The sequence below is a fragment of the Cyrtonyx montezumae genome, unplaced genomic scaffold (genome assembly GCF_038088225.1).
Source record: "Cyrtonyx montezumae isolate F1298 unplaced genomic scaffold, pur_monq_1.0 scaffold_12, whole genome shotgun sequence".
Lineage (NCBI taxonomy): Eukaryota > Metazoa > Chordata > Aves > Galliformes > Odontophoridae > Cyrtonyx > Cyrtonyx montezumae.
In genome coordinates this window covers 13,978,444-14,122,622 of record NW_027071848.1, presented here as the reverse complement: position 1 = coordinate 14,122,622, position 144,179 = coordinate 13,978,444, and the positions used below count along the sequence as shown (strand labels likewise).

At 43.9% G+C, this 144,179-nt stretch overlaps 1 protein-coding gene across 1 annotated transcript; it reads left to right on the top strand.

Moving 5' to 3' along the window:
- The first annotated feature begins 64,655 nt into the window (after nucleotides 1–64,655).
- On the top strand, nucleotides 64,656–124,064 carry ARHGAP20 (Rho GTPase activating protein 20). Its single transcript, XM_065730077.1, has 15 exons — nucleotides 64,656–64,782; nucleotides 74,591–74,676; nucleotides 91,429–91,599; nucleotides 97,262–97,411; nucleotides 99,186–99,227; nucleotides 100,539–100,623; nucleotides 103,333–103,410; nucleotides 106,587–106,653; nucleotides 108,837–109,019; nucleotides 114,408–114,586; nucleotides 117,437–117,598; nucleotides 118,750–118,859; nucleotides 119,574–119,763; nucleotides 120,669–120,780; nucleotides 122,832–124,064. Exons 1-15 carry the CDS (start codon nucleotides 64,684–64,686, stop codon nucleotides 123,893–123,895), a joined length of 2,778 nt encoding a protein of 925 aa, XP_065586149.1. The 5' UTR covers nucleotides 64,656–64,683; the 3' UTR covers nucleotides 123,896–124,064.
- The last annotated feature ends 20,115 nt before the right edge of the window (nucleotides 124,065–144,179 follow it).

Genomic DNA, 144,179 nt, shown 5'->3' with positions numbered 1-144,179 from the left:
ATTTTCCTGATAATTCTTTGTTTATATCGTCCAGCATTCCTTCACTTATGGTGGTGATATATCACTTATTACTTTAGGGCTATGCCAGAAAATAAGAAGACTGTTTTAAGTACTAACAGGACCTCTGGGATACAAAACACTGTCTAAATACTTTGAATTCACTCTGCTTTAGAAACATAAAATAAATCACAAACTAATCAGATTCCTCGTTGAAAAGCTGCCTGCAAACCATACGTAATTTTGAATCCAATTTCTCAAAAATCTCCTCCTTATTAGACCAACCTTTTCCAGTAATTCTTTTCTAATCTTAGAGATGCAGCAACAAACTGAGCACAGTAATTTAATTCCTAACATGCATTAAAAGAATTCTATGAATGTTAAAATTATAAACACACATATTCAAGCATGTGTTTTATTACCTGTGCACATCTGAAACAGGCAAAGTGATACAGGTAAAGAGCATTAGTAAGAGAAGAAAAATCCTTGGTATCATTCAAGCATCTGGAGAACCAATTATCTTTTCAACAGATGATGTCATCCTCCTAGTACAAAGTGTTGAGGGAGGCTGAGGGATAAAGCAATAATTCATCTCATAATTTTTATAATTTTTCAATGGTCTAGTTTGTAAGATTTGTAATTACTTTTACTGTACCTATGCCTGAAACAAATGCAAAGACACGTTTTAGGAAAGCAAACCAGCATACAGTCTTGATATGTCATCGGTCTCAGGTGGAAACATTTGAGTAACTGTGCTTGTGTCCCAGTAGGTTTGTCAGGGCAGTACAGTCCTGGCCACTCTGACTCCATACATGCATGTGCCACTTTTCTTGTGGCCCAATGAGGGAGCTTCTGTCCAGTTCTGATCCAATGGGCACTCCTGTTCTACCTGTTGTCTGCACCTAAAGCCATCAGCCTGCATTACCACACACACACACACACACACACACACAAAGATAATTAAGCCATCCAGTGAAAGCCCCAAGACACAATAGAAGCAAAAGGAGGGCTATATATGTGAAATGACTATAATTTATAGCATGTAAAAACTACCCCAGTGGGATAACAAAGCACTCATAAACTGCGACAGTTCAAGTGTAAATGGAAAATAAGAAGGTGGAAGAAGAACTGAAGTGTGCCTTGCAAAGCAGAAGAACAGAAAGTTAATTAAGTAGTTCAAAAGCAGGAATCCAGCAAGGAAACTGACAGTACCATTTGATTAACAAAGTTTAAAAGGTACACTCAGAGATATTGAAGCTAGAATAGAGAAGCACAGTGAATTCTTTGCATCAGTCTTCACCACAGGGAGATTCTTTGGTAAGTAGCTCAGAAGACCTACATCGAGTTGAGATGAAGATAGAGAGCACTAGCCCAAGCAGGCAAGGTAGATAATAGTGAGTTCAAAAAACTGGATGATGTTGATTTGAGAATTTTCCAGTGAAGATCTCTACAACTTGGCTCTGAAAGGGGCACTACCAGTGACTCTAATGTCCATCTCCAGAAAGAAGGCAAATTATAATGCAGAAGAGCCTCTGTGACTTTGCATCTCTTGAGCTGGCAGTGCTCTGGGCAGATGGTATGAAGCATGTGGATAAAGAGTGTACTCATACTTTACAGAATCACTGAATTATGGAATATCTTGGGATGGAAGAGACCTGAAAGATCATCCAGTTCCAACATCTTTGCCATGGGCAGGGTTGCCACCCACCAGCTGAGGCTGCCCAGGGCCCCATCCAACTCGGTCTTGAATATCTCCAGGGTTGAGGTATCCACAGGCTCCCTGGGCAGCCTATGCCAGTGGCTCACCACACTCTGAGTGAAGAATTATCTCTTAACATCTTATCTAAATTTCCCATCTTTTAGTATAAAACTATTCTCCCTTGTCCAGTCACTGTAAAAAGTGGTCTTCCTCCTATGTATAAACTCCCTTTAAGTACTGGAAGGCTGCAATGAGGTCTTCCAGAGCTTTTTCTTTTCCAAGTGTCAACAGTTTACAGGCAGGTTCGTCCCAGTTCCGTGACGATTGGTGCGGGGGACCCACGGACCCACGTCCCAGGAAAGGGGAAAGGGAAAAGGGAGATGGGCCTAGGAACAAAACAGCGGCAACGATCTGAGGAGGAAAGCTAATTTACTAAATAAGATATCGGAAAGCAAAATAACACAATATAATACAATATAATTGGAATTGAAGTTAATAAATCAAATAAAATAAGCAAGAGTGAGTGTCCGACAAACCGAAGGCCTTATGCTAAATGCTGAAGGCAGACGGCAGCGAGCACCCACTGCTGAGTCCATCCCAAAGGAAAGAGAGAGAGTCCCGTGACTGCAGACAGTTTTTATCTTTCCCATTTAGTGGAAACACGTAAAAATGCAAAACATCACACAGTCCTCTGGGGAATGTAGTTCTTCTTCTCTACTGAGACAGATATACCCAGAACTATCGATAATACACAGAGCTGGAGGATTAACTCTTTAACTCTTAATGCACTACATGATGTTATGATGTGGAATACTAATACCAAAAATCATAAAACCATGACACCAATCTAAAGAAGACCAACTCTTTCAGTCTTTGCTTATTGGAGAGGTGCTCCAGCCCCCTGATCATCTTCATGACCCTTCTCTGGACCTACTCCAACAGCTTTACATCATTCTTGTACAGGAGGGCCTAGACCTGGATGCAGTACTTCAGATGATGGGGAAGTATGATAGAAAAAGACTACACAAAGTGGCCCATATTCTGTTCTTTTGAAATAGCTTCTTCTATTGCCATTGGTCTGGTCAGATAAGATACTGTTCTTATCTAAGTCCCTGTATGAAATACAAGTATATTTATTTAATAAATAAATAATGATTTTTTCTCATTATAAAACTCTTAGCAATATTTTCATCACTTTAAAAAGTCAGAATTCTGAAACAGAATCATAGAATCATGGAATGTTTAGGGTTGGAAGGGACATTTAAGATGATCTACTTCCAAACCCCTGCTGTAGGCAGGGACACCTCCCTCTAGACCAGGTTGCTCACAGCTCCATCCAGCCTGGCCTTGAATGCTTCCAGGGAGTGGGCATCTACAACCTCTCTGGGCAACCTGTTCCAGTATCTTATCACCCTCACATTCAACAGTGTTTGTTTAAAATATATCAGTTTCTAATCTCACCCAGAAGCTGAGAGTTGCGTGGAGGAGAGTTTGTTTCTTAGTGAAAGGAGGCATGTCACATACATATAAATCAACACAAGTAAAAATCAAGAAACCTGGGGCAAATTTAACTATTTATTAGGTACACATCTAAGATTTGAAGACCATAATAAAAGTGGCAATTTGGACTGCATGCAAGAGTCATAAAATGTCACCTGTGATTACAGCTGTCATGCAGCTGATGGAACTTCTCAAAGCATGGTTTGTCTTGACAGGCACAAGCTTCCCAAAGCTGTCCTAACACCAACCTCCCATGAACTTACCTGCTACGTGGTTCAAATTACGTGGTTGGTGCTTGTTTCTACTGTTAAACAGGGACTCTCAAAAACTGTGCCTTGAAATATTTTTGAAACTAAATTTGTTGATTTTTTCTTTTTCATTTTTCGTTCCCACAAGATTTCTCCCATCACAGGTGTTTTCTGATTTCTACCGAAAAGGAGATTGATGTTTGGACTAGCTGCTGAATGGTGTCATGGTGTAAGGCTGCTGAGAACCAGATGTTATTTGCAGATATGCACTTTTAGTGCTGTATGTGTGGTAATACTGTATGCATTACTGTATACAGATATTTCCCAATATTCCCATCTCAGCCTTGACTGGCAGTCAGCTCTGCTGGAAACTTCTAACTATTGCAATTAAAAGATGTTCATATAGAGAAAACTCCAGGCACTAGTGGCTTGATCTGAATTCTTCCCCTGTGTCTGCATATGTACTGCTACCCATCTGCATTTGTTGGACAAAATGAGGTCATGTGGATTCATAGGAGATAACAATGTGCCTCTACACATACAGATTTTAGTTATACAATAGCTGTTATCCACTTTTTTTCTTTCATACCTTGATCCAAAGCTTGTTAAATTGCTATTAGAAAGCAAATATAATCCTTACGACTGTGTGTCCTGGATGCATTTATGATCAAGAAAGAACAGGAATATGAAATGAAGGCATTCTGTTACAATGAGCTGCTTATTTGTTATAGATCTCCATACTGGGAGAGCTGACAAAAATCTCTGGAAGCAGAAAACCAGTGGGGACTCAGAGGTTGGAACATGTTTGTCTTCATAGGAGATATCCCTCTTGTCCAGAAGACTCCTAAAAACCTGACAGAACAGAAAACCATGTTTGACAGCTCCTACTTTGGATATCAAGACAGCAAAGACAGCTTTTCTAGGTTGGAAGGTATAGGAACAGTATTAAAGCTGAGCCTTCTTATCTTCACTGCAATAGAAGACGTGTAAAAACAAATTATTAGCACTGATATGCAGACAATTTAGAGGAATTTAAAGTATTCTGGGGAAAAAAGAATACAACTGACCCCACTTTTAAATTATGTTCAGAAGCAGTTACTCCACTCTTGATGAAAAGGATGGAGCTTGCTGTCTTTGAAAGAGAAATGGTAACAACATTTTCAACTTCAGAAGGGTTTTGAGAGCCTGCTGATTCTACCAGGCTCCAGCAGGGGTTCCAGAAGCACTGACAGAAGCAGATCTCTGCACCTTGTGTGGCTCTGTGCAACTACGGCTCAAAGACCATGCCAAGTGTTCAGAGCCTTTTCCTACATATGTGGAGGCAGCCTATGCCTTTGGGCAGCTGAGATGTTTGTGGCAAATGTGTAGAGCTGATCCTTCCAGGCACTGAGCACTATGGATGGAATCAGCAATGAATTTAAGTGCAGAACTGATTCATTTGACAAAATTATTTGTGTCTAAAACCACAATCAGATCCCTTTCTGTCCTACACTGGTATATGCAGAAGAAATTAGTTTGACATTTGGCCACTCAACAGTGTAGCAGGTCCCAGAGGCATAGGACTGTTTTTTTTCTGATCACTCATTACAGTCTTGCCAGAGGAGAAGTTATCCTGTACTATCCTGCATTTCATTTCTCACCTCCTCCACAATCAGGATGAAGAGTCATATAATCACGAAATCTCTTAGGAAAAATTCTTCAGTATCACCAAGTCCCACCATCAACCTGAAGTATCAAGTGCCATCACCAAACTGTTCCCTTAGCACTATATCCACATCTCTTAAATCCCTCCAGGGATGGGGACTCCACCACTTTGCTGAGCAGCCTTTTCCAATGCTTGTCTTTCTCCTTTATGAAGAAATTCTTTCTAATATCCAATCTAAACTTCCTCTGGTACAATTTGAAGACAATGTCATTGATACAACCTCCTTTTGGTAGTTGTGGAGAGTGATGAGGTCTCCGCTCAGCCTGCTCTTCTGCAAACTAAACAAAGCCAATTCCCTCAGTCATTCCTTCAATCTAGTCCCTTCCTCAGCTTTGTTGCTCTTCTCTCCATATGCTTGAGCACCTCAATACCCTTCCTGCAGTGAGTCATCTCTGCAAGTTATCTTCTGAGCAGCTTTCATCTGGTCCCTTTCTGGCACCAGCAGTAGTATCAGTTCTCACTGAAGTTCTCTGCCTACCTGCTGGGACATTTTCCCCTCATCAATGAAGTGCTGATGGACCCTACATGGAAGAATGGACTGTATGGGAGCAACCTGTCCTCAGCAAGAGGTTGGTGCCAAGCTGGGACAGTATCAGCCCCACCATCTGCCCTCCAGGGGGCAGTGGTTGGATGCTGCCCAAGCAGGCCTCTCACCCTCCCCAGCTTCTTCCACCAAGGAGGTAATCATCACATCCCTCCCAACACTGTGTCAGGCTCCCAGCTGCCCAACATCCCACCCAAACTCCTTCCAATCTGCTGTTCTTAAAGTTTAATGAAGGTAACAGCAATCTTTTGCCCCAGGCCATCTCTATAAGTCAAGAAAAAGTGCTCAGATGTTGTAAATTGTGTCACAAATTGCCTCCATTATCTCTCATGTTTGGTTAGTTTATTTGTTTCAGCTTTCCTCTGTGGCTATCAGCTGGTACCAGGTGAGAGATACCAGACTGAATTAGTCTAACCAAAGATCTGAGCCAGCATGGCACAGCTGGAACAAATTCTCTTTTTTGCAGCACAGCAGCAGCAAGTTAGTTTTCAAGCCAACACTTCACCATCCCTTGTGACTATCACAGATATAAAACTCATGTGACGTTGCTTGGTAACACTCAAATACAAGTCCTGTGCGTGTCCCGCAGACTGCACTGCATTTAATCAGAAGTAACAAAACTATATAAATACATCAAATTTAGGGGCATCTGCTATTAAATGAAAAGAATAAGTATAGCAGTACAGCTCATTAATCTGAAATTCTCTAAATATTAAGTAGGAATTGACAAAAACATAGCACTTACCATATGAGCCTTAAAAGTGTCGAAAAATATGATTCACTGGCCATTGATATATCAAAGAAACTAAACCAGCGGAGTAGAACCAAGTCAGGGTGAAAGCAGTTTGTCAGAATACAGAGAACCAGCACCATATTAACTCAGGCAAGATCCAGAATTAGGCTCCAGACCCTGATCAAAATATTCATTTGCACACAAACCTCCTGCCATGGGGGCTGAGCAGCAGATCATGGTAATAACTCTGTCTTTACTGGGAAGGGCTTTGAAAACACACATCAGCACAAAAGAGGTGAAGTTCAAAGCCAACAATAAGAAAACAATCATAAACAGACATCTCCTACCCGAGGACTCCACCAGGAACAGCTAGAGTTTTTATGAGCACCATAATCCCTTCAGTGGCACAGGGAGCTCTGAGAAAAGTAAAGGAAGAAACACAATAGTTGGCACAAATTAAAATAACAACATGCTAGCAGACTATATGTTATGTGTGCATAGTGGGAAGCAATAAACAGAAAGGATAAGGCAGTGCTAAATAAATGAAATGATTCAGACTTTAAAACCCAGAAAAAAATGGGCTTTGAGCTTTTTTGGGGGGGCTTTTTATCTTACTTATTTTTTATATTGTTCTGCCCCCCAGGCTGGAACATTTCATGGTCTTTAATGTATTTATGAGCATGAAACCTTCCTGATAAAGGGATTAATCCTGTTTTACATGCAGGGAAATAGGATCTTACACAGGTATCCTGCGAGGAAGCAGTGAGTCGAATCTGCTCTTGTCAGCATGGGGCCAGTCTTGGACCACACTTCTTTTCTTTGTTGTAGTTTTTTCTCTAATCTCTCATAATCACACAGTATATATGTCCTGGTAGATAAAATACAGGTAGAATGCTGTTCTGATCCATTAGAAAATCATGTGCCTTTCTGATACCCGGATTTTTCCTGCAGCTTTTGGAGAAAACACCCCATAGTAACTGTGAAAATGATAATCCCAGAAGTGTTCAACACTACATCTAATATCATAAAACAGCAGAGCAGAGGCTGTGCTGCTGGGCCATGTTCTTTGGTCTTCCCTCTCCCTATGCTCTGACAATGGCTCCATCAAGTGATAGGCTTTTCTTGCACAGCCACGGACATGCCCCATGGTTGCTGTGGCTGCAGTGACTGCAGGTCATTGGAATCAGTTCATCTTCCCCACATTTTACTGTTCTGGTGAATTTGTTCCTAAGAGTTTCTTTGGCAAATGTAGTCTCAGTGAATTGATCTGAAGAAACACCAAAGACAAACATTTGCCTGAAGATTTTCTGATCAGTAATACAGTCCAAGAAGAGACATGAGGTGCTAAGGGTGCCTTACCCACCAATGAGACCTTCCTGGGAGGGAGGCAGCGGCTGCAGTTGGACACACTTTCACCATCCCCAGCAGCCCAGCATCATTCTTACTGCAGTTCTTGCTGAAATGCAGCATCCACAGCACTTCTTTTAAACAAGGACTGCAATTGCACAGGAAGGTTTATTCAGGAGTCATCAATCATCACCAGATGCTCTGTGTCATTCATATTGGCATTTCAGCATGCTGTGTCAAAAAAATGCTGATAAACTTTGGCTGAGATCTAATAGCAAACTTGTACCATTTGAAATTATTTCTTCAGAAGTACAGAAATACAGCATTTTCACCACACGAATGCTGATGGACAGGGTTACCTGCCCTCTCCTCTCCTGTGCTCATCTGCCTGAGAGGCGCTGCTGCCAGAAAAGGAAAGAAGGGGTGTGAGAGAACCAATCTGTTATTCACATCACACAGCATAATGTCTCAGTTTCACCTGAGAAAACATAAATCTCTCCAGAGCTGGCATTCGATAAGCAGAGCCTCTAGTCTGGAGGGTGCGTTTGGTAGTGGTTGCCTTGGGGTAAAATCATCTTCCCCCTCTTGAATTGCTCAAATTTGGCAGCCCCTAAGAACACAAGCCAAGTAATTTTGTAACTGTGCCTTATTATAAACAAGTTATAGAGAAAAAAATAAGGTTTAAAAAGTGGATAGGAGTGGTGATGAATTCCAGACATGGTCCTGTGCTGCAGGTGGTTAACGGGAACCTTCTGAGGAGTTGTGCTCACAAAGGTACCCAAGGGATGGTCTCTGCAGTTGTATCTGCTTGCAGTAATTTCTCCAGCAATTCTCTTAGGCTGTGAAATAAATACAGGTTCCAATAATATAGATGGTGATTGTATTTAATGATGACTGTGCTCAGAAAGTTTGCACTGTGTCAAGAGGGCCATAAGTTGAAGAAAGAAAGGGAAATATAACCTGGAGAATATTATGCAGCTATGAGGCTACATTTAGATTGATTAAATTGATGAAGAGAGAAAAAAATCAATGCAGATCCTCAACTTTGGGATATGACTGTGAATATATTGCTCTTAAATCCTTCAAAGAAATGTGTCAAGCAAATGCCCACATGGGCATTTCCATCTTTCACTGATTGTCCTCAAAAAACAAAGTTGCCCAATGAACTCAGTTGTTTTTGCTATGGACTGAAGTCCAAGGAAATCAGCCTCATGTAACTTCAAAGTCCATAGCGCAGGCTTTAGCTCTGGCTGCAGGTCCTTCATGCTTTTCCAGGGTTACCGGAGATGCAGGTTTTGGCAAAGAGACTGGATGATTCATCTGATCCTCTGTGAAAAAGGAGCTGATAAAATTGATAGTGAATGTGGGACACTGTGAGTTAAGAATGTGTAGATAACTAGGTTAGCCAGCATTATCCCCTTATGACCCAAATGTTTATACAAATTCTGATCTCCTAAAGGTTACCACTGTTAAAAGGGAAAAAGTGATCCTATTGTGAGGTTTTAATGCTGAACCATTCTGTTTTCTTATTGAGTGCAACAAAACTATTTCTCTGAACATAACTGAACATGAACCTGATAGTGATTAGCCATTTATTTCCCTGAGTTTCAATTTTCTTCTATGCAACCCTCAGCCTTGAAGATCTCTCCTTCAGCTTGTTCTGGGATCTATAGCATTCCACTTCCCTTTCTCATTGACAGAAACCTTCAGTAAGAACAGCTAGTGACATTTCTTCACCAATACGCCGTTTTGTGTTAGAGCATTGCACTAGAGTAGCCACAGTTATTTCGGCTACAAGAGTTCACAATGAAGTGTAACTGTTTCTTGGCAGCATCACCAGTCAGTGTCAGCAGTTTATACCCCATCCATAACAATGATTCACTGGAAAGTACTGAAATAACTGTAACGAGTTAGCCATAAACTTTGTCATTAGACAAGATGGATGTGCAAGAACACAAACCCCAGAAGAAGCACCTTAATGACCTCAGAAGTCAATCACTCCAACACAAATGACAGCAATACCTGATCAAGCAAAAAAAGTGAAATACTTTGGAAGCCTCCTCAGGATGAGCCTGGTTCCACATCCCAGTGCCCACAGGCTTCTCAACAGTTTTCAACTGGGATGGAATGTTACAGTTTTTACTCATTTTAACTTATCTTCTTTTTTATGTAGTTGTTTTGTCAGTGATGTTTGTCTTCTAATTTCTCCCCCTTCTCTTATTACACGAACTTACATTGTGTTATTATAGAATTGCTTCAGAGTGTCGAGCTTATTGTAGAAAATAAAATGGAGGCATTAGCCTTTTTCCCTATGCCCACTATTCTTCATCGAAGATAAATAAAAGACTGAAAAAAAAAGCATTTTTTCACAGTTGTTTTCAGATGCTCATTAAATATTTTCAATTGGAAAAACATTTATTTAAGAGAAACCAAAATCTATTTGTGTGTTTTGGAATTTTTAATGAATTCCCTGAGAAAGCTGCTCTGAATCACAGCACCCAGCCACTGGGTGGGTGGAAGAGCAGCAAGTCCAGCCAGGAGAATATTGCTGTAAGACACGTTGCTGGGACTGACAAAATGCTGTGTGGCTCCTGGAGAGCCACTGTGGGCTGCCTGGGGCTCTGACTCTTTGTTTCAGCTGCAACTGATGAAATGTAAAGGCAAGGTAGTCCTTGTAACTCAGGTCTGGTTTATTCATTTGATGCTAAACTGCTTAGACGGGTCAGTGTTATGTAGAGCAGAGGGGGTCGAGATGAAGGTCATGCTGGTTCATGGGACTGTGTGACGAGGCTTGCTGGGACCCGGCAGCGACATAGGATCACACATGAGCTGCTGAAGCATCGCTGTGACACATGCCTACCAAGGGCATCTCCATCTCCATGCTGGCTGCTGGGTCAGCGATGTTCACATACTTCTGCAAATCTAAAAGCAGGTCATGCCAGAGGCAAGTTTCGCCCTGCAACAGAGTGTCAAAATACCCCTTGGATTTGCAATAGACAAAGACAGAGCTGTTGACCGGAAAAGTCTGAACTATGCAGAGCTCTTCCACGCCTTTGGAACAAGCTCTTTGTCAGGTTCCCACCAAAGCTGCTTGCACATCTGGCTCCTGGGAGCGTGGCTTCCCCCTGTCTGCAGATATGTAGAGGTCTGGAGAATAAAAGCAGGAAAAAAGCACATCTGTTCATGTGGACATTTGTTCACATGAAGAGAAAACAGTTTACGTCAGGCATGTTCAACCTGCATCCTGTAGGCAGCATGCAGCCTGGCCTAGCTCACTGTGTGTCTGCCCCCAGCCTTCTGCTACCATGGTGGTGGCACAGCCCAGCCCTGGGTGCATGCCCATTGCTCACAGCAACTAAAACCTTCTGCCAAGACATTTCCTCTTCACTCAGTGTGGCCCATGCAAGCCAAACTGTTGGACTTCTGTGGTTTAGAGAAAATAGCAGGAAGATGAGAGGGGACTGGAAGGGCATAAGGGGCAAATCTGCTATGGGCAGTGATGGCGAGCTGCGGATGGACACAGATAGGCCAAACATGCTTGTAATGCGTGATAGCAAAGAAAGCCTGGCTACACCTCTGCCAGCAAACTGAACAAGCCAGGGAACATCTCTGAGCACTGCAACATCACTGTTTTGTTTACACTATCCCTGGCTATTCAATGGTGGTAATTTCCAAATGGCAGCAATTTTGGAGGATGAGAAATCTTCTGCAGGCCACTGTGCCAGCTGGCCTTGCCTCTAGACTCCTGTTGTTTAGAGGAAATAGCAGAATGCAGTCCCAGGAGCATTTCCTTGACCAGTAGATTTGCTGCTCTTACTACACAATTTGTAGATCAGTGCAATCTCACAGCCATCTCAAGAGGTCCTGGGCAAGATTGATGTGCCTTCAGCAGTGTGCTGTCCTGCTTTACTAGACAATGTAGAGTGTGTTTTCATGGCTCATGTGATGTGGGTTGGGTTGATCTTTGTAACACGAACTATGGTCTCATGGACCAGGTAATGAAGCACTATTCAGAGCATGCACCGCAGGCCTGGTCCTTTCTGCCTTCATACAGAGCTCTGCCTGGAGCATGCACAGTACATACAGCATCAAAACCGTGTCACACTGACTCAGAGATTTGTCCAGAAAGCCAGACCTGCTTCCAAAGAGCTTGGGTCTCACAGTGGAACTGTTTCAAATATATGGGAGAAGTTGAGTTAGAAAACAGAGGGATGAAAGCTGTAGGATGATGTTTGAGATAATGAAAGCCCACATTACCAATGTAATGGTGTGCTCAGAGAGAGGAGGAAGGCCTCAGAAGATCCCAGAGTCATTGAAGCAGGTGCAGAAGAGCCCCTGATTATGCTGAAGGCTCATTGTTATGAGAAGAAGTATGCAAAGCTCACCAAAAACCCTGAAGGTGGCCAACCTCAATCACGCAATGCTGACAAATGTAAGATCTTCAGGGATCCAGGAAAGAGTTGGTAAAGGCTTTAGGGAAACAGATCCTGAAAAGCTTACACATACAGGGATGGGAGAAGGCAAGGTATTCACTGCATGTGCTTTGTAAAAAAAATAAGAATCATCACAGGAATTCTGAGAAACAGTGAAGAGAAAAAAATAATTTGGCTGATGATTTTAAAAGGGAATCTTTTCACGAGAAGAGCGGTTATCTGAAATAGCAATGTGCTACAGCAGAAACTATTTTATCCCTACAGTAGCAGATAATCATTAATTTGTCCCTCCTTCCCTTCCTTCCCTCTTTCCTTCCTGTCTTCCTTCCTTCCTTCCCTCACTGCAAACACTTGCAAACTGGGACATTGCAGGTCCAAAGCAAGCAGATGGCCTGCAGGCAGAAGATGTTCAAGCTGCCTGTCCCAGAGACATCACTACACATCTATTCAGACCAAGTCTATTTTGGGCTTGGCCCCCTCCTTGGCACAAGCCCAAGCACCTCCTGCGTTTCTGCCAAACTGTGGGCTGAGTCTCCTGTTTTTTGACAGAACTGGCACATGTTGTTCTTCATACACAGTCTGGTTTTCTTTGTTTGTTTGTTTTGTTTATTTTTTAGAGTAATTTTTACAGTAAATAGCTGGAGGAAACGACATTTTATTGCTTAAAAAGACAGCCTAGAAGTAATGAAATGAAGGTGAGAAATGAAGTATCACAAACTAAATTGATCACTAAAAAAGAGGTTTGAAAGCAGGTTAGCTCGTAGCTTTGTGCTACTTTTAAAACTCCTACTATTGCATTGTCGGGTCCTGGCATAGCATCATGTCTGGAGTTCCAGCCTTTGCTGCTGACTACAAAATATGCACTCACTTTGGAATGTTTTTCTCATTTTGTAAAACATCTTTGCCTAAAGAAAATCAACAAACAAGTGACCCAGACAGTTAGGTTCACTCATTCAACACTGCTGCACTGCTGGGATGCCAAGGCCTGACGTGGCTGTGCTGCTTCCCATATGCACTCAAACACTGCTTAACTGGAGTGAGAACAAACCCATCTCCATCCATGAGCACAGTGTGCAGGTGGAAGCTCCTCTCTAAGAAAGGCAGCTGCTGTGCTGCCAGGCTGAAATGAGCAGCAGCTACTCACCCATGATGCCCAAATTTCAAGCATTAATCTCTCTGGCACCTCTCCCACAACACAAACACCCATTCCACATTCTTCTTGAACACATGCCATCAGCTACTCATCAGGTAGTAGCATCTCTGCCATCAGACTTCATTTCTCCCACTACTCACTTCCCCTTGGGATGCCTCCTTACAACTGCAGCTTTTTCTATTATGGCACCAAAGGAGCAGAGAGGTCATGCTGTGAGCCCAGGGGCTGTGCCTGTGGTAGCATATGGAGCATGCCCACGTCTGGCACTGAGCTCTGGGTCTCTCAGAAAAGACAGACTCAAGTTTCCTATTCTTGGCCATCACAAAATTTTGCCAATCTGGAAACCAGAAGTGTCTTCAATGAATGTAAGAGGCAAAAAGAGAAGAGTTTCCTCTTTCCCAGTTCTTTCCTATGGATCTTGTTCTATCATAGCAGTTCTGGCATGATGAAAAGTTGCTGTGTAGATGCGTGGATCAGTGGATGAATGGGGGGCAGGACAAAGATCAATCAAGAAGGAGAACTTTGAAAAATATTTACAGGCTGGAAATAGAAAGATCAGGAAATAATTGTCTTTCTAGAACCATATTTTTATTTAGGCACCACATGACATACAGCAATACTTTCTGAGTATGGTAGATGCTCACTCCAGCCTCAGCAGCTCGAGCATGCCTCCCTGGTGGTCCCACTGAGATCTGTCCATACAGCTCCTGGAGGCATCCAGCACAAAGTGAGACCAAGCAAACACAGCACAACATTTAGTTTACATGAGTTGTCTGACACAGACAAAAGAGGATTTGCTGGCTTCTCTCCAACAATTTGGGTTTCTTGATGCCCAAGGTCTTGATCCAGCCAATGACCTTTGGGGTAGTGTAACACTTCTGGGCTTTGCAGGCTTGTCATGCACAGCCAGGAGTTTCGTCCCACTGCTCTGTAGGCAGCCATCCACAGTCTTAGTTTGTCCAGCACTGCCTATGGGAGATGTTTTCCTAACCTGATAGCCCTCTTCTAACCACAGGCCCCAAGTTATGAACACAAAACCAATATTAAATAAAAGAAACTGCCCTCAAAGTAATAGGGGACATTTTACACAGAAGAGCAATTATTTTTAGCATAAAACTGATCCTTGCCCCTGTATTCCCATATATCAGCTTCTGAACATGCAGACATTTTCTAACATATACAATAAGAGAATCAAAATTAAGGCTATAGTTTCGCCTTTGCATGTTCATTGGAGCAAACTAACAAAAAATGAATACTCACCAATGAGTACTGCAAAAATCAAATATACAGACCATTTTGACTGACATTCACTAGACTGGAGTTTGTAAGGTTTCTAAACTCAGTGAACTGAAGAACCACAAAGAACTGGAGAAATGTTACCCTCTGATTTTCCCTAGAATTTTCCCTGGGAAAACGTCCTCAGAGCTGCCCATGGGCAGGGTGACATATGTTGGAAGTTGTGACAGACACTTCATTAGAAAAGTTATAAAATGTAGATCTCTGCTGTCATTAAAAAATCTACTTCTCACCTGAATCACTGCTTCAGAAGATTGTGAATGTTTTGAATGTTTTCAACTGAATTATACCTGAAATACAAAATGTTATTAAATCCAAAGAACTTTCAACCTGTTGACACACCTGTACACCAACACATAAGCCTTGTTTACTCTAGACTACCTAAGTCATGAATTTCATTCTTATATACATCTTACTTTCCTCTTTTTATTTCTATTGCTGTTCAGTAATTACTAACACCCCCTGTCCTCAAAATCTAAGAAGGTAGACAGAAATACTTTGGTTTCCAGGGAGTGAGCATACCTACTAGTCATTCTCCCACAGCAGAAAGAATGCACACTCCCTGCCTCCTCCATTTTGTGGCTCCCAGCTTTGAATAACCACCTCAGGTTTACTTGTGACTGCAGGGAACACCCTTCTTTGTAGCAGTTGTGTGAATAATTTAATTGGCAGTACTGGGATTATTCCAACCGAGATGTGCTCATCAGCACAAATTGCATGAGAGAGAATCTAGGAAAGCATCCCGTGTTTAGTAGCTGGATTAAAAAGAATTCTGAATTTGAGGTGCAAGCAAATAAAGTGTGAAATACCTTTCTAACTGCCTCTATCACTGTAAGGAGCTGGTTTCTGCTCTCCATTTGAGGTGAGAAGGTCCCTTCATTGCACTACCTCCACCCCCTCCTGCTGTTCTCCATCCCCACTTGGAGTAGGAGCTCTCTGGAGTTTTCACTTCACCCCAGAATTTGCTTTTTACTGAAGGGTTAGGCCGAGTGCTCCATTGCTGAGCTCTACCACTGTTTTTCTTGGTGACATTTGGAGTGACGTGTGCAATCTGGGCTGTCTTGCAGTAAAATCACTCGGTCACAGCAAGAATGGTTGTAGATGAAGTAAGAGCCCTGATCAGAACTGTACCTCTGTAAAAGGAGTTTTCCCCCATGAGGTATCAACTCTATCCCCATGATGGCTTACTGCCAACCAAAATCTGAGTGTGGAGGAGGTTACAGTGTTTCCTCAGGATATTTCAGACAGTTCATGTGTAGCCTAGATCATAAGTAAGAAAAGGTGAAGCTAAGCCCCAGCTAAGAAGACATCCAGAAAAGAAAAGCAGCAAAAGGGAGATCCTGGCTTTGATTCAGGATTTGGGAAGAAAGTGAGGATGCCAGCCCAGAGCATCTACTTGTTTATCTCTACCCCTGGATGCCTTTGATCCTTCCTCTACCATACATGGCCACATCCACATATTCTATGGCATACAAGCCGGCTGCACACCCACTTTGCAATGGCTCTACAGAAATATCAGTCCAAGGTATTGTCATTGTACATTATTGTCAGGCACTATGAAGGGCTGTACTTCAAAATGGCTGAGATGTAGGGAAAAAAAAAAAACAACCATCTGCAGAACACTGCAGACATCCTTTCCTCCATCAAAAAGCCAGTAACAGCCCATTGTCTATTTATAAAGGCAAATACTCTACATCCAGCTTTATACTCAAGAACATTGAGATGCATTTTATCTTGCAAAAGATGAAGGTCTTACATTTACATCTCTTATCATGGGAAACACTGTTCCTGTCTCTGTTGTGGTTCTGAGATGGTAAAGGCTCAGTGATGCTTTCAGGATCATGCAGACCTTCTTTCACCCCAGGACAAGATTACTTTTCTCATTCTTCTGTTTTCTCTGATGAATTTCTCTCTTTTATTGAAAATGTTTTGCAAGTGCCATCGTGCTGGGTCTTGGCACATGTCTGGGCATGCAGTGCAACAGCCACAGTGAAGATGAACATTCTGCTTGGCAACTGAACAGGATCCCTAGGACTGCGTGCAGTGGGCATCCCTGAAAGAGTGGAAATGTGCCTCATGCTGTGGGAGTGGGAAACTATTCAACTGCTGGTAAACAAGCCAAATTTAATGAGTGGGAATTGTTCCTTGTTGTGAGTGGCACAGGCTACCAGCTTTTCTCAGTTAAATCCTACACTCAACTGGATCTGTTGTCCACCTTATTGAATTTTGCCCCATCTGTTGGCCATACAACTTGGAACCACCACTGTTTTTTCTGGATCCTTCATGGTGTTCCCTATTGACTTGAAAAGTGGGTGTCATTAATCAAAACCTTGGATTTAAGGTATATGTAGAAAGGTGCTTTGGAAAAATATATCAAAAGCATAAACCTGTGATTTTTTTTCAACATCTTTTCCATGCGTTTTCCTTCAGTATTGTGCTTCATTTATCTCCTCATACAATCTGCTGTAGATTAATGTTGGAATGGAAACTCGTGTAACATATTTTCTAGCACTGAAAAAAACAACTTACTTACATTGATACTTGACATATCAATGTGCATGTCATCTAGAGAAAATGTCAATAGCAGGGACCAACAATTTCATCTCAGGGAATGAAATTAAAGTGAGCAAAAGTAATTCTAGATAATTTTCATTCTCTGGAAAAACATGCTATTGAATGTTGTTGTAGGTGAAAAAATAGCTTAAATTGTGAATGCTAACAGCAGATTGTTGAGTATGTGTGTGGGTGCATGACTGTCCAAAACTGAACTCTAGAACACAGAGACAGAAACTTGCTGCTTGCTGGCTGTGGCTGATGTGGGCTGCCTGCACATTTGGGTGATGTATGGGCTGAAGAATGACAGCACATCCTTAACTCTCCACTTAGCAGAGAGATGTGAAACAGAAGCATCATTTAGGGATCGACCTTGTCCCAGGCTTCTATATGTGCACCATTTGGATTGGAAAAGATGTGGGCTCAGGGTTCTGAAGAGAGGAGGTGGTGACAAAAATAGAAGAGTCCCTGATGAGAAGTGAGTGTTCTGCTCCGCTCTGCACTGTGTGGCCTCACCTCTGGAACTGCATGCAGCTCTGGGTGCCACCCTTGTTCTGTCTCTGGGTCATTCTGAAGGGGTCTCAGCAGGAATTGCTGGGAGAAGTGTGAATCAGAGATGACATTTAGGATGGTCTGTGCAGCCTGAATCAAAGTTTAAGTAATATACAATTCCTTTTTATGGTGTCTGGTTTAAGCCCTTCTTTCTCTGTAACGGAGGACAGAGAAATAGTTGTTTTATAGAGTAGTTATTGTCATCCTGTTTAACCCTCTGCCTGATGTTTTCTTCTTGTTAAGACAGAGGTTTTAATGTTTGTAAGTGAAGAAAACTAGATCTCTCAGCATTCAAAAGCCCAGTTAAACTTTCCCAGGTTTCAAGGTGACTCAAACTGATGTTTTATTGGTGAAATGGGAAATCTGCACTTTCCTGCTTTGCTGTTGGTTAGAGGGGTGGGAAGGAAGATTTGCCCAAAATAAAGATCCCATTGTGGGCTTAATGCACAACTCACTCTTGTTCTGATTTTCAGGTGGTGCTGTTCATCCACTGCCCTCTGTTCTGGGAGCCCCTAGGAGTCTCCAACAGTGATGAACTTAAGAATTTTTCCATTTCCATCAATAATTTCTCCTCTCTCCTCCTTCACCATTTCCCACAGTGAGGCTTATACCAGACACAAACAGCACTGCCTCTCAAATATCTTAACCTCATAGGAGGTAAGCTGGAACTAAGTGATCTTAAAGGTACTTTCCAACCCAAATCACTCTATGATTCTATGATTTTTTCGTCTTTTTTCAAATAATGCATACTCTGGATGACTAATTTACTCTGTGCTGGGGAAAGATAGATAGAAAATCTTAGGGGAGTGTAAATGGGCAGCCAGATCTTGCAAAGTCAACCTACAGGCAGGATTGGTCCCCGCATTTAATATACCATCCAACTGCCACTTCTGCTCACACTTTCTACATTCAGCATATGTGGCGTTCCTCGAAACATGAACAAGCCCTGTGTATTATGCTTCTCCCTGAAACATTGCTTAGACGATATCAAACCCAGCTCTCTGGTGCCCTCTGCTCCAGTGCAGGGGAACTCTAGTGAATCTAACAAGTGAGCGCCCTTGAGACTTTGGGAGATGTACTCTGCTTGATGTAGGGATGCTGCAAACCTGCTGCAACACGTGTATGTTGCAATAAGAAGGATGAATGGATTTAAGCTTTGATGGTACAGCCTTGACCATCCCTGCTATGGCAGCACCTTGGCTGCCACAAAGTCCCGTCTGCAGCAACATGGGTGGCCAGTGTCACCTCCCAGAAATTCAGCAAGAAAATAAATACTGATTTTTGTGGCCCAGCTACTCCAGCTCTATATGTACTGCCTCAAACTGTAGTAGAACTGAGTGGATAATGGGAAAAGCTACTGAACCTCTTGAGGCTGGAGAAAGTTCATGTCACTTAAGCTAGCTCCTTGGATAAAAATGAGCTCCCAGTCAGTGGGCCTGGAATAGTCCTTAAAGGCATCACAAGGCACAAAAAGATTAAAGTGCTTCATCACTTTTACTTGCTCAGAAAGCTTTTGCAGCAGATTTTCTGTTTTCCATAAGCTGCTCAGCATCCACAGTGAGTACAACACATCTTCCCAGGAAGAAAATACAAGGATTATCTCGCTGTTGTTCCTTCCAGCATATCAGCTGTGCTTCTTCACAGCTAGATTCAGTGCTAGCATCCATTCAGCAGGTATGATCTTGGTCCTCTTTGCATTTTGAGACCAAAAATTAGCTCCCATCTTGGTGCTGGCTCTACAGAATGCATCATCCTGGCAGTGGTACTGCAGGTCTGTTTATGCTGGTTTTAAATGAGAGAAGCTCTGTTCATAGTGATTCATCCTGAGCTTACTTCTGCTTCGGGGGGGAAAACCTCACCCTTCAGTCTTGAAAGTTCTGCTTCTGGCTCTCGATTTGGCACTGCCTATGGCTATTCCAGTTATCAGTCATTTTATCTCTCCCTACAGCTCTACGTGTATGTCATGTGTATGTCATACACATATGCCCATATCCAAGTGAGAAGAGCTGCCCTTCACCCCTGAGGCTCTGGGTGACAGGAATGGGGTGGTATGTTCCCAGTGAGAAATTCTTGGAGGGGAAGAAGCTGAGCACAGAGATGGAGAAGCACTGCAGTCTCTGTCTGGAACCATGATCCCAGAAGTACATTTGACATTTACATAGCTTAAATAAGCAAAGCAACATAGAAAATAAAATAATAAATTAATGCAGATAGATTTGCATTTCATTCATTGCAAGCTAAAGGTTCCAGATAGACACTGAATTGGCCTCCTCACTGAACAAACAGTGAATGGTTAGGAGATTACAGCACTGAAGAGACAAGCAGTGAGGAGAACTACAAGAGAAGCAAAAGGAAGAACTGGTACCCAGTAAAGAGAAGGAGGGTGCACTCCCAAGAATCATAGCATCACATAATCATTTGAGTTGGAAGGAACCTTCAAAGGCCATCTAGTTTAACTCCCCTGCAATGAACAGGGACAGCAACAGTCTGGTTGCTCAGAGCCCTGTCTAGCCTGGCCTTGAATGTCTCCAGGGACAGGGCATCCACTGCCTCTCTGTGCAGCCTATGTCACGGCCTTGCCCCTGTTGTAAAAGACTTCTTCCTTATATCCAATCTAAACCTTCCCTCCTTTAGTTATAAACTACTTCCCCTTGTCCTGTCACAACAGATTCTGCCAAAGAGACTGTCCCTTTCCTTCTTACAGCCTCTCTCAGGTTTCCTTGGAGCCTTCTCTTCTCCAGGCTGAACAGCTCCGGCTCTATCAGCCTGTCCTCACAGGAGAAGTACTCCATCCCTTGTGGTGGATGGCCCTCTTCTGGATGCACTCCAGTGGGTCCACATCTCTCCTGTAAGGGCTCAACATCTGGATGCAGATGTGAAGTCAATATCTCCAACAAGTCAACATCAAAAAGCATCACTTCTATCTGCCTTCATTAGCCACACTAGTCACTGGCTCAGACAATCCCAAGATTTGGGAGCTGCCTGTGCCCCATGGCATGGTGCCAAATGAACCTCACATAACTGTGGAGTCTCATAAAGGCATGTCTGCAGCTTTCCCTTCAGGATTCATGGCAGATCCAAGGCAATTCACAGCTACTTGTCCTTCTCCTCTAGGATACCATCTGAAACAAACTCTGTCACAGAATACAGCCTTAAAAAATCTTGATTTCACATAGTTTCATTAACATGCATGATTCTGCACTGATAGTGCTGCACTAGTCCCAGTGGCTGGTGTTCAGTGTTTTGGGGAACACTCCTTCCTGGATACCTCGCTGCTCGCTGCTTTCCAAACAGATGCTGTATTGGCTTTTATCTTAACTGCTTCTATGTCCATGTGCATTTTCTGCGTGTTTGTATATCTAGTTCCTATTCTGTACTTTGCATCCGATTTTAGAAAGTAAATATACCATTTAATCCAAATATTTCCATATTCTGAGCACAGACTTTATGTAATAATGCTTTGAACAATTTTCTCAAGAGAACAAGCAGCGTTAAGGCTGTTCTATGTTAAAGCTTTCAAACATGTTTAACTTCTTTTAAGTGTCAGAAATTTGTTCTTTAAATAAAGGAGTCCCTAATGGGGACTGGGCAAGTACTTAAGTGATCTGTTTAAATTTCACCTGTTTCCATTACGTGCATGGCAAGGCATCCGCACAGTCTCTTCAGGAGCTGCTTTATGTCTGGAGGTGCCATGTACAGCTGTGACACTTGCACGAAGGCTCCAAATAGTAAAGAAGTTACTGGGATGGTTTCTAGAGAGAGAAGGGCCAAGTGCCCACAGAGGACTGCGTGTGCTTAAAGCTGTGTATTTCTGATGCAGTGTGTGGGTGACCTAGAGCTGCCTGCTCACAAAATGGAGAGAGAGAAAAGAAGGGAAGGGAATAAAGAAAAAAGATGCATTCACTCTTGCAGTCCATAGATATCCAAAGATCAGTACATTTTGCAGTGGGCTTATTAATCTATGTCTCACCTTGTTGCTATACCTTATGCCTCATGCCTTGCAGGGAAACAAGTACCCTGAAGACAGAGGTTGGATTTCAGGTTAACCAGAAAGAAGAGATTCATTCCTCTGAGCAGAGGTGTGATTTGCACAGCCCTACTGAGTGTGTGACATGGTGCTGCTTTGAGGAGGGACTGCAATGTGTCAAAAGTGCTGTAATTAATTCCTACTGGAAGGAAAACACCATTACAAATAATTCCTCAGACAATAAGCACTTGCTTAGATAGGAATGTGAAATTCCTTCCCTTTCCCTGTTCCATGTTGGCAGCTGGGAGTGGGCTCTGGCTTAGGGTGGGCTCTTGGCAACCTCTATGGTACCATCTCTGGTGTATTTCTTTGCTCCCTCAGCATCGCCCAGTGTGCTGGAGCTGCCAGCAAAGAGCCCCAGAGCAGCCTGGCACGAAGCTGTATTCACTGCCCTGTGGATGGTGAGCCATCTGAGAGCCACCTCACACCTGTGCTGTGACAGACAGCCTGCTGACACACAGTGTGGCAGGAATCAGACCTAACACACCCCTTTGGTCTGCTCTGTGTATGAGACAGCACTGCCCATGGAGGTCAGTGCCACTGAACATGGGCAGGGATGAATGGTGGCTCAGGTTGGTGGTGCCCCTTTGTGCCAATGGGTGTGACTATGTCTATGGAAACTGACTGTCCCCCCTTAGGACCTTGCACTATTGCAAAAGTACTCAAGGAAATATAAAACCTAAGGTGCTGAAATGGCTGACAGATCTACAAGCCAAAAATAAAGAACAAATACCAGCCCCCCCAAGAGCTTTGGCTTACCCACACCTGCCACCACCAAAGGAGAGAACTTTAAAATAGACACCTCCAGCAAAGTCCTCACTTAAAACTGACTTCAGCAAGTGGAATAAACCTACAGGAACCTGCCTAAAAGACGCCAAATTCCTTTTCTACTATCCACAAAAACATTTCTAATTTTTTTTTGTTCTGTAAAGGTAGCTGTATGCTACAGTAATTACTGAAAAATGGCAGATTATATTTTTGCCTGATGTTAAACAACACACAGAAAGAGAGAGATGGCAACTAAGCTACCTGGAGTTTGCATAAATGCTTCCCTCGCCCTGGGGAGCTGGTAGTATTTCACCTGGAGCCCATGGGGATGGATGGATGTCATGATGAAAAGTGCTCCAAAAGCCCATTTCTCCCAGGTGTTAGCATAAGCAGCATTGCATGTGGCTGCAGAAGTGGAGGAGCTGTCCCAGACTGGGGCATGTGGAGGACATACTTTGTAAAAATAGCACAACAGGAGGTGTGTTTTCACCAGCAGACAGCCACAGTAGGAAGTGGAGATCTGAGAATTATGCTTTTATTTTGGCTATGATTTTTGGGTCACTGTGGTTTATGAAATCAGGCAGGTTCTGCTGTAGGCTCAATGCAGTACCACTGTCATGTGCATGCCATTAAAACTTCCAGAGCAGAGATAATGAGAGATGCTGAGGAGCCCCTGGAAGCATATGTTTCATTTAACTGTATCTCTAGGATGCCTTTCTGCTTACATCAAAGCGCTGCTGACTTTCTGAGGTGAATAATGAGGGGCAGAGGAGTACTTGCAACTGTGCTTGAGGAACTACAGCAAGATGGTTTGAGGTACCAGCTTAGCACCAGCCTACAAAAGCCAATACAACCTGGCCTTGAGGAGTGTACAGTCAGGGCTGGCACAAGGCCAAAGCCCGTGGGTGCTGGAAGGTTCAGCACGTTGCCTGGGTACCTGCACTCTTCCCAAAGTGGAGCTGGGGTGTGAGGACCCAGCTCCACTGCCTGTGCAGTTGAGAGAGCCAAATTCACATACAGACTTCTGAATATGTGGCCTGGAAAACCTGTCTGCTTCTCAGCACCCCATGAAACCACATCAGAGTGCTGTTAGCGTGGATTATGAAATCAGTGTGAATTTAAGGGTCTAATTCTTGGCACCCAAGTTATGAAAGTTGAAGCTTTCTGATCTAATCCATCGTGGGGATCTCTTTTTTTCAGCCTTTGCCATTTTTCTTTCTCAATGTGACTGCAATAGAATAATGACAAATGTTTCATTTTAATTCATGAGATACTTAGAGGGAATCAAATGTTACTCAGTATTAATATGGAATTGAAATGCTGCAAGAGTTCTTAACCAAATATTATGAATAGAAAAAGAGAAAAAGGGATGGTGAAGAGAGAGTGAGTACAGACATGGCATCTTTAACAAAGGAAGAATGGAAAGAGTGGGGTATGTGGAGTTTGTGCTGTATATGTTGTTAATTGAAAAAATCAAATGAAATACAGACCAGCTTTCCAGGCAGCCCACTGTGTGAGCTTACAAGTACATGCATTTCTCATCCCCTGACGTCCTGGAGATTTGGGGATTGGCTGATTTATTGCCACTGACTCCAGCTAATTCTCTTTCATGGTCTTTATTTCGGTAACATGGGTAGCACTAAATTCACTCTGGTTGTAAATCCTGAGCTAGTAACTCAGCTGCAAGTGACCATGCTCTGCCTGCCTGCCTGCAGAAAGCCTGTGGCACATCCTGCATATCCACACCACACTCCCCTCACACTCCCAGCCCTGGTTGGCCTTAACTACTCTCACTCTTACACAAAATGAGGGCCCTTCGGATGGACCCAGCCCACTAGAGCTGGGAGGACATGCTGCCTTTGTGGCTGAACTGTGTTGTCATGGAGAAAGAAGCATTAACTACGATACCATCTTTCCTTAGAACTAAGATTGAGATCCTTACATGGGAGGTTGGACAGGGCATTCCCAACCTGACTTTGGGAGCAGGAGCTGCAATGCCTGGGAGAAGAGGCTGACCCTCACCTCGCCACAACCTCCTTTCAGGCAGCTGTAGAGAGTCATAAGGTCTCCCCTGAGCTTTCTCTTCTCTTGACTGAACAATCCCAGTTCCCTCATCCACTCCTCATACGACTGGTGCTCCTCATGAGGTCTTTCCACCTTTAATGCTTAATTTTACATGAGAGATGCTCAGCTGTGGTAGTGGCAGAGAGCAGCAGGATGATCAGAGATAGTGTTGTATGTAAGCAGCTTTCCAGGAAAGAATAAGGACACCTTCAGAGTTCAAGTGTCCAGTCAACATCCTCATCTCATGTCAGCCATCCATAATGTACATCTTGGGTCTCCTGCACCACTGGAGAGACATAAATGTATCTTGCACTAAAGAGACATCTGAATTTTTGACAGTTCTGTTCACAGATAAATCTCATCCTCCCTGTGTTTTGAAGGAAACCGTGAGCACTAATGAGTTAATTTTTTGTAGTAAGATGAAAATGAAGAATCCCAAGACAACATTCCCTGAAAAAAGTTTTAAAAACTGTTACACGAAGGAGCTGAGCCATAAATGGAGCAGCAGACACTTAAATTTGTGGTTGATCCAGACTAGGAAGATTTTGAGGGATAATACATTTTTTTTAAAACGAAGGGCCAACACACAACAAATTTCTCCCCTTTGATGAGATGGGAGATTACATTCCTTTCAACTTCAAATTTTATGACATGCTGTCAGAGCAAAGAGGTGATGAATCTTCTGTGTACAAACTATTCCCAGCTGTTGATAAAACCATGATCACCCAAGGCTCACCCTGGCCAAATGCAACATGCAATCTCTGGAGCCAGATTTTGAGGAAAGGAAGTGCTTCTTATTCCTAAGTAAAGAGGCTTTGCTGGAGGACATGGAACAGAGACACCAGGGGGATAATAGGTGGTGCTGGAAGGACTACTGGACATCTTCCCAGGGTCTCTTGTGGAGAGGAACAGTATATTGAGGGGTGAGGGGTATGGAGCACATCTTACCAAGAGCAGCTGAGGGAACCAGGACACTTCAGTCAGAAGAAGAGTCTCAGGGGAGACCTTAGTGTTCACTACACTACAGCTACCTGAAGGGAGGTTGTGGCAAGGTGAGGGTTGGCCTCTGCTCCCACATAACAGAGATAGGATGAGATGTAATGGCCTAAAGTTGCACCAGGGGAGGTTCAACTTCAGTATTAGGAAAAAACCCTTTTCCAAAAGAGCAGTCAGGCCCTGGAACTGGCTGCCCAGGAAGGTGATGGAATCACCATCCCTGGAGGAGTTCAAGAAATGTTTAGATGTCATAATAAGAGAAATGCTTTAGAGGAGAAATACTGGTGGTAAGTAGATGATTGAACTGGATGATTTTGGAGGTTTTTTCCAACTTTGATGATTACATGATTCAGTGATTGCTGACACCTCACCTAGTAAGGTAACAGCACCCACACCTACAGGAGACAGGAAGAGAAATCCTGGTGCCTTGATGGGAAGTTTTGGCTACATGTTCAGCATCACTTTCTTATGGTACAGACGGTGGTGTAGTGGGGTCAACTGGCTGTGGTAACACTGGATTGTTCATTGCTGGAAATTCATAGTTCAACGAGTCAAATGAGTGCACTAGGAACAGTGGTTCCTGTCACAGGGCAGTGGGACAGACCATCAGGGAGCAAAGACCACAGACATACAGAATATATATGTCTATGAAATACTCATGTTGTTTAGAAAACCACTATCTAAGGTTGCTGTTGAATATTAGGAAAAACTGCTTCTCCAAAACAGTGGTGAGGCAGTGGCACAGGCTGCCCAGGGAGGTGGTGCAGTCACCATCCTTGCAGGTGTTCAAGAGACGAAGAGATGTGGCACTGAGGGACGTGGTTAGTGGTCAGTATTGGAGATATTGCCACCAATGATCTTAGAGGTGTTTTTCAACCTTTATGATTCTATGATTCTGTTTTTCTGTGTCATATGGGAGTCACAGATGTCTATGCACAGGTTAAATGAGTTCAGATATTGAGAATTTCTTCCCAAGGGAGAACTGCTGGAGACATTTATTTTAAAGTAATAGAAGGCTGAAATTCTGCAAAACGAATTAGGAGCTTGAGAAAGACTAATGCATAGTGCAGCTATGAGGCACTTATGGGAAACAAAACTAGGCTGTATGAAATGAAATTTCTATGCTCATTTTTTTAATATTTTTGAACGGCCACATTTGCAAAACTTGCAAAGCACCCTTCCTTGCAGGCAATTTGTTAGCAGAAACAAAGGGGAGTGTGTTGTGAGCTGGTGGTCTCCTGGCCACCCTTTGAGAGACTTCACATCTCCAGCATTGGAATTGGAGACCTTCCACTCCTCCGTTTTGGTAAGCACTTTCTGACAGGGGAAAGTTGAAGTCAACATGCCAGAAATATGTCCCCTGGGTCTCTTCTAAGGAATGGTGGCAGAGTGGGGAGTCCAACGCACACCTGAGTGGTTGCTGCCTGCTGACATTTATTCAGACTTCTACAGCCTGGAAAAGTGGTTAAATGTGTCACAAGAAAGAGCTGCTCAGTTCTCACTAAGCTTTTGGCCATGTCATCAATAACAGAAATCTTGTCATGTTGTCTATAACCTTATCAATCACCCTGTCAAGGCAGCTGTGCTGTGCTTATCACCCTGCTATCAGAGTGCTTCGGCTCAGAAAATAATTTTAGTGTTGTCACCACAAGGGCCTTGGAGTTCAGGATAGAAGATGTAGTAGGATATAGCATGCTTTTTTAGAACAGCAGACTGAGCTGACAAAAATAAATGTGGACCAACCATCCCAGAGCTGAAATGGGGCTGGTGGCTCCCCGTATTTTCTCTTGTTAACATCCTCTGTTCTCCCAGGTACTTTTTTTTCATTAGACATGAATTAAAACAGTCAAACTGAGCCCAGAACTGTTGTGCTGAACCTGCAGCAGTTCCTGTAGCTATGCCAGTTCTAATGAAAGATCAGTCTCCTTCCAGGCTTGTTTTCTCCAACAGTGCTCTTCAGCCTCTCCATTTGCCTCAGTGGGGAAAGCATAGAGAGGAGTAGGAAACTGAATTCTCAATATATTTTGTAGAATCATAGAATGGCTTGAGTAGGAAAGGTCCTCAAAGATCATCTAGTTCCAACCCTCTGGCATGGGCAAGGCTGCCACCCACCAGCTGAGGCTGCCCAGGGCCCCATCCAACCTGGCCTTGAGCATCTCCAGGGATGGGGCACCCACAGCACACTGGGCAGCCGTGCCAGTACCTCACCAATCTACAAGAAAAAAATTCTTCCTAATATCTAGCCTAAATTTCCCCACTTTTAGTTTAAAACCATACCCCTTCTATCGCTATTAGACAATGCAGTTGAACTCCTTCCTGTATATAAGCTCCCTTCAAGTGCTGGAAGGCCACAGTAAGGTCTCCCCAGAGCCTTGTCTTATCCAAGCTAAACAAGACCAACTCCCTCATCCCTTCTCCATAGATGAGCTCCAGCCCTCTGTATATCCTCATGGCCCTCCTCTAGACCCGCTCCAACAGCTCCACATCCTTCTTGTGCTGGGCACCCCATGTCTGGGTACAGTACTCCAGATGGAGACTCACAAGGGCAGAGTAGAGGGGAACAATCCCTTCCCTCTCCTTGCTGGCACCTCTCTTTTGATGCAGCCCAGGATAGTGTTGGCTTAGAAGTACCAGGCCATGCTGGAGGGCTGGAGGGCATGACATTGTTAGGAGATCAACAGCAGCTTTCACTTTGTTGTAGCTGGATTCATGCACACCAGCCAGGCCAGGAGACGATCTCCTTTTGGGTGGGTTTGAACAGTTTCCAGAAGCACCGCCCCAAGCTCACAGGGCTGCAGGTGGCACGAGGGAGGGATGATCCTGGGTATGTGTTCAAAGCCTCCAGCCAGAGCGCAGTGTCCAGACCACAGTGCCTGGGGAGCCACAGACATCTCTGGAGCTTGCAGGGTGCTGTTCCCTGTATAAATGTATGTGAAATCTCATCCAGTTTTGTGAAGGATATGTATGTATCTAACGGCAGTTCCTTTATCTGTATGAGTCCCTTCTAGTTGGAGATATTCTATGATTCTACCCAATGCAGTGGGTAGTGTGTACCTCACTGAGTCCCGTTATCTGAGGTTTGAGACCCGTTCATGAGTGCTTTAGGACAGTAAATGTTTTTCTTTGTTTCTTTAACCAGTTTAAACATCTGCTTCCCAAATGTATCCTCCTCTTCCTGCACTGGGAACTGGCTCAAAACTAGATAGAAGATTTAATAGGTCAGCATTCTGATTTCAGAAAGATTTGAATACCAGCATGAAGGCTTGGGCTGCCTCTAATCAAACACAGTTTAGAGGAGAGACAGCCAAATTCTGGTGGTGCCTGAACCTGGGCGAGGAAGGATGGCTCTTGTGATTCTAGGAAACCTTGGAAGATGAGTGCATTGCACTCTTCTCCATGGACTTTGTGACCTCAGCAGGGCACTATGCCTCAGTTTTCCCTTATTTACATCCAAACACTCCTTGCCCAGATGCTGCAAGACTTCGTTCATCACTGGTGGCAAAGAGCTTGGAGCAGAAGGTGATCTAGGCATGCAGCGGTGTCCCCTGGTATTACAGGCACAGGGAGCACACTGCATGGCTCTAGGTTACAGTTACACACCACTGTAACACATGGGAGCTGCTCCTACCTCCACCTCCGTGCCGCTGCAGCCAGCACGCCAGCATTCAGTGCAATTCTTTATGGACTGCCAAAGAAACAAATTACTGCACACTACAAAATGAAACTGGCATTTTAAATCTAAAACACATGACATCAGCATTACATGTGGAACCAGATACCATCACATCACATGCCACCTCGTAAATATTCGGGCTGGTGGGGCAAAAGAAATGAGAGGTGGATTGCTGGCCAAGAACGCTCCCTGGGGTCTGCTGCTTTGTAAAAGGCTGTTAAGCACCATGAGCATGCAGCCCACTCTGAAAAACCCACGAGGAGCTGAAGCCACAGTGCTGGCAGCTTTGCTGGGAGGCTGTAAGAGGGGGTCTGCTGCATGAGATCAGTGGTGTGGGCGTGTGCGTGTCCGGCACAAGGGCTGCATGAAGTGACAGGAACCCAATGGTAGGAAGAGGAGTAATATAATGAGCAAATTCATTGGGTGTGAAATCCTGGAGGAGTGTTAACACTCAGTGTTACTATCTCTCCTGCAGAGCATCCTTCAGAGAAGGGAGGAGACGCTCAGAAGACCCAAAAAGCAGTGCCTGTGGCACCTGCTGAGGAGAATGGGGCTTCATGGTCACCATGGGATGAGCTGAAATGAAAGAGCTCATAATCCTGTGCACAAGTTGGATGCTGTGGTTTGGTTTCCTGGAACCAGTCCCCGTTGCAAAATCACCCACCCCAAGGAAAACTAACCTGGATAAATTAAGTGTTGGATTAAAACTAAGTTCTTTGATTTTTCTTCCTTTTTGGTGGCAATGGAAAAAAAATTAATTTTCAGAGAAATAACTTATCCAGACTCCAAAATAGCTTGGTACATTAGAAATGCCATTTTTCCCATTATCTTTCTGCACAACCCCTGCGAGAATTTCTATTTAAATCACATTTACATAATTCTAAGAATAGACTGTTCTGCTCTTAATATCCATCCATCCATCTACCCTTAATTTATTATTGGTTCACCAAATATTTGCCCTTTCTTTCTGAGAGCGAGAAGGATATGAGTTCGGACAAGTCTTACTTCATTATTTGATGTTAAGATTATGAAAGGTTTGGAAAGCATTCTTATTATGAGGCACTTAAAAACTGCTCCTATGGGCAATGAAAGGGACTTCCAGCACTTCTTTAATAATCTACATGCCAAAAGCAATATGCTGCAATAATAACTTGTTCCCTGATTATGATGATAGAATCACAGCATGGTTTGGGTAGGAGGGGACCTTAAAGCCCACCCAGTTCCAACCCCGTGTCATGGGCAGGACTGCCACCCACCAGCTCAAGCAACCCAGGGCCCCATCCAACCTGGCCTTGGACATCTCCAGGGATGGGTCACCCACAGCTTCACCGGGCAGCCTGTGCTGGTGAACACCCTTCATGCTTCACCCTTATGAAGGGCTGCTCCCCAGAGTCAGAGAAGACAAATGGAAGTGATCACTGTTGGTGCTCTGAGCCGTGGAACACAGGTGGGTGGTACAAGATACTGGGAGTGTGTGAGAGAGCAAGAGGCTGGTGTGCAGTGTGGGAGCTCATGGTGGAGAGGTGGCAAGGCTGTCACAGCCATTCCCTCAGAAGCTCTGGCTCCAAGGAGGAAGGCAGGAAATCCTGGAGGGAGCTATTGAAGGAGTGGAGCTGCACAGTGTCTGCAGCTCAGCATCCTCTCAATGGGCAAAACATATTTCTAACAGCTTGAGTTTGCATGGAGAACGGTGCTGGGCAAAAACATGGTTTGAGCTAAAATTTAATGTGAGGAAAAATGCTTGGTGTCACCTTGAACGATCTTGTTGGCATTTTGCAGACACTATGCTGCCTCTGTGCGTGGCAGCAGGACAGAGAGTGGTGTTGCCTGACTCAGGCAGGAGACCCCTGTGTAAAGTGAAGCTTTGCTTGGGTAGGGCCTTCATGCCCACTTGCTGTGTGCTGGGCCAGTGGAGGCATCTCCCCTCTCTTGGAATGGTGGCTGTGGTGGCCTGGGGTCATCTAGGACCAGCTGGGACATGGGAGCTACGTTTGAACCTCCAGCACCGCTGCAGACAGGAGAAGGGCAGTTTTCATTTCACTTATAAGCAGCAAATTTACAGCAGTAACAATTATGGGGTATATCTGGAAAAGGTGACCTGCGGACGGTCAAACGCTGGCAGGCAGGGAACAAGACCCCATTATTCATAACATTTATGGTATTGAAAGGCAGACTGGGACTGTTTGGACAGTTGGGTCTGGGGGGCAGGAGTGGGGCAGCCCTGGGGCTCACGCACCTGGACATGCTTGGGGAGACCTATTCCCCATTACCAAAGCCATTCCTCTCTCTCCCTTCCTATACAAAATACCTAAATGAAGGCATAAGCACAAGCACACAGGCTCTTTTATGTACAGAACTCATTTTCATTTACATTGTACCTTTCAGTTTGCCCTTAGTTGGCTTGCAAGTGGTAGATGGGAATCTTCTTCCCACCTCCTGATGTCTTTATTTCTAATAAGAATGTTTTTCCCTCTAATGCAATCATACAAACAGCCTCTAAAGAGAGAGGGTGATTGCTAAGACAAAGAGACAATAGATGGCTGCCAAGAGATAGAGGGCTGTGTGATACAAAATTTTGTTTTTTCCAAGAATAACAGGGACTTTTCTTTCTGTCATGTTTTCATTTATACTGAGCCACAGCTGTATTTGTAGGAAGGGACAGCAAGTAATTTTCAGGGATAAATGCAGTAATTTTGAAATTGTCTGTGTCCTTGCAATTACCTGGTTGTATTTCTAATAAATACATTTAGTATAAATCAAGAAAAAAGAGGTGGCTCATTTATGAATTTGGCTTTGTGGTGTTCCCACAGATCTCTGGCTTTTATCCTTTTCCCCGCAGAGTGAAAGACAGAGAGGTAGGGTCATGTTTTCTCTTCGCTGCTGGTAGAACAATCTGCGAGTGCTAATCTACTTAAAGAAAAGTACCACATGGAATAAAATAAATATATAGCAAAACTTTCATCACCTTTAACAAACACAGAGATTATTATGGAGGTTAATAAGGTCATATTTTGGAGTACCTCTTTATCCTGATTTCTTTTTTTGGTCAGTTAACCACTACAAATACGGATTAATTCATATAGGAAGAGCATGGCCTATTCTGATTGCAGGTGATTAGAAGAAGCAGCAGGAGAAATGTAGGAAGCAGTAATATATATGCTGTACCACAAGAGTTTGGTTTATCCTACTGTTCTGTTATTTACCAGCATTTATTTAATATGTCACACCTACAAGTAAAGCTGCTTTTGCTTAACTGTGGTTCAGAGAAATGCTTTCCCCTTTGTGTGTGTACTGGGATGCTGCTCACTGCAGGTGGGTGTATGATTCTGGTGGCTTTACAACTTATCACCCATTTTCTCAGGTATGGAATAGACATATCTCAGCTAGGTCGGCTGCACCAGGTTCACTCTGCTGTAACCAAACACTGAGCACCTCTGTCTGGAGGAAGTGGGTATTTTTTGAGAGGAGATGTGCTCCAGGAAGCTGTACTCCTGCAGGGAGAGTGTTGGGCAAAGCCACCCATGGTGTCTGTGCTTGGGCACAGCCATGCTGGAGGACACAGCTTGGTGGACAATGGAAAAACCCACATGAGCATGGATGATTCCCACAGGCATCACAGTGCTGATAAGGCTGACAGCAACTCAAGCCACGACTGGTTGTGGTCTCCCTCTGACCAGGAGCTAAGCCTGCCTGTAGCTAGACAAAGGAGAGAGTGAGGGACAAGGATCATAGAATCATAAAATCATAGAATCATAGAATGGCTTCGATTGGAAGGGACATTAAAGACCCTCTAGTTTCAACCTTCTGCCACAGACAACCACCAGATCCTAACATCTAACCAAAATTTCCCCTCAGTTTAAAGACATTCCCCCTTGTCTTATCATTGTCAGACCATGTAAAAAGTCTGTCTTCTTGTTTATGAGCTCCCTTCAAGTACTGGAATATCACAGTGAGGTCGCCCTAGAACATTCTCTTCTCCAAGCTAAACAAGCCCAATTCCCTCAACCTTTCTTCTCAGAAGAAGTGCTGCAGCCCTCTGATTATCTTTGGTTATCTCCTCCTCATCCTAGTGCTCAGGGCCCCAGATCTGGATGTGGTGCTTCAGATGGGGCCTTATGAGGGAGAGTAGAACCCCTCCCTCTCCCTGCTGCCATCCCTCTCTTGATGCAGCCCAGGATGGTGTTGGTCTTCCGAGCTGGAAAGTATTCCTACTTGCAGCAAGGACAGTGAAGCTAAGCATTTAGGAAACATCTCTTGGCACTGCTGATGGTGCTCAGTGAGTATGCAACTACTGGTTGGTGCCTGCACACTGTCACTGGAAACCTGCTAATCTGTTATCCTGAGTATAAACATCATTACAGCATAAAGGGACACCATCAATCTACTCCTCCATACAAACATATACATGTGCACAGAGTGACTGCTCAGTGAGACTGTTTCTTTCCAACAGCTTCAGAAATAGAGTCTTTGTGAAAATCCATGTTTCATGCTATAGCTGAGCAATATGATGATGTGCTCAACCCAGATTGTTCCTTGCCTTGGCCTAGGTGCTTCTCTGAGAGTGAGCTGGTTTGAGGCAGAAATGACAGGAGGTAGTTCTTCAGGTAGCTGGGGGAATTTGCTTTATGCTGTCCTGCCTCTCCATACCACCTCACCATGGGGTCCTCAGGGTCCAGGGAAGTTCATAGAAAGCAAAGAGAGGACATGGCCAGAGATAGTCCCTTGCAGCAGCAGAAGAGGGCAATGAGGAGTAGAGAAGCTCAGCTATTGACAGCTGCCAAGTATTGTATTTAAGCATATAGTTAGCTTGATTCTTAGAATCATAGAATCATTAAGGTTGGAAAAGACCACTAAGAGACCATCCAGACCAACCCACGCCTATGACCTCTCTAGACCATGTCTCTCAGTGCCCCATGTCCTTGTTTTTTTGACACCTCCAGGAACAGTGACTCCACCATCTCACTGGGCAGCCTGTTCCCATTCTTCACTACTCTTTCTGAGAAGAAATTGTTCCTAATATCCAAACCGAACCTCTCCTGGAAAAACTTCAGGCCATTCCCTCTCATCCTATTCCTGTTGCCTCAAAGGGGCCGACCCCCACCTTACCACAACCTCCTTTCAGGCAGTTGAGAGCAAAAAGGTCTTCCTTGAGCCTCTTCTCCTGCCTGAGCAATCCCAGTTTCCTCAATTCTCCACATAATACTGGAGCTCCAGATACTTCATCACCTTGGTAACATTACATGGTGGCTGCTAGAAATAATCTCCACCTCTTCGGGGGTAGAATTTACCTCAATACTTGATAGCAATGATATCACACATATATTGTAAGGAAAATGCGTTGGGTTTTTTTCTGAATAGTTCCATTGCACACTGATACACGTGATCATTTAATGGGGAAAGGCTTTAAGTTCACTCAGAACTTCCTTATTTCCTTACACTGCTACTAGAGTCTCAGTAATAAACTCCTCTAGGCCTCCAGAAGCATGTCTGACCTTGAATTGTCACGGCTCCAAGGGACCCACCTAATCCTACAGAACACTTAAATTCTTAACATATCCTTTAGGATTTGGTTTTCACACAAGGTCTTGTACTTGTCTGGATCACAGAATCAAAGAATCATAGAATCCTTAGAGTGGGAAGTAACCTTTAAAGACCCTCTAGTCCAACTCCCCTGCAGAGAACAGGGACACCACAGTTTGATCAGATTGCCCAGGGCCTGATCCAGCCTTGCCTTAAAAGTCTCCAGGAATGGGGTATCCACCACATCTCTGGGCAACCTGTGCCAGTGCCTCACCACCCCCTCTGTAAAAGACTTTTTCCTTATATCCAAACTAAATCTAACCTCCCTGAGCTTGAAACTGTTTTCTCTTGTTCTGTCACCACAGACCCTGATAAAGAGTCTGTCCCCTTCTTTCCTGTAGCTCCCCTTTAGACACTGAAAGGCTGTCAGATCACCTCAGAGCCTTCTCTTCTCCAGGCTGAACAGCCCCAGCTCTCAGCCTGTCCTTGTAGGGAGATGCTCCATCCCTTGGGTCATTTTCGTGGCCCTCCTCTGGACATGCTCCAACAGATCCATGTCTTTCCTATACTGAGGACTCCACATCTGGACACAGTACTCCAGGTGAGGTCTCATCAGCACAGAGCAGAGGGGCAGGGTCACTCACTTTTGATGCAGCCTAGGATATGGTTGGCTTTCTGGGCTGTGAGGGCATGTTGCTTGCTCATGTCCTGCTTGCCATCACACAGAACGCTGGCACAGAATGACACAGAACACTGTGTGAGCCCTTATCTGGCCATTCCTGCCAGAGGACAGGGCATTTTTTACCTTGTTGTAAGATTATAAAATTAAACTCACCTTAGTTTAAGGCAAGCAGTACAAATTAGACCTCGATGGTTTGTGCCTTTTAACCACCTCCAGGAAGTTACTCCTCTGGATAGTAATACACTGGATATTAATATAGTAATAGTCAAAATCCTTCTAAATTAGAGAATGTTTATTAGCTGGCGTTGCATTTTTTTATTATAATAAAAAGGGTTTTTTAAGTGTAAGATATTGGTCTAGTGACGCTTTGCCCCTGACCCCAGTGAAGAAAATGGAGTAACAGGGATTTGGCCACTTCAACAGGTGTTTGCCAGGTGTAAAGGTTTCTCCAGCTCACAAGTTGTCTATTCCTTCTTCATTAAGTGAAGAGGCAGCTTGTCATCTCCCTTTCTTAGTGCACCAGGAACCCCCTCTTTCTTGGTAGAATAGAACGTTTCAAATAAGGATGGGTAGAAGACACCCTTCTAGCAGTGTGTGATTCTCCAAAAAATCTAATCCATGACACGAATGGTGAGCAAACTGAGCAGTGGCATAATGCCTAGAAAGAGCACATGTTCAAAATTACTGATGTTCCCCAGAAATTTTGAACTAATTGCAAATACAATAGTCTTTGCTTCTAGTCTTGATTTAAGTTCAACACTGACTTTCACTCAAGAACAGGAGACCAGATGTACTAAGTGTGACTGGTCAGAGAAGAGCCATGAGCTTGTAATCCTGTAATTTGCTCGATGTTGAAGTAAATTATGAGCCAATATCCTTTGTTAAAGACCAATTAATCACTAAGAAAAATTAATAAAAAAGAATTTTAAGCTTTTATGTTAATTTTCAAATCCCAAATGGATTGTGCTATTCAAAAATCAGTATGTTTAGCTGCAGAGCTAGCTGAACATGCTCGGGGAATGGCATATGCTTTTTGGACCTGTCTGCTTTGGGTGTTTTAAAACTTTAAGATGAGGGTCTCAATAATTTTGGTAGACAAGAAGCAGTTACACTTCAAATTGTAATCATCTGTCTGAAGCTGAAAGCACAACGAGCATCCTAGGCAGTAACAATTCCCCAAAATATCAGTGCTTTTTTTCTCAGAAAAGTCTTCTTAAGGAGGAGCAGCATACCTGTCACTGAGGCACAATTCTTACCTCTATAAATGAGTCCAAAGCATCCTTATTTAGCCTTGATTTAATAAAGGTGATTGAAATATTGGCAGTGGGATGTTGTATCTTGTCAGCCCAATCAGCAGGAGGGCAGTGCTGGCTGAATAACAGCACATGACAGATGTATTTCCCTCCTTGCAGCTTCCAAAGTTGTGTCTACTAACTACTTCTGGAAATTACAGTCCATCAAATTTCTGGCAAATTCCACGTCTCATCCTGGACTACAAGAGCCTTCCTCAGTTTCTGTGGCTCATATTTTGCTTCATTTGACTACACTGAGGTCCATGAGGAAACAGTTCAAGGTTGCAAAGGGGACCCTCCAAATACTCTGTAATTGCTGGAATATTACCAAGTATTAATGAATCACAGAACCACAGAATATCCCAAGTTGAAGGGGACCCACAAGGATCATTGAGCCCAAGCCCTGGTGCCACACAGAATCACTCAAAACCAGGGCTTAGGACTGAGATTTTATGGGCCTAAGTTTAGACTATCAATTTCTATGATTATTTGAAAAAATCAGTCCATAATCTTCAAAGTAGCACTACCAAAGTGTCAGAGTAACCTGCACTTTGTACATTTGCAGATAAGGTAAGTCATCATTTCCACAGCAAACCAGACCACCTCCACAACCCTCAGTAAGCATGAACCTATCCAACAGACTTTGGCCTTCAATATTTTGAGGGAGACTAATATACTTGGTTAACAAACAGTGATATGGAGCCCTTTCCTGTTCGACTGCATTTGATGACTACTTTTAGGTATATGGCCTCCTACAAGTGTGAGTGCCCAGCATGCTGGGTGGAATGGGGAGAAGTGGGCAGAGCATGAGATGAGTATGGGAGTGGTGGAGGAAAGAACTGTGTCTCCTCATGTCTAATTTTGGATCTCTGAAGAGCCAGATTGTCTCAAGGTGTCCAGAGGCTGCCTTTGCCTACAGGCATACCAATACAGATGTGGTTGTGTTATCTTGTTTTATTACAATGGCTTTGGCAGCATTGTGATCTTTTCCCACCCAAAGGTGTGTTGCTCAGAGCCTCATCCAACCTGACCTTGAGTGTCTCCAAGGACAAAGCACCCCCCACCTCCCTGGACAACCTGTGCCAGTGCCTCACCACTCTTACTGTAAAAAAACTTTTCCTTATATCCAGTATAAATCTTCCCTCTTTTAGTCTGAAACCGTTTCTCCTTGTCCTAGGGAGGATCAATGAGGAACCAGGGAGGGTCACTGTCCTTTGTCCAGTGACGTTTTGTCACTTGTATTTCTTTACCTTCTACACTGGGCTGCTCAGCTCTCTTGGTCAGCATTTCCCTCTGAATCAGTGAGTATGTGCAAGCAGTCTAGCTATCAGAAAAGACAAATCACTGCACAATTGATGAACATGAGCTGTGAGTCACTGATTTGATTTATCCTGCTTATCACAGTGGCTGCTACTTTGACTTCTGACTGCTGACTTCAGAGGTGACTCACATTGTACTAGTACTTCCAAAAAACTGCCTTGAAAATATTTTGATAGGGCATCTCAAATAATTTGCAGCATTTCTGTTAGAGCTATATCCTGTGAGTGACAGCTAACCTTTGCAAACACACTTCAGAGAAGACAGAGAGGAAACAGATAAATCTGATTAATTTTGCCAGAGTTGGAATACATGACAGTGGCTGGCACAAAAGCACTGCTTTACCTGACCTTCTCCACATCGTGGTTCTCCTTGGGTGGACCTTTACTGTAGAAACACAGACTTTCACAAGGCAAGCATTCTGACAGGTAACAAGTCCTTGATTAACATGAGCTACCTACATAATTAATCACAAGCCTCAAACTAAATGGCTGGGGAACTGATTCAGATCAGAAGCTGTGAAGGTTATCGGGGTTATGGGCACTGATCTGCAATGGAAATCATCCAATGCAGGTTGCTAGAAATCAGCTTGTTGTGTGGGACTGAACATAGTGCTCAGCTCAAAACTGTTTCCAGGCTGAGATAAACTGAAATCTCAAAATGTGATGGTGAAGATGATCTGCAAGAGAATTTAGCTGCTGCAATGATAGAATCAGAGAATCATAGAATGGTTTGTTTTGCAACGGACCTTAAAGCCTACACCACTGCAACCCCCAGACATGGGCTGGTTGCCACCTAGCAGCTGAGGCTGCCCAGGGCCCCATCCAACCTGGCCTTGAACACCTCCAGGGATGGGGCATCCACAACTTCTCTGGGCAGCCTGTGCCAGTGCCTTATTTCCCTCTGAGGAAAAATGATGTCCCTGAAGCAATGATGGTTGTTGTGGCATCAGTATCAACATGTAATGCCCTTGGCTTTCAGTAATCGCCATCATTGTCCTATTTTTCAGTCCCAACTGATGTTTCACAGCTCCTACAGCCTAATGAAACCATTGGAACCTGGGAATGGCTGATTGCAGGCAGCACATCCGAGGAGATCTACACCACTCACTATGTTGCACATTGCGGGGCATGGCTGGTTGGCAGTTCGCTTGCCCTATTTCAGGGCATTTCCTTTGCTAGTGTTAGAATTTAATAAAGAAAAGTGGGAGAACAAAATATCTGGTCTGATAGCTGATAATCTGTGGGCCAGCCAGAGAACGATGAGTTGAAAGCAGTTATAATAAATATATCTTACTACAGTGGGTCTGTGTGGCTGGAAAACTGTATTTTCCATAGGCATTTTCCTCAAGTGCCCCCAGCCTTCCAACATCTTGGTTGTTTAGGAATCATAACACGTGAGTTGCTTGGGTAACCAAAATCTGCCCAGCTACCTATATCCAGCTGCCTGGGACACTCCATGTTCCAAGATGTGGATCAGTCCTGGAAAGAAATCTTGGCCAGATACAGCATGGCTTCACTGTGACAGGCTCCAGCAAGGTAATAATAACCTTAGAAGCTAGAGTGACCTTCTAGTGCTTTAATTTTAATTTTGGTATCTCCTTTACTGTTGCTGAGGGATGAGATCGATATTCTTGAAAATATTTGCTAACTTTTAGTGAGAATTATACAGTCCTCTGCTGCAGCTTTTAGGAGCAGTGTCCTTAGGGACACCAGAGTCTGGGCCAGGTCCAACCACAAGCACAGAAATAACTGTGCTCTGGAGGGGATCAGGTCACAGCCTAACAGGTTTCCTCCCCTGGAAGACACAGTTCCATTCCAGTTCAGGTGAGCCTGCAGACAAACCTTGCTGTGCTGTTGCCCAGAATTCATGTCTGTTTCAATGAGTGTGAGTTTTGCCCATCATCTTCGTGCACTCTTCTGGACTCAGCCTGGGCCTCTAGTTATCTATTGTAGGTCCTGATCTCCATGCTATTGTCCTAGTACTTCCCTTCCCACATCCCTTTTTTTTGGTAAGGAAATGCTGGACTTGTTTGAGAGACCAGGAACATAGATTCTTTATTGTTTGCAAAAGATTTTGAAAAATCTCCCATGAAATAGGGAACCGAGTGCAGGTAAATCCTCGAGTACTACCTACATTTCTGGACCCTTTGCTCAGGGGAGCTGTGGGTGTCCCATCCCTGGAGGTGTTTTCAAAGCCAGGTTGGATGGGGTCCTGAGCTGGTAGGGGCCAGTCCTGCCCATGGCTGGGTATCAGAACTGGATGGGCTTTAAGGTCTCTTCCAACACAAACCATTCCATGATTCTGTGATTCTTCTCTCAGCTTCTGATTGGTGTTAAAAAATGAGACTTTCACAAAATCAGTGGGAAAATGCATTAACCATTGGCTTTAGAGAAGTCACTGGAAACTTTAGTTAAGATTTCAGTGCAGCCACTGCCTCATGCAGTGAGGAGCAATCAGTACCTCTACATATAATTGATCCCACAGCATGGTTAGATGTGTCACCTACAGTCAGTGCATATTTTTATTGATTTATGCTGGATTTCTAAAGCGCAGCTCGATTTGAGAAGAAGAAATTCTTAAGTCAGTCCCTCCATAGGACAGTGCAATGCTTGGTGGCACTTGCATCGCATCTGTGTAACCTAGTTAATCTTATAATGTATATCCCTGGATACATCACACACCATGTTAAGAGTCTTGTATTACTGTTCTGCCTCAAAACTGATGTTTCATTACTAGTAGATTGAATGCTCAAATAAATTTGGCACCAAAATCTGGCATTTTTCCCTGGCAAACGCAAAACATGAGACGTCTTACAAATACAAAATCAAGTAGATGGATTTTATCCCAGGAACTTCTTTAAAATCTCTGTAACATTTCCTATCCTGAGCTGCTAGGCTATAAGGTGCAATGACCAGAAGGCTCTTTGGAGCAGAGGTAATGAGCTGCTGCCCTGGTTCTGGATTGGACCGCAGTGGTTTCCAGGACCACTTTCCCGGTTGCCCTTTCCTGCATGTTTTGAGCTGTAAATTCTGATTTGGTGATTGTGCGGAAGATTTCAGCCTGTCCCCTGAAGATACAGCACCAAAACTCTTTTGCTGTCCCTGATCCTCAGAACAGATGTCATCCTGGTCCATCTTAATCTGGTAGCCTGTGTTGTGCTACAGCATTTGCATTCATGCCTACAAGCATTTTTAGAAGCGTGATGAATCATTTGTCTTTGCCTGGAAATGTACTTAAGTCTTCCAGAGATTTGTCTCAAGTCCATCCTCTCTATTCCAGTCCAAAATTCTGCATATGCCTCTTCTCTGCTTCTCAGCTGGAAAGCCTTACCGAGTTCAGCACTGAGCTACTCAAAGAGCTGTTGTAACATGATGTTCTTTTGAAGATGATCATTTCCCCCACTTTCTCCAAAAAGACGTGCAGAGATCAGGAAAAACACTACCTCTTTGCACTGGGTGTTCGTGCTGTGGAGCTTATCAGCAGCATGGACTGAGGGCCTCTTGTAGCAGGTACTGTATGAGCACAGTGCAGATGGTGCTAATCCAAAGAGCTTACAACCTAATTGCTATGCCTGAGCACTCATTAGCAAGTGGGCACTTTTCCCAGTTTGTGGCACGGGGCTGTAGGTATGTCTGGCCAGCTGATCCCACTAAGCACACCAGCACTCACCTGCTCTGCTTGAGCATCTTCCTAATGGTATGCAAATGAGCCTTCCTAATAGCATGCAGACAGGCTAGAAGGATGCTCTCACTTATTACTGTCCCTGGAAAGATGCAAGCAGTGGAAGCAGTAAGTAATAAACAAACCTGTGTTTACCTAAAACATAAGTTCTATGCCCAAATGGGGATGAAAATAGGTTCTCAAGATTCACTTTCCATCCTTGCATGATTTCTTCCTGCCATATGGGTCGTCTCTCTTTGTTGTTGTCTCTTGCTTTTCATACTCACAATTTACTTTCTCTGAAAATATCTGCAAATAGTTAAATGGTGTTAATATATATCCACCAAGGGATGCTGTAAAGTTTTTAAATGGTGATTGGGTGTTTGGCAGGCAAGAGGCGCATTGCTCTGTCTTTCCATGATCTCACACATCACATAAGGGTGAACAAGGGAATTTCTAAACTGCAAAGTCCCAGTGCTGCTGTCATTTGGCAATGCTGGAAACTTACATTGAACAGCTCCTATTTTCATTGGAAATATTTCACTGTGGTAAAAGGGGGTTGAAAAACAAAATTCCATCCATTCTCCCAGCCCCGGAGGTAGTATTCTGCCAGTCAGAGCTGAGTGGCTTGGGAGGATGCTATGGTTGGGGAAGTCTGCATTGCTGCTCTGGGTGTTGGAAATTCACCCCTAAATACAGGGTTTAGTTGTGATATGATTCATGCCTAGGCCTTATATTTTCCCATTTTACTGAGCTGAGGTCCACCCAGAAGGGACAGAAACTGTCACACTTCAGTGCTTTTATCCAGGTACTAGAAGAAAAAGAACACATTAATAATACATAGAAGTAAATAACTTCTCTGTGTTATATAGAGCCCAAAAATGTTCCTCCATGCAAATTGTCTTGTCCTTGCTGTAACCTGTGCTCCTGAGCATAGGTAAAGCACTTAAGAACACACAGGGCTGATAAACAAGAAAATGTGGTTTTCTCAGACGCTTTCTGGTTTTAGCTGCTTCCATGGAGTGAGTGATTTCTCTTCCTTCAAACCTATCCTAAAATACACTAGTGAGGAGTCAGGGCATGCTGCACTTCAGTGGTTGAGTCTGGAACAGCTTTATGTTGATGCTGAGCGTATGTTTTTGTTTATAATAATGACACATGAGAGTCATTCCCCAAATTAGCCCCATGCATATAAAGCCAAGGGAATTACTCACTGTGCATAAGGTTAAACATGCCTACATCTGTGCAGAAAGGGGACCTGCGCCTGCAGCCCAGAGCAGAGCAGGCTGAGCTCCTCACAGGGAGCGGAGGGGCAGCGCTGAGCTCTGCTCTGTGTGACAGCGACAGGGCCCGAGGGAACGGCATGGAGCTGTGTCAGGGGAGGGGCAGCTGGGGGTTAGGGACAGGGTCTGCACCACAGGGCGGTGGGCATGGAGCAGGATGCACAGGGCAGGGGGCACGGCCCCGAGTGCCGGACAGCGCTCTCAGACATCGGGTTTTGGGTGCTGCTGTGTAGAGCCTGGGTTGGACTCAGGGATCCACGTTGGTCCATTCCAACTCAAGATATTCTATGAATTCTCTCAAGATATTCTACAGTCAGGTATTCATGGCTAAGGCTTGCATAAATCTGTTTTATCAGGAGGGGAAAAAAACCAAACCACAACAATTTACAAGTGTGGTCTGGTATATAATTTTTTAAGTTATCAGCCTCTCACATTGTGAGTTGCTTCATTCACTCTAAATATCATCTCTTTCTACAGTCTTGCTTCGTGTATTGCTCTTAGGTTATCTCCTTTTGCTGTATGCAAATGCATCTGTGGCCATACCCAAAAGTAGTAATGAAATACCATGCAAAAATCCTGTTCAAGCCAGTGCAATAGCATTTCTCTTTGGTGCCTAAACACAGATGTCTCCATAAGCATAATGGCACTAAAAAGCCAGTTCATTCAAGTTAAATATAAAATATGGGTCACAATCAAAACACATTCTCAACTTTAGCTGCCTGATTGTTCTTACAGAAATCTAGTGAGGTATATCAAGATGTGCTGAAACCCCACTGAAGCAATCCAAATGTGCCTTCTGTGCCTTGGCTACTCAAATGGCTCATAAAGGAAATATAATTCACAGATCTAGCTCTGAAAACCTTCAGCAGGCAGGATAGAGAAAGGACTTGCTGCATACTTGTAGCAGACAGCAATCATCACACAGCACACAACACGTAGTACCTCTGCCTTGTACTGCCAGGCCCCACACTGAAAGGTTTTCAAGGAGATGTTACCTCAGGCTGGTGACCTGTCGGAGTTTGAAAATGTTCTCCGTCTGACATGACATTTAATGCTGCCATTACTGCAAGTCAAAGACCTGTAAGTATCTTTGCATAATGATGAGAGTTTGGGTGTTTATACACTAAGTGATGTCAAAAATACAGGAGAAAGTACAGAATCCAGCTTCATTGTGGTTTAGGGTTAGATAGGTGAAAGACTTCAGCTGAATCCCTGGTTTGTGGGGGACAGGACTGAGATTGGAGATGGTCAGAAAAATCTGTGAGATAAATCCACTCTCCAAGAACCAGGCTCTGTCAGCAATGGAAACGTTCAGCTATGTCTGCACTTTGCTCAATGCTCATTTTGGAGGAAACATGGGGAAAATTATTAGCTTATTGTATAGGAAACTCACAGTTTTATTTTTCTTTCTCAAAGGGTGATATCACACTGAATAGTAATGAGCACAGAATATGCAGGGGACAATTATTCCCAGGTTAGAGAAGCAAACTCCTCTCCCAAGTCCATAGGAGAGATACCAGTGGAGAAGCCACGCTTACTTTCTTGCTTAGCATGCTCACCCATTTTCCTGCCTGTACTCATCCTCCACAAAACATTGGCAGCTATATTTTGAGTAGCACAGCAGTAATAAGGTCCTTAATTTGGCCTGTATTTTGACCCTGAACCCTTAGAAATTACTGATGAGCACTCAGAAACCCACTTGCCCCTTGTTCTTTACCTCCCTCAAGAGCATCTTGGCACAGAAGAGGTAATCAGCTACACTTGTAGCCAGAGAGATATTTTAAGTTTTCTTAACTATAAGGATAATGAGAGAATTTTAAGGCCGAGTCAGAGAAGCATCCACCCGTGATGGTGTGATGTCTCACAGTCCATCTTGTGCAAATGCTGTCTGCCAGGATTCTTCCCAGCCCTGTGTCTTTATGCTTCCTGGTTCAGTGTGGCTGCTGATCTGGCTCAACTTCAGACACTGCACATGAATTTCCATCAGTGCTCTATGAGACTTTGACTGAAGAGGGAGAAGGAAGCTCTCCAGGTGGTAGAACTTAAAAGCAAATAAAATACAATTTTGCATTGTAAATGACAGTGCTGAATCTGCTCATCTGTGCCAGAATCACTCATGTGTCACCTCATTGACTTTGATTTTACTCTTGCTTCGTGGAGGAAGAAACAAGCAGTGAGGCTGGTTCATAGACCATGGTTGCAGGATTTGGCTGCCTCTAGGAAAGTGCTTGGGCTGCATGCTTGTGGCTTCCAGACCAAGGAGAGGCTCCTGTGTATTACAGTCATTCTCCAACTAGTGATGTAGGTCATACCTGATAAGTCTGCTCACTGGGTGAGTGGAAAAGGTGGAAGCAGTGGGCACGGTTCATCCAGATTGATTTGAGAGGTCAGAAAGCACAGCATAGAATAGGTAGAAAAATGGTGAAAAGGATTTAAAAATGGCTTACAGAGAAAAGGTGGTACTATTGGCAGAGAAATTTTTAAATGCCTTTATTTTTTGGAGCCCTTGTTTTACTGTCATCCCCCTGGAAGAAGGTACATGGAAAACTGTGAAGGAGGATGGCAAGAAGTCGAGATCCAAGGTGCCTTTGCACAATGCCTGAGCCACTGGGCACCAGGCCACGTCAATTGCTGTCTTGACCCAGAAAGCAGAAGAGGTTTGTGAGCAGAAGACTCAGTCTGTGTCTGAGGGAACCCAGGGTTCCTGCCTGTGTGCCACAGCAAAGAGAAGAACTGTGTTTTTTCCCTTGGCTGCCACATCTCTCTTGGGTTCCTGCCGTTTGCAGAAGATATTTAAACCATTGGTTTCAGTCCATCCAATAAATAATTGCTCCTTCCAAAGAGGTAGCTTCCTTCCACAGGTAGCTTCCCTTTGGTAGCTGCACGGCCAGGTTGAGTAATGCTGAAGCCATGGTGCAGGACAGCTTGGAAAGACCCTATGGAAGGAACACCACAGCCCCAAATCCTCTTCTTTATATGAAAGTTGGCAGAATTGGGATAATGTACCACTCCACTCAAACCTGGCCTGTTGCCCACTTTGAGCATAAAAAACACAGGTCAAAATGTGCAAATATGGGTTTCCCAGCAGAGTCATCTGTCCTCTTTATTATCTTTCCCAACCTTCAAAGAAACTTCTGATATGGTAATTAGTAGGCCTAATGTGGCTATGACAATATTGCTTTTGGAACCCAAGGCCTTTTTTTCTCTTGTTTCTTCCTGGTTTTTAGATATAGCACATTTTCTTTTTTCAGCTCTACACTAAGTAACATCAAGCTGCAATGTGATAGAGTAATTCAAAAAATAACTTAAAACAGCTGAGGGTTATAAAAATAACTGGTCCTGTGGGTAGCATCCAAAAGACTTTCCGTCACGATGAGTGATTAGAAGGCTTGTTCAATTGTCTGTATGCAAATCGTGTGTCACTAATTCCTGACACTCAGAAATCTTCAGGTTTTAAAATTAACAGGTTCACATCCATTTACTTGCCTTTTGGCTGATGAGGGGTCCTCCACTCTGCAAGTTCTATTGTTTCAATGTAGGTTGTTTTGTTTGTTTGTTTTCCTAAAAACTTGAGAAAAAGGGATATTTTTAATGATTTTTTAAAAACAAGCTATGAATCTTGTGCTCACTGGATTTCAAGAACTGTTGCCTTAAAATATTTCAAGTTTTGGGCACAGAGGCTAGAAGGAACTCCAAGAATTATTTGTTTTCCAAATAAAGAGAATGCACTGATTTTAGTTTAAAACAGTTACATACTGCTGCAATCAGGTTGTTTGCCAGCACTCAGCCATACAGAGGTGTGACTCCATGAGCATCTCCAGGAAGAGAAAGCACTGCTCACACTTTCACCTCTGCAGGGTGATGTCCTGCATGTTCAAAGTACGCTTCAAAATGTTTCAGATTGCATCAAGGTGGCTTCTACAAGCCACCATGGGCCACTAGGCAGCTGTGTGTTGTGCTTGTTTTGCTGAGTCCTCAGTTCCCTGCCTTGGAGACTTAACAATAGGGAAGTTTCTTCCACTGTGAAGCCTCACGTTGACATCTGATGAAAGATGGATGTGTCCAGGAATGGAGTCTGGGTTTTACTGATGGGGGGTGATATACTCCTTGACTTTTGGGAAAAGGAGTTGTATGTGTCCTGATGCACACGGTGGGACAGGGTACATTTCTAGTAGTGCTAAATGCAACCGATGCTGGGGGAATTCAGTAGTCACTATTCAGTAGTGGAGCCAACCACTTCACCTCTCAGTTTTTCCCATGTAGCTGAAGACATGTATGTTAGACCATGGTAAAGACCAATTTACAGGAGCAGTCTTCAGTAGCAGTTAAATGGTCCATGGCCAAACTTCCATTAAAGGTTTATCACCCTCATTGCAGAGGACTCAGGGCAGGGACCCATTTGACATACTTAAGGCAAATAGGCCCATGTCTGAAAGACTAAGAGCTATATTAATGTGATGCAACATGGATATAGCTGAATTATCAGTTCTAGTACCTAATACAAACGTGGCTATAAGTGAGTTTTGTGTATACCGTCATTGTTTAAAAACTTCACTCAGGCCAGGCTCTCCTTGATTAAGAGCAGCCAGATGGACACTATAAATCAGTGTGAAAACTTTGTGCCAAACTCCATGCTCGGACTGATTCATACTGATTCATTCATTTAATGTCACAAATGAGATTTTTGCAAATGGAGCCCAGATTAGAATTTGGCCTTTTATGTTTGTTTAGATTAAGAAATTTGGACAGCAAAAGGCCGCTTATGTTCTGGCTAGTAGGCTGGGTATTACAGCACTCGAATAGTAGGAAGCCCAGACAGATGGTTACATGAATCACAGCTAGGCAGGTCTGATTATCTTGATATTTTCCATGTGATAAAGCAGAGAAGCATTGTGCCATATGGTGGAATATTGTTGAGGGACCCTCAGCAGCTGCACAGGATGTAAGCACTTCCATGGGCAAGTGGCATGCTGCAGCACTTACTCTTGGGATGAGTGGGGAAAGGTGGAGAAGCAGAAGCTTCCTGGCACCACCAGAGATCCTGATCCCCTGTGTGCTCTGATGAGTAAAATACAGGAATCACCTGCCTTAGGGGTCTGGGAAACGCTGAAGGAGGGGGAAAGGCTGAGGCTGTAGGGTAGTGAGAAGTGGCACAAAGTGCAATTGGAGGCCAGTTACTAGTGGTGCACCCCTGTGTTCAACATTGGGTCCAGTCTTTTTTAACATATTCATAACATAATGGTCTCAATGAAGAGTCAGAGTGTACCTTCTGCAAGTTTGCAGGTGACTCAAAATGAGGAGGGAGTGGTTGACACGAAAGGGCCATGCTGCCTGGACAGCTGGAGAAATGGGCTGACAGGAACCTGATAATGTTTAACAAGGAGAGCTGCAAAGTCCTGCAGGTGGGGAGGAACACCCTCACGCACCAGCACATGCTGGGACCAACTTAGCTGGAAAGTGGGTCTGCAGAAAAGGACAGGTGGGTCCTGGTGCCAATACTTTGTGTAATGCAGCCTAGGATACCATGAGCCTTCTCTGCAGCAAGAACATTGCTGGCTTATGTTCAGCTTGGTGTCCACCAGGACCCCCATTTCTCCAGATTGTGGATGTCCCTCTGGATGGCAGCATAACCCTCTGGTACATCTGCCCCTCCTAATTCTGTGTAGTCTTCTTACTTGCTGAGGGTACACTCTGCCCCATTGTCCAGATCATTAATGAATGAATGTTGAGATGCAGAGTCACAGGGAAGGAGAAGGTAAAAGGGTGAAGGTGAAGGAAGAGGTAGAAGTCTGTAGGGACGAGTGTCTAAAGAAAGTACAAAGGAAGCAGGAGAGCAACACTACTGATGAAGATATAGCTTTGGCCTCTGTTTCCAAAATGTTTCTGTTGTTTTGCTGGATCTCACTGTTATTTCTCACGTGCTACTTTATGCTTCTTTGTGCTAGCCTGAGAGCTGCAGAAAAGGGGAAATTGCCTAAAAGGAGTGGATTTCCACAGACATCAAGTTGTTTTTCTTGTGCACAGAGATCATTTACCGCCACTTCACTTTCATAATGTGTTAGCTGGAGTTGCTGGTCTGAGGCTTTCATTTTGTGCATAGCAAATCTGTTTGCAGAATATCATGTTTTAAAAAACACATCCTACTAAGAACGTGGAAACTTACCTATGGCAATCAAAGGATGCAGTGATTTTATTCTTTTGAAGTCAGGTGATGATAAGTGATACAAGAGCTTTTCAGCAGCAGTATAGGAGGCTGTAGGTGCCAACTGTGGAGGACCCATCAAGAATAGCTCTGCCTTCCTATTGGCACTGAATCCAGAACGCAGTGCTAAAAAACAGTCAGAAAAGATATTAGCAACAGCTCTTTGGTTAACCAAGGGAACAAGGGCTTGCCTCTGGGGCAAAATATGCAGGGCTGCATCACAGCTTGGCTGGTATTTGCCAGAAAGAATGCTGTTTTTTTTTTTTTTTTTTTTTTTGCAGGGGCTGGCAGGAAAATCACACATGTTTAAATTGGGGAAGTGTTGTAGATGTTGTTTGTGTCTGGTAGCGGGTAAAACAGGGAAATGAGGAATTAGTTTTCTTTTGTTTGGGTTCTGTGGTTTGATTGCTGAAGCTTATGGCTGGCTGTATATTTAGCAGACCTCAAAAATAAAGTTAGATGCATCAGTGAGCAAGTGGAAAAGTACAGTGGACAAAGTGTGAGAGAGCTGCTTTGGAGATCCCATGCAGCCTGCTGGGCTGTGATGCACTGAAGCAGGTGCCCTGCAGTGCTGGATGCTATCAGACACAGAAAAGAGCAAGTCATCCCCAGTGAAGCTGTGTTTGAGGCCTTCAACCACAGAGGCCAAAGATCTAGGGCCGCCAGGAGCCACCCAGCCTGGCAGGACAAGCTGGAATGATGACTTTAGAAACCACTTTAAAGGGAAAACCTTCAATAAATGTCTGTAAGGAAACAGCAGAATGTGTAACTAGCTAGAAGAAACTAGATGAACATTTTCAAACCAGGTGCCTAACCTTGAATAGTCACATAAAGCACAAGTAGACACTCCTGCTGACTGATGCCGAGCAGCACAGTTTCAGAGTAACACCATAGGCTCCATCTTCTTTATAAAGGCAGCTCTGTAATGGCTGCTCAGAGTACGAATGCTGTTGCAGTTTTTGTATTTTTGCAGAGCAGTTACATGTTGCTATTACTTTCTAAGAACTGGAGAGGTCTGTGCCCAATTGCAATCAAGTCATCACTCCATAAGAGACCTGACTGTCCTCTGCATGCTGAGGAAATAGCAACTGTCTCTGTGACGTTAGAACATCAGACAGATTGCACAACAGAGGAACTGGAACCTTTGCATGGAGAAGTAGCTGTGTGCCATGAGCAACAGCCTTCTGAGCTAGCAGACAGCTTTGTCAAGACACATGGGATGCATTTGCACAGATGTGGAAGTGCCAGCAGTCAGCTAACCTCTTGCCAGAGCGGTTAGTGAGAAAGTCCTAAGGGATGGAAGTGGTGTGAAGCGATCCCATCACACTCCTGAGCTGTGGCCGTATATCACAGTATGTAGTGTGAAAGGTAGGAATGATAAATCTGTCAAAAAAGCAGGTTTTAGAGTAAGAAAAGGGATCTGAAACTAGATTTATTGTCTGAGATATCCCATGGAATGGCTTTGGCAATCTGTTAGCCAGATAAAATGTTTCTCACTTAGAGAGGAAATGTTCGTAGGGATCAATACAGAAGTAGGGGGACAGATAATAGCAGAACCAAGGAAGAGGATCAGTCTGCGTACTCGAGACAAAAGTTTGCTGCTTCTGGTAGTTTGTAGCCTCCATCTTCTCCACATCACTGCATTACTTGGTTGAGAAGCATCCTTAGGTATGCCCAAAGCTCAGAGACCAGCAGGAGCAGGCTCAAAGCAAGGAGGCCAATGTTGGCCAGGCCACACTCTGCCTTCGCCAGCAAAGGCATGGCCAAATACTTGCCATCATTTCCTGGTGGACCTGCACTGCTGCTCACAGCAGCTGGTGCGCCGGGCCCTCTCAGACCTTGGGAGAGGAAGCAATGTGGGTTTGCTGAAATCCCACCATTTGGACACCTGTCTCCAAGGACTTGGTTAGCATTCCCCTCATGACTGCAGAAGACACCAGGAGTTGGGCTCCCCTCTTAGAGCAGGAGGGGCTGGGGAAGCTTGCAAAGCTGGCAGCACATTGCAGCAAACCCTCCAGGACATGGAGGAGATGACAGTGCCTCTGATTTATCCTGAACAGACTTTCCTGTCACCCACGGAGAAAAGAAGCATGTAGTTACTGTTGTATGGCATTAGAAATCTGTTGAGCTGCCACTGTAATGAACCAGAAAGTCTGGGTTAGTATAAGATGACTGAGTTTTCTGAGATAGAAATGAGGAAGACAAACACAACATGCTAAGAACCAATCTCCTCTAGAAAAGATGAGGAAAGCCACATCTTCTCCACCTCTTCTTCCACCTCTTCTCACAAAAGGAAGGTCACTACAGACAACTGCCTGCAAAGATACCATTTGTTATTAGTTTATCTGTAGATGACAACAACCATAAGCAACTGGAAAATATGTTTTTTTCTTCAGTTATTTACATAGCTGAATTTATCAATTAAACTCTCTTTGACTAAGTGTCCTAACTGCATCGATCCTCAGAATCCACAAAACCTTAAGCCTTGGCCTGCTTAGGCCATTTGTTTTGTTTTTAATAAGGGGCTTAGTGAGTTGGATTTCCTCCAGAGTGGAGTCCGATTTCTCCCCAGTTATGTTCCTTCCCCTGGTCATCACCCTTTCATTTTCACTGGATACCACCACTTCCTATTCTGCTGCTTTGGACTTCACTACAGTGAGCTGAACTCAGTTGTCTGAGTGTCACATTATCAGAACAGAAAATAGTTCTAAGATGATTACTTGATGCAGGATATTTTCACAGGATAACTTAGTTTAGAGATGTGACCAGAATTCCTGATCCCCAAGCTGTTGGAAAGCTTCAGCATCTAATGGGTGACTCTCTTCTCATCTCAGCAAGACCAGGGAACACAGGGAACAGTGCCTAGTGAGAAACAAACTCTGCGCAAGTGCAGAAAGCTCACTTGAAAATACTTCTGAGCAAAATGTATAAAAGTGCTGAATTGCACACAGCTGTTGTCCTTGCCTGCAGGAAGACTGATGTGAAATATTGCTTTAGCGCAGACTTGTCTGTAGTGAAAATCCCACGATGAGGAAAAGAGATGAACCATTTCAGTCCCCGTGTCTGGTGTGATGATGTGGCAGTGCTGGTACTGCACAGCTCTCACCTCCTCTTGTTAAGTGGTCGCTACAAACTCTAAATCAAGTAATGCTGTCTGTGACATCTTGGTTATTACAGTATCACACCACAAGATTTATATCTTGATCTACATAGAGTAGTTACAGCCTGTCTCTGCTAAGGAAAAGTCACAACTGCAATTTGATGTCAGTTTTAAAATTTGTTTCTCTTTAAATCCTGCTCATCACAGTGATTTAATTCAGTCCATCTCCTATCTTTACCACCAGCTGCTCAGAGATGCCTACTCAGCTTTCAATCAGTAAAATAAATCTTTCTAGCAAGTCCCACCAGTGTTTTCATGCTATCAAGGCAAACATGAAGACTCCGTTTGAAGAAATCTGGCTTCAGACATACCAGAAATATGAGCCACCCCTTTCCAAACAACCAGTTCATTTTTACATTGCACACTGAATGTACTGCTTTGGCAGGGGGTTGGACTCGATGATCTCTAGAGGTCCCTTCCAACCCCTACAATTCTATGATTCTGAGATACATCTTTCAACTTGTTAATCAAATGCATTTGTAAGACTTCTAAGGACAAACTGTGCATGCATACATACAGCCCCTCCCCTATACTCATAAATACAATTATTTAATAATAATACGATCAATAATAAATCATGTTATTTATCATATTTACTTGTACCCGTCAGTTCTCTGTTATGTATAAGTGAGTTCATTTCCAAGTCTGCTGTCCTTGCAGTTAGCAGTACTCTGTGCAGTCACAGAAATACCTGAGTGCATTCAAAGTGTTCTGAAACTCTTCAGAGGGAAAAATTCTGACTGAAGATAACTTATTTAAACCTCAAAGAGGTTGAAAGCACAGCCCTGCTGAAAAGGACCTGACCAGCAGGACAAAGGAAGTGATCCTGCCCCTCTGCTTTGCGCTGCTGAGGCCTCATCTGGAGTATTGCAACCAGATGGAGAGGCCTCAGTACTCAGGACAGACACAGATCTAGTGGAGCACATCCAGAGGAGGGCCCCAAAAATGATCCAAGGGATGGAACACCTCCCTACAAGGACAGGCTGAGTGGATGTCCCTGTTCATGGCAGGGGGGTTGGACGAGATGGCCTTTAAAGGTCCCTTCTAACTCAAATGATACTACGACTCTATGACTATCCTGTTTCTCTGGTGAATCTGAGAGCTGCAAAGTACTTACTGTTACACAATTGGCACACTTTTCTTCAATGCTATGCATATAGGAGAAGAATCTTCTTAAAATTGATGTAAATAAAAAAGCTGAAAGAAGTCAGTGCAGCAAGGGATCTCCTGAAAAGAATCCAGTGGAGGGCTACAAAGATGATAAAGGGCATGGAGCATCTCCCCTATGAGGAAAGGCTGGGTGACTTGGGTCTGTTCAGCTTTAAGAAAAGAAGACTGAGAGGTGATCATATTAATGTTTATAAATATATTAAGTATAGGAGTCAAAGGGACATGGCCAACCTCTTTTCAGTGGTATGTCGGGAGGGGACAAGGAGAAATGGCCATAGACTTGAGCATAGGAAATTCTGCACAAATATGCAAAGGAACTTCTTCACAGTGAGGGTGACTGAGTACTGGAAGAGGGTGCACAAGGAAGTTGTGGAGTCTCCTCTGGAAATATTCAAGACCCACCTGGACACGTATCTGTGCAGCCTGCTGTAGGGAGCTGCTTCGGCAGGGGGTTGGACTCAGAGCTCTCTGGAGGTCCATGCCAACCCCTACAATTCTGTGATTCTGTGAAATCTCCCAGGTCATCCACACCCATACTCCGGACACTTTGTTTTCAAATTAGCCAAGGCCTGGCTTTCTGACTAAAAGCTACAGCTCTATGCTAAATTGTGGTAAGCTGTGGTATGGTGGTAAACCACAGCTCTGCAAGAAGAAAGTTCCAGAAACAATTTCAGCACTGGCACAGCAAGCATGTTTTACAAGTACTAGATCTGTTGTGTGAGTTAGGAGAGAAAATTTTTTCAGTTTGGAAACGTAAGAAACATCTGGGGGGGAAGGATGACCTTCTTGCTGAGAATGAATGGTTAAATAAACAAACAACCTAAACCACACTGAAAAATAGCATAGCTCCCTTGCATATGTGCTCTGCACCATAGGAAATGTGTACATGCATAATAAATGATTGGTCAGGAATGAAACAAATGTCTCCCCCCTTCCCTCCACAATGAAGTAACACTGAGATTGAACATATAACCATGAAACATCAAGAGGGCACTGGAATTATGTGCAATAAACCACATGTGTTTCTAAATAAAAGATCTTGCCAAACAGTCTTGATTACATTTATAATGGAGTTTTACCATTACTGGACAAAGGCAATGATGTAAAGGAAATATTCTGGGATCTTTGTAAAGCAAATGATAGGGTATCTCACACCAAAGAATAATAACCAGAATTGGCCTGGAAATGAACACTGTCACATGGACTGAAACCTGGCTGGAGAACTACAAACACGGCGCTGTAGAGAATAACAACACAATGAGTAGAGAAGCCTCATAAGGAACTAGAGAGATGTCATTTTTATTTCTGTACCTATGACCATTTGTTGAGTACAGTATTGTGAGGATTTGACCTTTTACTCCAGTATCTCCTTGGTACCACCCAGAAGCAAATGTATTTTTTTGCTGGTCAGTATGAGAGTGTGCACTGAAGCTGATTTAATGCTACCAGCTAGGACCTGCAAACGGGTGATGCCCCATGAGGGGTGCTGAGTGGCACCTGAGCCCCAAGAGTTCTTGAGTTGGCAGCTCTCACCTGACAACAGCACATGTAGCAGGCAAAATAGACCTGTTCCACATTGGTCAATATTATAGACCAGAAGGAAAAACAGTTTTACGAGGGCTGGTCTGAAAGTAACGCCTCCTATGCAATTATGTTGGCTCATGACATCAGAGGCAGACACTGGTGGTACAGCAGAAGAGCATTAACTTTCCCACCCATACTCCATTACATTTTGTTCTCATGTGACAAACGGCAGCAGAGGAGCAGACTGAGAGAATGCCATCTGGCAGGGAAGTGCGCATGAAGCAAAGGGGCATCACTGAAGTCCTCCATGCACCATGGCACCCATTGACAATCACTGATGCTTTCTGGAAGTTTATGGAGATCGAACAGTGAGGCAGTGGAGGGTGTGTTTCAGCAGTGGTGACAGCAGCAGTGCATCAGTCACCTCTGCTAGTGCAGATTTTCACGAGAGCAGCATGCAGGCTCTTGCTCATTGCTGGTGGTGGCTATGTTGAAAAATAGTGTTTTGTAGCTGAGAATATGCTCTGTCAAATAGTGTTATGGTGCTCTTTGTTGCAATTTCCATGGAAATAAATAGGAGGTATTACTTTTGGAGCAACCTATCGGAAATCCAAAGGTACTAATTTAACAGCAGGACACTATTAATGCCTAACAAAACAACAACAAAACCCTTTTATTTTACAACCATACTTCATATCATTAAAAGCACTGAATAGAAGAAGCAGCTTTCTGCAATCAGCCTGCTGCTATTGCTTGCCTTTAGGTGCAACTCTCCAGCAGAGTAAATCATTGTTATCCCCACTGTTATGCACATTAATCATTTGTTAATGCTCACATGCCAATTAGCTATCGATTCCCATTTGCCAATTAAGCAATAATGCAATAATGCAATCAAATCCACAGGCTGGCAAGCCAGGCTCACCTTGATATCAGCCTCTAAGACACTGAGTGTACAGAAATACCTGCAAGGATCTGGATGGAGAGATTGTCCTCCTCACCAAGGTAGCTGTACTGAGCAGTGGCCATACCACACAGCCTCACTTCCACAGCCCAGTGCCCTGAAACCCTATGTGGTCACGCCAGGGCAGAGGGAAGAGATGCAGAGGACTTGAACAGGAGGCAGAAGCAGGGGCTACAATACCAAGGCTGATGAATCTGCAGGTCACGTTGATCAGCTAGGATTTGTGTTACAACCAAGAGACTGACATCATTCTTCAGATTAGGACTTACGGGACACGGGGTCTACTCTTGTACCCTAAAAGCCACCGTGACTCAAAGAGAAGCACCTCCCAGATTTTCCTGCATGGTTCCAGCAAAACTCTGCATTTGCATTCAGGCCTCCTTCCACCTCCCCGCTGCTGGAAGGGAGTCTCCAATGAAAGAGAGCTTTCATTTAATGCAAGGAGCCTTATACAGTGCTGGAGAGATACAAGAGAGCCTTGCAGCAAATGGGAAGCAGGCTCTGAACTGGGCAACTGCAACACCGCTGTGCTTTGGGACCTGCACGCCACAGCAGTCAGGCCTTAGGAATTTGCAATGTAAACTATTCACAAGATGCAATGGGGGATTTTTATTATTCTGCCAATAGCAACTTTTGAATAGAGAAGACTGGGAAAGCTCTGGCACTGATGTAACTCCAAAGGCTTTCACTGATAACAGTGGAGGCCCGTGGACATGCACCAACTTCTGGCACCAGACCCTTCCCAAACTCAGCACCACCCCAGAGTCTTCATTAACATCATGTTACAACTTTCCATTAAAGAAATATGATTTATGAGCATCTCACATATTAATGCAGAGGCAGAGATTTCCTGGAACATTTTTAATGCATTTGTGTGCAGGTGGAGAGGGAAGGTAAGCTGGGAAAAACTGGGGCTGCCGATGACTTAGTGCATGAAATAACCTTCATCTGGCAGCTTTTTACTTTTCCTCATCGATCCAGTGAGGTAACTGTAAAATTATGGCATCCAAATAACATCGAAGAGCATTAAATACAGCACAAGGCCAGCATGTATTTTAGAGCAAGTGGATAATGTGACATCAGTGTCAGTTCAACCTTTTGAAACTCACAGAAATGTTCTGAGAACATTAAAATGTGTGTCATTATGTCATACTGTGAAACATTAAAATCCTGCAAATTCTAGGCTGTACTTTTATATGCATTTTAATTTCATTTCATAGAAATGGATTTTTTTGCTGCCTTGGTTACCAAGACTGGTAGGCAGGCATATAGCTTGGCCAAAGCGCATACATAACTCACCCATTTTCTTTACAAACCTCTCAGGATCAAGTTTCCACTGACCTCTAAGTCTCTGAGCGAGTCGCAGACCTCTTTTGTGCAGAATTAAGCAGCAAACTCTGAAAGGCAACGGAATCAACAGGATAGGCCTAGAATTGCTATTTCACATTTCTTTTTAACAAATGCACAATGATCTTCTTGAGATTAATTTGGCAGTGTGTAGAAATGGTGTACTGCCAATGCTATGCACACCCATATCTATGGCTATCTGCTAGCACACTTGTGCCCCCAGGCAGCTCAGCCTCCTTGGGCACCCATACTGCTGCTGTGGTACCACACATCCCACCAAGATCTCCTCTTCTCTCCCACTGTATGAGCTGGCTCGGGGACCAGGATCATCGCACCGCCAGCGTTGTATCTCCCTTCTCACTCCATCTCTCTTACTGCAACACTGCTCCAAACTCTCACAGTTCACAGCACTGAACTTCTTCACTCTTTCAGAGAAAGGATTTTGCTTTCCAAACAGGTTAATGAACTTGTTTTAGATGTATCCCCCCTCCCCCTCCTCCCTTGTTATCTATAAAAGTTTAATTTTTAAAAGAATTTACAAAACATTTTCTGTTTTGAAGGTCTGGGATTTAAGTGTTACAAACTCTTCACTGAAGCCTGAATACTAACATACTTCAAACCCATTATGATTAAGGGGAGCTATAAGGAAAGGCTGTAAGAAAGAAGGGGACAGACTCTATAGCAGGGTCTGTTGTGACAGGACAAGGAGAAATGGGTTCAAACAAAAAAGGGGAGATTTAGATCGGATATAAGGAAGAAGTTTTTTACAATAAGGGTGGTGAGGCACTGGCACAGGTTGCCCAGGGAGGTGGCAGGTGCTTGATCCTTGGTGACATGCAAGGTCAGGCTGGATGAAGCTCTGAGCATAGCCTGACTGTGCTGTAAATGTCCCTGTTCACTGCAGGGGAGTTGGGCCAGATGACCTTTACTGGTCCCTTCCAACTCAAACAATTCTATTATTGTATGATTCTACTATCCAATGGTTTAGTTTTCCCTCCAAGTGGTGATCACTCCATCCTACTACATCAGAGGTGATCACCTTCGTATTAATTTAAAAGCAGTAACCCTTAGTCTGAGAGCACTGCTCTCAATAACCAGGGCCAATATCCCACTGATTCAGTAGAAGTGCCGGGTCACAGCTTTCACACTGAGAAACAAATGCAGTACAGATATCTGTTGAAATCTTACCTAAGCTTACACCATCCAAATATTTTAATAGCTTTATGTATATTATCTGGCTTCAGCAGTTACAATGGCACTTAGAAAACATGAAACCAATTCATTTCTCCTTGCTAAGTGTCTTTCCGCATCATGGGAAACAACCAATGTTTTGTAAAATGCTAACGTTTGGCTGCCAGCCTTCCTGTACCCTCCCTTCTGTAGCTAATAAAAAAAGCAGGAAAACAGTTGTTTTGGAGGTGGAGTGCGAAAGGAAGAGAAACATGTGCACGTGGTCCTCACAAACAAAACGTATCACGCTTTGGAAATAGCCATTTAGAAAAGCTCTGCACCAGATGGAAAGAACTGAGAGAACAAGACTGATCAGAGGTTCAGAATTCACCAACAGCAAGGAAAAGCTTAAAGGGTTTGTTATTGCTTAGCATAGATAAGAGGATGTGGGGAGATAGTGTCCAAATTCCTAAAAGGTAGCTCTGAGGAAGAAAGAATTAATTTCTTTGTATCCCCTGGGATTAGGACAAGTTGTAATAGGCTTAGCAGAAGAGAAGGTGATTTCAGCCAGGCATCAGGAAGAAATTTCTAATTGCAGGGACAATGCAGAGACAGGCTCAGGAGGGAGCCTGCAAATCCCCGCCACTACAAATTCTGAAGAAGTCATCCAGATGCCCTTCAGGAAAGATGCAGGTAAAGCCACTTGACAATGTGGCTCTGTGATCCTCTGTGGCCCTTTCTAAATCTGCTTCTTAGCATTACAGTGTTGGTGTCAGGAAAAGCTTAGATCCACTCCGAAACCATTGCTTTTCTCTTAAAACATTGTGATATTGGCAGTAGCAGGTGGGAGCTGTAGCAAGGCAGTGGTGGTGGCATCACCCATGTGTCTCCTGCCGCTGGTGGGAGCCCAGGAATTAAACCCTCCTGCAGTTCAGCAAATGCTAGACCCTTTTCTGGAGTCTAACAGTCCTCATTGTTCATATCAGCTAGAAGATCCAGGAATTTCCATCCTCGTATAACAGACCATTTAATCTGTAAACCACCAGCAATGTGGTTAGAAGCTGAGACAGGCAGGAGAGCCAAATCCTCGCTTGATGTAGTGCAGTGAAGCTTAAGCTCCCCCCTTGGCTTACAGAAGCTGAAGATATGTCCATCAGATTATACTGAGTAATTCAACACTTTGTACAAGAAATATATAGCTGTTTCCTCTCAGTGTCCCTGTCCGCAGGAGGATGTCTAGCCCACTTATTATTTATCTGAGTCAGTTTTGAAAGCATCCCACTCTTGCAGTGAAAAAAAAAGATGGAGTGTGTCATGAAAGGACAACCAAAAATCTTACCCATAATTTTTTAATGTCTATCATTCACAGCTCAACAGTCCCACAGGTTGTTAAGAAAAGAGAGTTCCCTATGGAGAATGGAAAACTGTAAAGCCAGGGAGGGACCAGAAGTGCAGTACTATCCATCAGTGTGTTAGAAACACAATCTGACAAAAAATATGGCCCTCTGGGTTCTTAAACACACTCAAAGTAAAATCTGTCTCGATTGTGAAACCAATGCCTACAATGAATCCAGAGCAAAGATGATAAAGTGATAACTTTTATGGATGGCTGATACTGTACACTCGAAGGGTCCTCTGTTTGTGGGAGATTTCCTTCATGTCTCCTATACAGCCAATGTCAACAGTCTGCCCTCTGTTTCTAATAAATCCAAGTCCCATCAGCCATAAAACAAAGATGCTCTATTCTTGATGCAACCCCAATCATTTCCCATTCTAGTTATCATAAAGGTTCCTGTTATAGATGTATAATCCTCATTGGGCACATAAATGCCAACTTACTCACAATATGTAATTTATTACTCTGTGCCACAACCCACCAAAATTGGAACCTGGCTGTTTGCGTGGCCAGTGCTTTGTGAAGCTCCAGAGAGTCCATCAGCAACACCTAGCTACAACATCAATAAAGAATGGGTTATTTATGAGCTGTTTGTGCACAGTCGCTCTTCTCAACTAGAACTGTGGGACAAGCATTTTCTCACAGTCTCATCAAATTTTAAGTGATAGGATGTCTTTCTGAAGAACATGTTAATAAATAGGAACCAACCCCACTGCTGAGCATCACTGTAAATGCCATGGACTATGGCTTTTCAAGGAGTCACATAGTGTGATGGGTACACAGTGAGGTCTATGAAAGTTCAAGACTGTACTTGATCAGATGTGTGTCCTGAATATTTTGTAGGGAGTCAGCCTCCCCCCTTACTGCATCTACATGCTGTGCTCAGGATTGCCATGAAGATTTAGCTCTGGGTATTTGCATTGCTGCCCGCCTAGCTGACAGCAAAAGTTAAACATCTCTAGGAGCAAGTGCTCAGATTTAGTTCAGAAATGTTGCCCACAAAGGGAAGAGATTAGGCCTTATCTTAAACAAAATGCTATTCTTTCATTTCTAATATTTTGCTCTGTGTGAGGTCTCTCCAGATGAATATCCAATCAGTGGCTTTTAACAATGCCTCACCAATTTCTAGTTGAAGGGCTGTGCTCTGGCAGTGACCACAAGGAAAATCTTCAGTGCAGAGAAGCTCAAAATAAGCAATCTCACGAGCCTATTAATGCAAACAAAGGAAACAAAGCATAAAAATCAGAAGTAAGATACAGAAAAAATATGGAAAAGGCAAAGACAGGAAATCCCAATGTCACTTGCTGATGGATTTTGTTGACATGAGGCTGTTAAGCACACTGAGGTGCTCCTGCCAGTCGTTATTTGCTCACAAGAATCATACCAGTTTAACTACACCAATTATAAAATCAAGCTTAATTAAATCAGAGCAGCATTTGCATGCAGGAGACATACAGCCCTTCAAAGGCAAGCTTCTCTTTGATGCACTGGACTCAATTTCACACAGCATATGTAATAAGGCTGAAATAGATATTCAAAACAGCACAAGATTTGGCTGTGATGGTCTTTCCTTCCTGGTGTCCAGGCAGCAGTTGTGGAAGGGGGAGAAGGGCTTGGCCCCTGGCCCTGAAATAGAAATCTGAAACCCAGAGGTCTCTGTAAACACGGGAAGGGACAAAATATGGTATTTGGCTGTTATTAATATGTTATATTAGCAACTAAAGCTAATATGTGTGCACAAAACATTAATAACTGCCATGGCTTGAATTTCTGGACATTTGTGAATTTGGCTTAGCAATTACTTACACAGTTCTTAACAATTTTATTAGCAAGCTACCATCACAAAGGAAAGGACAGGTTTTATCTTGTCAAGGTCTGCAGGGACCACAGAGCATGGAGGATGCTCTTTGCAAACCACGAACTTTTTGGCACGGAATAGCAGCACATAATGTGAAGATGAAGAACGAAGAATTCCATCTGCCCCTAAAGCTGCTGAACTGAATTTCAGAAAAGAAGGGCAGTGCCTTCTAGCCATTGTTCACAAGGAATGCTCAGATGTAACGCTCCCAGGTGACAATGATGTGGACCTGTTCAGCCACCCATTGTGTGCTCCTCCAAATTTCCCTTTTCCCCTCTGCTGACCTACTGCTCCCTGTGAGAGCTGCAGCTGCCATGAGGCCTCCCCTCAGCCTGCTCTGCTCTGGGCTGAGCACACCCAGGGACCTCAGCTGCTCCTCATACACCCTGTCCTTCAGACCCTTCCCCATCTTTGTATCTCTCCTCTGGGTGCTCTCTAATAGTTTTATACTGTGGGCCCCAAACCACACCCAGTGCTGGAAGTGAGGCCACACAGTGCAGAGTAGAAGGGACAACCCCTCTCAACACCATGGCAGCACTGGGCCTGGGGCACCCCCGGGTCACAGTTGTCCCCTTGGGCTCTGGGGCACACTGCTGACTCACATTCAGCTTTCAGCCAAGCAGAACTCCTGCACTATGCCTGTATGTCTGTATACATACTCACGATGCACAGAGAAGCTTCTCCCATCTCCTTTAAACAAATGGCAGGATTCTCATCTATTTATCTCAGTGAGCAGGTGACAGAGTCAGCGTTCTACAAACATTGTGAGAAATGCGGTTATGGGATTAGATAAAAGAACACCTCAAAGCATGTGTGTTTAGGAAAGCTTATGCAACATTTCCTTTGCAAAATAAATAAATACATACTCACTGCCTGATTTCTAAACCATCACCAAGAATATCGTCACTTGCAAACGTTTCTGGGGAACAGGGTGCCAAACTGCTGAATATATTCTGAGCTTTGAATAGTCATGGTGTACAGCGTCCTCCTTAGTGGGAGTTCCTTCCTCAGCCCTCTTGAAGCTGCTCTGGGATCTGCCCCGCATCAGATGCATTGGGCCAGGTGCTGTCAAGGTTTGCACACAGCAGCTGAAAGACCACACAGATCCAACACTGGGAAACGTCGCAAGTTCCACGTGGACAAGAAGGCCATCAGCATCTTGCCTTGTATCAGCAATACTGCAGCCAGCGAGAGCAGGGAGGGACCATCCCTCTGAACTTAGCTCTGTGAGACCGCACCTTGAGTATTGTGTTCAGTTTTGGGTTCCTCACTGCAGGAACAACACTGAGGCCCTGGAGTGTATCCAGAGAAGGGCAATGGAGCTGTGAAGGGTCTGGTGCACAAGGCTTATGGGGAGCGGCTGAGGGAACTGGGATTGTTCAGTCTGGAGAAGAGGAGGCACAGGGCATTGGAAGCATGGAGGCATAATCAGGCATTGGAACAGGCTGCCCAGGGAGGTAGTGGACTTCATTGCCCCTGGAGGGCATTCAAGAGATGTGTAGACATGACCTTAAGGGACATAGAGGCATGGTGGATGACAGTTGGACTAGATGAACTTAGAGGCCTTTTCCAACCTTAATGATTCTACTATTCAGTGATTATCATATGTCTTCTTGAGGACAGCAGGGGCAGCCTGGCAGCTCTCTGAGCCCCACATACTGGCATGGTGTTACCCAAGGGCTATCACCAACTGGGCAAACACAAATTCAATATTGGTTCGGCAACAGTGAACTGCTGGGCCTAGGAAAGCTCAGTGCTTCTGCAGGAGAAGGCAGCAGCACTCAAGCTGCATCCTAGGCATTAATATTCCATCTCCCCTTTGCTTGCACCCACACAATTCCTCTGACTTGGAGGAAGCAGCACATATGCAGAGGGAACGTGCTGATATCAATCTCAGCAGTGGGATCGCCCAAGCACTGTCCAGTGGAGCTGATGAGCTTAAACAACCCAGTGAAGTGGCTACATGATGCAGAACCAACCACTGCCATTTCCCACTGCTTCAGGTGTACATGGCAGGAGTGGCTGCTTCCACGTGCACTGCTGCATCCAGAACCAGGAAGGCAACCCTACAGAGCTGGACCGAATCCCAACATAGGAGGAATGTGGACATAAGGAAAGCTGCATATGAGATGGCACGGCGTCTCTTTTACTGCCTGCTTCTGGCGCTCAGCACATGAAAAAATGCATGTGCTGCCTGCAATTGCTGCAAAGGCTGGAGAGAAAAATACTCCTCTGCACTGAGAAGAGCAGGGAGAGAGAGCTTCTGTCCAGTTTCCAGTCCCGCTTCGCTCACAGCTCACTCACACCCATATGCTCACCCAGTGGCCCTCCCCCTGGACGGCTCCTAGCTCCCTGCTGCGTGGCGGCACCCCGTGACACCCCCAGGACAGGGCACCGAACCACGGAAGCCCTCGGGGGGTTCCCGCCTTGCACTCACCTCGCGCAGGAGGTGGGAGAGCGACTGGCCAGTGCCGCACCCCCTAATTCTGGGCACATGCCGCTCTCCATCCCTGGGACAACGCAACGTACCCCACAGCCCTGGAACCACACAACGCCTTCTGCAACGGGGCAGCGCAACCCACCGTCTCCACACCCCTCCGCCCGCAGGACACGCGCACGCGCAGGACCACGAGAGCGCGCCGCCGACTCCGTGCGGGCGCGCATGCGCTTCGCCACCCTCCCCTCACTATCCCCCCGCGCCGCAGAACGGGGCGCGAGCAGCCTGGGGGCGTGGCTCGCGTAGAGGGCGTGTCCCGAAGGGGCGTGTGCCATCGCGGCGCGCCCTGTCCATGGTGCGGGCGGCGGTGGTTGTGGTATCGCCGCGTTGGGAGATAGGCGGCGCGGGGCCGCATGGACGTGATGTCCCCGCAACAGGAGCACCTCGGGCCCGGCCGCTCGTCCTCGGTGAGCGGCGAGAGCAGAGTGTTCGCCGCCGCCGACAGCAAGAAGGTGAGGCTGCTTCTCGGGGAGGTGTCACCCCCCCACCCACACACTCCACCCCGCCCCGGTCCTTTCACCGGGCGCTCCGCGGCGGTGCGGGCGGTGCGGTGGGAGCCGTCGGGGGACCGGGGCCGGGGGTGCCCGCGGGAGGGCTCGGAGCAGGCGTGTCCGTGCGGTCGGGGTCTGCGGTAGAGCTTTGCCGGGTGGCTCAGACCAGGGACAGCCGAGGGTATCGCGTAGAGGTGGTACAAGGGAGCTGGGGGTTAAGCCCGGGGTCACCCGGGGGATGCGGGATGCCGGAGCTCAGGGTCTGTGCGGTATGGGTGTCCTGGGAGATGCGGTGATTCGGGTGTGTGGGTCCTGGAGAGAGCTGGTGGGGCTCGGCGGGGTGCCCAGGGACTCTGTGGGGTGGGTGTTTGGGATTCACCGAGCTAGCAGGGGAAGGGTTGCTCCCATCTAGGGGTGCTGGGGGCTCCCACATGTGCTTTGGACGAGAGAAATGTGAAGGCAACTTCCTGAGGAGGTGCCCTCTGCCTTCTCTGTCACGACGGATGGAGAAGGAGAGGCTTACAACCGGCTGTAAAAGCTGTTCAGTGTGCCAGTTGCATCTGACACGATCAAGAGCAGAATGCTCATTCTGTGTGCAGTTAAGTGCTCCTTTCTGCCTTATGCTGTGCTGTAATGAGCGAGCTGCTATAACCACATTCTTCCCACTATGTAGAGGGGGAACCCTTTCTCCTTGGCTTAACATGTACCGTAGTGGTTTTGTAACGAAGTGCGACTGGGTGCCTTCCTGCCATACCCCTTCTGCTTCACAATGACATTTACATCTATGCTCTGTCTGCCTTTAGAGGACTACAGTGTCACTGGCTGCCAAACACACTGGGAGGATTAGGGCAAGGTCAGGTTATGGTGTCCTTTATTATAATCTGTTCACCTGATGCGTGGTAGCTTGTGCCCAGCCCTGCTTCAAGCAATGGCTGGGGCTCTGTGTCCAAGGGGAGCCTCAGTTCCACTCCTCCTCCAGAGCATCTCTCTGGGCTAGAGCATATGTCCCTGGGATGCATCCCTGTGTGTCTCATCTCACCAAGGCACGCACCTGACTGCAGCCCCAGGGACCTCACAGGGCACAATTAGAGTGCAAAATGGCTGCCTGGGGAGTGCTTGGCCAGACTTCTGCCTGTACCTTGCTTTGATAAGTTTCTCAAGAGGGAGCACAATACACCTACACAAAGGGATGGATTGTCTTCTGCTGGACAAATGGATGGAGTGGATGCTTGCCCTCTCCAATACTACCGTGTAACCTGAAACAGCTAAATATGTGGCTTTGATTGTTCTACTGCTTCTTTGATTTTTGCTGAAGACACCTTGCTGCCCTGATGCCAGACATCATCTGAAATGAGAAGGGCTGTTCATATGCTGCGAAGATGAACACTGCTTTCCTACAAATCCTTTATGATCCAGCTTTCTGAAGACAAGTACTGAAGGCAGCATTTGTGCTTCCTGTTCCTGCTCCCACTGAAGGAACGCAGACCTTGTTTTCGCCAGTACTGACAAGGGAACGGGGATGTTACTTTTTACAGTTCTTGGCAGCTCTCTTGGAATTCCTCAGCATGCAGGCACAGACCGTGGGGGTACACAGGGAATCCTCCTGCAGCCACAAGTATCAGCCCAGCTCCCATGCTTCTCCATGGCCCTAGTGCTCCCTGGAGTTTCCTGACACGCTGGCTCCCTGTTTGGCTGCTGAAGAAGGTGCCTACCTTCATGCCTGGGCCAGTCCTAATTCTGTTTGAAGCAGGATCTCTGTGTCAGTTCAAATACTTTTTTGCTCCTTATGTGCTATGGACAGTGTAAATACCTCTGTTCTGAGCTCCACACAGTGCTAAGGGACAGCACTTTTTGACAAAACAAGAAGGCTTTGTTATTGCAGGAGATGCTACACTGCTTGTAGCGGTTATATGCAGTTGTGTGGAAGAGCATGCTGACAAGAGACCAGTTTTGATACTGGTGACACAGCATGGCAAGTTTAAAGATAATTGTTGCAAATACATATTTAACATTCACACTGCCTGTGAGTCTCTGTGCTTCTTACTGAGATCCTGGCCAACAGTCTGGGGGGCTGCAGTCAGAATCACACCACATAGTGCCAGAAATCTCAGCTCTCCAGGAAACACTTCTGTGACAAAAATGCCCCCAGATGTGGAACAAGCCACCAATGAACACTTATTTTATTATTTTAATTACACCTTTCCCAAATCAGATGTATTTTGCTGAGATTTCCTGTGACGTTCTGTAATGTTTTGAATTCCTATTTTATCTTCCACTTAGCTGTCACAACAAAGTTGAAGGATCACATCATAGGACCAGGAGATAGAAGTTGTTTAGGACTTACTCCATGGACTTTGTGAGACCAGTTAAACTACTGTCTTGCAAACACTTCCTCTCCTTTTCTTTACATGTAAAGCAATCTGAAGTGCTAGCACACCTCACAAACGCTGGGAGCTTCTCCCTGTTAAATGCTTGTAAGGCATTCAGGACACCCTTCTGGAAGGTGACATTGAAGCCCAGTGTTTTAATTCATCTTTTTGGGAAATTCTGGGTCGGATTCCCTCCTTTACTGGACTTAACTGGAGTCACTGGACAGTGTTTGATTGACCTGCAGAGAAGTTTTTGAACTGACTGTTCAGTAACTAATACCAGTAAATTGATGCAACTCTGAAGTGGGCTGAAGTAACAAGAGTAAAAGTGATTTTCCTGATAGAGCTTATTTGTACAAATTTATGAAAACAAACGATTCAGCATGTCTTCTGTGCCAGTATGTCTGTGTCAGCAGTAACAGCTGCGGTCATTTAATTGTATTTGTAAGTTTCTGGTGTTTCACTTCTCCCTTCTTAGAGGAGTTAGATTCCAACCAGTGCTGAATATTTTACATAAGACAATCTTTGGTAACGTAAGCAATCACTCTTAAGAATTTTTGCTGCCTCCTTGAAAATTTCAAGTGACTGCTTATAATTTTTGTGAGGCTCAGCAATTTGTTATGTTTACTCATACAATGTGTACAAGAAACTTAACCGTTTTGTACAGTAGCATTTGTGGAGGCTTAAAACATGGTATTCTATCGTCCTTAAAATGTTTCTTTGTAATTCTGATCACACATACAGTAACAGTTTACTGTCAGGAAAAGGAGAGCTGTGTTCCCAACTGTGCACTAAATGGATAAAATTCAAGCAAATTGAATTGGAAGAGTAAAGTTAGTCACACGTAACCTTAACCCTGTCCTTCAGAGATGAATCAAGAATGTGGTTGTCATTGTACTTGATGATACCTCAGTCTCATGCCCTTATATACGGCTTTTGACAAAAAGCTCCTTAAGGCTGAGATTTCTCCTTCCTTTGGGACTCTCTCATTCGTACTGTGATTGTGGCTGACAGTATGGGGGGCTGCGATCAGAATCACACCACCAGAAATCTCAGCCTTTCAGGAACACTTCTGTGAAGTAAGTGTTGGATATTGGACAATTCCTGTCATCCTGCAGACATACCCTATAGCATCTCTGATGAGAACTGGAAAAGCTCGTTTTATTGAAGTCACCTACTTTTGTCCTTCAGATGGAACCACCTTGGTAGGCACTGCTGACTGGTGATGACTTGCAGGGGTGTGCCTTTTATTAGGTTTATGACTTAATTCAGAATGAGAGTTTGTTACTCCTCTTCTGTCTGTTCATGTGAGAAATTGAAAATTGTGTATAAAACAATGTGATCTAGTTCTTAAGTTTTCGTCTTGTGTTTTTTTTTAAGTCCTGCAAGATAGTGGTAGGAAGGAGACTCAATGTGACATATGGGACCTAAGATACAGCAAATCTTTGTCTGTTTATGTTGTCTGTTAGATGAGGCAATGGCACAGGCTGCCCAGGGAGGTGTTGGAGTCACTGTCCCTGAAGATGTTCAAGAAATATGGAGATGTGGCACTGAGGGACATGGTTAGTGGGCATGGTGGGGATGGGTTGGCTGGTGATCCTAGTGGTCTTTTCTGACCTTAATGATTCTGTGATGATATGATACTCTGTCATCGGTGAACTGCTCCAAAGAACAGCGTGTGCAGAAACTGGCAGAACTGTGTCTGTGTGCTAATATGCCATTGTTTGAGGCTTGGTAGGAAAACTTGGGCTCCACTGAAAGCATCTGAGGTCGCTGGTCCAAGCACTGTGGACGCAATGCAGCAGACAGCAGGATCCATGGGCTAAATATTCAACACAGACCTCTTCCATATTCTTAATAATCTTCCACATCGCAGCTTTTGATGTAAATGGGTCAGATCTTGCCAACACATCTATAGATGCTATCTATGCTTCCAAAGACTATTGTCTTGTGGGAGATGGTTGGTAGGACATCTTTTGCATACAGTTTCTTTGATCAGTTTTTATTTCCACCGTAACCTTGGTCTCCATCTGCAGCTGCTGGTCCACCATAACAGCTTTTTCTGCCCTTCTGTTGGTAGTTCTTTCCTCTTGTGCCCCTGCAATCATTTTATCCACAGTTATCCATCCAGAAATAGCTCCCTTTTAGGAAAGTCCATGTAAGTACAAGTGTTCTGCCAGCATAAACATAAGCACATAGTTTTGTCACCTGCTCTGCCATTATGGAAAATGGGACCTGGCTGTCTCTCAGGCACACAGGAACACGCTCTGCCTCCCAAGCCAGCCATGCACACAGAGCCATCTTCTCACCCTCTTTATAAGGGCTCAGGAATGTTACAGGTCACTGTAGGGCCATTTCTTGCCCTACCCAAGAATAAGAGATTCTTGTTATTTCTGGTATTTTTGGGCAGCCATGCACTGTAACTCTAACAAGTGCTGGATTATGGCACAGAGGGATATAGGATTTATTGTTTCTTGTAAGAAGCCTGGTGATACAGGGGAAATGGCGATGCCCAGTTGTCTTTGAAAATTAACAGCTGGGTGATGAGTGTTGTTTTGATGTTTCATTGTTTGTCAAGCGTTTAGCTGAACTTTGTTGTACAGATATCTGTAAAGGTTTGTGTTTGTGCTTTGGTTCATGTCTAGCTAAACCAGAAATGTGTCACAGATATGTTTTGTTACTCAGACAACAAGAACAGAGTTTACATGGGTGAAATCCCTCATGGTTATTAACTTAGATAGTTTTATATAGCAGGCTTTGTTAAAATCAGACTTCCTTTCACTAGAAAAATAAAGTAGTGAGAAGGACAGCTTATCCACTTAGGAGCAATCCTCAGCTCAAGGTATCAATCCATCCAAGAACTGCCTCTGTCACCCAGTTAAATGACCTGGGCACACATGCCAGCCTTGACCCACTTCTGGAGCAATCTTGTAAGTCAGGAGCCTGAAATCCTTTCATCTCTTTGGAGGGTTTTAGCAAGTGTCTGCACATTGCTGAGTAGGCACTTCTGCTGTGTTCACCTGCCAGCTAAGAACTGAGTGCATTTTTCAGCTATTTCATATACAAATCTCTTACACAGACATCAGGTAATATCATTTTCTCATCCTAAGCTCAAAGCATTTACTATGAAGGCAATTGTTCTGTATGTTATCAAGCTTACAAATTCTTCTGTTCCCTGTCCTTTGCTCAGATAGCAAGGAGAGAACTGAGCTGATTAATTCAACCTTGCTGGTCACCTTAGTTTTCTTGTGCATTCAGTGGAGGAAGCCAGCACTTCTAGGTCAAGACTCATTTCATCTTTGCACAACTAGAACAGGACAGATGAACTGTGCACTGAACATGTCCTTTTCTCTCAGTTGACTACAAAGGCATTTTTTTCAGGCATTCTTTATTTAATTTATGTTCTGCCATTCTCTTTCCAAGCTTGATATGGTTAAGCGATACACACAAATCACAAGAGAGTGCTTTATCTTCAGTTTGATGGTTTTCTAAAGATCTCATGCAGATGTTGCTTCTTCCTTTTTTCTTTTTTTCTTTTTCCTTCTTTTTTTTCTTTTTTTGTGGAATGGGGATTAATTTCTTAACTTAGATATAATAATTTACATAAATTCTATACAGTATTGAAATGCACTTCAACCACTAGCCAAATTAGCTAAATATGGGCAGTCAGAAGTAGATTATTCCTACAGACACAGGCTTGTGAGATACTTGTCAAAGTTTAACTGTGCTCTTGGTAAAGGCTCTGATTCAAGAGGAGACACTGCATATTTTTAGTAATGTTTTGCAGCATTACTATCCTCACAAACCACCTACCACTTCAGTTTACAAAATAGTGGTTCAGAGTGTGGGTCTGATCATTATCTGGTGGAAATTCATTCTTTTGAAACCTATAGCCCTACATCTATTTATACCAAATGTGCAACTAGCCAAACACTGAAGTGTTGTTGGATCCCCAATCCAACTACAGAAGCAACCCTTTTTATTTCTGTTAAGAAAAAAATCAAGGCAGGCAATCACCACCAGAAATGCAGAAAGTATGAAGTTAAACCTGAACTGGAGGGAAGGAGGTAGAGAACTGAGGCTTTTGAAAGTGAGGAAGGCAAAGATAACTCTAGTTTGTCCTGACCGATACAAGATGGTAATCTTTGCATCTGGCACACTGTAAACATTAATTATGGATACTGATTTTATGATACATTTCACATGGGTGTGACTCAGCTAGCAAGTATGAGGATTTCTCCCTGTGTTGACCTTTCTAATATTTACATGAAAAAATGGGAGGTTGTGTTTTGGGACATGTTGTGAAATTCTTCTTTGTGTCCCATGCTTGGATTCTTGGTCGTTGCATCTCCTTTTGCTCCCAAACATCTGCTTTCACTGCAGCTGTCCAGGATGTGTCTGCTTCTCTCTGCACTGCCAGGGTGACATCCTTGCACATGGAAAAAAAGCAGGGAGATGGAGGGGAGGAGATGTGTAGGTCCAACCTAGCCAAAAATGAATTTGTCCTATTCCTCCTCAAAACAAGTCAAGTCATCATGATGGTCTCTTTCTCTTCTCAGACTCTGTGCATGACAAAATCAAAACAAAACAACCCTTTCTGTCTATTGTTAAGGTCTCTGTGTAACATTTTTATTTGCACGTGGCTGACCTAGGGGCTGGTCTAAAGGGCCTGCTTTGGTAAGGGAGTTGGACTAGATGATCTCTAGAGGTCTCTACCAGCCCCTACAATTCCATGATTCTGTGACCAGACTCAACTTCATCTTTGCTTTTAAAACTTTCATTTTCCAAATCTCATCAGTGATCTTTTTCATATCTTAAGGCTCTATTTCTGTAAGCTCTATCTGTATTAGGAGACTACTCAGGGAGGCTGTGGGATCTCCTCCTTGGATATAGTGCTGCCCTTGGCTGTGATGCCCTGTTCAGACACGCTTGCTCTTGGCAAGTCTGGGAAGGCAGGACCTGTGCCCCCCTGGGATCCTCTCCTGAGTCACCTGAGCTCTAATCAAACATGCTGTAGTCCTAAGTCCTCAGATACTTAAGTCAGGGAGCTATTCAGCACTGCTAGCCCAAGTGAGAAAAGAATGGCCATAATTTAGACACAATTGGGATGCAAGGACAGGGCCTTAATACAAGTGGAAGCAGCCTAGGATGTGAGGATATGGCCTTAAGTTGCACCAAGAGGGGTTAGATAGGGTGTCAGGAAGGATTTCTTCACAGAAAGAGTGGTTGGGCTGCCTGGGGAAATGATGGAGTCACCATCTCTGGAGGTATTTAGGAGATGTGTGGAAATGGCACTTAGAGATGTGGTTTAGTGGTGAACCTGCAGTGTTTGGTGAGGGTTGGACTTGATGATCCTAGGGGGTCTTTTCCAACCTAAATGAGTTCATGATTTTAAAACTGCATTTTTTCAGTGGTGTTCTTTTCAGACCAGAACAGTTAAAGGATTTAAGATCTCTCTGGAGACATCACCAAAACCTCCACTGTGTTACAGGAGCTGAGATGGTCCAGTTTAAACCACCCTGTGAAAGCTACCTACCCAAAAGGAGACTTTCAGTAAAGTTTTAATTGGGAGTTGATGCTTCATAATAAACTCATACAGAAACTGATGGTTGAGTAAAATCTGTGGCTTGCTTTCTGTAGACACAGATCTCTTTATGCCTTCTTATTTGTAGCTATGCTACTTTTTCACATCCTAGCAGCTTCTCATATTTGCTAACAGTAATCTACTGATTTCATTCACTATAAAAATGGATAATCTGTTCTGTTAGTAATCTAATAAGTTATTGTTCAGTTAATTTCCAGTTGGACAGAAGACATCTAAATAGTCCCAGACCTAATTTATGTCTTGAGAAGGTTAAGTCTTAATGAAAGAAACAGCAAGGTGAGATCATTGTTAAAGGTGAATTGAAATTACATGGTTGAATTTATAACAATTGTTGTGTAATATCTGTAACTGCGTATCTAACACGTAAAAATATACATAAATGGGGAACCAAATAATGACAATAACAAATGTGCTGAAATGAGTGAAAGAGATACACTTGTCAAAGGTAAAACATGTAGTTCTGTTGGGTTTCTTGTCAAGTGGAGCAAACCATGCACATGCCCAAATAAATATGTGCCACATCCAGAACATAAATTGGCAGAAGCATCAGTTGTTCCCAAACATGTCTGTTCCTGGAACTCAGTGATTATATTTAGGGTAAAGGAATAAAATCTTGCTGTGTAATTATCTGCAAGCAGTGACTACCAGAGGTTCATCTGATTGTGTGCTCTCAGTGGTGTGTAGGCTGATGTGAAGGACCAGCACAGGAAATGTTCTGTCTGGGTCTCAGGAGGAGCTCAACCCCCTCTGCTTGTTCACCAGTTTATTATGAAAAATATTTGAGCAAAATAGAGCAACAACTGTGCTTTGATGGAGGGTCAGTGGGGGAAGAGGTCACACACCTTGGCAGCAGCAGGCTGCACCACTGCTTCCTACAGCAGCAACAGTGCTCAGGCCAGATCACCTTAGTCCTATTGCTGGATGCAGGAGGGAGACAGTGTGGTGATGAATACATTTCTATGCAGCAAAATGTGTGTTTCTGTCTCCAGCACATGCTTTTGAAAATTTCTGCCTCTAGGGAAAACATCTTTGTCTATTTGCTCAGAATTTTTACTGTGGTATTCAACTTCACTCAGTGGGAATCCATGCTCCCTTGATAGCTACTGACATTTCCATCTCTTACCTATCTTTCTTGTTGATTTTTTTTTTCCTGCTGCTTTCCTCATGTTTCCTTTTGCCCATTCCCTCCTAGTTTTCCCATGTCTTTCAAGAACTGCCCTGCTTTCCCAGCCATGATCAGGAATGAAAAAAAATGTCTTTAATAACTACTGAGAGAGAGAAGCAATGTTCCAGTTAGATTAATAGGGAAGGAACCTGCTCATACCTCTTTAGGGTTTTAAAGATTTGAAAAAAAAATGTAGCCAAATATTGTGGGTAATCTTAGGTGGGTGGAATCCAAACATTCATTTATAGCATATTGCAGGCCCTGTACAGAAATGGATTGAAATTTGAACCATCATCTAGATGCCTGAAACACTTAAAATACAATAGATTCTTAAGGGTCAAAAAGTGATTGAGGGAATGCTCTCGATGATTCTTTTGTGTACACAGTGCTTTGGGTATCTCTGTATGGATGCTAATTGTCAACTTCTCTGTACCACTGGATTTCAGGGTATGCTCCTATTTTTCTCAATGTATGCCATTTTGCAACCATTTTCCACTCCCAGTGTTTCTGATAGTGGTAACTCACCCTTTTTCCTGTGGTCTGAAATTGCAGTCTGGGTGCCACGAGTCTGTACACATGCATGGTCACAAATCTCACTTACAATTTCTTTTTGTTACTCTTTCCAAACAGAAAATGAAGAGTTTGGCTCAAAGACGCCAGTCTGCACCATCCTTAATCTTCGTCAAAGCACTTAACCGATCTAGATCTGTCTCGAGGTGAGTCAATGAGTTTTGCTGGCTGTACATGCTGGACAAGGTATTACTCAGCCATGGTAATTGTGGGACTTAACAATTTACTTCGATCTGTGATGGACTGCTATGATGCACTCTCTCCAGAGGTCTGGAAGCTGGTTTAGGAGAATGCTGTGGACCAGGATCTGGTAGCCCCAGCCTTGTCTTATCCTCCTCCCATAACAGCTTGTGAGAGAGAGCATGTGAGTATGTGCAAATGTGATGAGTTCAGCACTTCATGCCTGAGTCTTCTGCCAGGATCAGCCATTTCTCCTCCCTTCCCACTGCAGTGTAAAACTACCATAGGAATGGGAGCTTCTATGGAGCTGTTCTCTTGTCCAGCTCTCTCTCCTGACCTACCATTTGAACCGTTCTGCGTACACAACTTCTATCTTCCTGCGCTACAGTTCATTAGACTTTAAACTTACAAAACATAAGTGTTTATCAAGAAGTGAACCATCTGGTATGTTGTTAATGCTTCCAGCTGCGTAGAGCTCTTTACTAAGAAGCATTATTGATGGAAAATGAAGTACGGCTTTGTAAGGAATATTTTTTTCCTACACTGTGTTGTGTTAAATAATCAGTATGTGAGCTTTGGAAAGTCTTCTGTGTTTGATCTAACTAATACCTGGTTTCATATTTGTCACCACACAGAATTTCAGAAACTTGTGAAGGTATTTTGTGGAAACATCAGAGTTGCAAAATAGGAAAGGAAAAGGAGCTGAAACTACTTGCGTGTCTTTTTACTGGCTATGACATGAAAGAGAAAACTGAGAACTGAATTTCTAAAGGTGTTTCCACCTTTTTGTGTAGTCTACTGGCCTGAGCTTAGGGCTGAGAGCCAGCAGTGTGTTCTTGTTCTGGCTGTAAAATTTCTTCTGTGGCCTCTTGTTTTACTTTGTTTCCAGGTCTTAAAAATAAGTGGAATTGGTATTTTGTAACCCCTTCATGGGATTACTGCAATGTTTTGATTGTCTGTACTATCGTATTTATTTTTCGTTTACTACTACTTCATTGTATTTGTAGTTATGTTCACAGTTGTGATACTACCTTTTGGGCATAGATCACACATTCATATCTGAAATTCTGAAATTAGAGATGGACTATTGCTATGAGGAGCAGCAATATCTGAAGGGTACAGGGGACAAGAGATGGAATCCATCAGGCATTGGATATTAGATTTTCCTCCATTTATACACCTGTGTTCCCATAATCCTAGAGTCGTAGAATCATTAACCATAGAATGGTTTGGGTTGGAAGGGGCCTTCAAGATTAATTAGTTTTATGGGCAGGGATAGTTTCCAGTAGACCAAGTTGCGCAAAGCTCCATCCAACCTGGTCCTGAGTGCTTCCAGAGATGGGACAATTGTCTTCCCTTGAAACTATCTTAACATTTGGTCCTCAATACTAAAAAAATGAACTATATTTAAGGTTTATATTTTAGAGCTTTTGCCATTTACCTGCTGGGTTCAGACACGGACATTTTTCTTCAATTCTGCTTTCTTTGTTCTTACTTTATTGTCTGTTCCATTAGTATCAGAAATTGGCCATATTTGGGGAAGCCACTGAGTAGCATAATACTCACCACATAATTTGCACCTAAGAATATTTCACTGTTTCTAAAGTGTAAGTATGTCTTGCTTGCATAGTCCAGGGCAGAATTCTTTCCAGATTTAGTGTGCAGAGGGATTTTTTTCTTTTTGTAAGTCAGTTGGCAGAAACTTTGTGGTGGAGAGGACTGAAGAATGGGAAATGTTGCCTTGTTCTACAGGAAGAGCAACACCTTGCCTGGCTGATCATGCCTGACTGATCCTGCCACTTCCAGAGATGTTAGGTGCTGCCTTAGCCCTGTCTGTCCTCTACCTGAGGCATGCAGAGATTTAGCTGCTCCTCTGTTTCCAGCTGGAGTCTGTGGCCTTAGCAAGAAGTGTCTGGTGAAGTCTGAAGACCCTGAAAGCCAGAGCAGGTGATTTTGTAGCTTCAAACTCTATCAGTGAGAGAGTAACACTCTAGATGTGTAGTGTTTATTATTGTTCGCAGGAGCAGTAATTCTCACCTATGCCTGACTTCCTTGTTTGGCTGTGCAAAATGCATTCCTCTTCATCACTAAACTGATGGATGAGTTTGAACTTTCCACTCGGTTTGTTGTGTAAATGCTTAACTCCTGTGAAGAGCTTTCTCTTATGTGAGATAGAGAGAAACAAAATGACTTCCCATGCTTTCTAATCTCCTCCAAATGTTTTATCTCAGAGCTGTCTTAGTTCTTAGTTCCTATTCTTGTAGACACAGCCAGACTGCAAAATCCATTATTCTCATCTGGCAGTGAACGTTAATAGTGGGACTCCATTACACTTACTTGTTAATGGTTGATTAATGACTTGTAGATGATAAAACTCCCATCTGAAGTTAGCATACATCTGTGAGGGATTTATATGAATCCTCTCACCTCAGCAGCTGGCTCACCTCAACATTTGTTGAAATTAACGAACAAGTGCAAAGTTTAAAAGGGCAGGAAATACTTACAAGCACAAGTCAGCTTGTATTTTTACACAGCTTTATATGTCAGGTGCTCTTGGATTATATAGAGGGCATTTTCATAAAATGTGGCAGCCATTTTGGACAGACTTACCTTTGGGCAGTTTAAAGTTTATTAATATTCAAAGAAACCATTGTGATACCTGGAGATGGCTGTTTTAGCATTAGGATGATTGAGTTTTTTAAATGGTTGTGTTGCTGTAGCTCTTATGGCAGGAAGATGTAGGTGAGATGCGATGATCAAGCTGGAAAAAAATAGATACTCTTTTGTGCTGCTGTGCTCTTCTTCAGTCCTGAAGGAGAAGGAGATTGGAAAGTCTTATGTGTTCAAAAACTTATCTTCTTTTTCCTCAGCTATATCATTTGGTTTTATAAGAGGCCTTCTATACAGATCTTGCCTTGCCATATCAGCCACATAAAAGGACAAGATATTTTGGCTGTGGAGGAATTCTGAGATGACCTGTGACCGGCACAGTATTGTACAGATGTGCAACCACACTGCAATCCCTGTCTCACTCAATTGTAACTGTAGACAGCAAGGAAAGATAGTAGATAGTATAGATATTCTGGTGGAATTTGGACCATAATTTCCAACAGGTAAAAATAAGTAGACTATTCATTGCCTCCTGGTTTTGCTTCTCTTCCTCTTTTCTGAACGGTTTATCTTTCCTCACAAAGTAGTGATAAATAGGCATGCAAGGACTGTTTCACATCACCAAATGTCCTCTCTGGAACGACTTTGAGCAAAGTTATTCTAGAATACACTGAAAGAGTAAGCTTTTGATATTTTTCTTGGCTGATATTCAGATGCAGAAAGTTTGATTGTTAACTACATTAATATGTATGAAATCAGTAAAGGATTTGGGTTGGTTATATTTGGACCTGGACCTGTTGCACAGTTGTAATTTTCCTCTTTTTTTTTCTTTGTGTCCTTTAATGAAAACTGCTCAACTTAATGATATACTTCAGTGCAACATGAATTATGGGCTTGAAACAGAAGAGAAACATCTGAGACCTTGATTTAAGCATCAGGTCTAGTCTTCTCAAAATAATTGACATTAATAATAAAGACACGTTTCAAACAAATTTTTCTGTCTTTGTTCTGCTGTCCTTCACAACAATTTTCACTAGTGACAAAGCCCAAGCTACCAAGTTTCTACTCTGTTTTGGCAGACTTGTGTTCATATGGAGAATATTTGACAGGACAGCCAAATTCTGTCTTGCTTTTGCTGGCAGCATTCCTTTTCCTTGTGCACACCCCCACTAGATCTTTGAAAAAGATATTTTTACACGCTTAATAATATAGTTATTTACATGCCTTAATAATATGATTTTACATTGCTTAGTCTTCATGACCATTTATAGGTATGTGCCTCTGCATGCTAAAGACATTAAAGTATCAGTAATTAAACTACTCTTTATTACAGAGTTAAGCAGCTTTATGATATTATTTTGGTATAAGCGAGAAGCAGGACTGGTTTTAAAATAAAATCAGGCATCATTTTTAATAGTTTTACAAGCAAACCTTTACAGAACCTGAAAAGGAAATACCTAAAAAGTCTGCCCTCCCCAGTTTTATTATTTGGATTTAGCAGTAAAAGAATTTAAAGGTATAGACTGGGTATTTCAGAAGTCTCCAAGGGTGTTTTCTTGTTCCATAGGTAGAAGCAGGGCCGTCCTGCTCATGGTGAAGCTGCTCTTTCTTCTCTTGATGCACAGTAGATGACTCTGGTGCGTTATCTTCCAGGGACCTGTGCCAAATGCTAAATATCCCAGATAACGAAGATCATATGTGTAATCTAGTAATGCGTTCCACTTGGCTCAAGTCAAATACAAAGTGTTCCCAAAGTCTTGTACATTGTGTTTTCAGGGTTTTAGTCAGAAGATATGTGGATGATCCAAGCTATGTGACTGGTTGAAGACAAAAATAGAGACTTCTAATAAATGTAAATTGCCAGGAGGCCTTAACTGTCTCCTTTTCACAGGGAAGATGAGTACTTGATGTTTCAGAAGTCTGATTGTGAATAGGAAGGGAATAAGTTCATTGTGAGTAACTAAGTTGTTAAGCAGGTATTTCACTTGTAATCACTCTCCTCATTCTTCGTTCATTTCCATGGTAGCAATTAATTTTTCCTCTGCAAAGTAATCTCTGCAAGGTACATTGGGTTGGTGAAGTTCAGCACCTCACAGCTACATTCAGTGGCTGTGGCAGGAAGAGGACCCTGGCAGCCACCATTTCTTTGGCTCTTGTGGTACTTGCTCCCACATAGACCCCAAAAAACACTGTGGGGGGAAGGAGTGGGGACAGCATGGTGCCCACTGGGCTGAAGGCCTATTCTGAAACTTCAGGGCTTTTGTTTTTCGTGAGAAGTGCAAGGGCTGCCATTATAATCAAAATTTCATTAGACATCAATTTTCTAGTCGTCAAGATGGAACAAAAGTCATATTCCCAATGACTCAACCAACAATGCAAATGAGAAGTCCTTTACTTCTGGATTCAATTTTTAGATTTAAATAAATCTCAACATTTTGGCCTAGGATTTTTTTTCTGAAATGTTCTGTTTCATGAAAAGTTCTGATCCTTTGGTGTTCTGTCTTCACCTGAATGAGCATAAATCTCTGAGCAAGAACTTCTCCAGATTTCTCCCCTATGTCCTGTTCCTTTTGCAAGGGAAGGAAACATGAATTTCTATACAAATAGTGAAAAGTTTAGGAAAGACAAAGCTATTTTTCTTCAAATCATTCTTCCTTTTTAAATTAATAAAACTTAATTAAAATAATGATGATAATATTATTGAACATGAGCCAGCAGTGTGCCCAGGTGGCCAAGAAGGCCAACGGCATCTTGGCTTGTAGCAACCATAGTGCAGCCAGCAGGAGCAGGGAGAGATCATCCCTCTGTACTCAGCACTGGTGATGTTGCACCTCAGGTGTTCAGGGTTGGGCTCCCCACTGCAAGAAAGACACTGAGGCCCTGGAGTGTGTCCAGAGAAGGGCAAGAGAGCTGTGAAAGGTCTGGAGCACAAATCTGGTGGGGAGTGGCTGAGGAAGCTGAGATTGTTCAGTCTGGAGAAGAGGGGGACCTTACTGCCCTCTACAGCTGCCTGAAAGGAGGTTGTGGCGATGTGCAGGTCAGCATTTACTTTCCCATAACTAGCAGTAGGATGAGAGGGAATGGCCGCAAGTTGTACCATGGGAGATTAGGTTGGACATTAGGAAAAATTTCTTCTCAGAAAGAGCAGCGAGGCAGAGGCTGAGGCTGCCCAGGGAGGTGGTGCAGTCACCGTCCCTGGAGGTCTTCAAGAAACGTTTAGATGTTGTAATAAGGGACACGGTTTAGTGGGAAATATTGGTGGTAAGTGGACAGTTGGACTGGGTCATCTTGGAGGTCATTTACAACCTCGATGATTCTATGATTCTGTGATTCTATGAATGTACTAGTTGTCATTTTTATGGTATTTCTAATTAATCTGTGATTTAAGCTAATTATGACACTGGAGTATTGTTTCTTTAAACCACATGCTTGAATGCATAAGTTATTTTAATGTAGTAATAGCTGGGGATAAAATTTTATTAACTGTTAACAAGGAACAAAGTGAACTTTCTGAGGCCTCAAATGGCCTTTTAACTTCGAGACTGGCATTCCTGTAGCCCCGCTGCTTTTTCTGTTTTGTTTTGTGTGAGCATGTGTGTGTATGTGTGCATATGTTTGTTTTTGATAAAACACATCAGGTCTTCATTTATTACATACAAAGTGGCTTATAACAATGTTTGTACATCTGGAGACTGAAATGAGCTAGGGCTCTCAGAGATCTGCTGCCTTTTTATTAAAAGAAACGGAGTAAAGGTAAAAAGACTGCAGGCTTGGAAGCAGGGTTTGGGAAGGATTGGAGTTTAAATGAGGGATTAATTTTACAATAAATGACTAATAGTTTAACACCCGTGCTTTAAGCCGATTCCCCTTTGGATGTACTTGTGACAGTCTGAAGACAAAGGAAGCGAGGGGCACTGCTCAGAAGGATGAGTGCTCATCCAGATGTCTCTCTGCCCACGTCTGCTTTTGGATTCGGTCCATTTAGGGGCTTTTTGGATTAGGCCCTGAGATCTGGCAAAATGCAGCCCTTGTCCAGCCATTGTGTATCCCTGGTTTTAGACAAGGCGATCTCTGCCAAACAACAGTCTGGCCAAGCAGTTTGGGCAGCAGCATACCTGAGGAAATCACAGGACTGACTTGCTCAGACTTCTCTGTGGCCGTTTATCTTGTGTAAACAAGCAGAAAGCCTCTAATGATGTGCAGGCTGATGTGCAGCCTCTGGTGCTCTCACCTCTGACAAGGGCCAGCATTAAATATGCATTGAACTCTTCTCCTGGCTGATAGAGCATCACTTCTGCTCTTCCAATTGCTTTCTCATGGCATACAGAACTGCTGGGGGGGGGGGGGGGGGCGTTTTTAATCAGACCACAAGAAAAACAATCTATCTTTAGATTTCTTCTGTGTTCGTGTCTTTAGTGCTTGAGTACCGAGGGCTAAATGAAATGAAGGATAATGCTCTCAGGAGCAAGACATGGGAATAATTTAGGTACCTGAATTTAAAGCAGTCACTTAAAAAACACCTCCTCAGTGGCTGCCTGATCTCCCAGGTGCCTCTGGTCTTTAGGCACCTCCCAGCCGACAGGAAAGCTTCCCATACACATGGAGTTGTGCATGACTACTGACAGCAGTGAACAGGTCAGTGCCAAAGAACTAAACACTGTGTGGGGCCCCTGGGGCAGCCCATCCACTGACCCTATTTAACCTGCCTAGACAAAGGCAAGGGATGTTTTCAGTCTTTTTTACTGGACAGGTCCCCACTGATCACCTCTGCTCTTTGTGAAGCTGCTGTCCCCGAGGCCTGTGTGCCTTCGCATAAATGTATTACCCAGATTCATTTCTCTCTTTCACTTCCCAGAAGAGTGATGCAGCTACTATGTCTGTTCCCAATATCTTTTTTACATGTTGCTCACTGACACATCCAGGTTCAGCCTTTCATATACATAGCTCAGAGTGGTTGCATGTTTCCCACTTACATAATTACTTATTACCATCAGGTGTGAGGATGTGGAGAGCCCTCTGATAGCTTTTTCCCCTATTACAGGCCACCAGTGAAGTAGAATCCTCTGACTAACCCATCAAAAACCCCTTGCATGTGCAGGCAGCTAGTTATAAGGGGTAAACAAGTGTGTGTGGCTGCCTGATGTGTCTGCTGGCTGTCCATAGGAATCTGGGTCACACACATGCAAGGGCTGGCGTGGCAGGCATATCAAATAATCTCTTAAGTGTAATAGGATAATTCCTGTGCTGCAGTACTAGTATCAAAATATGACTTAAACCTCGTGAGGCAAACTGAAGCCAGATTTGTTCCCATTAGAGCCAGGACAGGTGCAGCAAAGTGACAATCCCATCTGACACAGGCACTCCTATCAGCTGTCCCTCATAGGAAAGTGGTCCCAAAGGGCTACTTCAGGGTGGGCTTATCTTATAAAGACAGTGCCTGAGCTGTTTATAGGTCATTTTGTGTGTTGATTACTTTGTTCAAAATCAACAAATTTCTCCTGAAAAAAAGTGCATTCAGACACAGCTTCTGGTGGATTCTACCTCTGCTTTGCCTGGTCACATTTTTTGAAGTATTGCACTGTTTTGAATGCTTTTCTTAAAACTTGCTGCGCAACTGCGGACTCTCCATGTGTCATGAGCTGAGGGGAAGAGCCTTGGTGAACCACTTCCTGAAGAATGCTAAAATCAGAGGCTAAAGGGGAATCACTGATGGGGCTTTCAAAGACCGGGAGCAACCGCTCTGATATTACCTGATAATTGTGTGAGGTATCTGGCAGGCAATAAACCTTCGGGCACTTATCTAGAAACTGCTGTATTTCCTTGTTAAAAGGACACAGTCCCACAAGAGCCCTGTTATTGCCCATTTGCAGCCTGTGTTAACAGGTAGCTGCAGACAGTGGGTAGCTGCAGGCAGATGCTTACACATGGGCTCACTGACAGCCATAAATGATGAGCCAGGAGGGATTTCTAGAGATGCTCACACCAAGCTTTTCATATGTACACCTCAGCTTGACAAGGCCTGTTTCTGCTGAGCTCTGCAGCACGTCCTGGCTATTTTTGGTAGCCCAGAATTCCTGGCTAGTGCATGACCTGTGCTGAACTCTTGCAGTACATTTTGCAAGAAGATATTTGAAACTTCCATTTGGAGTAAGGGTTAATTTCATCCTCAATGTAACGCATGATCAGCTGAGTTGAGCTAAGCTTTTAAATGTCCCAACTATGATTAAGTTGATTAAATGTCCCGGTTGTGATTGCTGTTTCAGAAAGGAGTTACAGTCGGACAGAATCCTCATCTCTTCAGTACTAAAATAATACTGGGCCGATCTAGGGAGCCGTGGGTGAAGCTGGTGCCCCAAAACACTCTCCTACATGCTAGTAGAATTGGTGTAAAGGAGCCAGTGTGGAGGTGGCGAAGACTCCTTCAGACTTCTTGTAGGCCATGAGACACTCCAAAGTAGTGAGAGTGCACTGAGGAAAAAAGGATCAGTTCTTCCCAAGACCAAAACAGGTTTCATTGACTTTGCACGTGGGTATGCTCTCCTTTACGCTTCTTCACCTCCCAGGAGGAGCTGGATCAAAACCCCTTAGACTTGGTGATCTCCAGTTGGGCTATATGGCAGGACTGGAGGACACACACACTGCAAGAGCTTTTCACTAGTGTTTACATAACTTGTATTAAATTCTCTTCTGATGGAAGTAGGCAAAATATGACTGAAACATGTAGTGCTACCTTATACCAGTAGAGAACGTTGCCCTTATGCTAAATTTTCAGAGTAAACACCTTGCAGCTGTTTGTTAAAATAAAATAACTTTAAAAAAGCTTGGAAGTAAACCAAACCACAAGTGTGTTTCCTGTCTCCAGCCACCATGCTGTAATACATGTTTGCTTTGCAGAGAATATTGTCCTTTTGGCTATGCAGAAATTACTTAAGTGCCGTTTGTTTTCTGATAAGCTGCCAAGCTTCCATTCTGAAACGTGTGAGGATTTTTGTAACGATGCTTCTCACCCTAAAGCTATTTGATATTTTACTGCAAGTCTTAATCGTTTACTGATTTTTGGAAGACTACAGTAGAAAAGCACGCTTACATCCTTTGGCACCCCCGACAATCAGTGTAAACCATGTCGATTCATTGTAATAGCTTTTAATTACTTTTAAGAAGATGATGACATCATGCAGACATGATTCCAGATACTTAGCAACTTTCAGAATTCTAGAATAACTTCAAGTGGAATATTTTCACAGTATATTTTGAATCATAACGTGCCCACTGAATTTTAGAAGCAGAAAAGCAGTAAAGAAGTTGCAAACAGTTGCACACTTACACAAATACAAGCAGACATTTTAGTGCTTAGAAAATAATTAACGCTCCTTAAAAATCTCAGATGATCTCACTAACTTCACTGTACAAAAGCTACCGTATGTGATAGTGATGGCCTACGAGAATTTTATAATAGAGTGCTGCAGAAAATAGATTTGCTATTTCTGGAATGCTGTGCTGCTTCAACGCTGTGAGCTTCACTATAGATATCAGCAAGCAAACCTGCCCTACGTCCTCAGAAAATATAATCCCCTAGGAGAACAGGGATGAGGTTGACAGCAGGTTTTCAGAAATGGGTTTGCAGCCTGCATGATTGAGAGAGTTTTATACTCGTCTATCCAAGTCCCTTCTATAAATAATCAGTTCGAGATTGTAACAGCATCCTATTTTTCTGTCAGCCCTTAGCTACCACCTTCATGGAAAGCTGGAAAGCACTCCTACCCTCCAGGCTGATATTTTTTGTGCTCACTTCCCCCCCACCAGGTATAATTATAATAAAGTGCAGCATAAGCTTAGATGAAAAGCTTACTCTAAGTCATGAGAAGCTGAACTGGGAAGATGCATGGAAGATCCTGGGCATGCGGGTGGCTCCCCAGTGCACCAATTGTGGCTGACAGGCAGCATGTGCTTTGCACCTTTAAAAATGCAATGGATTCTTATTATTTTAAAATCTACTTGTCTAAATAGGGCTATGAGCCTGCAGATTGCTCTGTGTGGCTGAGTTGTGTCTGTGTGGAGCCTTGTTCATAGGAAGAGGAACTGAGAGAACTTGGCCCTGAAGCCAGCAGACCTTGGTGTGGTCGTGCAGAGTCCTGCCGGGGACTGGGCAGGCAGAGCAGTGAACAGGCCTGCTTGCTGGCATCCTTATCTTCAGCATCTTCTTCCATCTATAAAGTGTTGTGTGAGTTTGTGCCAAGCCAGAAGCTGTGTCACAAGGACACCTCCAGCTAGGCAGCGTTAATGTGCAGAACCATGCAGGTCATATTTCCCAGTTTCTGCCTCTTTGCATCTGCAGCTGGATTTGAGAAAATAATAAAGTACCTACTTTGTCCCATCAGTCACTCTCTGGCTGATGGAGTTCAGATGACCTGCCACGATAAAACAGTTGCACCCCCAGCCTTTCTATATGGGCAGAGACTCTTTTCAAGCCATGTGCCTTAATGAACTCTCAGCATGACGGTGGCTACATTCATCAAGAACATAAGCAGGACTATTCCTGTTGTCTTGCATTCAGTCCCAAGAATGGCTGTTAGGTTTCAGTATACATGAAAAACTCTTCTTTCTCTGCAGTTTTTTACTTTTCTCTTTTTCACATATAGAATGCGATGATCTGTTACCATGATACTGCCAGGTTGGTGAGGATACAATATGACACACATCCGAATTATCATTTATAATGCAATTAGATAGATGTTGAAGTCTTGAAATGTTAACACAGCACTTGAGTGCATTCTAAGCAGCTGTGGGACACGGATCAGTGCTCACTGATGTGTTACGGGTCTGGGTATTATTCCCACCTTATGTCAGAGAACACAGGACTGTATGCTGCTATGAAGCTGCTTTATTTTGATTGGTTAAAGAACAGTTATAGAGTGGGCTGGGTTGGAAGAGACCTTTAAGATCATCTAGTTCCAACCCCCTGCTATAGGAAGGGGCACCTCCTACCAGGTAAAGTTGCTCAAAGCACCATCCAGCCTGGCCTTCAGTGGGGCATCCACAATGCCTCTTGGCAACCTGTTCCAGTGTCTCACTACCTTCACAGTAAAGAATTTCTTCCTAATATCTAGGCTAAATCTACCCTCTTCTGTTTTAAAGCCATATCCCCTTGTTCCTTTCTCTACATGGCATTACAAAAAGTCCCTTCCCTGCTTTCCTGTAGGCTCCCTTCAGGTACTGGAAGGCCTCTGTAAAGCCCCTCTGGTGCCTTCTCTTCTTCAGGCTGAAGAGCCCCATTTATTAATACTTTAATAAGTTTGTTGTCTTGGATGAAATATACCCTCTAACAGTACAATGTGGGTAATATGCCTTATGTAGTAAATGATTTCCAACAGTAAAAAATCTTGGCTTCAAAGCTCCTGTTAACAAAGTCAGTATCATTGACAAAGAGATAAAGCAAACATCTATTAAGCTGACATGGACTTTTCTCTGTACAGGAAATGTTAGGAACTTAAGTGTCAAAGAAGGAGACATAGAAAGAAGGTACAAATAACAGAACTCAATTTCCAGTATGAGCTCCATTCAGAAAATGACAGGAATTAATTTTTCTAGAATTGTTTTAGGGAATGTCTCTGCTGGTCACAAGTCACATGTCGGCCCTAACTGATATATTCATTTTCACAAAAGTCCTAAATGTGGGCTGGGCTGCATACAGTTCTGACTGTGCAGATAGCTGCTGTTTTTCCCAGCCTTGGGAGGGTGTGAAGAGCTCCTGCTTCTCTCACTGGGTTTCTCCAGTCCAGCTGTCTGACTCAGTGATGAGAATGTAAATGCAGAAGTTGAAAATTAATTTTCTGTATTTTTCCTAAAGACCTGGTGTAGGGAACCTGCTTTGGCAGGGAGGTTGGACTCGATGATCTCTTGAGGTCCCTTCCAACCCCTGTGATTCTATGATTCTATGAAGATAATTTGCTGATTCTTTAAATCAATCCAAAGCAAGCCCCTGAGATATACAGAATAATCTTTGTGATCTGTGAATGCTGTGAGCACTCGCATCTGCTCTGCCTGGTGGGCTCCACAGCCTGTGCCTAAGGCAAAGTTGGGTTTATGCCATGAGCTGCAAGCTCTACAGGTGCAGGGATGAAACTAAGAAGAGCCAGGCGAACTGGGAAGAACTGAGTCTTTACCTGGCCTTTAGAACTGGCACGTATATTGCACATGGTACAATATTTTACTTAAAAACCTATGTGTGAAATGAGCCTAGGCTAAGTTGTTTACTTTGGGAGGAATTTGGAAAGGTCTGATGTAGGTGTAGCTGCTGGGCAGGCTCTCACGTAGCTGGACTGCCTTGCGTTCCAGCCCAATGCATAGCTGCCATTTGCCTGCTCTGCTAATGAAGCTGTGCATTTCTCACCTACCTCTTGTGAAGGACTTCTGGGATTGCTCAGTCTGGAGAAGAGGAGGCTCAGGGGAAACATCACTCTCTACTACTGCCAGAAAGGAGGTTGTGGTGAGGTAGGGGTCAGCCTCTCCTCCCAGGTAACAATGATAGGACAAGACATAATGGCCTTAAGTTGCACCAGAGGAGGTTCCATTTGGGTATTAGAAACTATTTCTTTTCAGGAAGAGTGGTGAAGCAGTGGCACAGGCTGCCTAGGCATTTGGGAGAGTCATTGCTCCCAGAGATGTTCAGGAGACATGGAGATGTAGCACTGAGAGACGTGGTTGGTGGGGATTGTGGGCATGAATTGATGGTTGCACTGGGAGATCTTAGTGGTCTTTTCCAACCTTCATGATTCTATGATTCTAAGTCTGGTTAAAGTGCAGGGTGCTGCTTTATCTCCATAGAAATCAGCCATGGGGAGAGCATTGAGACTGCCTCCTCAGAGGAAATGGATTTCTGCAGCTGCAGAAGCTGCCGTCAGCTGAGGAAAGTTTTGACAGAGGACAGTAATGAAAACAAGGTGTGAGGTTAGGATGGAGGACAAGCAGTGTGTGAAGAGGATATCATATAGCTGAGATACCTACAATAGCTCATCCCAGCTTAGGTACCTTGGAGTACAGACTGCTTCCCTAAATGATAGATAGGGTGAAGTCATCTTCCACTGGAATCAAGGGGAAGTTTTCTATTGGCATGCATGACCTTTGTATCACGAATTTAATAACAACTTAACATAGGCTGTTAAAATCTCTTTGGGTATGTATAATTTCTTCCATTGCTTTTGCTACATATAGACAATTAAGCTGACACCTCCACTACACTAAGAATTAAAATGAACACTTTGGGGATCATATTGTTCAGATATCTGTTTTACTGAGAAGCCCCACAGAAGCTCCAGTGCAGGAAGGAATATTGCTTGCTCTTTTGTGGTTTCTGGTAAATACAGCATTGATGAAGTGAGCATGGATGTGTTTGCTTTTGTGCAGAATGCAGTGGGGATGTATTTTCTGTGTTTGGCTGACTACTGAGAGCTTTCAGCTTCGTATGCTACACCCACAAAAATTGAAGTGTTTTTAAAATCACCGTGCTTTGAAAAAAAAATGCAGAAAATGCCTATTTTGATTAATTTGAAAAATAATACGTGTAAAAACTAGGCCCTGAAAATGTCAGGAGAAAAATCTTCAATTATCTTTTCTCTAATTTCAGGCAGTAGAGTGATTTTAATCTATTCCTGAATAACCTGGGAGTCTCTCTGTAGATATCCTCAACAGAATTTACTTGGTTAAAGCCATGCACAAACATTTCAGACCCAAAAATAGTAACTTTTAGTGAAGAAATACCCAACTGAGGCTAGAAAGGTACAAAGGGAATGCCATCTAAATGTCAGTGTTAGCCTGGCTTTTACATGATGCAGAACATGACTGGCTGCTGACTTCACAGGATAACCCTGTCTTTCAGAAATCAGTTCACAGAATTCTTAACAAATGAGGATGAAGGCTTTTTTCCTTTACAGACTGGAAGGGTGTTACTTTTTAGGGTCCTATAAGTACTGATCTTAGGATGAATTTAGGAGAACGGAGAGAATTCAGAGAAGTCCTGAGATCAGTGACTTACTTTGTTAATGATATCATAAATCCCATTGGCATAAGTACTGATTCTGTTTCATTCTGTTAGAATGAAAAATACTGATTCATTCTTTTAGAATGAATTTTCAGAGCGTGTATATGTGAGTGCTTAGCATTTTTTTTTAAATTAGACTCATTTAATGACCTGAAAAACCAATGAGCCATTAAAAACTGAACTTCAGCATTACCTCTCATATATGAATCCCTGTGCCTGAGGTTATAGCTTATCTGCATTTTCTTCAATGTAACAAAACTTGGGTTTCATTGATGTCATTTAAAAATGGAAAAATGGAACATCAATTGAGAAGATCAAAAGGATGTTTTTTATTTTCCCCCATGTTCCTGAGCTGTGGGGCTTTAGAAGGCCTGATTGAATTCATAGCTTTGATTTTTTTCCGCTTTGTTTCAAAGAAATAAGAGATTTTCACTTTTTTTTTTTTTTCTTGGTCAGGTAAACTCCTCTAAAGCATGTCAGTCCTTTTTAAAGTTCAATTGATAGAGATACATGGAAAGAATTGAGTCAAAGAACAGATTTCATTAAAATAACTGATTTATATTATTACATTCGAGTATTTCCCCACTGCACGGTGGGCTGGTCATTTTTCTTGATCTGTGTTAAAATTTCTGGGCCAAGTACTGCTTGGAAGTGTATGAAATTAGTCCCAGCAAACTACCAGACACCGATGAACTGTTGAATTGGTGAACTCTTGTGCAAGTGGCATGTTGTGGGCCACACGGCATGTGTCAGCAACACTCAGTGTGTTGGACCAAAGATGTTCTCTGTTTTTTAACCTCTGCACTCGTGAGCACCTTTTCTGCTTAAGAGCAATCAAATAACTGTAAGTTTGCATTATTCAGCTGAAAGCTGTTTTTCTTCTTTCTCTCTTCCCTAGAGGAGCAGGTAATTAAAGACAAGAGAGAAACTGTCAGTTAAGTTGAGGGATTCCTTCAAAAATTCAGACTCCCAACCAGAAAGGGGAAAACAGAAAAAGCAAGATCCTCGCCAGCCCCTTACAGATCAGTGAAAGTGTGTCCTGCTAATGTAGGCCAATCTCAGAGCTTATCCTTTCTCTCCCTGCTGTCAGGATTTCCTAAATAATTTCCTGAGTAATCCAGCTACAGGCAGCAAGGAGAGGAGGTTGGGAAATCAGCCAAGCTCTAAGGGAGGTACAAGGAGGTTTGTAATCTTCTTCGAAGATTTTCTTTGCTCACTCTTGTTTTCTTTCATATCTCTCCTGTGTGTTTTGGGGCTTTCACTTTGTAACGTCCATTTCTTCTCTCAACAAAATCATTAGGTGTGTGCCTTTCATTCCATTGGGGATAGGAATAAACTGTAAGCTCAAAGCTGCTCACTTCAGGCTTTTCTTGCCAAGGCGATCCAACTGAGATTTAGCTTGATTTTTCTTTCATTTTTTTCCTTGTTAAAGAATATATGAGGAATATATTTGAAAAAAAAAAGAGCTGTTTGCTCAACCAAAAGGAAGGGTTTCATTTGGAAACACCTCTAGATAAAGCAAATAATTTAAAAAGTCAGATCTACAAGATCTGGAGACAAAATGCTGATGGGTCCTGGCTTTAATCCAGAAGTTCCTTAGGTAAAGCACAGCATAGTGCAGGAAGCCCAGATTCAGTTCTGTCATCTTCTGGGAGAACTGGAAGCCACGCCTCTGGCTTTCCAGTGGAAACTTGCACCCAGGGAGAAACCCTACATCCTGCTCCTAGGGAGCACTCTTTATGGAGAGCCTTCAGAACGTGCAGTGTTTTCTCTAAGAATTCAAACAAAGGGAGACTAATGCAAATAGACAAAATGGAGAAGGCTGTATTTTAATCATTGTCATTTGCTATGTCCACATGCTTGAGCTGTAAGAGTCAGCAAGGACAGTCCCCAGGAGGTCTTGTGTCAGAATCAAACATCTGAATTGTCATCAGTGTCCCACTAACCTTTTACAGAAACGTGGTCAAATAAATGACCTTTCTGTGGTGGGTGTGAAAAGTCTGTGCCTACTCCTCACTCATTGACATCTGGGTGAACTGGATTCCTTTATTCCCTTTGTTTCCTTTTACAGGGAAGGCTGTTTCTCCCCCATCAGCCCCGAGGCATGTCCCCTTGTGCAGTCCTTCATGTGCCACAACAGGACGTTCCTCCTCGATGGCCATGTGCAGCTGAAGACAGGCCTGCAGACCCAGGAGCGACACCTCTTCCTCTTCACAGACCTTCTGGTTGTTGCCAAGTCCAAGTGAGTATGGCATCCCCTCCTGCAGAGCAACCCTTTTTCTCAGTGAAGGAGTTCCTTCATGCTTTTTTGGCAGTAAGTCTCCCCTAAATCATTTTGTTTGGCCAGCATGAGTTAGACGCGTGACCTTTTGAAGACCCTAGAACCCATAGAGTCCAGGCCACAATACAGAGCAGTAGCAGATGTTCTTGAATACACTGCTTGTAATATATCATGTTCCCTGCCTTGGGAACTAAGTGTTATAGACTCAGAACTGCTCAGTGTGTCCCTTGTTGTTTTAGAAGGTCATCTTCATTCCTGTGGCATTACTGTGTTGGAGGGAGGCTATAGGCTTTCATGGGAAGCTTTCACTGGAAGCTTTCACTGAAGCTTCACTGGCTTTCACTGGGAGCTGCTTTGATGCTCTCCAGTGATCGTAGAATCATAGAATTAAGGTTGGAAAGACCATTAAGATCATCTAATCCTACCATCAACCCATGTCAGTGACCCCTCTAGACCATGTCATTCAGTGTGACATCCACCTTTTTCTTGAAAACCTTCAGGGATAGTGATTCCACCACCTCCCTGGGCAGCCTGTGCCCCACCACTTTTTCTGAGAAGAAAGATGGTAAGCAGCTGATGAGCAGCTGCCTAAGAACAGAGGTCACAGGCAGCACCAACAGTGCTGTGCCAGGAGCAGCATGGGGATGGGAAGCAGTGCTCAATGGTCTGGGCTGAGCTCCTGTGCAATCAGGCTTGCTGCTAAGCTCTGATTGTTCACTCTACCATTCACAATTAAATCAGATTTACAAGCTGTCTAGCATGCCAGCTTCATGCAGCATTTGTAGTTTAAGGCAATTTTAGAGCGTGCTTTCACTTGTTGTTATGGGGAAATAACCATAAAGGATCCTGAAGCAGCTTCATTCTCTGTTAGGCACTGTTTGTAGACTCACAGGGTGGGTAATCTCAATGTGAATCCTGGGCTTTTGCAGTGTGTCTCTTCGCTTAAGCAGTAGTTTCAGAGGTTGCTGGGAAAAGCCAGAACAAATCTGCATTTTCAGTAGAAATCTGAGCAATGTCTGTTTGAATCACATACAGTGAATGCAGCCCCCAAGATGAATTCCTTCACCTTATGTGAGGTGACAACACAAAGAGTACTGTACCTAAACATGCTCTCATAAGGGTGGGTGGTGAACATAGAGATATTTACAGGACATCTTACTGTTCTACCAGCAGTAGCAGTAATATAACTGTTATTGCATTTATTTGAGATTGTGTTGTGTTTAGGCTGAGATTCATCTTACTTAAATTAGGCTTTTAAATGCTTTGTATTTGCAACTCACCTGGACTTGTAGGCTCATTTGTGTCAGCTCCCTGTGGCAAACCGACTCCTTTAGAAAAGACCAGAAACAGTGGAGAGGGAGATGCTACCAATGACTGCTCAATCACTGCCTTAGGTGTGAGCTACTGAGCTGTGGAAGGCTGAAGCCAGGTGAGATGCATCCTTACCACCCAGTCAGCATGCTGAGCCCCAGGCTGGGCTGTGCATTCCTGCAGGTCTGACTGGCTCCCAGTGGTGTGGGAAATCCCTACTCTGTGTCACCACTTCAAAATACGGTCCCCGGGGTGTAATAATGGCTCTTACAGCACTTATTTAGTGTGGTGAGGAGTCTGTGGTGTTTGATGAAGTTGGAACAAAACAAATTGTGCTTCTACTTGTGGAAAGAAAAGGGGAGAAATAAGCCACATCTTTGCTACAAATGGTAAAAATAGTATTTTGAGTGATATTGCTTCATGTGTTTTGAATTATATTCATGCATTTTAAAGAACTCATTGGGATGTTCTCTCTACAGCTTCCCTGTCAGCAGTTAAAGCATCAGTTAAAGCTGTCACTAATGAACACCATATGAAAATCAGCATTTTTAAGGGTACCACATATTAAAATACCATCGCTGATTCCTAGAGGGGAAACCTGAGTGGTACATACTGCTCTGCAGCTGTGACTAGGGATGCTGTTGACTTTCCAATAGTGGATTCGGAGTCGGGCCACAAGGTCACCAGGATAATGTGTAGACAGAATTGATGATTCAGCTGACTTAATTTCAGGGTTATTCCATGTGCAGGTGCTAACAACCTGTAATATCCTTTTCGTTAGGCAGTTTTTTCAACTTGGAGCATATACACATCAAATTGATGGCTCTTAGGTGCTGCTCGGCACATTGCCAGTGCCAGCTGAGCTGGAGGTAGCTGTTCACTGCACAAGGGTGCTCATGTGTGATTAGACTTCGTGTGATCAGCAAATGGGCATACATTTTTCTAAAAAGAACAACAAATATCTTGTGTCCTCTAAGCGGGCTGAGCAACGTCCTGCCCAGCACTGAGCTCCTGCTTAAAAGGAACAAATCAGCATTGCTTCCATGGAAATGTGGGGAGGTGAGTCCTCTCCACAGCTGATCTGGTGTGACTTTGGACAAGGTGCCTAGCAGTCCGTTCTCTGATACTTTCTAATCATTTTTGAAATGCAGACTGTTGCCTTTTCAGTTCATCCATTAACCCAGCTTATGAAAAATAAGACTAATACTCTGTGCTTGTCTCTCTCCTGTCCATTTAATGCCTTCAAGTGAGGATTGCCATACATAAATTGATTGAAAGAGGTGGTTTTTTTTTCAATAAACCAATACTAAGGGTGCAAAATTATATGCTGTTTTCCATTTACTGATTAGATTTGTTCCAGAGAGTGTGTGTTTTAGTTCAGCAGAGTAAATATTTCAAGGATGTTTCAGTTCACTGATCAAGGTTTCTCATGTTATCTTTTGTAAGGGAAGGAAATGGCCTCCCCTTTCTTATCCATAACACATAAACATACATATACGCATTCATTTTAGGGTTATTTTCCAAACTTGGCTGGACAGAGAAATTAATGGTTGAGTAAATACGTGGAATTACGGTAGCAATTGCCCACTAGTTCCATTAATGCTTTTGTCAGAAGGTCCTATTAAGAAGATTAGCAAATCTAGTGAGAAGTTAATCTTCCATCTGTTAACAGCCTCAAGGTATCCAATTGCCACTTACAGAAAGCCAAAGGAACTGAACTTGCTCTGCAGAGGTAAGACAACTTGGGGTACATCAATACCTCCACGACTGATGAGCATGAATTTTCTGTGATTTCAGTGCAAATTGGATCTGCCTGATATTTACAAGACTGCTTTTAAAAAATGATCTTAGATAATAATGATTTAAAAAAAAGATACTCTTTCAATTTTTCCAATGTTCAGCCATGCTTCTACCTAGGTCAGTAATGATAAATTCACTTCTAGAGATAACGCCTTGGCACTTAAATAGACGACCAACACTGAGAACCCATGGACTGCAGAAAGGATGTGACAGATAGGGATAAAATAATACCTCAGGCCCTTTAGATGTTAATGGAGGCTCTTGTTTCAGCTTCTTTAGAAACCAGGCCACTTGAATACTGATGATAGCTGAGAGCTGTGCCTAGGCATGGCAAATAGGGTAAGGATATACATCAGGAATGACGGGGAGAGCAGCTCTGTGCTTCACCCTGCCAACACCTGCTGCTGGCACTGCAGGGGCCTGGCTTTATGAACTGTAAATGCTTAGAAGTGCAGCAACCTGTAGTGACTTCACTGTACAGAATATTGGGAAAAAGGCACTGAGGAGAAAGGAAGGCTCAGCAGGCTTATCCCCAGCATAACCCCCCATCTTAATGATGCTGTCAGGCCAAGCACCCATTTATTAACATTTACACTAGAATTCATGTCTGTGTTTGGCTGTAAATCTCCATTTTTACAGTTCATTCTGTAGACAGTCCACCACAGCCCTTTCTGTACTCATCTTATGTGTTAGATCATTACTGGCTCGATGATGAGCATATTAAAATATTCTAAGCTTCTTGTGGACAGGGTAACAAAGTGTACTAGCTTAAAAAGTGCTGAAATGTGCAGCTGGCAAGAAACACTGTGGTATAGTTTAAAAAATACCTGAACTTGAGTTGGTATTTTACAGTATTTTATAGAGTTCTCATTCAAGTGCACCTTTTTGTTGTGTGCACTGGAGCTCCTTTCTTTCCCAGCTCTCTGAATGTGGCAGGGCTATCAGCAGTGCTCTGTCCAGAGGTACCTGTTAGCACAACGTCAGCTGGACCAATCGAGGTACTGCAAGTTCATCTCAATCCTCTTTATAGCTGCAAGCTCCAAGTGCTTTCATGCTGCAGACCGTATTAGTTCAGTCTGTTCTAATTCAAATGCCTTGTAAACGAGACTAATCTCTGAGAAGGTAGTCTTTGTGTACCAGACCCCTAAGAAACTGCTTACTTGCCGTATTTATTTATAGAGCACTAATCACCATGCTGCCTGGAACCGTCCCCATCCACATTTGCAACAGCAAGATGAGCTGACATGCTCTCATTTGCAGTCCTTGGATTGGAAGAGCCTTCAGGAAAGGGGCATTTCTTCTTCAGCCTCTACCTGGTAGCACAGCAGGCTTGTGGCTTTGATATACTTCAGTGTTCATCAATATAAAATATAGGAAAAGCCAAATTTCAAAAGTTTAGGAAAATCATGTAAGATACCTCCTTTGTAAATAACTAGATGTTTTGAGAACACAAGAAGTGTTCTCACAGGACAACAGCTTTGCAAAAAAGGACCTGGGGGTCCTGATAGATACATGAACATGAGTCAACAGTGTTCCTGAACACAAGTCAGCTATGTGCCTCTGCCACTAAGAAGGCAAACGGTATTCCTAGCTGCATTTGGCAAAGCATTGCCAGCGGATCAAAGGGGGTGATTCTTCCCCTCTCCTCAGCTCTGGTGAGGTCAGATCTGGAGTGCTGGCTCCAGTTTTGGGCCCCCCAGTACCAGAGACACATGGCCACACTGGAGTGAGTCCAATGAAGGGCCATCAACATAATGAAAGGACTGGAGCACCTCTGCTCTGAGGAGAGGCTGAGAGGTCTGGATCTGCTCAGCCTGGAGAAGAGGAGGCTCCAGGGGATCTCATCAGTGTCTATAAATACCTGAAGGCAGAGTGCAAATTGCTCAGAGACAGGCTGTGCTCAGTGGTGCCCAGTGCCAGGACAAGTGTCACTGGGCACAAACTGGAGTGCAGGAGTTTCCTTCTGAACATTAGGAAGCACTTGGACTAGATGAACTCCAGAGGTCCATGCCATCCTTTGCCATCCTATGATGCTGTGAAGTCCTGCAGCTAGTTTGTGGAGGCCTGACATGACCCAGGTTGCCATGCCTTTCCTGAGGACTACCTTATTAAGTCTGGCCAAGGTGCTGCTGTCCACAGTCACCATAGTTATTGATCCTGGAGCCAAGAGATCATACTGTATTGTAAACACCCCAATGGCACTGAAGTCATTCTAAGAGTGACTTTTCCTGATGGTGAGATTTGGAGGTGAGTTCTAGTCATAGCAGTTTTGCCACAGGAAGATGCCAAGGGATGCCACAAGCAACTTATTTATCTCACATATCAATTCTGTTCAGAGATTGTTATATTTTCACATGCAACCCAAACAAAACACTGATTTCTTTAACTAGAGCAGAATTGCTCTTTCCATCAATTCCTTTCATCTGTCCCGAAAGCAAGACAAAATTGTAAGTTATTTAACCTGTCTTGTTATGCTGTCCTGTGTGTGACAAACGTGAATTTCTGCCAGCAGGTCGCATTCTCATTTCAAACTAAAGTGCCAAGCACGTCTCTGCGAGATGTGGACAGCATTTTGTACAGAAGAAGTCTGTGAAGGCAGCACTGATCCAGAAAGGTCCTTCGTTTTGGGCTGGCCCACCACAAACTGTGTGGCAAATTTCAGGTAAGAAATGAGGCATGTTTTATTTATCAAATTACTGAAATGTGTTTAGTCTGACAGGTAGGGACAGCCATAGAGTAATTTCAGCAGCAGTGAATATAGGATGGAAGAATTTATTGATTCTTAGAGTAGATCCATCTACTGCTGTGAGCAAGTCAACCTCTGTGCCCCATCTTCAGCCTCTGCAAATGTAACACTCAAAAAATCTGAGAGAATATGTGATTTGGCAAAGCACAGTCTGTGCTGCAGGCTTGCTCAGCTGGAAGTCTCTTTTTGTTGTTTCGGATATGATTGGTCATACACTTCAGTTAATTATTAAAATGAACTAGAAATAGTAAACAACCAAGCTAATGATAGGATCAAAAAGACCCCTTGCAGGAAAATTTCAAGCAGAAGGGCTTGTACTGGATGTGGCAGGAAATGCAGGACAAAATAGTGACGTTTTCCTATTTCTCTTTTTCATAAAATTGTTCCAGAGAAAATGTCAAAATTCCTCCTGAAGCAAAATCACTGAAAGATTTTGGTCCATCTTTGCAACAGTTGCTGTAGGACATGTAAGGGCTATAGAAGTAATGTCAGTGATTAGATTAATTTCACTCTCAGCAGAAGGGCTCTGTCATCCCTGTGAGTGAGGGAGGGCACCCTCACCCTTAAATCCCAGCTAGTGGATGGGTCCTGGAAGATGCATTTTCCTCTTTACAGTCAGAGAGCAAAAGCTGACACATGCAGCTTGATTTGAACATCACACTGTCCATATCCTAAGAGAGTGCTGTGCACAAATTGCTCTTTCTTGAGCTGTTTTTCCTTAATAATCTCAAAACAAAGCTGAAATTGATTTTCAGTTGAACTCCTGTCAATAAGAATGAGCTGTGATCTGGAGATAGTATGTGTTTCTTTATAGCTATTAGAAAGTAGGAGAGTATGAAAGCAATAGCATTAACCCAGAGACCTATAGAAGGGAAATTATTTTGTGTGTGAAAGCACATGGAAAATCTTGAACACTGTGTGTGAGTCCATAGATAGCATATCCTGCAGATCTGAAACAGCCAAAGCAAAATCACATCTTTAGTGTTTGTGAAGTGCATGCCCCTGAAGCAGCATCATTCCGTAGATTTGTAGTTCTCTAAATGCCTGCTCTGAAAATGTGAAGAACCTGATTTGCATAAGTAGCAGTGGGAATAGGAGCTACTCCATCTGGGGCAGGATTTAGATCAAGGAAGTTGGCACACAACTAGGTTAAATTCCTTGCAGGGTCCTATTATTAGCTACATTTACCTGGGTAGTTTTGTATCTTTGAAAGTGTCGAAACAAGGTAAGTATTAAAAAGTTCAAAGTTAAGCATTTCTAAGTGAAGTGGTTTACGTGTACTTTGTAATTTGGTGGTAAGCCAAGCAGCAAATGAGGAGATAAATAAATGGTGGAAATAGAAAGAAGCCCATATACCTGAGGAAATATATTTCTACTTTTAAATTGAGCTTTTGTTTTTAAGTGGACTGCTCTTCTCTTTGGACATCAGTTCCTTACTGAATTCATGGTAAAACTCTGATTTCTGTGATCCAAGATAACAACTGGGGCTTTTGATCTCCCTGACAGGCTTTCCTGTTGATTTTGCAAGGAAACAGGTTTTTCATTCAAATCTTGAAAACCATTTCATTTTTTGTATGTATTTGTGGAACTTGCAACCAAGAAGCAGTCTGTTTCACTGTGGTTTGTATAGGGACTTTTTTGCTATTAGAGTGACAGCTGATTTGTCTGTCTTTTTCTAAAATTCTTGCAGGTGTGCAGAACAGAAGGAAACATGGCTCTCCTTTTTGCAAAGGTACTTTATCATAAAGTCTTTGAAGTCACTGAAAAAAGTCACAGCCATCTAGAGCAGTGATTCCTAAGTGGTGGTACAAATGCTATCATTATAGATAAGCACTTTCAAAGTGAGGAAAAAGTCATTCCACACCTTTTCCCCACTGAAGGCTGCATGTGCCCTACATGCAGCAGTCACTACTCAAGGAGGAAAACTCTTTTCCCTGTTTCTGGCCATGGCCCAACAGAGAACTGAAGCTATTTGTGATGTATTTCCTCTCCTTCGCTGCCGAAGTATACACTGCCACCTTCACTCCATTTGAGGCTGTGGCTCTTTTGAAACTGATGGCATCTAACCAAGCCCAGCTCAGGAACCTTTGTTCTAACCCATCTTCTGCTTATGGCTGCCCATATCCGCTATCAGTGGAGAACAGTGGGGCTAACTTTGGTTGTGTGAAACGTACTCTATGCCAGGGGATATACACAAGGGTCTGGGTAAACAGAGCTCTCATTTCAGTGAACATTTTGAACAGAATACTATCAGAGGTGATTTGGTTTTCTCTGCACCTAAATTTTCTCTTTATTTGGTTCTTTACAGTTCATAGGGTTGTTCAAATCATTCCTGCTGGGGGTGATTTGTAATTCACTCTTCTTCTGTTCAGTCCTTTTCACTGTTATGTACAATGAACTGTAACTGAATTCAGCAGAAGCTGATGGTACAGCCTAAGACTTCACAGTGATTAGTAGTTTTTGCTCAATTTTTCTTTAAAACTGTCCTGACTTCGCTGCAGCCCATTCTTCATAGTTAGGCTTAATTGTGTAGTCCCTCCTGTGCAATGTCTCTCCTCAGGATTTCACATCCTTCATAAGTTGTCATGGTCTCAATTAATCACTGAATTATGCCATAACCTTCTGGAGCTGTAGGTGTCCCTGTTCATTGCAGGGGAGTTGGACTAGTCGGCCTTTAAGAGTCCCTTCCTACTCAAACAGTTCTGTGATTCCACGATTCTAAAGCAGAGTGATGCCATGTTGATGGGCTCTTTAAAATGAAAACTTCAGGAAAGTCTACATGTGTATTTTATATCTGGTTCTTCTGCTGTTTGCACTGATATCTGCAGCATAGCAATTTGGATGCAACAGGGCATTACTAGGTACTGTGGTCAGTGTCCCTTTCAGACCATTCTGGAGGCTTTCCTTTCCTTGGAGATCTTTCTGTTGCAGTAGATTAGAAAATGATCTGCTTCCTACTCTGTTTCTGCTTGATTGCTACTTAAATGTTGGTCTTCATGTTTACCATATTAAAAATTCACTTGTTTTGCATTTGCTTTGGCAGTCGAATAAGGGAAGAGAAAGAAAAAGACTATCCTAAAAGCATTCCTCTGAAGATAATTGCAAAGGATGTTGGAACCTGTGCATATGTAAGTGCTCTTGAGCTAATCTAGGGGCATAAGTCCACATTTGTAAATCCTGCAGGTGTCAGGAATGGGAGGGTTCTTTTGGATTACAACCTCCTTTAATACTCTAGTCCCCTTCTAGAAGACAGCATATGCAGCCCTGAAGTGTGTGCTTCTTGCCTCTGCTAAGCGAGTTCCTTTTTTAAGGCAGTGTTCTTAGTAAGAAATGGGTTGGCCTCTTCTCCAAGGCAACAGCGATAGGATGAGAGGGAATGGCCTTAATTTGTTCCAGAAGAGGTTCTGTTTGGACATTAGAAACCATTTTTTCTCGGGAAGAGTGGTGAGGCAGTGGCACAGGCTGCCCAGGGATGTGGTGCAGTCACCATCCCTGGAGGGGTCTGAGAAACATGGAGATGTGGCACTGAGGGATGTGGTTAGTGGGCGTGTGGGGGTGGGTTGGTGGTTGGACTGGATGATTGTAGAGGCCTTTTCCATCCTTAATGGTTCTATGACTATAAATACTGGATCCAGCACACAAGCTAAAAACTGTAGAGTCTAAACACCCCCAAAATGCATCTAAAAGAACTTATGCATAAACATCTCAAGATTTTGCTTTTAAAACTGATTTAAACCCACAGTTGCCTTCATTCAATTCTGCAGAATTGCAATGTGTTTTATTGTTTATAATGATTGTAGATCAGTAAAGCTGTGTATACGAACACTCTGAAATTGCCTTAAATGCATTTTTCGGTACCTTGGAGATGTTGGTACATTATGGGCACAAAAGAAATTGGTAGAGAAAGACTGTCCACAGTGTGATTGCCACTCTTTTACTTTTTAACCAATTTAAATGAAATTCTTGCAGGTAGGCAGTTACCTGAGTAACTGAGTAACTACAGTGTCATTCAGTGGTAATCCATCCATTCTTCCTTTACTTCTTCAACATTTGTCCTTTCTTTTTAATGGTATTTTAAAGAGCTGTATTTCATGCTCAGAAGCATAAAGAGCATTCCCAAGGATGTGAGAAGTTTTCACTGAAGCTAGACTTCCTTGGAGGTCTTTGCCCAACGCTGAAGTCTTTGCACTGAAAGAAACATAAAGGATTCTGCCTTACTCAGAAAATCATTGTTAAGGTGAATTATAATAGAATTTCTGGGTTGCTAAGAGGAATGTTGGTAAACAAAATTGTGGTAGTTCAAATGAAGGATGCAGATCAAGGTGGGCTCAGGTAGAAATGTGTGTAAAACACAGTTGCACTCTTGTACCAGAGTTGTTTTGGGGGACTTTGTATGTCTTTTCTCCTTTGCTATAGTTAGCTCATGTGCCAAATATAGTTTCTGATCCTGACAGTCCTAGAAATGACACACTGCAGCCTAGTTATTACCAGTAATAAAGCTGTGGAGGAGCAGATGGAAACTTTGTGATGCAAATAGTTCTTATGGTGCGCTGTGCCTGTACTACAGCAGCTGGGGATGCCTGAGAAATATTTCATTTTTGGAGGGTAGGGAAGGGTAAACACAAGGCATAAACCATTTTATTATATTCTAGCCCAGAGCAGAACTTATGCAAATGTGCTGACCTACTGCTGAGAGCCAGATGTCAGTGCTTTGGGCAAATGTTAAATTTTTTATGGTATGAGCGTTTGTATATGTCCTCAAGCAAGATGTACAGTACTCTCACTACTTTTCTTATGATTGCCGTGGCAGCTTGTTACCATCAGGGACTTACACTCCGTGCAGCTCAGATCTTGTCTAAATGCAGAATGTCAGGCGGCTGTTTCACCTAAACATCACATGGCCAGAATAAAACTGATGCACTGCACAGTGGCAGGCTACAGCAAAGGCCCTGGGGCTGGCAGGGAGCACGGGCATCTTGGCTCTGCCACCCTCCATTCTTTGGGCTGTTGGGTATTTCTGGGAAGTTTGACAAAAGATGCTCTGGACACGCTCTCCACGCCTGCTTTTCCCCATGCAAGGTGATGGCAGTGGTGCTGTGCATTGCAGCAAGGCTGGGAATGGAGTTGTTAATCCTGGTGTGCCTGAAATGTGTGACATGCAGCGTTATGGTGCAGAGCAGCATCCTGTGGTGCTGGAGGAAGCCTGGTACCAGGCAGCAGGTGCTGATTCTTGCTGTTACAGTGAAGAAAGCAGACCTTTGTGCCCACCATGCTCTTCTGTACTGCTGCTGTGCAGAGGCAGGAGGGTGCTGGAGGGGCAGTGTTTTTAACTAGAGGACACATTCCCGAAAGGAAGTGTTTCTGATATTAAGCCAGATTTAGCTTTGAGAAGGCTATATAGAAAGTGGCAAAGGATATAGAGAACAGCCTATGTACAGTGTTCTCTTACCAGGACTTCTTCAATAGAAAGGGAAGGAAGTGACTTACAATTGATATGAAGATGCCTTTTTTTCAGTGAAAAAACTCACTGAATTGTTTCTTTTCTTTTTGAAGGAGACATGCGTGCATCTTGTCCCCAGGAATCATGGCACTGTGCCCTTCTGATGGAGTTCTTGGGGAAGCAGGGAACGAATGCAGTCAGTGTGTGACAAGGCAGAGGAGTCAGACCTCTGTCTCAGGCAGCTGGGTCTTTCTCTGCAGTATAACTTACTTATTCAGCAAAATTTTAACTCCCTTTTGTTTTGGCAATAAATCATGCTGTTATTGGACTTCAGATACTCTGTGCATATCCAAATTTTTAATGCCATTTTCCCTTTATCCTTTTTCTCTGTTCACAGTCAAAAACCCTAAATGTAACCAATGTTGATACAGCTAATGATGTCATTCTCATGGCCCTGCAGCAGCTGGGAATTTCTGTAAGTACTTGCACTGGTTTTAGTGAGTAACTTTTAATAATCAAATCTTCTCTTGCACCTTTTCCAAGATTTAGGATATGAACATAAATTAAAGCCTTTATCATTAGCAATTAAATGTTGTTGAAATTAAGTGATACTTCGTTAATATACAGACCTCCAGAGATCATCAGATGCCTTAAAAGTGTTGGATAAGGCTCCCATCTCTGTGATCAGTCAGTCATGTTTGAAGTTGCTTTTAAATCCATTTTGCTGATGCATAAGAGGAGATATCTTGACACAGAAAATGAGAGTTTGATGTAACTCCTTCTGTGTTCTTCAGTGTGAGCAAGAAACCTGCTGACCTGGTTGTCTGTAAGTTTCAGAATACGCAGAAATGTGTGGTCAGCTGTGTCCCCAGATTACAGGCATGAGCACTGCTCTCAAGTGCCCAGATCAGACCCTGTAAATACCCACAGATCTTCGGTGACACATGAGATATGAGAGTAACCATATAATCGCACAGAAACTGAATACACTCAGCTGAAGCAATGGCCTGAAACTACCTAAGATACCTCAAAATAGCGTAGAGTACGTGCAGCAATTCCCAGTAGATCCTAAACAGGCTTCCTTTCCCCGAAACCTGAAAAGGAGGTCCCTGAGGTGGCACCAGAAATCAGTTTCAATTCCCTTAGCCATTTAATCCCAACTTTTCACAACATAACTGGTCAATGCTGATGGTCATAGGAGCTCCTGGATGACGGGTTTTTACTGCCCTATCAGTCAGCTGTGGGGTAAGAAGATGTTTTTCAGTGTGTTTGTCTTGCTGCCTATGTTGATCTCGATGCAAGGAATCTGACAAGGCTTCCCTTACTGCAGCCCTGCATAAGAAGTCAGACATGACCAGATGCCTTTCTTGTGCTTCCCTGGAGCCTCCTGGGACCCCCAGCCCAAATTAGAGTAACCTCAGAGTTTGTCTTCCCTAGCATTCCTTATCCCTAATGTGTACAGGCTTTTAGCGCATCCAGAGGACTACATTGCTAGCTTGGTTGTTCCTGAGCACAGCAATTTCTCCCCTGTTATGGTTCCAACATCCCACTTACACCAGGGCTGTGGCCCAAGCTCAGGATCCTGCAGTCTGTCCAGTTAAGGCAGCTCTGCCATTCATAGAAGAGAAGAGGATATGGTGTAAGCTAAAAATCAAGCCCATTGTCCCCCCCAGTCTATTCCAAAAATGAAGACCACTCTATATTACAGCTGCAAGTCTGCGCTGCGATACATTTCATTTCTACCCATTTCATGGGTGTCATTTGCACTTCTTCATTTCTTTTACAGAAAAATCAGGAAGATGGTATTACCAAAAACAGAATGTTTTGTTTGGGGTGCAAGGGAAGAGGAGCTGGCTTTGTTGCAGATTTGTGTTCTTTTGTATGTGGCACCGTCAGGCCTTTCCTCCTCTTTACATTTTTATTTCAAGTGGAAATGAAAGGCTTCTGCAAGATGTACAATCTTGCCCATGGAATCATTTGCTCAAAGTAATATACTGCATCTTTTCACTGCATCTGCATAACATAAAGCCTTTTTCATTAGTGGCAGATCATCAGATTAGCAATAAAATCAGACAAGCTAAATAAATTAAGCTGCAGTCTATATATCACCCAGCTCCCCCAAAGGACTGCTCTGCCTGCAAGGGAAATTTTCCTTATGCACCATCTCAAGGGGCTTTTTATGTCCAGAGAGATCCACTTGAAAAGAGCTCTATGACTTTTCAATAGCAATTATAAAAACTACATTTCATATGTTGTGTGGTTCGCTGTTACTTTGTCTGAACTCACTCTGTTTTCATGCATCAGGGTTTTTCCCTCTGGTTTCTCTGAAAAATGACTACCAATTCTCACAAAACAACACTAAGCCTTTTTCCCAAACGTTGAAGGGGAACAGAAAGAAGGGCCTCGGGCTCCCCAGCTCCATAGGTTTGCTTGCTGCTTTTACTGGGACAGCCACAGTTAGGGTGACAAATGGCCTCATAAAGCCCATAAAGGACAACATTTGCAGTCGGGAGATGAGCACTGCCTGGCTCTTCCCCTTCCCTGCCCCCCTCTTCCCAATAACTAACCCTTTCATATATATATATTTAAAAGGAAAAGTAAATACTTTTCTTGTGCTCCTCAGCTGTATTTATTTGCTCCTGGCGGCTTGCCCTGAGGCACCAGAGATGTCTCCAAAGCCTATTTATTTTCCATCTGCCTCCTGCTAGCTGACTTAACAGCAGTGCTAATATGGCCCAGAGAGCTCTGTCAGTCAGTGAGTGAACCGCAGGGGCTTTATGGGGTGTATCAGTGCTACAGCGGGTGCATGAGGCAAGCAGGAGAACCTCAGGAGCTCTGGGGACATTGTGCAAAGGTCCAGATAATGTCAGATAGTGGGCAAATCCATTTAAAAGGAGGTAGGATTTAATTACTGATCTTAATACTGCTTTGGGGAATTTATCACCTTTTGTAGCCAGAAAACTTTTAGACTTTAATTATCCTCACTGAAAAGATATTTAAGGTGCAATAGTTCACATTTCGTACGGCGTATTTATCCACTTGCTATTGCCCTTCCTCCTGAAAGTGGTTTCTATTTAATGTCATTCATTCTGTCTCTATGACTTCACTTTCACATCTGAAATAATGCACTATTCTCCTCCTTCAACTGAGCTGTAACACTGACTTGTATATTTATGCTGAAGGCAATATTTAGAATGTGCTTTCAAATCAGCAGTTTTACTGGCTTTGCCCAAAGTTGCTCACATTCTCCAGTCCTCTGGAAATTGTCTCCTTTGATGTAAATTTATCCTCCCCTCTGTGAATTATAAAGGAGGGTTCAACAGCATTAAAGCACCATCCAATGCTTCTGAGCCCTTGCACCCCCGGCAGCCACACAGCAGGGCCACCAAGGCTGCCTGGGGCAGCACTGAGTGCCAGGAGTCCCTTGAGCACCACCCTTGGCACCAGTTGGGATGGTTGCAGGTGAGGGGACTGCATTCTCTACGGCAGAGAATTCAGAAACTTGCATGGTGGCAAATTTGGGCACTGTGGAAATAAACAGAGCTCCATTGATGCCAGTGGTAAGATGCAGGTTATCGTTATGTTGTGAGAAATCTGACATGAAATCATTTGTGGTGGCTGGAAAACTTACTCTTGATTTTGCTTCCAAAGGGCTCTGAAAAGGACTACAAGCTGTGGGTGATTTCAGGAAGAGAAGATGCCCCCTACCCTCTAATTGGTATGTTGGTGATATCACTTTATTTTTCAGCATTCACTCATTGTTTTTAGTTCTGAAGGAAGCGAGAAATACAGAGAACACAGACATGCAGTTTCCTCTTCTGTTTTGTTTTTTTTTTTTCCTTCTCTTTCTTCCTTTAATTTCCTTGTCACCGAGTTTGCCTGTTTAGGAAGCTAAGCAGATGCTGATCCTTAGTTTTGAAGAGCAATGTGTCTGATTGCATCGTATTCACTGAGACAGAAAAAGCTCATTTATTCCTGCCCTGTTTTTGCTATTTTTGGCACAAGCTTCTGTCTTTCCCAGAGCCAACCTCTCCCTTCAGCTGCCTCCTCCTGTGGAGCTGCTCCAGTTTTGCCATATTTCCTCCTACGGTCCCATAGCATTGTTTACTCTACTCTCCTCCTTGTCATGGCTCAGCAGAGTTTTGAGAAATGCTCTGTGCTTTCACAGCTCACCTGATTCCAGTGGTCCTCTGCAGACCTCTGTTTCTGCATGCTTGTATTAGTGACAGGACGAGATTGAATGGCCTCAAGTTGCACCTGGGAAGTTCAGGCTGGATATTAGGAAACTTTTCATCTCAGGAAGAGCTGTGAGGCAGTGGCACAGGCTGCCCAGGGAGGTGATGCAGTCACTGTCCCTGGAGCTGTTCAAGAAACAGTGAGATGTGGCACGGGGGGATGCGGTTAGTGGGTGTGGTGGGGATGGGCTGTTGGGTGGACTGGATAGTCTTAGTGGTCTTTTCCAATCTTAATGATTCTGTGATTCTCTTACTGGCTGGCAGCTCCCCTCTGACTAGGAGCAAACTGTTCTTATTCACTTTATAAAATGATTTTCTAAACATTTTATCACCAGAAACCAACCTGAAGCTGGGAAGTGATGGGATGGGCTGATGTTGGCCTATGGTTCTCTGGGAACAAATCCCTCCAGTTATTAAGAACCTTTTCCCCACAGAAGTCCAGCATTAGTCGTGCTATGTAAGAGTTCACACACAATTAGAACAAGAAAAAATGTGGAATTTCTGTTCTTCTCCTGCAGATCTTAGCATTCCTTCTTAAAGCATCCTTAACTATAAATGCTTTGCTGGAGTCAGACAGCATTAATGTTTACAAAATGTCTAACCTGCACACCTTATGGCGTTGTAAGTTGTTTTATCTTTAAAATGCACCAAATTTTGTCTTTTAAATTATTCTGCATAGCTCAGTCAGATAAAATCACAATTGTAGTTTTAAATATAGAACCAGAGCATTCAGAAATGGGAAGACCTTTCTAACTGGATGATCCTCTCTTACTGGAATTTTGAGGTACAAGCTTTGGAAAAGAAGAATCTGACATTAAACTGATGCTGCTGCTCCTGATATTTACACAAAGGTTCATCTGATAAGGTTGGCTTTTAGCAGAGGTGCACATTTGAAGCATTTTGACTGCATTTCAGTTTCACCCTACCCATAGTCTCAAATAGCTTCACTTCCACTGTCAGCACTCAAATTTAAGTGCAAGATTACTAATTTAGTTAACTAGTAGTTTTCAAATTTAATACACTTTAGCTGTCATGTGTTTACACAACTTCAAAACATATCTTTCTTTCTGAAAACCCCTCCAGAAATGAATTGCCTCTGCACAGTCCCCAAAGTGCTGTTGAATGCAGCTCACCTGCAGCAGCCCTGAGATTCGTGTTCCCTTCTTCTCAGTCTCAGGCAGGAGATGTACTTGTGTCCCTCCTGGCTTCATTACCACGCATAAGCAGGGAGGATTACTTTCATTCTGAATTCATGTTTTGCACACTCAGCAAAAAATGTGACAGGTGTCTGCTCCCAAAGTCTTATTTCTTGTCAGAACCCTATGAGAAACCAGTACCTAAATCTTCAGCATCACATGTAAAGCAGGAGAAAGAATGAACACAGAACAGGCAGTCACTTGGGTTTTTCTGACGGGCTTTTATGTGATACAGATGTAGTAGGTCTGATGGTACATTTACATCTGTTTAGTGACACTGAATGCAGTAACTCCATATTGGCCCAGGTATTATTTATAGCAGTGTAAACACACAGGAAAGTGCTTGTTCTCAGGTAACTGAGAAATTGCTGTGGCCAGCATGCAAAATCTGCTTTTCCCCCAGGGCAGGTGGGAGCTGTGTGAGCCTCCAAGCAGTCCAGCCCACATGACGGGAATTTCTTTTTGCACAGGACACGAATATCCCTTTGGGATCAAGATGAGCCACATCCGTGATGCGATGCCCCACGGCTCAAAGCACTGTGCCTGCCCCAGGCAGCTGCAGGGCTCCTTCCTGACGGAGCAGCTGCCCCAGGAGCTGCAATGCCAGTTTGTGCTGAAGCCAAGCCGCCTGGCTGAGGGCCCGCCTCTGCACGGTACGTGGTCTGCTGCTGCCTCCAAAATGCAGAGACTGCCCATGGCCTGGCAGTGCTGGGGAAAGCCAGCATGCTGGGGTGGAGGGTGGGCAGTGAGGAGCAGTGGGCAGATGTTTGTGCCAGCTGTGCAGGGATTTTGCTTGTGTGGTTATCCCCAGTTTGAGCACGCTGTTGCCCATGCACTGTGTAAGTTACAATTGGACAAGCTGCCCATCAAGAGGTTGCTGTAAAACCAGAAAAAGAAAGACAAGATCTTCCCTCTGCAGGTTTTTGTAAGTCTCTTAAAGGAGCTTCTTCCTGCAGCCCTTTCTGTGCTCTGCAGCAAGGCAGGGTGGTTGTGTGGTACACAAGACAAGGCTTCACTTCTGCAGAATTCAGCATCTTCTGTCTGTACGAGGTACCAAGAACTGCTCACCTCTCTTACTGGCACCCATCTCATGGCTCAGCTTAGGCATGAATTTCTGGGGTTGACAGTCAGCTGAACATAAACTAGCAGCATGCCTAGATGGCTAAGACCACCAGTGGCATCCTGGCTTGTAGCAGCAATAGTGCAGCCAGCAGGAGCAGAGAGGTGATCACCCCTCTGTACTCCTTACTGGTGAGGCTGCACCTTCAGTACTGTGCTCTGTTTTGGACCTTTTGCAACAAGAAAGACATTGAGGCCCTGGAGCATGTCCAGAGAGGGGCAATGGAGCTGTGAAGGGTCTGGAGCACAAGTCTGGTGGGGAGTGGCTGAGGGAGCTGGAATTAAGTCTGGAGGAGGCTCAGGGGGGACCTTACTGCCCTCTACAGCTGCGTGAAAGGAGGTTGTGGCGATGTGCAGGTCAGCATTTACTTCCCCATATCTAGTAATAGGATGAGAAGGAATGGCCTCAAGTTGCACTGGGGTGGTTCAGGTTGGATGTTACGAAACTTTTCTTCTTGTAAAGAGCAGTGAGGCAGTGGCACAGGCTGCCCAGGGAGATGGGGAAGTCACTGTCCCTGGAGGTGTTCAAGAAATGTGGAGCTGTGACACTGAGGGACATGCTTAGTGGGCATGGTGGGGATGGGCTGATGGTGGATGACCTTAATGCTCTTTTCCAACATTCATGATCCTGTGGTTCCGTGGCACAGTACCTGGATGAAGCGGAGGAATACAGCTTCTTTATTTCACTTCTCTCTGAAAAGACAGTAATATTTTCTCCTGCCTTTGGCCTCGGTCCTGCAAAAATATGAGCACCTGCTCTCTGTTTTGCACTCTGTTGTCAGTGATACGGTGACTGTTCACTGCTCATGGGTAGAACATATGGGCAGATCTTTACAGGGCTGGGGTGTTAGGCTATAAACACCGTGTGACGAAGATACATCCCACAGTGTGTTTTTATTGTGCTTTACACGCCATCACGCTAAGCTTAGTTGGGAATTCTGCCCTTCCTCTCTGTTAATGACTCCATATCAATAAAAATAATATATGTGTACTCTGCAACCCCCAATAGCCAAGATCTCCCAAAATGTATGAGTGCAATTCATTTGTAATGCTTTGAGAAATTAAATGTAGCAAGGCTATGTTAGTGCCTATTACAAATTATTCCGGAAATTGATTGCGTTTTTATATAAATTAATTTCCTTTCCACACTCCTTCAGCCCCCCCTCCCCAAGCAATTTGTATCATGGTTTACTTCACAGAATATTTCAAGAATGAGGCAATCTAGCAGAGGGGTGTAATTAGGTTTACAGGCCCCACTTGGCAGCTGACACTGACTGGCAAGAGAAAATAGGAATGCAAATCAGCACAGATGTGATGTCGGCAGTACGGTGTGAGCTGTGGGAGGGGGCCAGGCTGGCACTGGGGCAGCCTGTGAGACCTAAGCAGGGCCAGGGCCACACGACTGGAGGAGAAGCTGTGGGTCCTTGTGCCTTACCTGCTTCCATCCTTGGCCGATGGAACCTATTTGAGTAATGCATAGATCTGGCTGTTGCAAACCAGATCACCTTGATGTTCATTGTGCTGTTCCCACCTCTTTCTCAGCTGTTTTGGTGTTGGAAAAGGAGGAAAGGTGTCTATATGCCAGCCAAGGCTTTGATTTGGTTTTGGGGCTTGTCTTCAGGTCAGCAAGCCAAGTAGTGTGAGACAGTGAGACCACTGGGCACAGCACCACATATAGGGCAGTTTACAAAGGAGGAGGGTTTGTCTGCCCACACTTTGATGCCCATATGCTGTATGACTCTCCTTCCTTGCTCCAGAGAAACTCACCCCAGGCAGGAGAAGACTTCCCTGCTCCTCAGCAAGTGGTTGCTCTTCTGCTGCTGGTGTTACCTGAGCACTAACATTATTCTGTTTATTTTTCCTGAAAATGTGATATAACCAGAAACTTGGAATCCACGTTCTAGCAGCATCTTCAGTCACCTCTCCCTGTAACCACAGCACAAATGTGGCATGGACCCTTGGCAAGTTCAGAACCATATGATTTTTAATCAAATGTTACCCTGTCCAAGATCATGTTAGTGAGGCCAAGCAGCTGTGTGCCACCCCTGTGCCATCACCTGTGGTATGCCAGCCCCTGTGGCACTGGTGTTGCTGGACCTGACACACCAAGGAGAAACTACTGCTATGAGGATGAGATGAAAGAGCTGGGGCTATTCAGCCTGGAGAAGAAAGGCTCTGGGGAGACACGAGAGCAGCCTTTTGGTATCTAAAGGGGGATATAAGAAAAAGGGGCACAGGCTGTTTAGCAGGGTGTGTTGTGATAGGACAGAGACTAAAAGAGCGGAGATTTAGATTGGATTTAACGGAGAAGTTTTTTACAATAGTGGAGGTGAGGCACTGTCACGGGTTGCCCTGAAGCCCTGTCCCTGGAGACACTGAAGGTCAGGCTGGACAGGGTTCTGAGCAACCTGATGGGGCTGTGGGTGTTCCTGTTAAATGCAGGTGAGTTGCACTAAGTGGCCTTTGAGGGTCCCATCAAACTCAGATGATTCTGTGATTCTATGAGTCTGCTTGGCTGAACTGCTCAAGTCCATATGTGTGGTGACAGGAGGACTTGACTGACAGCTGGCTGTCCGGTGAGATAAGAAGCTGTGTGGACTCCAACTGTGCTGCTGCAGCTGTGTCAGCAGTACTGGCAGGATAGCTGAAAAATCTATGGGAGAACTTACTGTGTGGGAGCACCACAATGTTTTCCTCCTGCAGCTTTTCAACATGTAACAGGACTAGCACCTAGCTGTTGAACACAGCCATTAAGTCATGCTCATGAGCACATGTCTAAAAAATACTGTAGATGCTAATTTGCCTAAAGTTTGACTTGAAAGAGCTGACTGCTGTCAGTGACTCGTCTGTCATCCAAATTGTTATTTAATCGTCTGGTAAGAGAGCAAATATCCAACGAATTGGTCTCAGTACAGAAAGGAGGGCTTTGAAAACTGTTTGAAAGGATTTGATCAGGAAGGACGCTGTGTTTCTAAGTAGATCTGAGGTTTTCTTTGGAAGTTCCTGATTAGTCTGTGAGAAAAGGAAACAAGCACTTGCGCAGCTGAGACACTGCCAATGAAGGGACCGAATTCCCTGTGCCTAAGACATGAGCCCAGCTGATCCCTGGGCAGATGGCTGCTGTTGTGAGCTCTGAGCACGATGAGCAACCAAAGTGGTGTCGCTTTTTTTCTGATTCTGGGCTAGAATAACCCATCATAGCAGACCCTGGGGTGCGCTCTTGTGTCTCCATATGGGATCCATGTCTTCCACAGAGTGATAACCTTCATCTGTCTTGCTGGGAGCAGGCTGCACACCAAATGTAACTCTGCACAGTCCAAGAAGAGAACTCTTTACATTTGCTCTTTACCCCAACAGTTCTCCCCTCTTGGAAGTAGGGATGGGAAAGAAGATGAGTTCTGTTGCTCAGTGCTGATTTTCTAAGTGAGGTGACATTTCACTGCCTGGCATGAATTGTTGGTTTCTATACTGGTGTGCTGAAGAGCACCAATTAAGTTTTGCCTCCTGTCCCAGGAGAGCTGTATTTAATCACAGTTACCCCTCACATTTGGGCATTGGCTTTCAAGAGTTGAGAGATTAAGAAAAGTTCCTTATTGTAAGACTCTTTTTTTTTTCATTTCTGCTACTCTTGTTTTCTCCAAAATAGAATTTCTCCTTAGTTTTTATTTCTGCTGAGATCTACAGGGTTGCCAGAAAAAAAACACTGAACTATATTTGTGCCCATGTGTCTAGAGCTCCAAGCCATAGTCACATGCTATTCTCCTGCTCATCTGAAAGAAAAATTATTGTTTTGAAAGTGGTACTTATGTCCTCCCAAAACATGATGTGTCAAGTAAAGCCATAGACGTTGCCAAGCTTATATTTCATGGAGCTTTGGACTGCATAGAACGTATATCCTCGTTATTTTTTTTATGAAAGGAATTTTTCATCAGGCTTTAGCATTAGTATGAATTTTGAGTTAAACTGTGACTTTTCATCCTGTAAATCTCTAATGAAAAGCCTTCCACCCATTCCCTAAGGGAGCATGACCTTCCAGAATGGAATGATGTATAACAAAATACACCATTTGGGCTAAAAAACATACATAGTAAAGTATAGAAGAGAAATATCTGGTATTATGTTGCAATCTGCACTTCTGCAAGTGTTGCTTCAACCCTGTGCCCTCCACAACAGCAGAAAATAGAATATTTGAGGGAAAGAACCAGCTAATACAAAGGTGCATATGTTAGGTGAGCAACTAAATCCAAGCCATCTGGCTCTGAAGACTTCTAGAAAAAGAAAACTGTATTGGAATAAGTTTTTCCCAGTTAGCACTTTCATTGTAAATGATCTCAACCCACTCTCAACAGTATCCCGTGTGCTGTTAAGAAGCATTTAACTTGCTAATGTTGAGAGAAGTCATGTAAAAACCCCTTCTTGTACCTTAAAGTTAGCATTTCCTTCTCCATTCACTGTAAATAAGAGCTTCAATCAGCAGTGTCACGAAACATGTGACAGTAGGTGAAGACAAATGGAGCTCGTCACAGTGCTGGGGGATCTAAGGTACCTCTGGACGGCCAGCCAAGGGGAGGCTCATGGTGTTCATGTATGCACTTTTCCCAGAGAAGGTCTGTGGTTTCACACCTGCAGATGGGAAAGGAGGCCCTGAGCACAGGCCAACAGCACGCAAAGTCCTCAGGCCGAGTTGCTGACGCAGAGGTCAGGTTGTGCAGCGTGGCTCTTGGTGATCCTCCTGAGAGCGTGGTTGGGCCGCAGTCACACGCACAGGTATGCACATGGTGGATTAGGCCGAGCCAGATGCCAGGATGTTGGTTGAGTTCATGACGTTTTTTCCTTTGATACCATAGCAACCACTGCAAAACAAATACTGGAATTAGAATCGAAATGCATTTCTTCTAATAAACACCTCTCTCTTTTCCCAGACTTGAGCCAGAAGTCATTTAAAAGGAAAAGATCCATCATAAATTGGGCTTTCTGGCGTGGCCCAGGCACCCACTTGGACAACGCGCCCCTCTCCTCCACATCTGCTGCCCCTGGGAAGCTCTTTGGCCTGCTGCTAACAGCCATCTGCGAGGATGACAACCTGCCCAAGCCTCTCCTGGTGAGTCCAGGCACAGGGCTGGCTCTTACACCGGTGGAATTTCTTTTTGCAGCCAATGGGAACATGGAGATGCTGTGGAAATGGGACACTGCAATTACTCAAGCAGAGAAAACAGCAGGAAACCTCATTTATGGTTCCCAGCAAAAACTTTGGTTTTTAACATATGCTGTGGTCAGGCCTGGTTAATGCCAGACAGCTTGAGAAGCATGTGACTGCTCTGGGCTGTTGCTACTCTACAGCTCGTGTTGTAAGGCTGGTTCCCAAATCCTCACTTATGCAGTACAAATAAACATCATATTCATGCCTACTTTTCAAGTCACTCCTGAGGTTTCTGTAAAGCCCCCAACTCCAAGCATGTGATATCTGCTGTCTGACATAGGCAGCCCATGCTTTCACAGAAATCATGTTTTCACCTGAGCCTTTCTTGGAGTCACCCACCCCAGGGCGTACAAGCTCTCTGGATCCTCATTTTTTTCTCAGAAAGAGTGGTGAGGGACTGGCACGGGCTGCCCAGGGAGGTGGGGCAGTCACCGTCTCTGGAGGGGTTCAGGAGATGTGGACATGTGGTACTGAGGATCATAGTGGTATGGTGGTGATGGGCTGATGTTCAGACTGGATGATCTTAGTGGTATTTTCCAACCTTCATGATTCTGTGATTCTATGATTTTGGGTCAGGAAGATGTCCTGAGAGCTGCCCCATTGTTGATGCAGCAATTGAAATGTTTGCCCAGGCGGTGGGAGTACTTCCCACCGTGAACCATGCAGGATAGGCCCCTTGTCTCAGCAGACTGACTGCCAGCTGGAGCAACCTGAAATCAATGGGGTTACATCAGTTTACAGTAACAGATGTGTTTGTCTCCAAAGCTCGTGCTTGGTGTGCTGCTTTATCATTTCCTGAACAGTGAATCACACCAGGACTTTTCAGGTCTTTTGAGAGCGTGGGTTTGGTATTTTCTTTTGAGGGGGCAGTGTAAATTTTTATCATTGTTTAAATAAGCCCTCTAGAGATGAACCCTGTGAGGAGCTGGTCTCTCTTTCTCTCCCTCTGAGAGGAGAGACAAAGCTGCATTTTGGAAATTTCTCCAAAACGTAACTATTAGGAAAATTGTGTCTGAAAAAATGTGAGAAGTTACTAAGTATAGAATCAGAGCTTGGTAGACTTTGTGGTTTCAGTCTTAGAACACTATGTTTATGCCACAAAATATAACTTGCTTTTGGATTTCATGCAGCATCTCTGGAGAATGGAAAACTGCATCTGAGATACTGTGTGGGATTTATCTGCAAGAGAGGGGAGATATTAGGAATGAAAGCTGCAGGCGTTTGATATCTCTGCTGCATAGCTCCAAACTTGCTTTCACAGCTGAAGGGCTCTCTATTAGCCACTGCCTCACTGAATTATCTTATACCACTAGCTGCCTCCATGTAATCTCTTGGATTTACTACTTTTTTTCCTACTTTTATCTTGTGGCTATTTTATTCCAAATATATTTTAAAGGTGTTTGTTTATGCACTGGAACTGCTGTTTTGACAGCAGAGCTGTAAATCCCCGCAAAGAAAATGGAAATGGTGACATGAGTCCTGCTGCCTTGAGAGGTGCTCCTGCTGCACACACATCACTTTCCACTTTGACAGGAGCAGGAAAAAAAACATCAAGAAAGTTAATATTGAAAAAACAGCTTCCATTAGTGATATCTGCATTAATGTGTGCCAGGAAGATTTGCTTTATGGCCCAGACTCTGAAAGAAGCCAGAAGCCTCTGCTTAGCCATTACTGCTAGACTGACTTGGTTTTGTGATCTCATGCTCTCTCCCCATGTACCTTTTCTCGCCATCCCTTTTGATAGCTCAGTCCTCAGACCACTGTGTGCATGCACATAGTTACAGAGACTGCGTGCATGTGTTTTCCCTCAGAAGAGATATGCATGACCACTCCTACATTGCTTAGAATCATAGAGTGACAGAATCATTCAAGTTGGAAAAAAACACTAAGATCATCCAGTCCAACCATCAGCTCATCCCCACCATGCTCACTGACCACGTGCCTCAGTGCCACATCTCAGTTTCTTGAACAGCTCCAGGGACAGTGACAGCATCACCTCCCTGGGCAGCCTGTGCCTGTGCCTCCCCACTCTGAGAAGAATTTTTTCCTAATATCCATCCCGAATCTACTCTGGCACAACTTAAAGCCATTACCTCTCTTTCTTAGAGCAGATCTTTGGAGAGGTGATCAGCATGTCAGAGAGACAGTCCAAAAGAGCCAGCAGCCAAGTGCAGCCCTGCAGATGGTCTCGCCAGCAGCCCTGAGCTGCTTGCAGGGTGCCATTCTGCTCCCAAGAAGGGACATAATCCAGCTCTGATCTGATGGAGGAGTGCAGGTGGATATAAACAAAATTATCACGTTCCAGTAGATAAAATCTCCTTTTTTTCAGACACCAGGGTGCCAGTTGGAACAAAAATCTTTGACTCTGATCAGTGGTGACGTTGAACATGCCAGTGAGCAGGGAAGGTTTTTATCTTCCTGCAGAGGGCTCTGCATTAGGTAGACAGTAGCCTTTTCCCATATTATAGTGTTTATTTGTTTCAGTGACTTAGGTAAAACTTGCCCAGATCCTGGAGGAGATCATGGACAAGGCCAGTGCTCAGCAGTGGTGGCAGAATGTTTCTGAAGGGATGTTTACCAAAATCAGCACCCCAAGCCATAGCTTTGCTGTGCAGTCTGGAGTGAGCCCTGTCCTGTGTGTGAGGTTTTTGAGGACTCAGAGGTTTTTGCCTGTGACCAAAGTGGTAAAACCACATTACGGTGGTAAAACATGTTTCTGAAAAAGCCTTTCTGCTTTTTAATTTCATTTAGGACATGCTTTCCCTCCTGTACCAAGAAGGCCCTTCCACTGAGGGTATTTTCAGACGCTCTGGAAGTGCAAAAACCTGCAAAGAGCTCAAGGAGAAGCTTGATTCAGGCGCTGAAGTGGACTTAGCCTGTGAATCCATATTTGTGACAGCATCTTTGTTTAAGGTATGTGAAGAATGTTCCTTTCTCCCTTCTTGGGTGAGAGCAGCACAGATCTTGGGCCCAAACAAGTATGGTTTTTTGCCAGCAATGGAGAGGACTTGCTAGGCTGCATTAAGAGCTGACACATTCCCATAATTCTCTTAACCTCACCTGAAATTCAGTTAAATGCCAGAAAGGCAGATTTGCAGTCCTATTTCTTTATTCATCAGTAATAGCTTCACTACAGACCCTTGCTAGTATATAGTGTAGCTCCAAAAGTCTCAGCTCATTTTCTCATCGATTATCTTCTGCAAACTTCCATGTTTGTGAGCATACCTATCTTCACATTTTATTTTAGTGTGCCTTTTTATGTGTAGATTTGGCTTAAAAGAAGTTGTAATCTCCTTTCTCAAGCAAACATTGCTTTGGACAAAAAAGGCGTAACAGAAGTATAGTAAAGAAAGCATTTCTCTTGCTGCCTCATTAGAGTTTTTCATGGGTAAGATACCATTGCATTGCTGCTGGTGGTTTAGGATGTGCATCACATTAAGAGTAAATGTGTTAAATTACAAACCGTTGCTTCCCTTACCTTAACTTGTTGGGGAAGCTGGGATTTGGGAAACAGGAATTTGGGCTTCTTCCCAGGCTGCAGCAGTTAACCTGCTACTATTAGAGGTACTTAGGAGACAGGAGCAGGAAGACTATCCCTGACCAGTGCACACACTCCTTTACTGCAAGGATCTGTGCCCAGAGGGAAGCAGGCAGGGAGTGCATATGGTCTGGTGGTGTTGAAAGTTGTCAGCTGAGGGGAATAAACAGGGGCTACAGATGAATTCAAGTGACAAGCAAATGCAGACAATACAGTATCAAAATAACTGGGCCCACTGCAGGTTTTTCTTTTTTTTCAGTTCATCAATAGCAGATGAAGCATCCAAATACATCTGTTGATAAGAAAGAGTGAGGACAGGTCAGAAAAAAATCACTTTTAGCATAATCCAAAGTACTTTTTTATCTAAGATGGTTTTCTGCTGTTTTTGGTTGCTGTGTGGATCAAGATGCTTGTCAGTTAGTGCTGTCCCACTGAAACATCCTCTTGTATCTGCGTAGTTTCTTCCTATTTCCTCCCACCCTCCAGCACAGCTGTTCACATTTTATTCTTCTTTTCTCTGGATAAGGATTTTCTTCGCAACATCCCAGGCAGCATTTTGTCATCCCAGCTTTGTGATAAGTGGGTCTCTGTGATGGATCAAGGAAATAACGAAGAGAAGATAAAAAGCATCCAAAGGTAGAGTTACTTATATTCTCTGTATTCTCTTCCTGTAAAATGATATCCTAGAATGCAGAATTTCAAACATTCCGCTCAGAACCTGCCATTAAAAAAGCAACAGATAAAAGTAAGTGCTTTTTAAAATGTCTTTGTATATGACAGAGCATTTAAGGGAGAGGCTTGTATGGGACAAATTTCTGACTTTTTTGTCATACGTTTCTGCCATTTGTGGATGCCAGTATATAAATGAAATCTCCTTTCATGGGAAACATTTATAATATTTATAAACTTGCTGTCCAAGACCTGGATTTCTGCCTGATACCAAAGCCAGAGTTATCCGCAGGGAAAACTGAGGTTCTGGGGGAAAGAGGAGCAAAAATCAGTTCCTCATATTTTCCCCCACATTCATCTCAAATTTTAGTGATCATTTTGAAGATGGAATTGTGAATGAAACATTGGAGCTGAGCATCAAGGGAAGCCTCCACACTGCAGGTGATACCAAGCAGAAAGTGGGCAGCCTGTGTTATGGGAAACAGAGCTTTGTACACCAGTGGACCTGGTGCATATTTACATACATACATACCTATGGCAACTAGATGGTGGGTAGTGACAACTGTTTAGTTAAGTGAACAGTGAGCTATTAAGCAGCTTAGGTGAAATACAGTGTTATCCTCAAGGTTTTTACTTTTTCTAGTCAGTAATTTGAAGAATGACATTTGTACATGCTTTCAGGCTAATAGAGCAACTCCCCAGAGCTAATGTTGTTCTCCTACGTTACATCTTTGGAGTACTACACGGCATAGAAATGCGATCTGAAGAGAACCAGATGAATGCATTTAATCTTGCCATCTGCATTGCACCCAGCCTGCTCTGGCCTCCTGCTTCCTCAACGCCTGATGTGGAAAGTGAATTCACAAAAAAGGTAGGAGACACAACAGTGCAGCAAACAAATAACCATATTCCTGTACAGTCTGTTGGATACAAAGGAGAGAATAGTTGGTACCTCTGTGGAGCAGTGCTCATCCTCATGCCTATCAGCACCCCGGAAACATTCATAAATCCATTGTTTTTATCTGCCTGAGAAAAGGGGAGAGTTATAGAATCATAGAATGGCCTGGGTTGAAAAGGACCTCAAAGATCATCTAGTTTCAACCCTTCTGCCAGGGGCAAGGTCACCAACCACTAGACCGGGCTGCCCAGAGCCACATCCAGAGAGATCATAAAGAAACACACAGTGCATTAGCAGAGGACTTCTGTCATCAAAAAGATTCTCAGTTGTGGCAGTCTTGAACAAGACAGAGTAAAAATGAAAAAGATGTATGCAGGAAGACCAGCAGTAGTTGGACCCTAGCCAAGGGTCTAAGGAATATAGATGGGAGAGAGGACTGCAAAAGGTATCAGGGAAGGAGATAACAGTGGATGAATGCCATCTACCAGCTACTCTTCTGTTGGAGAAGGTGGAATTTGGTATGATGTGGGAAAAATTTGGTAAAAACAACTCTAGTGACAAGATATAATAGACAAGGCAGGATGATGCCACTTTGCTCACCCTGGCTCTCGCTCATCAGCTACAGACCCACATCCCTGCATGCCCTGGTTCAATGTGCCTGAGAGAGCTCAGGGATGGCTCTTGGTGATAATTCAAGGCTGGGCCACCAGGGGATGGCCTGCCTCAGGTCTTCTGGGGGTGAACCTCTCTGTTTAGACTGTTTTAAACACTTCATGGATGAGTAGGTTGCTTGTGTTTCTCCTCTGTATGATGAGTTTGCTCTGAATGTGATAATGCAAGATGTGACAGAACATCTCTCTCCTGTTGCTTTGTTGCAGATTTCTAGTCTGGTGCAGTTCCTTACTGAGAATTGCTGCAAGATTTTTGGAGAGGAGATTAACTCCCTCTTTGGAGAAATCCTGATGACATGCAAGAGAGAAAATGGCTCAGGTAATTAAGATTAAGTTTTGATCCTTTTAGCTAATCCCAGCCAGCCAAAGATCAGTTATAGTTCGTGGAAGGAGGCTGTTCCCTCTTCACATGGTGGTGTTCCATATACTGCTGTTGTCTTTTCCTTACCCAAGGTATTGGTGATAGTGATCCAACTTACCACAGAACTAAACCATATCACAAACTGTTTTCCCTAAGAATCCCTTGCTCCTATTCCAGTCATCTGAGCCACTATGTTGAAAAAGGGAGAGTGGGAGCTTATGGGGAGGTGAGGGGGAAGGAAAAAAGAAGGAAGGAGGGGGAGAGAGTGAGAAAATTTCATCTCAAATATTGAATTTGTGTCCTAGACAGACAGTGTCTTCTCAGTATATTAGAAAGTCGGTGATCAACAAGAGTTATAATATGGTTCTCACTCCATCATATTAGGACTGAAGGCATCATTTGTTATCAAAGGAGACCTCTCCAGATGTTTAATGGAACAGGCAGATTTTGCTTCTGGCACAGAAAAGTCATAGAAGTGCAGACTGGAAATGACCGGCAGTGTAGCTGGCTGATATGCAGCATGTTCCAGAATACCGTTCTTATTCTTTTCCTCACCTTATCTCTCAAATCACTGATTTGACTGGAGGCTCAGGTCTCCTACAAATCTCCTGATTTGTAAAGCTTCATTTCTGCAAAATAGATTTTGGTACAAGAGGCCTACACTGAAATGTAGTAATGGCATTTGTCCTGGCATACCAGACTCAGTCTGTCGCTATCCAAAACTCCTCATGCACGACCTCCAGTGGAATTTGGTGAAGTTTGACCTGTACCCCCACTTGAAAGTGGAACCATGAACTTGAGTCATCAGTGTGCCCCTGTTGCTAAGAAGGCTGATGGTGTTCTTGGCTTCATTAGGCAAAGGGAGGTGATCCTTCCTCTCAGAACCAGAGAGGCCACGTATGGACTGCTGGGTCCAGTTCTAGCTTCCCCAGTTCCAAAGAAACATGGACTTGCTGGAGACAGAGGGACACCAAGATGTTGCAGGGTCTGGAGCATCTCTCCTGTGAGGAGAGACTGAGTGAGATAGGACTGCTCAGTCTGGAGAAGAGGAAGCTCAGGGGACCCCACAGATGTCCATAGTAAACTGAAGGGAGGATGCAAAGAGGACAGAGTCAGGATCTGCTTAATGCCAAGACAAAGAGACAGTGAGCACAAAGTGGAGCACAGGGGGTTTCCTCTGAACACCAGCTGATGGAGTGATGGAGCACTGGCATGGACTGCCCAGAGGCTGTGGGGTATCCTCCTTGATCTTCCAGAGCCACCTGGACATGGCCCTGGGCACCCTGCTCTGGGGGTCCCTGCTGGAGCAAGGCAGCTGATGGACCCAGAGGTCCCTGCCTGCCTCAGCTATCCTGTGATGCTGTGCTGGGACTGAGATCTCAGACCCATGGTAGGTTAATGTGTCTGAGGAAGTTTTCAGGCAGGCACTGAGGCGTGGTTACTACCCATACCTGAACTCAGACTGCTGCAAATGTGAGATAAGTCAGCTTAGTGTAGCTCTGAGCAGAAGAGATTAATGTAATTCCAGTTATCATGTCTACAGAACAGGGTACACGTGTGCATGGCTAAGTTGAATGAAACATTTCCTGTTTTCTTCGGTTCTATAGAAGAGGGAAATGAAGGTTGAATTATGTTTTCACTGTTCAGTAACAAAAATATTGAAATATTCAGTAATTTTCTGATTTAATATTCTATATGTAAAATATTGTCCAGAACTGGATTTTTTTACTTCTGAAGTCTTCACATTAAAAAAAACAACAACACCAAAACACAAATAAAACTTATTTTTCCCATTACCCTGTGTTTCTTAGCTGACCTGCAACTTAGAGCAAATTTCAAGTTTTTTTAGACAGCATTTTTTTCTGAAATTACTGACATTTCTGTTTTAAGAGACTTTAATAAACAGTAAATATTCCTGAAATTAAAGGATACTTGCAAAAATAAAGGCAGCTACATGTAAGCAGGGTGGTTCAGTCACTGACATGCTACCCCTTGGTTTGTCCTTGCAGATGTGGCTTCCCTCCATCTGAACGATTCTTCCTATGACAGCCTGGAAAATGAGGCAAACGATGAAGCCGACTCCTCTTCCAGTGACTGGATCAAGAACCGAGATCAGGACAACAGGAGCAGGGAGTCTGTCTTTACTCTGAGTGACGGCGATTCAGAGCAGACCGAGGTGGATGAAATCCAAAACAAAACCAAATCAAAACAGTTGACAATTTCTGTTGATGTACACCGTAAGTTTTCATCACAAGAAAATTCAGAGAAGGAGTCTCTCTGCTCCAGTGCATTGGGCTTCACTTCAGCAACTACCTCAGGTGTCCTCAAAACCTTAAGGAGACACAGGCGCTCCTCAGAGCCCGCCATTGGCCTTCTTGCCCCCAGTTTTGCCCACACTGGTGGTGGTCACGAGAAGGCAGCACGCAAAGCCAGCTGTGATGTTGTCCTCTCTTACGAAGATGAAGACTATCTCCATCAGCTTCGGTCACTGCAAATGGAAGGGCAAAAGCTTATCAATCAGAGCTTGATCATAGGGATTAATGTTGGTAAAAGTGACAACACAAACCAAAGTGTTGAAAAGAAGGACTTGTCCCATTGCCTCCTGCCCCCAACGCCAGAGGGATTAAATATTTGCTCAGGATTTAGCTCTTCTAGCCTGTCTTCTCCTGGGACATCTCCATCTCTGTCATCAATGAGCTCCCTGGACAGTGCTTTCTCTCAGTTTTCAGACCAGTCTGTGTTTACCCCAACCGAGACCTCCTCCCCTTTTGATATCAGCACTTTTCAGCCAGTAAAGAAACACGAAGAGACTGCTTCTGAGCTCCCTGACAACTATGTGGTTGCACCCAGTAGGGTGCCCCCATCTCCACAGCCTACAGAGGCTTTGGCTGAGGGGGGCTTGCTGGAGCCCAACAGCAGGCCAGCAGCCCTGAAACTTGCTGAAGGAGTCGATGGCCATCTGGTTAAGCCTGAAATTCAGCCATTACCTGTGAAAGTCACAGGAAGAGACAGACTTCATGATCTAAGATCAAAGAGGAGGTCTAGGAGAGGATTGCAGCAATCCAAAGTTTGAAGAGACTGACCAAAGGGTTTTTTTTTTTTTTGAGGAGAAATCTTAACACTTAAAATAAACACCATAACGAAAATGCCTTCAGTGTTAACGTGTGTTCATTTTAAGTTCAGTATCCAGGTTGTTCAAATCCAATTGAGCAGTCCCTGAACTCGTGGGTTTTCTGTTTCTGGGAAACTGCTAACATTCCTATATAAAGCTTTGTGAAGGAATACTGTAAGAGTAATCCAAATTGCTGAAAACAAGCAAACAGAAACCTCCTGAAGATCTGCCAAGGTCCTAGGCACTAAGAAAGCACCCTGCTCTCTGAGCCCCTCAGGCAGCAGGGCTCCTGCTGGGACTCCCCGTGACCACTCGTGTGTTGAGCCTTGCCCATGTGAGTCCCAGTCATGTGTGGTTTGACGTAGCGTGCGAAGACAGTGTAGATTCCATAACTGTGGTATTATACTACTGTTCTGAAACCGATAGGTATGACCTTCGTTGTCCTCTGAGGAATAAGTGTGCTGTTTTCTGTGTGTTTCTGGGGTACGTTCGATAGGTGTAGTTATTTCTTTCATGCTGCAAAAGAAAGAAAAGAAATAAGCTCGAAAATATGTAAAGATAAATGCTGAAGCTTGTAACTAACACCTCCACTCTGTGTGTTCAGTCATTTATTGTGCTTCGTTGGCTGTTCTGTTCATGTTTAAGTTGTGAATAGTTTCTTAACATCACTGTAAATGGCATTATGTATTATTGCAAGCAGAACACATGTAATTTTATTATGCAGCACCTAAAACATCATATAATATATTAAAACTATTGCATTATCTAAATGCTTTGAGTTTGTATAATATATCCTGATAAATTTTGCTATTATATATGTTCTGAAAAAATGTGTATTTTTGTACTTGCAAAAACTGCTGCTAATTTTATGAGTTCTGTTCTGTTGTTACAGCACTGGTACTGATGTGTATGCATTCAATGCTATATATTAAATATTATTTGTTATGTCATCCATTCAGTTTATATTCTTTGTAATGTTTTTAGGTGGTTTTTCTAGTTCTACAAGCTATTGATGAAGCAGAAGTCCCAGTGATGCTACTGTGGTTGTTGCCCGGGGAAGGACAGCAGCATTTTTCTTTCTCTTTGGGTGGCATCAGTCATGCTGCATGCCATCATGCTGTTAACTTTTGTCAGTTTTCATACTAGTCAAACAGGAATTCCAACTCTTTTGCTCTTCCTCTGGAGAAAAAGTGTGTTTTCTGCCAGTGGGGCACTCTTACCAATATAGAGGTGCAGAGATATCTTCAGGTAATAGATATTAGGTCAGGGAGATGGAAGGAGAGGAGGAGTGTCTATGATTTAACATCATCAGGATTACAGAGAAGGCAAGAAGGAGTGACAAGGTTAAAGAAAACACATCTGGGCATGTGTGCATGCACACAGTGCTTCTGAAATTGCATACATGCATTAATTAGCTTTCCATTCTCAAAAGCCTCCCCCACTCCAGTTTGTACTGGCTAATCCTGGAGTTCCAGATCCTATTCTGTTCAGCTATATCCTGGTAAAGGTACTTATGCTCCACAATTGCTCAGCACTTGTGAAAAAATGCAAATGCTCCCCAGTGCTATCAGCTATTCCCAGTTATTATCAGTTACAAAGATTGCCTGCTCTGTATCAGACAGAGTGGATTATCTCCAGCAGATTGGGGGTGGCTGTTAACGAAGTTAGAAATATCCTTACCTGAAAATATAGAATCAAAGGCTTGTTGGTTGGGTCTCTAATCCTGTGTGTGGGTATATCAGTGAACAGAGAGGCATTTGTAGACAACGTTGTAATGCCATAAATACCACGCATTTGGAACTATACTGGCATGTTTAAAAGCTCAAACACTTCACTGCAAATTCTCTTCTTGGCATTTTTCATATTTAGCTATTTTAATAAATATGGTACTACGCAGAGTCTGGTCTGTAATAGTCACCTTCCAAAGGTAAAACCCTTTGTGTGTATTTTGAGACCTGTCATCTAATAGCTCTGCATATGCACCTCCTTCAAAGCAAAAAAAAAATATATATATTTTTTTTTGAAGTAAAACAGCTACTCCACATTTCTTTTCAAAATAGCAAAAAGCACATTGCCACACTGCCAAGATTATATCAAGGAGCAAATGCGGATTCATTGCAACCATAATAAAGCTTTAGAAAAATCCCCAGTCTCTACAATATAAACGTTCTGTCCTAGAAATGGTGTCTCCCAGCAAGTCATTTATCTCTGCTGGGCTGAAGTAGAAGTTTATCCAAGAGTGCTTCGATGTGAAACAAATTACGTGTCTGCTTTTGAGCTGTAGCTAATGTTAGAGTGCTTTCAGATTTAAACATATGGTGAACAAGCAGGAGGTAGACCCAGCACAATTTATTATACACTCCTGTCTTGAACGATGTACACCCCGCTCCTGCACAAGGCTCATTCTGTGCAGTCACTAAAATGAGCACTAATGGGGAAAATCACTGTCTGTGGTGCTTATTGAAGGAATTAAATGGCATTAAGTTCTAAAATAAATTGCACTGAGCCTTTTCAGAGAGTTGGATGTGACCTTGAGGACTCCAGTATGCGACGGCTCCAGGTGTGCTTTTGCTGGGGAGCCAATATCCGTGTACCAGAGACCTCTGCTGGTCTTTCCCCTGAGCACCCCAGGGAGCTGAGACAGGATTAATCTTGTAATGATCTGGGAAGTACTAATAGGAAAGTGACCTTCAGAGTGAAGTTCATGAGTGGACGATGAGGTAGGTTGAGCACTGGCTGACTGGCAGAGCTCAGAGGGCTGTGATCGGTGGTACAGAGTCCAGTTGGAGGCCTGTACTTAGTGGTGCTCCTCAAGGGTTGCTGCTGGGTCTGGTCCTGCTCAACATCTTCACCAGTGACCTTGATGAGGGGATAGAGTCCACCCTCAACAAGTCTGCTGATGATACAAAGCTGGGAGGAATGGCTGACATGCGGTGGTTGGTGTTAGTCTGCTAACACCTGCTGGTTTAACTTCTCCCTTGTTCTGGAGATGTACTTTTGCCCCAGGATTTGGTGGTCTACATTTCATTTCTAGCTTTGCTCCCACTGTGCCCTGTGACATTTAGCTCTTACCTGCCTCCTCTATTCCCTGTTTCCATTTGACTGGTCTTTTAATCACAGAACCATAATAAAATCTAGGTTGGAAAATGTCTTCGTGATCATCAAGTCCAACCATCAACCTAACCTACCGAGTCCCATTACTAAGCTGCATCCTTTAGTGCCACAGCCACTCATCCCATAAATGCAATTCTACAAAGCCCGTATCTGGAGGAATGGTAGTAGTAGCCCAGTAGTTCACTGCTATACACCAGGACTGGGGAAATTTAGCAAAAGTTCACTGGCTCAGATACCTAAATGAAGTCATTTGGAACAGACAACGTTGATGATTCTTGAAGAGTCTAAAATATGTCTAAGAAACCAGCAAAAGCTGTCTTACACCCAGCCTTCAGGTCGTCTATGTTAGGATAGTATGTCTATGACGTCTATTTTCCTTCGGTATGTATCAGCTACGCATACCCTGGACCCAACAGAGCAGTACAGTAGGGAGATGACCTTAGTGACATCACCAGGAGGTCTGATGTGCTCACAAGGTCTGAGGAATCCTCTGGAGGAGAACCCAACTGGAGCACACTCAGGACTTTCCCATGATGTCTGCCCTGATTAAGTGCTCAGGGATCCCAGGCAGCTTTCTCTCTCTCACAGAAGGTTTCCCTTGCTCTCTGAGCTGACAGCAACACTGTATGGAGGCCACTGTGGAGATAAAGTAATTGACCCACCAGTGTCCACAGGGAAATTCAGTTGGTTAAAGGTGCTGAGTATTTCTGTTAGGATGCGGCTGTCGCACAGAGCCTAAAGGTTTTGGGCATCACTTGTGCTTTATAAATATGTACAGTTCACTCCGTAATGGTTTTTCCTTAACAGTAGGTTTGCTCCAGGCCTTATTTTGTCTGGATTTCTTAATGGCTTCACTACAAATGTCAGCAGTTCCTCGAGGACAAGCAGTCTGGTAGCTACTGCCAGTCGCATTAAGTTGAATATTTCAGAATTTAGCCATTCAGTGACCCTATATAAGAGAGGTGTTTTCAATGCAGAAATTATTTCTTTGCACTTGATTCTCTTGTCACAAACTATTTCTATCAAACTGCTGCAAGACTGCTCCGTAAGGCAACTGTAATGCTGATGTTGCAGAGGAAGGAACGCTCAACTCCTCATCATTTTCCTCCTCCTCTGTTAATGTAAGTGACCAACTGAAAATATCGTATTGGGCAAACTAGCTATGGCTGGAATGCCCTTGAAGGCACTGAGATGAGCTATCCCTGTTGGAGAGCTGGGCGAGGCAGCTTGGCAGAGCAGGAGGATGGAGGAAAGCAGAGGTTGGGTGCTTTGTTGGCACAGCTGCTTACAAAATGCATGTCTGGCACCACTGTCCCATTTCTTTTAGTGTTTTTGACTCCAAAGGTCCTAAGGTGAGCAGGCAGCCAAGGCTGGCTATGCCTCAGTCTCCTTTCAGGCAGAAATGGGTCTCTGTGGATCAGAACACTGAAAGATGCACTTCATTGCTCATGCCCATCCGAATACTTCTGTGGCTCAGCTGTTTCCCTACTAAATATTTTCAGAAATGGGCAGAGTTAAACCAGGTCTCTAATTATTTCTCTTACTAATTAATTCTAAGAGCTATGCAAGCTTTGATGAATTTTCATTGCCTCCAAGAAACTGTTCGAAAGATGAGCATCCAAATGGCATTGTACTTCTCCATAGTACCGCAGAAGCATTAAGGTTGGAAAAGTCCTCTAAGATCCCATCCCCACCATGCTCACTAACCATGTCCCCCGGTGTCACAGCTCCATGTTTCTTGAATGCCTCCAGGAACAGTGACTGCAACACCTCCCAGAGCAGCCTGTGCCATTGCCTCAACACTCTTCTTGAGAATACAAGTTTCCTAGTATCCAACCTGAACCTCCCCGGAGCAACTTGAGGCCATTTCTCCTCGTTCTATCACTGTTATGTGGGAGTAGAGGATGACCCCCACCTTGCCACAACCTCCATTCAGTTTCAGAGAGTGGTAAGGTCTCCCCTGAGCCTCCTCTTCTCCATTTCCCTCAGCCACTCCCCGTAATACTAGTGTTCCAGACCCTTCCCAGCTCGGTTGAACTCAGAGTCTGCCAGGTGAACCTCAGCAGTATGCCTGGGCTTGGGCTTGGATTAAATGTGTAAATAGTCCCAGAGAAGTGCAATAACATTGTCTATGCGCTTAAATTCCTCACTAGGCAAGAGCCCATGTGCCTATTTTCTAAATAAATTAGAAACCATACCAGATGTTCCTGCGTTCCTGGAAAAATTGCTCCCTATCAAGTTTCCATTCTCAATTTTAATTTCTATTGCAGAGATCTATCTATTATTTTGTAAAGTGGAGACTTAGCAAATATTTTTTCATTGTGGTAAGGAACAAGAAAAAGTATTCAGTAGTTGCGTGTTCTGTCTAGATTTAAAAAAAATGAAGTCTTTGTCCGGTAAACCATTTGGCAAAGCCAAAGTCTGAATTTTTTGCATTTCTTTTACCTTGGGACATGAGTTTACAGTATGCTTGTCTGAGGTGTGTAAACTCAGCAGCACAGTAATCAGTTTATCACACAGAGACTAGAGGCTCCAACTTTGCCAAGAATGTTTACTATGTAAATTCCTCCCTTTTCTCACCTTCAAATGGGCCATAAAAGCCACAGGTCTGTGAACAAAGCCCCTCTGACACACAGTCAGGAGACCCATACAAGGTAGGGCACAACAGGTGCCCTCGTGAAGTAAGCTGTTAGCTGGACCCGTCTCTCCAAAATATTTATAGCATTAATACAGCCCATGTAAAAATTTATTTAGTGACCTACTAGGAATTTCTAGGCTCTCATAAAGTAACAAATGCTCTCAAATCCGGTTTTCTTCCATGGCCATCTCAGAATCAGGTCCTGAAATACCAAAGCATGGGGGAGCTCCTCAGGGAGCTCTTCTCAGTTATGCTGAGACACCCGCCTTCAGCAGATGCACTCCCTGAATTGCTTCACAGATGCTTTCTTCTCTCCACAGCCATATCAGCAATGCAGGCACTGGCTATAGGAGGAATTATTCATTGTCCTCCTAATATCACAAATAAATAATAAGCCAAGCCTGTGGAAGAAAGTCTATCATACTTTTCATTTTTTGAGAGAAACTGTGACGTGTATCATCTGCCCCCTGGAAGGGAGTGCTCATCACAGCTGGGGCTACCAGTTCATGAATCAGAGAACCACAGAACCATTTGAGTTACAAAGGACCATTAAAAGCCAGCTAGTCTGTCCTCCTGCCACGAACAGGGACATCTGCAGCACAATCTGGTTATGTTCACAGCCCCATCCAGCCTGACTTTGAGTGCCTCCAAGGACGGGGCATCCATCCACCACCTCTCTGGGCAACCCGTTTCAGTGCCTCACCACCCCTATTGTAGAAAAATTATTCCTTAAATGCAGCCTAAGTCTTCTCTCTTTTAGTTTGAACACATTTCCTCTTGTCCTGTCACAACAGAACCCACTAAAGAGTCTGTCTGTCGTGGTGTAACACTTTCACACCAGTAATCCTCCAGCCCCGACACATCTAGAATTTCTTGCTCAGGTGCTACACCTGTCACCTTCACTGAAAGAACACACAGCCCTTCTGTTACTGAAAGCTCTGCTCTTCTATCACTGTCAGCCTCTAACTCTTCAATTAAGTCAAAATAAAAATGAAAACATCTCACATCCTACATGGGCATATTATAGGGTCCTCAGGGTGTGTTTAAGAAACTCATTCTAAGAATAATGAAGCTTGATTCTAAACATTTTTTGAGCATCATGTCCCCACCGACGGCAGTGAGGTCAGGACCCCAGCCAGTGTGTCTGAGCACTGTCTTCACACATTGCCTGAGGGGCATTCATCTGAGCACCCAACCAACCAAGGTAATGCATCAGGCTGCAGGCAGAAGGATGGATTACTGTCATATATTTTCCTCTCAACAAATGTGTACAAAATAGGTCAGCCCAAATGTTACAGACTCAGCCTGCTCCTCAGCTGATGCCTGATTTCAGCTTTTTCTTTTACATATGTGTTATTGATTACAAGGAACTGACAAAAACACGGACCTAAGATTAATTTTTCTGTCAGCTCATGTATTTCCAAGGGAAAAAATACACTTGGAATGATCTTTTTTAACAGAAAAAACAAGACTTTCTTATGAAGGTGTCCTTATTTTTTAAAAGAAGCAAACAAAACAACAACAGGAAGCAGCAAACAGAAAAGTTGTGTGAAAAGCCTGGAAAACTCCCAACATCCTATCCTGTGTTTATTTCCCATGAGATTTAAACCAGAGATACAATAATGTGTTGCCATGTGTCCCGTGTTCAGGCTGCTGGAGAGGGAACCTCCACATTGAGTGCAGTTCTGAAATAGCCCATAGGAGCCATCCTTGAGAGGCTGCCCAATGCCACTGGCTTCACAATCACATCACAGATAGTGATGGGATCAAAGCTTTTTGACCAGATACCTCAGAGTAACAACTCCTTCCAGTGGTGGGATCCAGGAGCATGAGGACAGGGCAGCCCATGCACCTCCCCAGTGCTTGGACCATCCATGGAGGAAGACTTGGAGCTGGAGATGGCTCTGCCTCCCTCCTTGGGTACAGCCAGGGCTCTCTGCCTTGTAGAAGGGTCTTCTGCTGGCTGAGTCTATGTAAGAGAGGTTTATATTTGTCCAAATACAGAGTGGATGAGTTTGGTAAGCAACGTGGATCATGACACCAAAACCAGCCCAAGAGGATGCCAGCTGCATCGCTTCTTAGTAGACTTACTGTGGGTCTTACCCGGAGTACATGTTAAGTCACAGAACATCCTGAGTTGGAAGGGACCCACAGGGATCAACAAATCCAACTCCTGGCTCCTCACAGGATCATGCACTCTGGTCCTCAGTGTGTACAAATGCCAGGTGTGTGCATGTGTGTGCTCTAGGCACACTCAGCATTGCTTTTGCCTTTTCTCTCCCTCACCCCATTAGAGGCCATCGCCCTCCTGCCTCCTCCAGCACATGCACAAGTGCTCACAATTAACAAAAAAAGCCCAGTGCTGAGGGTTGGCTGCACAAACTGCTGAAGGGATGCTGCTGACTGCAGGAAAGGGCAGCAGAGGAAAACGATGGGGATGGCTGATGGGAAAAAAAAGGCTGCATTCTTCAGATCATTTACTTGCAATGAATAATTCAGTGTGCCTTTGCTGTGAAGCTGAATTAAATACAGAGCACTGTCACAATGAGATATCCAAATAGAGGGCACTATTCACTCCTCGCACAAGGAAATATTTTATGCTATCATTAATTATCTTCCACACGAAGCCACAGCCATTTCTGTACGTTGTGAGAAGGATTAAGAGGAGAATGAGAGCGCAGAGCTGCCATCCCTTCCCTCGAGTTTCCTTTCTCTCTGCAGACGTGGGCTGGAATGGCAAGGAGGGGACGTGCTACTGCACCACTTCCTCACTGCCGCCGCTCACGGACCCCAGCATGAGAAGAGGTCAATACTATAAAGGGGTCCCCTGAGCAGCTCCAAGGATTTGGATCGCCCTGGGTAAAGCTGAAAAAGGCAGAGATGCATTTGCCTTTGGGAAATGGGTTAACAGCCAGGATGCTCCATCTACCTATTGCATTTCCCAGCATTTTATGAGGCAGCGTGCTAATTAGCTCTCTGAAGTCTCTCATTTGAAATGCCAAGCTTCAGTAAAAACAGAAATGCAGATGTTTGGCAATACTGGCAATTGTTATTACTGCAGTGGGTATTTGAATTGATTTTGAATCAAAAGTCCGTATTTTCTTCTGACATTTTGGAAGAAAAAGCAAAATGAACTTCTATGTCAGATCTTACAACAGAATTATACACACTTAAAAAAATTCAAGAGAAAAAAAATTAAACATGAAATATTTCGTGTTGAATTAACTGACCCATTGACTCCATGTGATTTTCGACTATTTCTGCTCATTGAAGAATTTCCAAGGCTTTGCTTAGAGCCATCAGCTATTGCCCTGTGCTGCATGGACCAGCCTGTTCTGAACTGGGAGATGTACCTCTGGCAAAGAGACACATCTATGGAAAGCTTTACTTCTCAGCAGCTGCCCGGCCAGGCTTATCCAGAGGGGTGGTGGAAGCCCTGCCCCTGGAGACACTCCAGGTCAGGCTGGATGGAGCTCTGAGCACATGTTGGAGCTGTAGCTGTCCCTTCCCTGTTCATGGCAGTGGAATTGGACTAGATGGCCTTTAAGGGTCTCTTCCAACTCAAACAATTCTGTGATTCTGTGAGTATGCTCCACCTGGGATGGAGGCAGTGATGGGGTGCAGCCTCTGTTGATTGCAGGGGGGTTGGACTAGATGACCTTTAAAGGTCTCTTCCAACTCAAACAATAATTATCAATAATTAAAAACTCAAAGTCAGCCTCACCAATCGTAGCAACTGCTAATTTTGTTCAGGACAATCACACAGTTCATCCTAAAGAAGACCTCATTAAGGCATTAATTAACCAGAGAGGGCAATTATGCATTTTCTTAAGTTGTGCCTTTATCAGAGAAAGAAGTGGCTCACTGTAGGGAGTTCCCAAATCCATCTAACCTGCAGGCCATGATCTTCAGGGGAGGTGGTGGTGTCGGCTCAGTATGAGGAGACGTCACAAGTAGGTAGCAACTTCTTAGGCTTTTCAGAGTTAGTGGCAAATGCAGTAAAGCTGGGGTGAGAGAGGATCAGCAAAAGCAGAGTGCTCCAAGAGCTGACCCACTCAAGACTTTAGACGCAAGGAAAATGAGGTTCAGGCAGGGGGACAGCACCTGAACTGGTGCTATCACAGTGAACAGAAGGAAGCAGGTGGCCCTTCTCTAGGATTTAGGTGGAATTCTGGTGCTCTTAGGGGAAATTTAGATAAAATCCTGCTTTAGGTGGGATTTAGGACTGATTCCAGCAATGGTTACCTCTGTTTCAGCTCTGAAGTGCATTGAAGAGCAGTCAGAATCCCTCCAGAAGTGGCCTATGCATAATAGAGAGAAGCAGGGGAAATGTGGTGCATTGCACATCCCAAAAGCTGCATAAGGGCTCTTTGCCAGCAGCAGGCTGCAGCCCATCCCTTGGCAGCAGCAGCCACAACCGACCACGTAAGCCCTGCTTTGAACTACTGAGGTGGCTACTGCATGTGTAGGTGTCCTGCAACCCCTCGGGCTGCCCAGGGGTGACCTTCTCCTCATCTAAAAGGGGAAAGAGCAAACAGTGGATGTGTTGGTGGAATTTATCAGGGAGAAACCTGGCTCAGGAGCAAGGATCACGTCTCCTCATGTTCAGCTTTTCTGGCCCAGTTCAAGAGCTCCCTCATCTCTCTGAGCTCCTGAGACAGGGAATAAGCTATGATTTTAAGAGTAATTGCCTTCAGGGGCCATTAATTCTATTTTTATCTTCCACTGTTACAAAAGCTTCCCAATAATGTCATTACTTCTGATCAGCAGTATCGACTAAATACATTTAAATAACACAATTAATATATTACCCTTTTTATCCCATTTGCTGTTTGATGTTTGGCCCCAAAAGTGAATGTCACATTTCCATTCTCAGCTCTATCACATTTATAAAGGACATCTTTCAAAGATCATTTCCCAAGAGAAAGAGTCACCATTGTAAAGGGGGATGTCATATTATAGAAAAAAAGAAAGCTGCACAAACACACACACACACACACACACACACACACACACACACACACAGACCTCATTCATCATGTATACTGTACAGAACAAGAGACTGTGGGTAAATTTGGGTGGATCTTCATATTTCATTCAAAGGACAATGATTAAGCAGAGGGGGAACACATTGCCCAGAGAGGTGGTGGATGCCCCATCCTTGGAGACATTCAAGGTCAGGCTAGATGGGCTCTGAGCAACTGATGGAGCTGTAGGTGACTGTTCTTGGCAGTGGGTGGTGCACTAGGTGGGCTTTAAGGGTCCCTTCCAATTTAAATGATACTGTGCTTCTATGATTCTATGACATATCATAGCATCTTGTTGCATAGTTCCTGCTAAAACTGGGACTAGTAAAAAATTCTGAGCACAGACATCCATCAAATATAGTATGTAAAGTCACCCTAAGTCACAGGTAGGCACAGCAAGCACAAGGCAGCAGATAAATGTGAAGTACCAGGCTTGTCCTTAAAAAAGTAAGAAAATTAAAAAGAGGCCAACACCGGAGAACTGGAGAGGACAGGGAAATAAATGAACCATAAAGAGTCCCTGGGTCAGTTCTCATCCTGCACTGTCATTGCAGACACTGCCAAATGGAAGGTGTTGGATGGATAAATGCATCATACCTTTACATGGGGGCTTAATGCCAAAGTCTGGCAGCGTGCCCTCCCACCATTCCTGAGCTGCAGCATCCTTCTGTGGGCAGCACAAGAAGCAGGGGTTACAATGCCCTGTGAGCAGAGGAGCACAGTACCGATTTCTCTATATACAGACAACTAAAACAAACCAAGATCCTGAATTTAAGAGATTAAGAGTCAATCTCTGTTGCAGCAAGCAGATGTGGCCACAGTTGTAGGGTTTGCACCATCTGGGGCTCAGCAGAGGGTATCCTTGTGATCTTGGAGCTGCTCAATGGAGGTGAAAAATTTGTATTCATCACAGAAAAAATCCTTAGATACAGAGCCAGAGGTAATTAAAAACTTCTCTAATCCTCCCACTCTGATTTCCTTAATTTGATATGATAAAATGATTGTATCTGGGTATTTATGTACTTCATGCAGACTGACAGGGGAAAAAAAACACAGCTTCCCACCTAAGATCATAAGATTCCTTCTTCTTCCGAGAACAGCTTGAAGAAAGTTGGATAATTACAAAGTAGCTGAAAGATCAGACCTTGAAATTACTTTCCTTGGAACTACCAGTTTTACCCACAGTCTCTCTAGCCCTCCAGGCACTCCCACTCATACAATCTCACTGTCAAAAGCAAGATACCTCATGTCCAAAAGACACCACATGGAGGCAGATCTTGCTAGAGCAACTACAAAACTAGCCAATACAGTTCCAGGTGCAGTTTCATTATACAAATACCAAAAGCTATTGGTGATTGTCGTGCTCAAAAAAAAAAAAATGCTTTCATGGAAAAAAAGTGTACTGCATCCAGATGTAGAGTCCTCAGTGCTTAAGAGATGTGGATCTATTAAAGACTGTCCAGAAGAGGGCCATGAAAATGATCCAAGGGATGGAGCATCTCTCCTACGAGGACAGGCTGAGAGAGCTGGGGCTGTTCAACCTGGAGAAGGTTCCAGAGGGACCTGAGGGCGACCTTTCAGTATGTAAAGGGGATGTGAGAAGGGAGGGGACAGACTCTATAGCAGGGTCTGTTGTGACTGGACAAGGGGAAATAGGTTCAAACTAAAACAGGGGACATTTCGATTGGATATAAGGAAGATATTTTTTACAGTAAGTGTAGTGATGCACTGGCACAATCTGCCCAGAGATGTGTTGGATGACCCATCCCTGGAGACACTCAAGATCAGGCTGGACATGGCTCTGAGTAACCTTATGGAGCTGTAGGTTTCTCTGTTCACGGCAGTGGAGTTGGACTAGGTGGCCTTTAAGGGTCCCTTCCAACTCAAACAACTCTATGATTCTGTGATCTCTATCTTCTTCATGGTCTGAGAGACTTCAACTCAACCACTTTAACAGAGTAACACAGTTTGGACTTAAACCATTGCTCTGAGGTTTTAGAGTGGCACTTGCTGCTTTGATTCAAGGGAAGGGCTGGTTCTCTAGAATAAACATGGTCATTTTTCCAACTAGGTGGTCTGCTAGCTATTATTATTTTTCTCTCTGCCTTGATCTCTGAAAAGCTTTTTCAGCCTTTTTTATTTTCTTTCTGTAGAACACAAATCTTGCCTTCAATAGCAATGTGTCACCATGGTGACCACATAGCTCATGTTGGGCTTGGACACACTGGCTCACATTCACCGCACCAGAAGATCTACATTAAAAGCAACCCTTGAACCAACTCTTCAAGTAAATCTTTCATTGCAGAAACAATATTTAAAAAACAAACAAGCAACAATAACGAACAAAGCAAAACAAACAAACAAACAAAAATAGCAACAAAAACACTTTCACAACCCAGCCAAGTGAGGACAAAACCACTGGCAAAGGGAAAAATTTAGATTTAGTGACATGCTATTTCCTTATGAATAAATGCCATTGAGAAGCAGCAATCTGAAACATGTTCAGGTGACCTTTTCTATACAAATTTCCTCAGTGTCAACTGATTTTTTTGCTGATATATATCAGATCTACAGTTCCTTCCTTTTCAGATTGACTGCTTTATTTCACCAAAACAACTCCCAAGTGCTTAACAGATACATAAACTCATAGAATGGCTTGATCTGGAAGGGACATGAAAGATTATCAGTCTCTACCTCCTGCCACACACCAGCTGAGGCTGCTAGGGCCCCATCCAACCTGGCCTTGAACACCTCCAGGAATGGGGCACCCACAGCAATCCGGGCAGTCTGTGCCACTGCCTCACCACTCTCTGAGCATCTCTCAGCATCAAGGGATGCCCAGTTTTGAATCAAACATATCCAAACCGATTGGATGCTCTCACTCCATCCAAAAGTTTGCTGGTAGTGGCTTGGAGGAGGGACTCTCGTCCTAGAAAACTCAGGCTGCAGAGGAGGAAGAGAAAGAGAGGACACAGGATCCCAATGTAGCTGCAGCTCTGAGATGCAGGAGCACATGGACACAAACCTCCCAGGGAGCTGGCAAGGGGGCTTGGACAGGGATGAAGGTGGAAGGCCTCATCTCAGAGGAATGTTCAACAGCAGAGGAAAAGAGCTGTGAGAGAAAACAAGTGGTGTCATAGAGATGAGGCATGTGGTAGTTGGGAGGGAAGGTGAAGGTTCATCCAGGTTCAGTTCCAGGGGACTAATGACTGTCAGCAGGGAAGGCTGGCGCAGGATTCCTGCTTCAGGTTTCAGCACTTTTGTTGCTCTTTCTTCCAGCTTGAGTTATGGTGATCACAATCACTGCATTTTTCAATGAGAAAAAGGCTCAGGGGCTGGGATGTCCCTCTGGAGCAATTCCAGCAATTCCAGTTCCAGCAGCTCGCATCTGAGAGTTGCACAGGGGGTGGGGGGGAAAGCACATTTAAGCAGAAAATGTTTATGTATTTTAAATAACTCAAGTTATTCTGATGAAACATTGAAGTCTGAGGAGTTCCTGGAGAACACAGGGTTCCTGCCATGCTGCCCATGCTCTAGGTGGGGATGTGCGACCGCGGCTCTGGCACAGGATGAATGGATGAGGCTGGACACAGCAGCAAAGAGGGAAAACCAGTTACCTGGCAAGAGGACTTAATTAGTGGAATAGAATTGTGGAGTAACTGCAGGGCATTTCACTGCCTCTATGGGGCAGTTAATGGGCACAGTCAGGTGAGCAGCTCAGGGCCTCTTCAGGTGCACCATGAAGCACTGCACTCACCATAAATAACGGGTTTAATACATCTCTGCTTCCTTCCAGCTAGACCTCTGGGTCCCAGAGCTTTGTAAAGTTAACCTTCCTCTGAGGGTCAGGCTCTAGCAAAATCATTTCTTCAAATCTTGAATGCTGGCTCCAAGCCCAATGCTGTTTGTGCACCCAACCTGCAGGTTTGGTTGGCAGCTCCCAGACGAGGCACTGCCTACCAGAACCATGGGATGGGGCTTCTCCTCCTCCAAATACAGAAATACACAGGAGGGTGCCCAAAATTTGTCATCACTTCAGGCCTGGAGGAAGATCCATGTTATTGGAGTTCATTCCTGGGAGCACATTTCGCTGGCTGCTGCTCTGACTGTCGGCCTCAATCTGTAAACACTTGACCTGAATCCAGGGACAGAAGGAAAAAGCCTTCAGACCGTACTCACGGCCTGCACCCCGTCCCTCCAAAACAAACAGACCGCTGTGTTTTGGCTTAGCAAAAACGTTGAAATAAATTACATTTGATACAAGTCACGGTGCTATGTCAGAAGTGAAAGCTGCAGAATTCCTGCCAGAGCACGCTGTGGCTGTGCACACCGACACACAGCACCCAGCCAGCCCTGCTGCTCCCCCCTGCACAGCCTCCCTCACCCCAGCACTGCCAGCCCCTGCTCACAGCCTGCAGCCTCCACTGCACACTGAGCACAGCCAGCGTGCCCTCCTTCCATGCTTGGTGTGTGTACTTACTGCCGTGCTTCTTCACCAGAGAGACACTGAATATCCTGCAAAGGGAGGTTCAAGGCCTGACCACGGTGTAGTGCCCCAGCTCAATGCACAGGGATGTAAAAGAGCAGCTGAATGCATTTTGCTTTCTGGCTGCGCCTGGTGTTTCACTGGATCAAAACATCTTGGGATGGCTGATGATGGCATGGATCTCTGGATCCCTCTGCCCAAGCCCTGCTCCAGCAGGGACACCAAGAGCAGGGTGTCCAGGCAGCTATGGAAGATCTCGAGTGACCCCACAGCTCTGCCAGTGCTCCCTCACTTGCACAGCACAGCAGAGCTCATGGTGTCCAGGGGGAACCTCCTGTGTGCCACTTTGTGCCCATTGCCTCCTGTCCTGGCACTGGGCAGAGCCTGGCTCCGTCCTCTTTGCACCCTCCCTTCAGTTTTCTATGGACATTGATGGGATCCTCCTGAGTCTCCTCTTCTCCAGGTTGAGCAGTCCATGACACTGCTTAATCCTGGTAAACTGGTTCATAATGTTTTCCAAATCTGATAATTTGAGGATGTCCTAAGGTGACCCTGTGCTACAGGTACTGAAAGATCTTTTTGAACAGTACGTTGGTTTCCAAAATGTCAAAAGGACCAATAAAATGAGGATATTTGGCCAGAGGCGGTTGGGCAGCTGCGTAAACTTTCATCTGCTAAATTTGTTGCATAAAATTTTTTTATGAAGTTGGTTTTATTGCAATTGTGTGCTTTCACAAATGTTGAGCATAATTTGCTCCTTAGTTTTTGATTTTTTTCAAATGAAATCTCCAATGAATCTATGGTCAGAGGGCTGGAGCACCTCTCCTGCAGACAGGCTGAGGGAGCTGGGCTTGTTCAGCTTGGAGAAGAGAAGGCTCTGGGGAGATCTCGCTGTGGCCTTCCAGTACCGAATGGGAGCTTACAAGCAGGAGGGGACCAACTTTTTTACATAGGCAGATAAAGAGAATAATTTTAAACAAAAAGAGGGGAGATTTAGGTTAGATGTTAGGATCATTATTTTTTTTCTCAGAGGGCAGTGAGGAGGTGGCACAGCTGCCCCGATTGCTGTGGTGCCCCATCCCAGAAGGCGCTCACTTCCAGGTTGGATGGGGCCCTGGGCAGCCTGAGCTGGTGGGGGCAGACCTGCCCAGAGCAGGGGGTTGGAAGTGGATGGGTTTTAATGTCCCTTCCAACCCAAACCATTCTCTGAGTCTATGATCAGTGGGAAGAAAACCCTGCTGGAGGCAGAACCAAAGCAGCCAGGGCCTCAGCTGCCCCCAGAGCCTGCAGGCTGTGGGGCACCAGGAGGCAGCTGCTGACCCTGCAGCCATGTCCTGCCTTGAGGCTGCAAAACCAGGACCACAAATCCTGCCCTGTAACTGGACAGTGTCAGGGTGAGTGGTTGAAGGCTCATCTCCATCAGCACACAGGAACAGAACGCACAGTGACAGGAGGTGAGCCCTGGCGACCTCACAGACACACTGCAGGTACATAACCCATGGCGGCTGCAGGAGCCCAAGTGAACTCCATGGTACCAGGCTGCACTCAAAGCAGTAGCTGTGCTCGCAGACACAGCTGCTTTGACACAGCCCCGGACTGTAATCCCTTCTAGTTCAGTGCTACTTACCACCTGTAGTCAGCTGTGAGAATTTCAGACCTGTTTTCTGGGACACAGATACTCTGAAAGAGTTGGAAATGGGAAGGCAAACCTCAAGAAGGCTGCACCAAGCATGCTCAAATCGCTTTTTATCCTTCCTCTTCCAGATGTAGGATGCAACCCCATCCTTCTGGGCTCGAGGAACAAGGAGGGATTACAACACTGGCAGCACTGCTGTAATTGCCCATGGGCAGTGTCAGACAACACTCAGCACTCAGCTTTCCTGCTGCTGGGCCGAGCTCAAGAGGGCTTCAGAGCTGCGGAAGGGGTCCTGGTGGTGCTGCTCTGCACTCAACGAGGCCGTGGCTTTAAGCAAAGTGCTTGCAAAGACTAAAGCACTGCTGGCCAGAAATTATTAACAATAGCCTGGTGAATTGGAGCTGGTTCACATGAAAAAACATTTAACTTCACAAAAAAGGAGGTAGCCAGGAGGCTGGGGATAGACTTACTATTTCTTTTGCTGCCCACGACTTCACACACAGGCACACCTCGCTGTATGGCAGCGCAGCGGGGAGGAGGGCACAGGGATGCTCCCAGCCACCCACAGACACCAGCCCCTTCCCACACTTTGTGGGATGCAGGAAACCCCCATTCCCTTTTCATATATTTTCAGATCATTTGAGGAAAAATGTTTTGTGAGCCATCTCCAGCAGCTACAGCCACATCCTCATGTTTTCTGCTGTTTGATACCTTCATGACTCAGTTGCAGTTTCTCCCCTCCCCTCCCTTGAAGATTTATCATGGATGAAGATTTTCTTGGTCTATCCCTTTTTCAAACACCACACTGCCCTTTATATAAGCAAAACAAAGCTAGTCTGTGGGGACTCTTCTCCTTGTCCTTACCTGTTCATTGCAGCTTTTTCTAATCCACCTATTCAGGTTGCCTCTGACGTGGATGTGAAGTTAAGTTTGGATCTCTCGGAGCCCCATAACCAAAAGTGGTGGACTTTCTTTCCTACCAAGAAATTAAACTACCTGAGCAAACCCAAGAGGCCTTCCTAGCCCCCAAAACCACCCAGAAGTTGAGTGGGTCAGAAGGCAGCTCACCCCCATTGCTACAGAGTCAAAGATCTGATTCTGCCCCAGCACAGGTCGCACACTAACGCTAGGAGGGAAAAAATCAGTTCTTATTTTCTCCTCATATTTGAGAACTCAGGAGAGACCCATCAACTCAATGCTTTCACAGAGAAAGTAAGTGCATTTAGAAAACCAGTCACCTGCAATCTTTCTTTCAGACAAGGAAGTAAAGACATGGATTGTTTAACTGGTTTTGGTGCTTTGTGTGTGACTGAGCAATAATTCAAATGTATATCTGAACACGCAGCACTAAGTGAAGCTTCACCTTATACTCAGAACCACATCCCAAGGGAGCACAGATCAATACAAACAAGGTGTGTCAGAAGGTGGTACAAAATAAGATTTATTTGCAAATCACTTTGACAAAAAGGAAACAAGTATATCTGAGATACATGTTGGGGATTACACACCCATTCTTTTGTCTTCTGAGATTTCAGTTTCTATGAACCATGGAATATTTCCAGAATTCAAAAGGAGCTTTGTAGTTGGTGTGGTTTTTTGGTTGTCTGTTTTTTTCCCCCCTGTCCTGCCCTGCTGTACTAAATAACTCCTTCCACCGGCACACTCACAGGAGACTCAAAGTCTTTGCACCAAGAAGCTAGCACATGTAAACCAAAGTTGTCCTGTTGTGTTTCAAGGAAAACTTGGACAATAGCCTTTGCACATTTGTTTAGCACAGTGTTAAGCACTTCAAAGTTCTTTTGAGGACAGGTGCTTGGTGCTGTAGGAACCATGAAATGTCACATCTACACTGAAGCTTCAGATTTCTTTCTCATGTAAGACACAGTACATCTGCTTATGGCCCAAGTTCTCTCTCTTGGAAGCCAAGGGCTGTGTCTCGTGTAAAAACAATAAAAGCTTGATATTTAATAAGAACTGCAGTGTATAAATGAGGTTGGGATAAAAGCACAAACAGTGAGCTCATGTGACTGTGGAAGAGTAACCTACAAATTCCAGCTGCTCACAGCAGTTACAAAGGAAGACAGCAGCACCTTCAGAACGCTTCTTCAACCAACCTCACTCTCTCCAGCTTTCAGAAAGACAGAAAATTTCAACTCTGAAGTTGTACTTTTAATTAGATGAGATACAAAGCAAGTTCCCTAATGTTGTCTGAGCAGTTCTTGCAGGTTAAGTATACTTTGCCTTAGGTCAAAGTCTCAAGTTAGCACCACAAAACAAAGGAATACCTGCTCAGAGAGGAAACTAAGGACCCCAAATGGAACCCATTATTTTCAATATAGTTCTTGAAAATACTTATTTTGCTAAGTGGGAATTTCTATCCCCCCTTTATGAAGTTCAAAATAAGTCCAATACTCAACACTGGAAAAACAGTAGTTTGTGGTTTTGTCCCTCTCTATAAATACAGTCATGCAAGAAAAGATGTCTAGGTGTCATTATCACCAGCTCAAATAAGGCATGAATGAATGCACTAAATCATTCAAATGTAAATGAGCATGTTACATACATAAAAACAACATTATTTTAAGATCAGGGGCATATAACAGTAATCATTACTGTACTAATGACAGCCATTTCATTTCGTTATTTTGGCAGCAAAGAGCAGATAAACAATATAATATTAGATTATTAACAATATTATTTCATTTTGGCCTACTTTACAACACCTAAATAAAACCCAACTGAACATTCTCAGTCATCAGTCTATGTGATAATCCACCACAGGTGTCTCCCCACCTTTTCTAAGAAATCTAGTGCATCTTTATGGGAGAAATATACTTGGCCACTTCACATCAATCGATGAAATGATTCTGGGAGCAAGGCACAGAATCCCAGATTCTCTTCAAGCTGAGTGCCCTAGCCAACATTCTGCTTCCTAAGCAAGCTCAAAACTGAAAGAGAGACAAGGATTCAAACAAATCTTATGCTGTCAGACCATGCTCTTTTCAACTTCCATCAGCCATCCAGAGAACGGCAAGAATTTGTATCTACTTTCTGTTACACAGCCCCAAGCCTTTACTTGCAGCCGTGTCCATCTCCACAGCTGTGGTGTACTGCAGCAACCAAGCTGCATGTGCCCACGTCCTGTACTGGCCCCTTGTTTTTATGGTTTTAAGAGTCTTTTTGCAAGAAGGGATTTGCCACATTTCTAGTCTACAGTTTCATAAATCTGGAAAACAATTACCCTGAAAATCCACTACTTGCAAAGGAAGTATTGTAGTTACTAAGACAGCAAATTAGTTCTGAGCATACAACTTCAACAGCAACACTTGAAAAAGGCCTCATGC

Excerpts from the sequence above, each read along its gene's own strand:
- ARHGAP20 (XM_065730077.1), top strand. The coding sequence starts at position 64,684 with ATGGACGTGATGTCCCCGCAACAGGAGCACCTCGGGCCCGGCCGCTCG. Across the intron at positions 64,783-74,590 it reads CCGCCGCCGACAGCAAGAAG|AAAATGAAGAGTTTGGCTCA; the intron begins GTGAGGCTGCTT and ends CTTTCCAAACAG. Across the intron at positions 118,860-119,573 it reads AAGATAAAAAGCATCCAAAG|GCTAATAGAGCAACTCCCCA; the intron begins GTAGAGTTACTT and ends ACATGCTTTCAG.